General features: G+C 36.7%; 2 protein-coding genes across 2 annotated transcripts; both read left to right on the plus strand.

Moving 5' to 3' along the window:
• Positions 1 to 56,214: 56,214 nt before the first annotated feature.
• Positions 56,215 to 75,408, plus strand: LOC131048099 (uncharacterized). The gene is made up of 2 exons (XM_057981955.2): positions 56,215 to 56,472; positions 72,709 to 75,408. Exon 2 carries the CDS (start codon positions 72,781 to 72,783, stop codon positions 74,686 to 74,688), a length of 1,908 nt encoding a protein of 635 aa, XP_057837938.1. The 5' UTR covers positions 56,215 to 56,472; positions 72,709 to 72,780; the 3' UTR covers positions 74,689 to 75,408.
• A 30,880-nt stretch (positions 75,409 to 106,288) lies between these two features.
• On the plus strand, positions 106,289 to 116,218 carry LOC131048116 (uncharacterized). The gene is made up of 2 exons (XM_057981973.1): positions 106,289 to 106,334; positions 115,869 to 116,218. The coding sequence occupies exons 1-2, from the start codon at positions 106,289 to 106,291 to the stop codon at positions 116,216 to 116,218; spliced, it is 396 nt and encodes a 131-aa protein (XP_057837956.1).
• Positions 116,219 to 144,179: the final 27,961 nt, after the last annotated feature.

Here is a 144,179-nt window from a genome sequence, read left to right on the forward strand (position 1 = left end):
ACAGTAACACATTCAAGTCCATGTGTTTTCCTTTTCTAGCTGATCAAATTCCTCTTCCATATCTTTCATCCAACATTCATCCTTACAAGCTTCAATAACTGATGTTGGTACAATTAAAGAAATTAAGCATACCTCATCAACTACCAACCTTCTTCTTGTCCAATTATCTGATCTTCTAAATGATTCAACCTTACATACCTGGGAGTCTTCTGACTTTCTGTTTCTCAGCTCTGATCTTCAGTTACTATTGAATTTTCTGATACTGCCAAGATAACTGGTTCAACATTTTGTTCTGGTACAAGTGCTATCGGATCAGTTATGACCATTTCCATTTCTGGTTCTCACTCCGATTTGACCTTTGTACCGCTCATCCATCTTGACATTTGTGCTTTCCACAATTCTCTGCAATCTCCTATTATAACATCTATATGATTTGCTTTTATTAGAGTGACCAAGAAATATCCCATCATCACATCTAGAATCAAACTTCCAATTCACTACAAGAGATTCTGAAATACTTAACTGTAGATGTATGACCAAACCATAACTCATAAAGTGACTTACCAGTAAATCAAACTAGATCCAAGATCCAACAAATCTTTGTCAGTTAACCTTCAAACTGAATTCCAAAGATTTGAAACAGGCTTTCAGACCACTACCAGGGGAAATGCAAGATTTGTCATCAATTTGCCTCCCCCTAAGGTGAATGCCTTAGTTACCGGATGAGTTTCTTGGCAGTGCAGAAACATTCTGGTTCATCGATTGAGTAACCAGGTATATCCTTAAGCCAAATGAACATTGGGGGCAATTGATTTTGTCGATTGAGCCTCAGACTTCATAACCCACTTCTTCTCATGCTTCTTTCAAATGTCATCAACCTTCTACTTTCCCTTCTCATTAGATTTATCACTTCATGTCAGTAGGTTCTTGTTTCTGCAAAATTTAGCAATATGTACTACTTTGTTGCATGTATAGAAAGTGACATTATTCTTCTAAATTGTCTTACTGTAACCTTGACCATTCCTTGACCTACATTGATTAGCCATATGTCCAAACTTTCCACATGCATAACATTTCACATTCATTCTACAATCTTTTGTCCTATGACCATACTTCTTACAATTTGAACACTGACCGAGAACTGCATTATTATCCAGATTTTCTCTATTTCTACAATGTCTTTCCCTATGACCAAATTTATTGCAAACAAAGAATCTACCATTAAATTTATGTGTGTTGGGTTTCCTTACCGGTGACCTCTGATTCCAGTTGACCTTCTGACCAGATGTGTTATCCTGATTTGCAGTACCAGAGCTTTCTCCATGCTCAAATCCAAGACCTCTAGTGTCTCCAGTGTCCCTTTGATCCTTTAATAATTCATCAAGCTTAGCATAAATAACCTTGAACTTATCTTTGTATTAATTTGTAGCATCTAGATCTACTCTTAGGACTGTTGTCATTCTTTCCAATTCTTGCTCATTGTTCTGTCATTGCACCAATTCTGTTCTCAACACATCATTCTCATGCGCCAACCTAATGCATTCCTCAGATTTGTCTTTCAGAGATATAGAAATATTTTCTTCATTCTTCTTCTGGTCTTCAATCTCCTTGGACATCCTCATAGTTAGGGCTTGCATTTCATTTTTCATGACAATATTCTCCTAACTAAGCTTCTGAAATTATTCCTTAAGGGCATCCTTCTCTTCATTGTCTTGATTTTGTAAAAGTTCCTTCCTTTTAGCTTAGGCAGATGACAACCTATGTTGCAGAGTAAAAATAAATTCCTTTGTAAATCTCAACTCATCTTGCATCTTCATGTTGCTCAATCTTTCAGCATCATAGTCTTCAAGTGCTACTTGAAGTTCCTTCCTTAAACTTATCTCCATAGATTCTGGATACAAGATCTTCCTCAAGCTATTAGACTTACTCTGAGGCACTAGGCTCTGATACCAATTGTTGGGATCTAGGAACACTGAGAGGGGGGGGGTGAATGAATGTTCTACCAGAATGGAGAAATTTAACCTTATTAATACAACTCAGCAACTAGTAAACATAAAAGCATATAACAATAAGCAATAATGCAACCACAAGGATGAACACCATAACACCACATATTTATATGTGGAAAACCTTAAAGAGGAAAAACCATGGTGGGATTGGAGACCCACAATATCTATCCATTGATCAGATGAATAAATATTACAATAAGGGGCTTGCACATGTAGGAAGGCCAATAGCCTTGAGCACACTGCTCATCACAAAAGGAGTCTCACTGACTACAAAAAAACATCGTACAACAATCTGGAATGAAGATTGAACTGCAAGTATAACATCTCCCATGCTCGAGTATAATTCCAATTAAGCTTAATACCAAAGGCCTTAAACCTCTTCCACAAACCTAATTCGATCACCTATGATTGACCAAAACCTCTGTATATGATTACAATATTATTCGCATATAGATAATCCCATAACCCATACCATACATTATCTACAAAGAGATCTTACATCACATTTATACCAACCTGGGACCTAAACAATTAGGTCGGCCGCCTAAAAGATAATACAATAAATTCATAACTTAAATCCACAATCTAATGATCAACCAAGTCGGCCTAAGACCGAAACAACATAATCCAATCAATGAATCCAACTGGTAACGCATCGGGAGCATCAACCCACACATTACATAAACCGGTCCATGACCTAGCAAAATAACCATTCGACCTATAATAGGTCACCATAAGACAAATGAAACACCATGAACAACTAGAACACGAAAATGATAACCTTCTAGAAGTTGCACCAACACCACTTATCGAATTCATCAAAAGATCTACAACAAAGCGTTGTCGATAAAACCCTTACCAGTAACCAAAAGTCTTACTAGAACAAATGATAGTATATGAGTTATCAAATCCTGAACCAACTGAATGTGAAATACATTAAAACACATGAATAACCAATCCAAACCAATTCCATAGACCAAAGCATACCGGAGCATACCAGATCAATATCATAATCCAACCATTCTACTAGAACCAACCTGAAACCAGTAAACAACCAAAACAACCGATGTTTCCATCAATGAAAAAACATCAATACAACACATAATCAATTCCTCCAAATTTCCAACAAGGTGTCCTCATGTGTGAATTCCATACTCATTGTGCAAAATTCCCTAACGTGATCTCGAGGATCAGTCTTACCATTGTATTTGTCATACTTAGGGATTTCACAATTAGGAGGAAATGGCACCATATTTAGATTTATGTCGAATGGATAAGGACATATCTCATGTAGTGAATATCTTCTCGTGGTTCCCCCTTGCAAGTCTTGCACTTGTGTTTGAAGCACTAGAGTCTCTTGAGTAAGAGCTAAAAGGGGATTATCAACATTGTTCCTCCTTTCACCATCTTGGTTATTTTGAATTCTTTCGTTGGGATAGTTATTTTGAATTCATTCGTTATGAGTCTCATTTTGAGTTCGTTCATTGTGGGTGTCACTTTGATTTCATTCATTTCCAGTGTTACTTTGATTTCGTTCATTGTGAGTATCACTCTCAGTTTGTTCATTACGAGTATCACTTGTCTCTCCACTTCATTTTATGTTGGTGATATCAAAATTACTTGGTAGCTTAGCCCCTTGACGTGCCAACATGAGAAAATATCTTTACTTATCTGCTTCAATGCTTTTTCCTAAGAATCTACTGAATTTTGGATCTTGTTGTGCTCCTCTGATTATTTCATAATCATCATCATTGTTGTGAGTAGGATCCAAATTGGTGAAAGAAAGGATTCTCTTCATCCATTGTAAATGTTTGTATTTGTTTTAGTTGTTCAAGTCTCTTTTGATTTCTGGTCAAAATTGGCATGTGTAATACCCTAAAAATGGTCATCTAAACCATAGGCCCCCTAATCTCGATTTCATCACCAAGGTCCTAACCAAAAGCAATTAAATTTAATCTTGAGCACACAATTAATTTCTTAAATCACCAATGTCACATGGCAAATTAATCAACCAATATTAATTAAATATTTATTTAATTAATTGATCATTCCAAGTAAATCATTTTCAACAATTATCCTATTTATTTTAATTAAATATCCTAGCATATTTAATTAAATAAATCAATTTGCCATTAAATCATCAAAAAAGGAATTAATTGACAAAAAAAAGAATTAAAATTTGAGAAAAGAATCAATTGGAGATAATCTTGAAAATCAAATTAAAAATTGAAGAATAATCTCAAAGAAATCAATTAAAACATTTAAATATCAAAATTGAATGAAATAGAGAATAAATCAGTTTTTTCTTATTTTATCTTAATTTTAGTTCAATTTCCTTTAAAACTGAGAAAAGCAGCCAATCACATCAATTCACCTGGATTGTGCTTCTTCTTGGAAAATCTTGACCGCTCATCATCATTTGATCTCAGCCGTTGGTTTCTTTCTGAATTTTCTATAAATTCAGGCTCTCATCTCTCATTCAAGGATCCTGGAGAATATATTGTTATCATGTTGTTTTTGCTCTAGGTTCATTGAGATTTTGCATTGAGATATTACATATTAGTTATTGCATCCTTATTAAATCATCTAGCTTAATATTGCCTAAATCATGTTAGATTAATCATGCATATCTAGCTTAAATCTTGCATTCATCTAACTTAATTCTTGCATCCATTTAGGTCAATTTCATGCTCATATAGATCAAATCCTTCGTTTAGGTGTTGTCTAGTCACTGGTATTGCATATGAAATCTGAGAGAAAGACTAAAGTCGCATCTACTAGAAGGCAATAGGTCGCTTTGCAATGGTTTATTGTTCATTATTGATTATTGATTTACTGACCATGCATCTAATGACTTAATTGAAGTATTGTGTATTCAGATGCAGATACAGATACAAGTCCACTTTTCACACACATTTTTGGCGCCCACCGTGGGGCTGAAAATTTAATCCTTCGGCCTCAATCACTTTTTTTTAATCTTTCAGGTCTTGTCCGTACAACCTCTACTAAAATATCATACATTTCTACTTCCTTCATCATATGGCATTCTGTAAAAACCTGTGTTTTATCATGCAAATCAGAAAAGGAGCTCGTACAAGTTTCTGCTCTGATTATTTGACTTTGTGTTTTATCGTTCAGGCCTGTGAGAATACTCGTGCAAAAAGGTATAATCTATCGTATGAATTTTTGTCTTATTATTTCAAAAAATAGTATACTTTTCAAGGTTTTTTCGTAAATTGAATTTAGATTTTGCTAACGCTGACGCTAACCCTAGTCTGTCTTCTATTTGCCTGAGATTTTTATAGCCTAACTAATTTTCTTACAGAACGCTTGTCAGAGAGTTTATCAATCAAACATACGCCTATCAAAGAATCAAAAACAAAATGACTATTGATGCATTGGTTTTGCAAGTGCCTAAAGAAAATTGACCAAACTTCATGTATTCTTTAAAGTTCAATTTTTTAGGCACTTAAATTGCTATCTGGTTAAAGAACAAATCTGTCTTTTGTGTTTTTAGAAAAATCAGAGAGGTAGGAGAGTATGCTCTTGTCTTTTAAAAACAATTAGAAATCTAGACCCTCGAAGCTTTTTCTAAATTTTGAGATTTGTATACCTTTAGCAGGCCTGTCACAATGGGCAAAAGTAATCACCCTGTGAGAAGGACCCAAGTGAGTACAGTTGGACCTGAGCATTCCAACTCACTATAATAAATAGGCATCTGGTGATTAAAGTCTCAGAGGATGGGATTATTTGAGTTTTCTCTTTGAGATCTCTCATATCGAGCATTTTGTAGGGCCTCACAATCTCAATCACGTTTCCATGACTACAACTTGTTTCGGTACCTTGTCGGGCTATAGGCCTCAATCATGCTTGTGTGACCTCAAGGGGTAATTTCAAACTCAATTCTTGACTAAGAACCATAAGATAGAAGCTACCCGGTTCACCTCCAAAAAGGGGATAATCTTTGTGCAAGAGAGATAGTAACTCTCCCAAGACACTTGCCATATTGTGCCCCCATTAGTGTTTAAAGCTGGCTAATACGGTGTTGAGAATCCATTGTGTGAGACTCAGCGATCGTATTCTAATTAGCTATTAGGTGTGTACCTAAGTCAGCAAGCAAAGGTTTTCTTCTCTAAGACAACTTCCATAGGGTTAGCGTGTTGTGATTGAAGTCATATATATCTTGCGTGTTTTTTTTGTTTTCATCCCTGAAACTGAAACTAAAACTGGAGAAAATAAATCAAACAAATCAACAAATCAGTGATAAACTATGTCCATGTCCAAAACTGGTCTCTGTCAGTCATCCAAACATCAGTCTGTATCCAAAAACTGGTCTTCGTCAGTTATTCAAAAACTTTGCTTGTCAAAATTTAATTTTTGTCCAATCCTCTATCATAAAAGTCTACTAAATTTTTCGTCCTACTATATACCTATTGTCGTACGAGTCTTCATTGATCTTAACAGTTTGTCATCTAGCTCTGTAAAACCTGTCATACGAATTTGAAAAACTGTTGTTTTGTCTCTAACAGTTGACGTACGAATATACATCACAGTCAAGAGATTATCGTCTAGCGTCTACCCAACTATCGTACGAAATCAGGTAGCAACTCGTATGAAAACCAATCTTTATCATCTGTAAACTGCTAAACTGTCATCTGGGTCCGCAAACTCTATCGTACGACTTCCTGATCTTGTCAATCAAAATAGTCAAAATTGCCCAGATCAGTCTACAGCAAGCATAAAACTGGTTATCATAATTATGAACATAAACAATCTCGATAGTGTACCCCTGCCATTGCGTTGAATAATTTTGTTGATCATCTTCCAACTAGTTCAATCAACATCTTATCAAACCTAAGTTAACTTAGATAACATCTTACACAAGATAGATCATTCCTGAAACCAGACCAGATCTTAGTTACTTCTCTCAAATCACTATGTTAAACGAATAACTAGCTTCAATTTGATCTTGACTTCTGCATCACATCTAGCTCTCGATCCCGTTAGTTGTAAATGCCTGCTCAAACCAGAAGTTCTCACAAGAAAGATGACAAAGGTAAAGGGGTATCCTTTTCATCAAACAACAATCCATTCTTTATAGAAGAACTCATCCCAAATAAACCATCATCACAAATACTAGTTTTTGATCTATCAATTTTTTATCAGCCCCTATCTCCCACCATGTCTAGAGAAAGGCAAGAAAGACAAGATACTAAACACAATACTTATGACAACCTCAGCAACCATGCTACTGATAGTGACTCCTCTTCAGACAAATCTGTAGCCTCTGAAACTATAGAAACTGTTATAAATAAATGTCTAAATGATAAACATTTCTGAAGAATGATGAAGATCATCATGTCTAGAGAAAAGGAAGAGCATTTTCTAGAGCTACCAAAGCAAGGCGCTAAACTTCCTATTGATTATGACATTGAAACCCTCATCACTAAAGAGGAAGAGACACCTTTAGTGCTGGTAAAAAATTAATTACAATCGTTACAGACAGAAATGACAGAACTGAAAAGCAAAGATAAAACAAACCTCTACATGCCTCCATTTCCTTCAAGAGTGGAGATTCCCAAGTTTGAAAAATATGATGGGAATGCAGATCCTCAGGACCATGTCAGAGAATTTTGTGCTTTATGTATGGAATTCATGCATGAACAAACATACCTCATGCGCCTCTTCCCGAGAAGTTTAGGAGTTCAAGCTATGGAATGGTTTTCAATCCTACCTATGGGAATCAAAACTTTTGAGGAATTAATCCAATTATTTCCATAACAATACTCCTATAACATTCATCATCCATTCACTATGATTGAGCTTTGCAACACTAAACATAAAATAGGAGAATCTTTTCTCACCTTTCTTCAACGTTGAAGAAACATGTTCTCTAGATATTCACGGCCTATTCCAAATTCTGAGAAGATGGATATCTTCGTCAATAACCTTATCCTTGAATTGAAATATAGTATCCAAATGCAAGTGTATCCTTCATCCAACAAAATGGTAGATAGTACCCTCAGAATGGAAGATGTGCTCATAAAGAAAGGAGATATATCACTTTGGAAAGAAACATTGCAAGCTTCTAGTTCTAAAGAAAAGAACAAATACTGGAAATACGGCAAAGATAACAACAGAAACATTGTTAATGATGGAGTGGTACACACTGTTCAAGCAAAATCAAAATCCATAATATTTAACCTTGCTAGCAACACACAAGCACTCAAAGCGGCTGAAACTGCAGCAGAAAATCCTCCAAAAAAATCAAAAGAATGGTTTAAAGAGAAACCTTGGCTTTCAAAACCTAAATGTGATTTTGCTCCTCTAGACGAATCAACTTTTAAAAATTTATTGGCAAATGATTTGATAACATTGTCAAACAATTTTAGACCATATGATCTAGAAGTTAAACCCAAATGGCAGAGAGAAAATGAATACTATGAATACCATCGAAATAAGGGTCACACCACAAACAACTGCATGAAGCTCAGACATGAAATTCAAGATCTCATCGATGCTGGCAAAATCATTATTAGAAATCACATGACTAATGCTGATCACAAGGATTTTAAAGATCCCTTACCTGCTTATGAACAAAGTGATTCCTCAAAATCCAAGGGAGGTGCTAAAGTCAATTACACCTACACTAACAATGACAACGTGATCAACATGATTGAATCTTCCCAACCTAATGTAATCATAATCAAAGATAAACAAAATCAAGCACAAACTGCCAATGCTATGACCCGCGCTCAAAAGAAGGTTACTCTCCAAGGAGCTAGTTCCTCAACTTTTGCTCAAACAACATCAAATCTACCAACTTCTTTAAACAAACAAACATATACAATCACAACTAAATCTAAGCGGTTGGCTCATCATCCTCTCCTAGTTATAGCATTGTCGAACAATTGAAAAGAACTAATGCTCAAATATCCATTTTTGAACTGCTTAAGATCTTTTCTGCTCATAGAGAGATCCTAGACAAAGCTTTGCTCACTACTAATGTCCCTAAAGATTTAGATGTAGATCAATTTCAATCTATGGTGGGTCACCTGACTTCGCCTCTTTACCTCACTTTCTCTGAAGAAGATGATAACTCACTGAATCACCTGCATAACCAGCCATTACACATCGAAACTATGATACATAAACACTGAGTTAAACATGTTTTAATAGATGGAGGTGTTGGGTTGAATATTTGTACCTAAAATATACTGATAGCTAGGATTTTCTGAAAAATGTTATTGATCCAACAAAGAAAATAATGATCAAAGCTTATGATGAAGAAGAAAGAACCTCTAAAGGTCTGGTACTATTACCAATCAGGGTAGGACCTGTGGAAAGAGATGCTATCTTTTAGGTGCTCGACCTTCCTCTTTCATACAACATCTTACTAGGTAGGCCATGGATTCATGAAATGAAAGCAGTACCATCTACATATCATCAGTGCTTGAAATTTCCTTACAACAAAGTTGAAGTCAGTATTCCTGTTGATACAAGCTATTCCTGTAATGAATTAACATAGAGTGTTGATGCTTTTGATCCTTATAATAGAGCAGCCTCTACAGCTGAAAGTTTAGAAACTTTGCTAAAAGATTTAGAAAAGAAATTGAAAATCACAAATACTGGCATGGATAGATACAAAATAGAACCTGTACTTTCACTAATGTCTCCTCCTTCGTTGCCAAGACAGTCGGGAAAACCATCAGAGGTTATGAAGCCACAAACTTCAACTCCAAATATCATTTATGATGGTCTCTTTATACAGTCCTCTACTTCCCTTGCAGATGAAATAGAAGAGGATGTTGTTCTCAAATGGCTTTTCAAAGAAGATAGTACAAACAAAGAAATACGACATTGTGAAATTTCCCCGACACAATATGGTCCAAGCTATAAGATGATTCAACACATGGGATATTCAGGTACCAGTCCTCTGGGAAAGCATCAAGAAGGTATTGTTGAGCCTATTTAGCTACAAACTAAGTCTACAAATGATAACGCTGGACTCAGATACAATCCAATAAAGTCATAAGATCATAAACATACTTCTCACCATCAACCTAAGTAGAGGAAAAAGATACTACCTTCAACATCACAGGAAATCAATACTCAATAAACTCAGGAAGAGTATGAAAATAAACAAGAAGAATCGGCAATCAGGAGAGAAGAAGCAGTTGGTATGCAAGTTCCCATTATATCATTAATAATACTTCAAGGAGTAGAAGTCCTAGAGGATATGAGAGAAGAGGTAGAAAGAATTAAAGAATTGTTTGCACCAGTGAACATTCCGGTCATATATACAGGTAGATAGCAAGTAGATGATTCTGAAACTGACTCAAATGAGTATGAATGGGGTCCAAATCATCTCTAAGATGCATCTACTATAGAAAATCTCGAAGAATCTAGTGATATCATAGATGAAGCACAAGAGGAAATCCGCTTAAAGTTGTAAAAGGAAATAGAGGAAATCAGACTAAAAAGATAAGAAGACTATGAACAACAACTGAAAGAAGGAAGAGCACAAGAAAATTCTCCCTCTAATGAGATAGAAAAAATCAGATATGGAACTACAAAAGAAGAATTAGAAGCTACAGGAGCAGGACCAGTCATCAGTCTAGAGGAAACTAAATGGAAAAGATGACAAGGACTAACATAACCATCAAGGTTGTGTCAATAAGTATGTCAAATACAAGTGATCAATGAACCAAATCACGAAGGAACGTGCAGCATCAAAGATGTAGGTATTGATACCATACATACTTTTACTAAATCACTTGGAGATGGGTCATAAAATTTATCTTATGACTCTGATAACTCTCATAGAAGCTCTATTTATAACAACAACTATTCAACATCATATTATGACCTCTTCGTCATGAATGTTGAGATGTTGCATGTTGACTCTGTTACTGTCACACCATGATATGTAGTCTAGTCTGAAGTAGGGGATGATGCTAGGAGTAGGTCGGTTGGGTTAGGTCCACTAAATATTAACATGCACTTTGATAATCGTATTGTAACTCTTCCTGGTCTCGAGACACCTACGCATGGTATTTTTCTGCAACTTGACTTGTTGGTCCAAAGTTATGATGATAATATCGTTAACTCCCTTGAACCTGTTAAAACTTTATCCTTGATACATCCTGAATTGATTGACTGTGGTCCTTACAACCAACCTTTGAATTTAACCACCTTCGCCAATGAATACACATTAGCCTGCTATCTTAATGCAGTTGAACCAATGAACTCTTCCACCAGTGAGCAAAGAGAGAACATGATTGATATAGACATCAAGTATCTCAGTTGCAAAAATAAATAAATAAAGAAAAATTAAATTTCTGATAACAAAAACCACACTATGGCGGTGTCAGAACAAAGAAAAGTAAAAATAAAGGATGTACCTAAGGGTGAAAACCTCTCTGAGGCACCTGCGGGTGAGATACTTGATATGTTGCCAATCAACTTCCAAGAAAGATCTTCAATATTGATTGAACCAACTCAACCAGTAAATATTGGAAGTCAAGAGATGTCACATATCATTTATTTAGCTCAATCACTATCAACAGAAGAGTTAAAAGATTTCAGAAACCTCTTTTCAGAAAAGAAGATCAACTTTGCTTGGACATACTCTGATATGCTAGAACTAGATCCTGATCTCATCATGCATCATCTCTCTATTACACCAAGAGTTAAACCAGTCAAGCAAAAACTTTGTAAGATGCATCCTCATGTGGCATTGCTAGTCAAAGCTGAGCTAGAAAAATTGCTAAAAGTTGGATTTATTAGAGCTATAGACTATGTAGAATGGATATCAAACATAGTACCTGTATCAAAGGTAGATAAATCTATTAGGGTTTGCACAGACTTCAGGGATCTCAACAAAGCATGTCTAAAAGATGATTTTCCATTGCCCAACATTGATATGATAGTAGATATGACTACTGGATATGAGATGTACTCATTAATGGATGAATTCTCTGGTTATAATTAGATCAAGATAGCTCCTTAGGATCAAGAAAAGACAACCTTTACATGTGCACGGGGAACTTTATGTTGGAACGTCATGCCATTTGGACTAAAAAATGTAGGAGCCACTTACCAAAGAGCAGTAACCACTATCTTCCACGATATGATGCACAAAAATATGGAAAATTATGGTGATGACACCCTAGTAAAAACTATGAAGAGATCCACACATATCCAAGAACTAGGTCTCATACTGGATAGAATGGAAAGATTCAAGCTCCGGCTAAATCCTAAAAAGTGTGCATTCGGATTAACATCGGGGAAATTGCTTGGTTACATAATTTCAAAGAAAGAAATTGAGGTTGATCCTGAAAAGGTCCAAGCCATAATGGAAATGTCTCCGCCCAAGAATATCAGTCAAATGAGAAGTTTACAAGGATGTCTCCAATCAATAAGGTGTTTTATATCTTAGATAGCAGACAAAGCTCAACCCTTCACAAAAGTATTAAGAAAAGGAGTCCGATACAACTGGGATGAAGATTGTGAACAACATCTAAAATAAATCAAATATTATCTTTCTAATCCACCCATATTGATGCCACCAATTCAAGGTAAACCATTGTTTCTCTACATATTAGCTACAGATACATCACTAAGGGCACTTCTGGCACAACAGGACGAAAATAAAAAAGAAAGAGCTATATATTATATCTGCAGGACCTTGGTGTCCTATGAAATGAACTATACTATCATAGAAAAAGCTTGTTTGGCATTAGTCTTTGCATCATAGAAATTAAGACACTACATGTTAGCACACTCTATTAAGTTGGTGGCTAAGATTGATCTACTCAAATATCTTCTTAGCAAAGCAACACTTATAAGAAGATTGGCTAAATGGGTCATGGTTCTTACAGAATTTGATATTGAATATGTAGAACGTAAAGCCATCAAAGGATAGGTCATTGCAGATCAACTTGTTGATGCTCCACTTGAAGACAATCAACCTTTGCACATAGAATTTCTAGATGAATCAATCATGCACCTTACTCAATGATCATGGAAGATGTTCTTTGATGGGTCTTTCACTCAACATGGTTCTGGTGCCAGAATACTTTTTATTACTCCTCAAAAATATTCAATCCTAAAAGCCTACAAGATTCTCTTCCCTTGCACAAGCAACATTGCAGAATATGAAGCTTTGGTGAATGGAATCAAGCTGGCCATAGAATGGAAGATTGTTGAATTACACATCTATGGAGATTCTCAACTCATCATCAACCAAAATCAATGATATATATCAGACTAGAGATGAGAAATTGATGCCTTATGAGAGAATGGTGGATGATCTCAAGAAATACTTTACCTTTGTATCAGTTCATCAAAACCCTAGATCAACAAATAGAGCAGTGGATGCAATGGCCACCTTGGTGTCTATACCACAGCTACATGAATCTAATTTTTACTTTGAATTCCTGGTGGAAGAGTTACATTATCCTACCTATGATTCTCTTGAGTCCCAGATGGTCTGTTCTATTATTGGACATGACTCATCTCGCTACAGTAACATTTACTCTTACCTGTGCGACCAAGTTATCCCTACTAATCTTTCCTGTAATGAGAAAAGGAACCTAATCCAAAATGCTTCATGGTATGTCATTATCACTAATGACCTATTTAGGTGAGGTTTGGATAGTACTTTGCTTAGGTGTCTAGAAACTGAAGAGTCCCAACATGCATTATCTGAGGTTCATGAAGGTGTTTGTGGATCCCATTCAAATGGTCTAACTTTAGCACGAAAACTACTAAGGGTTGGCTACTCCTGGCCAGACATGGAGAAAGAGGCTATAAAATTTGTTAAAACTTGTGAGAAGTGTCAGCTACATGGGAACCTCATACACACTCCAGCAAGGGATCTCATACCCTTTGTTACACATTGGCCTTTTCAACAATGGGTGTTTGATCTCATTGGCCAAATATATCCTGCATCATCTAACAGATACAAGTTTATTATAACTGCCACTAAGTACTTCACTAAGTGGGTAGAAGTGGTTCTGCTCATCAAAGCAATCGATAAAAAAGTAGCTCTGTTCATCCTAAACTATATCATCTGTAGGTATGGTATACCTTCATCCATTGTGACTGACAATGGAGGGTAGTTCAAGAACAAAGATCTAGATGAACTCTATGAAAAATTCAAAATAAAACAGCACTGGTCATCCATATACTACCCTCAAGGTAATGGACAAGCCGAAACATCTAACAAGAATCTATTGACTATCTTACACAGAAAAATAAATAAATATGGAAAGGATTGACATACGTAGCTCAATCCTGCACTATGGGCTTATAGAACAAGTATCAAAACACCTACTGGGCTACACCTTTTTCTTTGGTATATGGGTCTAAAGCAGTCTTACCTATTGAGGTGGAAATATCATCTTTAAGAGTTTCTTTGCAAGGTCTTGTTACTGATGAAGACTATAGAATATCTAGATTGCAAGAACTCGAGTTGCTGGATGAATGTCGGCAAGTGGCATTTAATCATCTGAGAGAATATCAAAAGAGAATGTATAAAGGTTATAACAAAAAGGTTCGACAACAAGAATTTTAGGTTGGTGACCTTGTTCCAAGAGAAAATCCTAAGAATCAATAGTTTCAAAACAACAAAGGGAAGTTTGAACCCAACTGGTTGGGTCCCTACATCGTTACTGCAGTCTTTGGCTCTGGTGCCTATCAACTCTCAACATTGAAAGGAGAACAAATCTGTGAACCGTTCAACACCATCCACTTGAAGAAATTATTCACTTAGTATTCTCTACTCTACAGCTAAAATGTCTTGAAGAAATCCTAAAAAATCATAAAATATCCTGAAGAAATCATAAAAATCATAAAATGTCCAAAAAAAATAAAATCCTTGCCAAGCAAGTGAAAACCTGGTAAACGAGCACCTCTTGTACTCAAGCGCTCCATCTATCAACGCAATGTTGGTATTTCTCATTTTCAATCCCATATTCCTGCATCCTGGCTTTCGCTTGTACATATCTTTTAGTCACTTTCGTGGCATCCTGGTTCTTTTGGAACTCTCATGGCTTGAAACCGATCAATGTCCTAGTCTTAGGGTAATCAACTGAGTAATTTACATGTCCTAAGCAGTATCAACCAAGTCATCTTTCAGTCAGTGGTACAAGGTTATCCACTCTGAGTTAGTCACCTGTCTCCTAACTACTAAAGAGTTTTATCACTAAGTACACAAGAAAAACAAGACTACTGAAAACAACCATTAAACTATTTGAGATATGCATGAAATTTTCTTTGTGTGTTGTCTTTTACATTGGCTTTCACTTATTATTCCTTTTGAGTAACTTGAGGAAGTCTGTCTTGACTAAGAGGAACAAGGATTGGAGGCATAATACTTTTCTTTGTTTTATGCTAGTAGGAGTGAATCTGATGATCTGGAAACATCTAATCAGCTAGGTGTCTATGATAAGTGCCTTCACATCAAGGTGAAATCGCCACACATACCTTGACTCCGCTTATTTGTATGCTATAGGGAGGTTGGATTCATTTCTTTGTCTGTTGAGGGAATTTATTTAATGTGCAATACAGATGCATGTGTAATCTGTCCAAGGATATGAACGAACAAAGGGTCATTGCGAAAAAGATACTTAATATTGCATATGCAAAGAAATGAACTCTATTCTTCTTGTTGTGCTTGTAAAATGCTCAGTGATGAAGATTAAGCACTCCAAATCCAATGACTAGGTTTAGGTTGCATTCATTCTAAAATTTTATGCATTTCGACTAATTTCGGCATCAATGATCTCTTTATCTTCTGAATGAGAGTTTGAAGCATCATCATTTCTCCAATCGAGTACTTATGTATTGAGATGTTACCTGCATACAAAAGCATCTTATATAAATCCATAAATTTCATTATTACTTATTTGCATTCATGTTATTGCATGAAGAAAAATAAACATTTGCATTACTCATTAATCATTTTCATTATTTATATGCATATAAAAAAGAAACAAAAAAAAGAAACATCCATATTCATCTGCATTACATACATCCATACTGAAAAGATATGCATATATATATAATAAAACATATAGAAAGACATCTCATAATCAATCAACACAAGTACGATGAAATCAAATCAAGATCTTATATATATCATCATAAAAGTCTCAGAGTACAAATGATATCAACTGTCATATACAATGTCTCATCGGAGCAAGAATCGAATAAGGCTACAAAAATGGGCTACATATAACAAAATCTAGGAGATATAACATAGCTACCTCTTTGCCTCTCCCTCATCGCCAGGTGGAGGAGGTGGTGTTGGTAGACCAGTGTCCTGTCTGGGTGCCCTAGCTCCCTCTGATCAAGCCATATACTGTGAATATGGAACAACCTATTGTGCCACTACAAATGCTACACTATACGCGGCAACATAATAGGCTACTCATCTCGTCTGATGCAAAACCTCTCATTGGAGAGTATCTCGCTCTACTCTGACCTCAGCAAGCTATCGATCATGCTCTTCTCTGACCTCAACAAGTTGTCGGTCCCACTCTGCAAGTTGCATCTGTGCCACTGCAACTGTGACTACAAACCTGTCAATCTAGCTCTCAGAGACCGTGCTACATCTGTTGCACCCTTCTCTCTCACAGGCTCTCTGCCTCCCTCTCTTCCTCCCTGCTCATCTCTCCACTGTCTCACTTTCTTAGGATATCCTCTCTCCTCCTCCCCTCCACCCTTTGCCACCCTGGCACCGCTAACCTCAACCCCAACATCCCCTAGAGACCCACCCTCCCCTCTTTGTCGTTGTCTCACTCCGGCTGGTATCCTACTACTACTAGCCCTAGGATCACCTCTTGCTCTCCTAGGTGCATCTGCCCTCTGACCCTGTACCTGTCCTCATCCCTGTCCCTGACCCAGTACCTGAGCCTATGTAGGGGCCTCATCCTCGACCTCCTCTATGAAAAGTGTCGTCTCTGTAGGATCTATGAATCAAGGAAATAGATATCTCTGGAACGAATCCCTATACTAGGGCAATACCCCTGCATCTGCAACATCCTCTAAGTAATCCCATTGCTATCATTGTACACTAACTAGCTCCTACATGCTCAACATGTAGGATTGTTGGCATATGATGATAATGTATGTTGTCATTGATGTCAATAGGTATAAGTGAACCGGTATGCAGATTGAAAGAAGTTGGTGAACCGGTGTCGGGGTTTCACTAAGTATGACTACCAGTTGGTAGTCTCAGCTCTAGGGTTTTTGATTGGCCAATCCAGCTTGTGCGATGCAACCGATGACATTCTATGATGAGTTAGCTAAGAGATGAGGATGAGATCGAGGTGCCACATCAACTTTGTGCACGTGAAGGATTTCCTTGAGGATCTTGCATGAGAAGATCGACTGCATTAAAAGTCTACCTCAGGAATGAACATTGTTCTTGGCGGTATGAGAAGAAAGCGTGACGAGTTATTGATTCCCATGTGCAGTGAAGAATAAACGATGCAGATTTTCTTGTGATCTATTTGAGATTGTATTGCTCTATGCAAAGTGTTTGGACGGTCAGGATTGGACTGCTTGTATTGTAAACCTAAGATTCTTAGGGTTTAGGGTTTATGCTACCGACCTAATTGTTTTCTATAAGGTTGATGATGTTTGTTATTGTAAGTTGTTGGCAAAATTTGTGTGTGTATCCGAGTGATGAGATACTTGCCAGACCAGTAAGAGAAAATTGTAGAGTGTGATTGCAGAAGTAGAGGAACTGAAAAGGATCTGCCTTGGCATGTAGTGTTGTTATCAAATCAGAGTTTTTACCTGTTGTCTTCTAACCATTTCAACAGTTGGAAAATCCCTTTACCAAGTAGCTTTAATAGGCTTACTATAAATCCTCTAACCAGGTGACTCAAGTTTATAGAGTTCTTTAAATCCTCTAGCGGGGTAACCTTTAACAGGGTTTCAACCTTTAACGGGGTATATAGCCATCCCTTTACTAGGTGATCTTTAACAGGATTGGTTCCTAGCAAACCTTATTGTAAAGTCTTTAACCGGACTAGGCTCTTAACAGAGCAAGCTTCAAAAGAGTTCAAAAACAAGCTTGTGGGTATTCATCCCCATCATGGTTTTTCCCATTTAGGTTTCCACATGAAAAATATGTGTGTCATGTGTTGTGCATTTTTCATGTGATTCTTTGTTTGAGTGATTATGCATGCAGATTTATTAGGTTATGGCATTACTGTTATACCACATGCATATGTTTATTGGTAAAGTTGTTATCAAGTATTGAATGTATTTGAAGTGTTCAGACTTATCATTTTATGATGTCTGAAGTCTTACTGTGCTTAACTGGTATTGCCATGGTTAAGTTCAGTAATAAAGACAACCGGTTGGTATTGCTTTAACTTGATAAGTTGTTGAGAAATTTTTTGTCTAAAATGATTCACCCCCCTCTCATTACTAGTTAGGGTATGTGTCATTCATCATTATTCATCAATTGGTATCAACGCAACTCCAGGTCCTCGGTGATATAAGCTTAATCGCTTGAGGTAAAAGATCCTGCCTTAATGATGAAGAGGGAAGGTCCTAAGTTCAATAGAGATAACTTCAAAATATGGAAGGATAGAATGAAGATCTATATCAAGAGTTTGGGTGCTCAACACTGGAGCTATGTTGAGAATGCCTATGTGATTCCCACTGGCACTCTGACCGATGATCAAAAGAGAGAGATTCAAGAAAATGGGCAAGTCATGGAAGCTCTTATTAGCGGTTTGTCTGATATTGAGTTCATTGATGTACAAGATAAGGACACTCCTAAAGATGTATGGAACACATTGGAAACTATTTATGGCGGTGATGAACATGTAAAGAAAGCTAAGGAAGAGAGCCTTAGAGGAAAATTAGAAGACATGAGGATGGTTGAAGGTGAGACCATTCAACAATATGGCATAAGAATCAAGACTATTGTTGGAGATATCAAGAGCACTGGTGGAACGATTGATGATGCCACCGTTATCAGTAAATTCTTGAGATCATTGTTACTAGTCTATGCAATCAGAGTTGCTGCTATCTAGGAACTAAGCTCTATTGACAAAACCAAGGTATCCTTAGACTCTATCATTGCAAAGTTAACTGCATATGAGTTGAATAGCTATGATGGCAGTGTTCAGAAGACTGAGTCAGGTTTTAGAGCATATGTTGCACCAACTAGAAAAGGAAAAGAAGAAAGTACCAGTTATGAATCCATGCAAAGTAGAGGTATGGATGATGAAGAAACTCTGATGGAGTTTGAAGCTCTTCTTGCCAAGAGACTTCCAAAAGGTACTGGAAAATATAGAGGTAAGATTCCTTTCAAATGTTTTTCCTGCAATAAGATAGGACATATAGTTGTTAATTTTCCTAACAATGACAATAAGGATAAACCAGAGAGGTTTAGAAAGTATAAAGGAGGAAATAGAAGAAATTATCTTGTTGCACTGGATGAAGGTGTTACTGATGAAGAATCTGAGGATGAAGAAAATGAAGACATAGTATTTGTAGTTGTACAGGAAGAAGTGTCTAACAAGAAAGCACTTGTCTCTCGCATTGACAACTCTAATGAGTGAATAATTGATAGTGCTTGTTCTCACCACATGATTGGTGATAGGAGAAATTTTATGTCTCGAGAAGAATATGATGGAGGTGTTGTCAGATTTGGCAACGATGCACCATGTTTGGTGAAAGGTAAAGGATCCATCTCACTGAATGGAAAGAGCAGTGCAGATGATGACTTCTGGGTAGAAGGTCTTAAGCATAATCTATTGAGTGTTGATCAACTAAATGATAAAGGACTCATTCAGGAGTTCAAAGGTGGAGTCTACAGTATAATTGGAAAGAGTGGTGAACTTATTGCCACCAGGAAGAAGACCAGAGGTAACTTATTTCAGTTGAATGCCAAGATAAGTCGGTGTCTAATGGCTAAGTTTGATGACAGTTGGATATGGCATAGGAGACTTTGTCATATGAAGTTTAATAATATTGTAAAGGCTAGTAAGATCAAGGCAATAAGAGGAATGCCTTTGCTGAACAAACTAGAGAATTCCTTGTGCAGAGAATGTCAACTTGGGAAGATGTCTTCCTCAACTTTCAAAGGTAAGTCTTTTTTAGCAGAAAACTTACTTGACTTTGTGCATATTAATTTGTGTGGTCCTATGAAAACTAGAAGTATTCAAGGAGATAGGTATTTCATGATTCTTACTGATGACTACTCAAGAATGATGTTGGTCACATTCTTGAAAGACAAGTCTAGGGCATTTGGAAAGTTTAAAGCCTTTAGAGCATTAGTAGAGAAGGAAAGTGGTCAAAAGATAAAATGCCTAAGAACTGATCAAGGACGTGAATTCACTTCTGATGAATTCAACAAGTACTGTGAAGAGCGGTATCAAGAGGCAGCTGTCTTCCTAAGGACACCGCAACAAAATGACATAGTAGAAAGGAATAATAGGACTGTAGTTGAAGCGGCTAGAACAATGCTAATCCAAGGAAAGGTTGCTCACACTTTTTGGAGAGAAGCGGTGAGCACTGCAGTCTATACTATGAACTGGGTACTTATCAAGAAAGGTAGAGTTAAAACCCCTTATGAATATTGGATCGGGAAAACTCCCACTATGAGTTACTTTAAAGTGTTTGGTAGTAAGTGTTACATCAAGAGAGGTGAGCATTTGAGAAAATTTGATGCTAAAAGTGATGAAGGAATATTTTTGGGATATTCCACTAAGAGCAAAGCTCTCAAGTGCTACAACAATAGAACACAGAAAATTGTTGAGAGTCTCAATGTCAGGGTTGATGAATCCCCTGAGGAACCTGAGGAAACCTGCAGCAAAGAAGTGGAAGATGAATCGGGTATAGCCTTCTGGGAACCGATTAAGAAAGAAACAAGTAAATATCTTAGTGTTCCTGTACCGGTAGAAGCTGCAGTAGGAGAAGAAGAAAAGCTAGCAGATCAAGCTAGAGTCATTCCTAGATTTGTGAAACTACATCATGATCCGAAGCAAATCATAGGAGATAAAGATGCAGGGATACTCACAAGAAGAAAAGTGAAAGAAAACTCTTGCATGATTTCTGAATTAGAGCCCAAGACTTCCAGAGAAGCACTTACAGATGAAGATTGGATTAAAGCAATGGAAGAGGAACTAGACCAGATAGAAAAGAATGCAACATGGTCTCTGGTACCCAGACCAGAACACAAAAATGTCATAGGTACCAAATGGGTCTTTAGGAACAAGCTAAATTAAGAAGGCACAGTTCTAAGGAACAAGGCAAGACTTGTATGCAAAGGATATGCTCAGGAGGAGGAAGAAGACTATGGAGAAACCTTTTCTCATGTGGCTAGACTAGAAGGTGTACAAATGCTACTTGCATTTGCAGCTTTTAAGGGATTTAAGGTTTATCAAATGGATGTGAAGTCTGCATTTTTTAATGGAATCCTAGAAGAGGAAGTGTATATTGAGCAATCGGAAGGGTTTGCCTTATCAGAAGATAGTGACATAGTGTGTAGATTACACAAAGCCCTGTATGGATTGAAACAAGCACCTAGGGCATGGTATGAAAGGTTACACTCTCATCTTGTGAAGTTTGGATTTCAAAGAACAATTAAGGATAGCAACATCTACTTAAAATCTGAAGGTGATTAGATTCTGATCTGTGAAGTATTTGTAGATGACATAATCTTTGGAGGAGATAATAAAATGAGTCATGCTTTTGTAGATGAAATAAAGAAAGAGTTTGAGATGTCTCTGATTGGAGAGATAAAGTTCTTCATTGGTTTACAAATTCAGAAAATGAAAGAGGGTATCTTTATTACCCAGTCTGAGTATGTCAAAGAGGTGTTGAAAACCTTTGGCATGGAGGAGAGCAAACCAGTTGGTACAACGATGGTCACCAACTATAAACTGACAAAGGAAGATGATTCAACATTGGTAAATGAAAAGGAGTAGCGGTCAATGATTAGTAAGTTGCACTATGTGGTTCACAACAAATCAGATATTGCTCATGTAGTGGGCATAGTAGCTTGTTTTCAGAAATGTCCTAGAGAATCCCACTTGGTAGCTGTCAAGAGCATTCTTAGATATCTGAAAGGAGAAATTGACTATGGATTGTGGTATCCATATAATGGTGACTATAACCTCAAAGTATATACTGATGTCGATTGGGCAGGTAATGTGGACGATCGAAAGAGCACAACCGGTGGAGTGTTCTTTCTTGGTGGAAGACTAGTCTCTTGGACAAGTAAGAAGTAGAGTTGTACTTCTCAGTCTATAGATGAATCAAAATATGTGGCAGCATTTATGAACTGCACTTAAGCAATCTGGATGAAACATGTATTGGAAGGTTTCAAAGTACCTTTATTTGAACCAGTGAATATATTTTGTGACAACACAAGTGCAATAAATATTTCCAAGAATTCGGTATTGCATGCTAGAACTAAGCACATTGAGCTTAAGTATCACATCTTGAGAGAGAAAGTTTAGAATAAGGAGGTTGTACTTCAACATGTTTCTAGTAAGGAGCAACTAGTAGATATATTCACTAAGCCCTTACCGAAAACTACATTTACCTATTTGAGAGGTGAATTAGGGGTTTTGCCTCTTCATGAAGTCAACTAAAGTTGTGTGCTCCACATCAGTCAGGTACTATAGTGTCAAATCTTTCTGGATTGATGTGTTGAAGGATGCTACTCCATAGGGGGAGCAACATAGTAGAGAATGGAAGCTTGTGCCTCCACTTTTGCATTGTTGTCAAAGGGGGAGAAGATATTTGATGTATGGGGAGAATATATATGATGTATGGGGAAAAGATATCTGATGTATGGAGGAGAAGATATCTGTTAATGTAGATACACTGGTCTATGATGTCTACAGTTGCAATGCTACACTAAGTATTGCCATCAATGCCAAACGGGGAAATTGTTGGCATATGATGAACCGACATGTTGATATGATGATAATGTATGTTGTCATTGATGTCAACAAGTGTAAGTGAACTGATATATAGATTGAAAGAAGTTGGTGAGCCGGTATGAAGAAATGCAATGAACTGGTGTCGGGGTTTCACTAAGTGTGACTATCGGTTGGTAGTCTCAGCTCTAGGGTTTTCGGTTTGGCAATCTAGTGTGTGCGATGCAACTGATGACATTTTTTGGTGAGTTAGCTAAGAGATAAGGATGAGATTGAGGTGCCACATCAGCTTTGTGCACATGAAGGATTTCCTTGAGGATCTTTCATGAGAAGATTGACTGCATTAAAAGTCTACCTCGGGAATGAACATTCTTCTTAGCACTATGAGAAGAAAGCATGATGAGTTACTGATTCCCATGTGCGGTGAAGAATGAACGATGCAAATTGTCTTGTGATCTGTTTGAGATTGTATTTCTCTATGCAAAGTGTTTGGATGGTCAGGATTGGACCACTTGTATTGTAAACCTAAGATGCTTAGGGTTTAGGGTTTATGCTACCAACCTAATTGTTGTCCAGAAGGTCGATGATGTTTGTTATTGTAAGTTGTTGGCAAAAGTTGTGTGTGTATCCAAGTGATGAGATACTTGCCAGACCAGTAAGAGAAAACTATAGAGTGTGATTGTAGAAGTAGAGGAACTGAAAAAAGATTTGCCTTGGCATGTAGTGTTGTTATCAGATCAAAGTTTTTACCTGTTGTCTTCTAACCATTTCAACAGTTTGAAAATCCCTTTATCGGGTAGCTTTAATAGGCTTACTATAAATCCTCTAACTAGGTGACTCAAGTTTATTGAGTTCTTTAAATCCTCTAGCCGAGTAACCTTTAACAAGGTATATAGTCATCCCTTAACCATGTGATCTTTAACAAGATCGGTTCCTAGCAGAACCTTATTGTAAAGTCTTTAACCGGACTAGGCTCCTAACAGATCGAGCTTCAAAAGAGTTCAAAAAAAATCTTGTGGGTATTCATCCCCACCGTGGTTTTTCCCATTTGGGTTTCCACGTGAAAAATCTGTGTCATGTGTTGTGCATTTTTCATGTGATTCTTTGTTTGAGTGATTATGCATGCAGAGTTATTAGGTTATGGCATTACTATTATACCACATGCATATGTTTATTGGTGAAGTTTTTATCAAGTATTGAATGTATTTGAAGTGTTTAGACTTAGTAGTTTATGTTGTCTGAAGTCTTACTATGTTTAACCGGTATTGCCATGGTTAAGTTCAGTAATGAAGACAACCGGTTGGTATTGCTTTAACTTGATAAGTTGTTGAGAAATTTTTTGTCTGAACTGATTCACCCCCCCTCTTAGTACAAGTTAGGGTATCTATTGTTCATCATTATTCATCAAGGATAACCTCAGAGCCCATCTGTGTCTCTCCTCATCTCCATATCGAGCATAGGCTGTAAACTCCTGAGATATACCCTGTGCTCTGCCATACTGCCTCATAACCCTAGAAACTATGAACCACTCAATGATGGACAGTGACCTGCCAATAAGAGGATGAGTCATAAACATATCCTTCATTTTCCCTCCATAGTCATCCCATAGCTCCAGACCCCTATATGGTCTCCATATTACCGCGATCAAATCATTGAGTTGTCTCCTCCAATAATTTGTCTTGCCCAGATGGGGCTAAGTGACATAACCTAAATAACAATATACAATAGGCTGGAGTGGCTCTCTAGCATCATCTACTATCAGCTTGCATACTAGGATGTGCTCCCATGCCCATATCTGCAAAACTAAGACTCATGCTGCCATACTCTTCCCATCCCTATATGCAACCTCATGCATCTCATGATACATATGGGCTAACAAACAAGATCCCCACCCTAATCTCTCAGGATAAGTCAATAGTCTCTCGGGCATCCTAGCCTAGCCACACAGAAAACTCTGTTGTCCTCGGTTTGGCATAACAAAACACCCAATGATACCTACTAACATGCATGCTAGCGGAAACTGCTCACTATACCTAGTCACCAGAACATCCCATGTGATGGCTCGCTCAAGGATCATCTCATCATGGAATATTCATCTCAAAGCTAAGATGCCTGGCCGCTGAGCAAAATCATAATCGACCTTGTCACCAACAAATGAAATCCTAAGAATCCGATAGACATCCTCAGGTGTGATAGTCATCTCTCCTACAAGTAAATGGAAAGTGTTATGCTCTGAATGAAATCGCTCTGCTAATGCGGTCAACATCCCATGATTTACACAGATATCTGGCATCTGAAGAAGGTGTCCAAAACAACACAAATCAATATGTGCCCTATCTATGTCTGATAAACCATGAACTAATCCCATCGTAGGTGGATATACACATTGAAACAAGATATCTGGCAACCGAATTTGCAAAATCAACCATAAACACTATCAACACGTGATCCAAATTGCGCTACAAATATGTTAAACATGCTCACAAAGCCAAATATAGAAAATTCAAAATAAAATTTGATATTTTGACCCTAAAACATGCTCGTTGTTTTTCATATGATTTTTCACAGAAGGGCATAATTTCGTACAAATTAGGATTATACATCGCACGACAAACTATCACAATACAAAAAAACATTATACATTGCATGATAAAATGGGCACTCAAGAACAAGTTCGTATGAGACATGGGACAACACTGAAGGACAAACCCTATATGCCCATATGATAAAACACTCAGGCGACAGTTTATCGTACAAGAAGTGGTCTTATCTTGCACGTTAAACTGTGAGACATGACTTTGAATGACTTAAGAATGCAAAAAAATCAATCAAATTTCAAAATTTTAAAAATCAAACAATCTTAAGATCGATCACTTACCGTCGGGTCCTAGTTTCGCGGTTGATTATGTCATCTCTGGCGCTCAAAACGGTGCTCCTGGATCAAATGGCCATTTTTATTCGCAGAAGGCTTTTTAAAATTTCAAACTTGGAGAGGTGAAAATGACACATGGACCCCTTATATAGCTAAAACCCTAAATTTTCAACTTGCTCCAATAAACATCAAACTTGTACCCTGAGCTAAATTGACGGTCTTGATTCCATTTTCAGGATCGAAATCGAAATCCGAAATCATCCTCCTAGTCAAATTTGTACAACTGATACCACTTAGCACTTTTATCAACTGCTCATTCTCTTCTTCAATTTATGCTCAATTTCTCGTTAATCAACGCTAAATCTCAATTTAATTCTCACATTAGCTCTAATTTTAATCATCAACATTAATCGTTGTGCTCAAATAACTTATCATTATTCAAATTTTTTTTGCTTAAAATCACTGCACAACCCTCGCTATCTTTCAATTTCGCTACCACGGGGGCATACTCATGACCTCAAAGTTGAGATTTCTTTCAAAAATCTTCGTTACAAGTTGAGCAGCTAAGCTTCATCAAATCAATCTCTAGGGGCATATCAGTTTCGTCAATCAAATCAAGTTGATATTGCCTTTGTCTGAATCGGTCTCTTAACATTAATCAATTGCATCGCTTTTCATCAAGCTGATTATTCGTTTAAACTCAATCAAGGGTTTAAAGAGTATCTTTGATCACACTCAAATCTAAGCAGGTGTTCAGTTTCATCACATCAAATCAAGTTGGACAGTTTATCTTCACTCATCATGTCTTGATCCATCAAGTTCAAGACTGATTTTTCCCTCCGCTCACTGTCTCTAGTTCAATCAAGTTCTAGATTAGTAAGATCCGCTTCTTGATCAATCAAGTTCAAGTTCGGTATCTTCTCTCTTCATCGGTCCTAGTTCAATCAAGTTAGGGATCGATTTCTCTTTAATCAACTCTGTTCAGTTTCATCGCTTCAAAACAAGTTGAATACCTCATTCTTCATCTAGTTTGTGATCAATCAAGTTTAGAACTGGTATCTCCTAGACATCAACTATTATTTGAACCAATGCGTTGCTCACACATTAATTCAAAGAGGAACAAATGTAATACCCTAAAAATGGTCATCTAAACCATAGGCCCTCTAATCTCGATTTCATCACCAAGGTCCTAACCAGAGGCAATTAAATTTAATCTTGAGCACACAATAAATTTCTTAAATCACCAATGTCACATGGCAAATTAATCAACCAATATTAATTAAATATTTATTTAATTAATTAATCATTCCAAATAAATCATTTTCAATAATTATCCTATTTATTTTAATTAAATATCCTAGCATGTTTAATTAAATAAATCAATTTTCCATTAAATCATCAAAAAAAGGAATTAATTGACAAAAAAAGAATTAAAATTTGAGAAAAGAAATCAATTGGAGATAATCTTGAAAATCAAATTAAAAATTGAAGAATAATCTCAAAGAAAGCAATTAAAACATTTAAATATCAAAATTGAATGAAATAGAGTATAAATCAGTTTTTTCTGATTTTATCTTAATTTTAGTTCAATTTCCTTTAAAACCGAGAAAAGCAACCAATCACATCAATTCACCTGGATTGTGCTTCTTCTTGGAAAATCTTGACCGCTCATCATCATTTGATCTCAGTCATTGGTTTCTTTCTGAATTTTCTATAAATTCAGGCTCTCATCTCTCATTCAAGGATCCTGGAGAATATATTGTTATCATGTTGTTTTTGCTCTAGGTTCATTGAGATATTACATATTAGTTATTACATCCTTATTAAATCATCTAGCTTAATATTGCTTAAATCATGTTAGATTAATCATGCATATTTAGCTTAAATCTTGCATTCATCTAGCTTAAATCTTACATCCATTTAGCTCAATTTCATGCTCATATAGATTAAATCCTTCGTTTAGGTGTTGTCTAGTCATTGGTATTGCATATGAAATCTGAGAGCAAGACTAAACTCACATCTACTAGAAGGCAATAGGTCACTTTGTAATGGTTTATTGTTCATTATTGATTATTCATTTACTGAACATGCATCTAATGACTTAATTGAAGTGTTCTGTATTCAGATACATATACATATACAAGTCCACTTTTCACACACACAACATGCAGGTGATCTTATTGTTTCAAAAAAAATTTACCCTTCAAAAAATGTTGCTCAATAAGTGTTCAACTCTTGAGGTACATAAGGCAAGTTAATGGGACCACCTTGATTTAGACTTGTATGATTATGCAAGTCTTTGTTGCATAGCACGTGTTTATGTAAAGAAATTTTCTCCTCTTTAGGATTTCCTTCTGACTAAGTTTCTTCTTTTTCACTCGATATGAAATGGTCGTCAAGCATTTGAAGATTTATAAGTTTTTGATCTTGGTTTTGAGTGCAAATTTTTTGTTATAAAATGCCCAAGTCAAATAGGAAAGATGTATCCTTTTTAGAGAACTAGGCCAATCTGATCTAGCACTATAGTTTCGTGATGAAGGATGATAGATCCTGTAGACGTATAAAAATGACCATATTCGTAAATGAATATTTTATGTTCATTTCTATGTTTAATTAAATCCAATTTAATTAAATTATCCGCATTCATCTATTTAATTAAGTAAATTACTTAATTATATTCACTATACCATTTAATATGATAATTCATTTTATTCAATTAAAGCCCCTATCCACTTTTTAATTAAATTCAAATTTAATTAAAATAGTTATCCTAAATTAAATAAATCTAATTTATTTAATTGCAACCAAATTAAAATAAAGCAATTTATTTTAATAAAACCTATTTTCCCTCACCCACTTGCAAAATCCTACATCTCCCACTTGCATCCTAAATCATATTCCTAATTCTTCTAGAATTCTTCTCAACCTAATCAATTAACCCAAAACCCATCCATTATCCCTTTCCCCTAAATTTGAAGAGGTCACTTCTCAAATTTGGAGTAAAGTCTTCAAAAGGCATTAAAGCCTTTATCCATTCCCCTAAATTTGGAAGGACTCTACAAATTTGTCCCCAAAGTCTTCATAACCATTAATGGTTAACTCAAACCTTCTTACATGGTTAAAGAATTTCCATAAACTCAACCTCCATGTAACCCAAGGATCTCATCAAGCATTTATTGCTTTGACCATGGTTATCCTTAAACCTTTGCACAAGAGTTTATCCTTTGGGTAAAAGCTTTATCCAATGGGTAATCTTAACTTAACCTTAACCCTTACCCCTAAGATAACCATGAGGTCTTCTCAAACATTTAATGCTTCTTACATCTCCTCTCAACCAACCTTATGTTGACAATTGTCACCATTTCATTGGTGCCAATTGTAAACATGGATTGACAACTTTCAAACTTAGCCCTTGATTAACTCTTTCAATCCTAACCATCCATTGCCCTATTTTTGCTATAAATAGAGCTCTCATTCCTCCATTTTCACAATCCAAGTCTTTAGCATCTCACTTATACTAAAATCCATTCAAGCTTTCATATCTCATTTTATGCTCATCATTTAGTCTCTCTTTTCAATAGGAATTAATCTAAATATGCATGTTTAGACTATTTTCCTTATCATTTAGCTTAATCATAGACTAACATAGCATGCTAGGATAGTCTTGTTACTAATCTTGTCATCTTATAACTAGTTTATTGCATTTATAGGATCATGTATAACTTAGGATGCGTTTCATCTTAAAATCAACAAAAGCATCCCTCGTTCTTGCATTTGTCATCCCTAAACCACTTTGCTCAGTGATCTGAGAGCAAAAACATTGGTTTGAGGGACCTTGTGAGATAGAGAACCATGGAACCATCCTTGGGAAGCTGAGCCATACTTCATGACTCTGTAGCTTGCACCAAGAAGTCTTGTGGGTGTGTGGATAAGTCTCCCTAGAACTCCATTTTTCACATTTTTAGTTCTATCGACCCGATTTTCCCGCATACATTTCTGGTGCCCACCGTGGGGCATTACCCCATATATCTAATCGGTTTTGAAATATATCCACTTTTGCAGGTCTGTGGAAAATGAAAATCAGCGCGTGGGAATCATTCCCTAGCGCATCTGGTTAATAGCCTAGCGCATCCACTTCACTATTTAGCACGTGGGGTCCATCACCTAGCGCGTCAAGTCTATTTATTAGCGCATAAGCAATAAAACTTTTCCTATAGGTCTTAGCACGGACGACAAATAGAGCAGCACTTTTGGCACATAGAATAGCGCATCCCAAAAATAGTGTAGCGCGTTGAAGACTTCTTTTAGCGCATCACGGCTATTATGTAGTGCGTACAGTTTGTTCTGTAGTGCATCAAAAACAAGCAAAAATTAAGGTTCCAAAATCTATAACTGGGAATAAGAAAATAGACTTGTTGAAGTTCACCAACCATCTAACATTTTTTAACTTGTCTTCTTGTAGGATTCTAACAAAAATTGTTGCAAATGGGAGCTTAAACTTTAAGAATTTAAGATAGTTAGAATTTTCACTAACTTAGTTAAGTTAGTTTAAATTTTATTTTATTTTTTTAAAAAACTTCTTCTATTTCTAAAAAGAATCGAACTCACTTATTTCCTTTGGGCTATAAAAATAATCACTAAACCGAACATTTCTTGCTTTAATAGGAGAAAACCTATTTTTGGGCTTTAAAAAAAACAAGACAAACCATCTCTTTTTGCAAAAATAGATCAATAAAAAGAATCTCACCATTCTTTGGTGTTTAAAATGATTCATCTTCAATTTCTGTACAAGGGAAAGAACCTCACCTAAAAAGCTTTGTTACAATCAAAGAGGGAAGTAATTCCCCTTTTGTTTACCGATTTTTCTTTGTTGACCAAAATGAACCTTTTTGCTTTGTTGACTCGGTTATTTCCTTAGATTAAATAATCATTGATTTTGGGAAGTAAAATTAACACCATGCTTTTTTGGAGCAACATCTCTAAATAGAGGTTAGCAAATCACTGAATTGAAGGCTTAAAAAGAACCTTGTTTACCTTGTTTCGAAAGTGGAAGGTATATGCTCTCCTCTTAACTAGGTGATCAAAAAGTCAGACCACTCTTAAAAGCTTTCTTTATTTCAAGCAGTACATCATTTAGTAGACCTGCCTTCCCGAGGAGTTGGAATCAACTCTTAAAGCCGTTTATGGCCAATGTGAAGGGAATGACCTAAGTGGGAAATGACGTTGACACCAGTGTTCCAACCCACTATAATCAAAAGTGAAAAGTGGCGAAAGTCCTTTTCAATGGTTGCGCGCAGCAATTAGCCTTCCCCCAGTATCCTCGAGATACGTAAAGCCTTTGTTCTAAAGGTTGGGAAGCCTCCTGAGGGATTTTATCACTGACGACCGAACAAGAAGCCTGATTACGAGCCATAGAAATAGAGACTTTGAACTGAGTCAATAACCAGACATTTCTAACATCATAGTGCAAGGGTGGGGAAGAATCCACCCCCAAGATTACTCACCATATATCTCCCAAGATAACTACTCAATTGTGAAGCAATTCACTTTGGGTTAATTTCTATAAAAAGGCAAAAAAAATGGGCACCCTCTAGGGGGTGACACGGCTGTTTGAGCTGACGAAGTATCGAGACTAGTGGGCTATGATGTTATTTATGACCTTTGAATAAAGAGTCTTTCTGAAGTGTATTTTTTTGTATCCAAACCTATTAAAACATTGAGGATTTGAACACATCCTCGCAGAACATACATTTTTTGTTAGATTAAGCAAAAATGGTTGTCCTCTTTGTGCTATGCTTATATTTATTACTTCAGAAAATCATCCATAAAAGCTGAAAAACTCACAATCAAATCCAAAAATTGCAAAAAAACCAACCAAAGGAAAAATCAGGGCAGATTAGCGCGTGGGAACTACTCTTAGCGCATAGGGTATTTATGTTAGCGCATCTAAGCATCAAGTTAGCGCGTCTGTTCAAAACAGTAGCGTTTTATCCCAGTCCAAAAACAATGTTAAACATTAGCACATCAGAAAAATAGTCTAGCGCGTTGAAGCATTAGCTTAGCGCGTAGAAACCAAACTTTAGCACATTAGGTTTAACAACTAGCGCGTAGCAGACCCATACTAGCGCATAACCTTTCAAAACGGAGAGAACAAAATTTTAAAATAGTCAAAACTTTAGCGCGTATCTGGGGGCAGCCTAGTGTGTGTGGTCATTCTTTTAGCGCGTGAAGTAAATTTGGTAGCGCATCTTGTCTTGTTTTAGCGCGTGACCAAAAGTAAAAAGACAGGGGCAAAACAGTGAGGAATTTTAAAATTTTTGAAAACATTTTCAGAAACCTCTTTCCATCAACATCATTTTCCATCAAAGCGGAGTAGCGAAAATGAAACTTTAAAAGCTATTTCTTGAGCCAAGTTTGTGTCAAAACAAATGTTGTAAAAATCTGAAACTGATCACACGATAAAACATATCTATCTTATCATAATCCGGAAACTTCATCACAAGTATCAACAAGATCCTTTACCATCTCGTAGATTTCATCTCAAAAACACTTGTTTAAAGTTTTCAGGTTGTCAAATCAAGTCTCCATATCGGGAGACTTTTATCCATATCATTTGACACACTTTGTCGTGAAGGGGCATCTAAACCTTCATTTTGATAGAGGAAGACTTGAAATTTTCAAAACAAGATCAACTAAATCCAAACAAATCAAAGGAAACCATTAATCACTCATGCATGACTAATCCCCATATTCCGAGAAGAAAGAATCTTTATCGTAACATCACGTTGAAGAAACAACAACCTAGTTTTTCCAAATTCATCAAGAGAAATAAGTTTTTATACATCAATCGTCAACTCTTCAAATCTCATCAAGTATATCCAAAACAAATCCAACGAATTTGACAAAGAGCCTTTAAAAACTAGGGCATATTGTCAAAAGTTCGCTTTTAATCAAATCATAAACCGTGGAGGAAGGATCAATCCGGCATTCTTGCCGGACAAGTGTATCACTTATAACACACCCTGACCAGAACCACCAACCCCCGAGCAACACATCGAAGAGGATTTTATCCCCTTCGTCACTGAAAGCTTCTACTAAAATGCCCGTTACTCGCTCTCAACAAAACTGACAAAGCGAGACACACGCAGAGTCTAGTATGAATCAAAGATTGTCAAATCCTTTCGAAGGTCCACACCTAGAGGAGACTGAAATTTTTGAGGAGCTTCTTTAGGAATGTCAGGAAAGCACTTCATTCCAAAAGCTTGTAGAAAGGCTCATGGAAAATGACAAAGAAAAATATTTGCTCATGCTCACAAGTAAAGGAGTAAAACTCCCTGAAAATCTTGATGCAGATGTGTTTAGGACACACCCTCAGCATTACGAATATCAAGAACGACAATGGGAAAGGGAAGCACGAGACCCTAAACAAAACATCCCGGATCAAAACATGTCAGAACAACATACACCAAGACAATACCTTCCTGAGCAAAACATACCATTCCAAACACCATTTCAACCCAGGATCAATACAAGGGAAGAACTATTCCCTCGACAAAACAATGTGCCTTTGGCTACCCTTACTCAACAAATGCAGGACATGCAACAAGGGACAACAGTACGATACTCTTTAAATGAAATTTTTCCTTATCCTTTTGACAGGAGATTGCACATGATCCCTTTTCCTCCAAACTCAGACGTGCCTAAATTTGACAAGTATGATGGAAAAAGTGATCCCCGTGATCATGTTAGAGAATTTTGTACCATGAGTCTTGAGTTTGCTCATGATGACACCTATCTGATGAGGTTATTCCCAAGAAGCTTGGGAGGGAAAACAATGGAATGGTTATCCAAAATTACGCCACCTGTCAGGTCGTTTGATGAATTGGTTAACAAGTTCATAACACAATACTCCTATAACATTCAACACGCTATAACCATGCTAGACGTTTGCAACACTAAACAAAAGAACAACAAAACATTCATGATATTCCTTCAACGCTGGCAACGTATGGTATCATGATATCCTCGAGATATTCCCGAAAAGGAGAAAATGGAAATCTTCATCGATAACTTGAATGGTGAAATGAGTTACAGACTCAAACTCCAATGCATACCGTCTTTCGCTAAATTGATTGAAAAAGGCATTCAAGTAGAGGAAGCGTTGTCAAAAAGGGAACACTCAAATTCTTCAAGGAATGAACAAACTCATCAAACTACAATAACCAAAACAACAGCAACTTGGACAAATCTCGATTCTGGACTCAAAACAAAAATGAAGGCAACAATGAATCGCATGATCCAAAATCTAAGCATCCAGTGCTTGCATTATCTGGAAATCCTCAGGCTACAAAAAATCCTAAAGGTGTTCATCCAAATGCTAATACCTATACACCAAACACCAATCAAGGCCAACTCAACACAAACAACACCAACAATACTCAAAACAAAACCATGAATCCAAGACCTAACAACAATTCATGCGACAACACAAATAATTTCCAAAAGCGTGTCTTCACACCACTGGGACAATCACTAGAATCAGCATTCAGAGAACTTCTGGCAAACAAGATTCTCTCCTTGCCTGCAATCAACAACTATGAACCCCAAATCAAACCACCTTGGTGGAATGATTCACACTATTGTGATTTCCATCGTAACAAGGGTCATCGGACGAATGATTGCATGAGATTGAAAAACATTGTGCAAGACATGATTGATCGAGGTGACTTAACGGTAGATGGTCTCAAAACAAATGGTGACCACGGAGCCTTTAAAAATCCTCTTCCAAATTACAACAAAGATGGAGCTTCAATCTCGAACGATACACGTGGAGCTTGTATCAACCATATCTACAACAACACCATCAATCACATATCAGCTGAAGATCATCAGGTAAACGTCATCACCATCCGAGATCAGCGTGATCCTGAATCTATCAATGTAACAACCTAAACTCAAAAATATGTCTTAAAAGGACATACCGCGCCTACAACTACTACATCAAAGGTCCAATATGATTTGGTTAGCCAACTACGCAAAACTCTAGCTCAGATATCCATACTAGAATTTCTGAAACTATTGCCCAAACACAAAAACATATTGGAACAAGCGCTATTGGAAACCAATGTACCTCAAGATCTGGATGCAGACAAATTTCAAGCCATGGTCGCCCATATGACAAGACCTCATAACCTCACCTTCTCAGAGCATGATAATACTTCCTTGAGTCATCCACATAACACTCCTCTCCATATTGAAGTCATCGTTTGTAAACACCGAGTAAAAAGAGTCTTAATAGATGGAAGAGCTAGAATTAATATATGTGCCTTAAAGCTTATCCGTGCATTAGGCTTCTCAGAAGAGTCTATTAATCCCCGTAAGAAGATTACCATAAAGGCATATGATGATGAGGAAAGGTCATCTAAAGGAACTGTGATGTTACCCATTCAAGTTGGACTAGTGCAAAAGGATACTATGTGTCAGGTCTTAGACATAGATCTCACCTACAATATTTTGTTAGGGCGACCCTAGATACATGAAATGCAAGCAGTGCCTTCTGCGTATCACCAATGTGTCAAATTTCCTTATGATGGACAAGAGATCTCCACATCTGCTGATCACAACCCCTTTCAACATTGCAACGCAATGGGGGCAACCCAGGACAGTTTAGTTCCTCATAATAGAGAAAAGCAGAGATCCTCAACATCAGATCTACAAACAGCAAAGCCCGACTCATTATCTGGAGATTTTAAGCAGCAAATGCGAATCAAAGACCATGGTATGGGAGAATACTCTTTGGAACCCCTGTGTTTGGCCAAATTACCAACATCACCCAGATCTCATGGATTGCCTACTATATCAACGCATCTGGTAACTCAACCCATCACCAAATTTGATGGTACCTTCATCCAACTGGGCACTCTAGCACATGAATCAGAAGATAAGGACATTCTTAGCTAGTTATACAAAGATGAGGAAGAAGATAACAAAGCAGCTGCTCTAGACATTGTTCTACCGACACACCTATATGGAAAATGATACTTAATCATGCAACAAATAGGATATGACGGTAAAGGACCTATTGGGAAACACAAAGAAGGAGTCACTAAACCCATAGATCTTCCTTCACAGCTCAGTAGAGACAAAACAAGATTGGGTTGTAAGTTCACTTTCCTATTAAGAAAGTCACCACGCATAACTGCAAAACCTCAATGGAAAGCAAAGAAGAAGTACAAAGAAGAATCCTGGTAGGAAGCACTATTTGAGTTAGCAGAAACAATCTGCAAGGCACGGGAACGTCAAGAATAGAAATTACATCAGGAAAAGTTTCTAAGTCACAAGAAGGCCATATCTGCAGTAGTAGCTCATATTCAAACACCAATATCTCAAGAACAAATAATATCATCTCCGGATACCATTATTTCTCTCCGAAGAGACACGGTCTATGAACAAATGCAGAAAATAGAAGCAGGAATCTGACACCGAATCAACAAAAACTATCAAAATAGTATCCATCATCAAAGATCTGTTTTCACCGTACAACATACATGTTCACAACACTGATAGAATCTGGGATGATGCCTCAGAAACTGATTCCAATGAATATGAATGGGGTACCTACTCAAATGCTACTACAGATATCCCTAATAATACTGGCACCATACCCCTTTCTCAAGAAGAACATAACGCAGAAGATAGACCTCTTGAATTTGGACCACAGAATATCTATGACGTTGAGTAAAGCAAACAAAAGCATTATGAACAAGTCTATACGGAAGATAATACCATCAAAGACCTCGACGAAATCCTGGACTTCTTTAAAACCAAGACCAATCACGATGAAACCTCTGTCTTGACACTTACAGTAGCAGAACCTGATCCACCGAATGATTCCTTACCACTTGTCTTTCCTGACCTCATTGACTAGGATGAACCCGAAATATATGATATACCAAATTTCCCAGACGATGAGTCTATTATCCACTACCTATGTACCATTAATCCGGAGATAGGCTCTACCAATGAACAAAGTAACGATATTGGCAAATCAAGGAGTGCCAAGTCTCTCAGTCGCAAAAATGAACCAAGTAAAAGATCTGATGCTGAAAACCTATCAATGGCAGCTCTAGATCACAAAAAAGTAAAAATAAAGGATGCATCTGAGGGTGAAAACCTTTTTAAGGCACCTAAAGATGGGAGACTTGACACTCTTCCAGAGCACTTTCATGAGCGATCACCCATATTGATTAAGCCCACTCAATCAATCAACATTGGTACCACAGAAGTAGTCAAAAACATACACCTTGTAGAATCTCTGACAGAGGAGGAAAGATCAGCATTTATCATTTTCTTTAAAGAAAAGCAATTTAACTTTGCTTGGTCATATGTCGATATGCCCGGAGTAGATCCACACTTAATCATGCGTCACTTGTCCATCTCTCCAGGAGTTAAACCAGTCAAACAAAAGCTACGAAAGATGAATCCACAGGTGCCACTCATGGTCAAAGCTGAACTAAAGAAACTATTAGATGTCGGATTCATCCGACCCATTGACTATGCATAATGGATTTCCAATATAGTACCAATATCAAAACCAGACGGCAGTATCAGAATCTGCATGGATTTTATAGATGTCAACAAAGCCTGTCCAAAAGATGACTTTCCTCTACCCAACATTGACATAATTGTAGACCTCACAGCGGGCCATGCAATGCTCTCACTAATGGACAGTTTCTCAGGCTATAATCAGATCAAAATAGCCCCGAAAGACCAAGATAAAACCGCGTTCATCTATCCTTGGGGAACATACTGTTGGAATGTTATGCCTTTTGGCTTAAAGAATGCAGGGGCTACTTATCAAAGAGCAATGACCACAATCTTTCATGACATGATGCACACATTTATGGAAGACTACGTGGACGATTTACTAGCTAAATCCTTCACTAGAGCAGAACATCTCAACATCCTAACAAAGATCTTTGATCAATTGGAGAAATTCCAAGTCAGGCTCAACCCTAAGAAGTGTGTCTTCGGGGTTACATCAGGAAAGCTACTAGGCTACATCGTCTCAGCTAAGGGTATTGAAGTAGATCCAACAAAGGTACAAGCCATTATGGAGATGCCACCACCAAAGAATATCAGTCAACTCAGATCTCTACAAGGACGACTTCAATCAATCAGGCGATTCATCGCTCAACTAGTAGATAAAAGTCTACCATTTAACCATTTGCTCCATAAAAATGTACCATTCAGATGGGAGACCAAGTGTGCAGAATCTTTTTATCAAATCAAACAGTACTTGATGAATCCACCAGTCCTAGTACCACCAGTCACAGGCAAACCCCTTATCCTTTATATCTCAACAACAAATATATCGCTGGGGGCACTCTTGGCACAAGAAGATCAACAAGGAAAGGAACGAGCTATCTACTACATCAATAAGACATTGAATGGCTATGAACTCAACTACACATTCATTGAGAAGGCTTGTCTAACAGTGGTCTTCGCATCTCAGAAGTTCCAACATTATATGCTAGCACACACCATTATGCTAGTGGCAAAAATTGATCCTCTCAAATATCTACTCAGCAAGGTAGCTCTTATAGGTAGATTGGCTAAATGGGTCATGATTCTTAGTGAATTTGATATCCACTACACAGAACGAAGAGCCATCAAAGGACAAGCAATTACGGATCAACTAGCTGAAGCACCGCTACTAGGAAAACAAACTATGGAGATTGAATTTCCGGACAGGGACATTCTTGCTCTTTCTACCAAACAATGGACTCTATACTTTGATGGATCCTACACCCAACACGGTTCAGGTGTTGGCATTCTATTCATCACTCCTGAAGGACACACTATACCAAGATCATATAGGTTTATGTTCCCATGCATGAATAATGTGGCTGAATATGAGGCATTGGTTATAGGCATCAAAATGGTCGTAGAATGGAAAATCAAAGAGTTAAAAGTCTACGAAGATTCACAACTAGTCATCAATCAGGTCAACAACAACTATCAAACAAAGGATGACAAGCTACTACCCTACAAAAGAATGGTGGATGACTTCAAATAGTATTTTGTACACACCACCTTCGAGCAGATACCAAGGTTGAACAACAAAGCAGCCGATGCCATGGCTACTATCACTTCATTACTACAAATTCCAGAACAACAGAGTCATTTCGAGTTTCTGGTAGAGCAACTGTTCTCCCCAGCCTATGACCACTCTAAATCCCATGTCGTCTATGCCTTAACTGGTTCGGATTCCCCTTTGTATGGACCAATATATGATTATCTCAAGCACAACATCTTACCCATTGACCAATCCCGTAACCAGAAACGTAATTTTATCTGGCAAGCTGCCCATTATACCCTTACCGCTGATACTTTATATCGTCGAGGTCTAGATGGTACTCTTCTTTGTTGCCTTGATCGTAATGATTTTGATTCCGCTTTACACGAGCTTCACGAAGGTATTTGTGGAACACATTCAAGTGGGACTACTCTTGCTAAAAAGCTTCTAAGGATGGGATACTACTGACCTACAATGGAGAAAGATTCTTACCACTTCGCCAAAAAATGTCCTAAATGCCAGATCCATGGCAATCTGATACATGCACCAGCACAGGAACTGCAGCCATTTACAACATCCTGGCCCTTTTGTCAATGGGGGTTGGATTTGGTTGGCAAAATACATCCTTCATCTTCACATGGACACAAGTTCATTATAACTACAATAGAATACTTTACCTAGTGGATAGAAGCAGTCCCCATGACCACAGTGACTGGGAAACAAATTGCCTCTTTTATCCTAAATTATCTGATCTACAGATATGGTATTCCAAGTTCCATCATCACTGATAATGGATGCCCATTCAAAAACCAAGATGTCCGAGAACTATGTGAACAATTCAAAATACAACATCACTTCTCTACACCATATTACCCACAGGGAAATGGTCAAGCAGAAGCATCCAACAAAACAATACTGAAGATTCTCAAGAAAACAGTGAATGATGCAGGCAAAGATTGGCATATCCAACTCAATCCAGCACTTTGGGCATACCGAACCAGCATCCGTACACCTACAGGAGCAACAGCTTTCTCATTGGTCTATGGATCTGAAGCTATTTTACCACTAGAGGTAGAAATTCCGTCTCTCAGAGTCTCTATAAAAGGCTTAATCCCAGATGAAGAGTATCGAGTCAACCAACTGCAAGAACTGGAACTATTAGATGAAAGACGTCAACATGCTTACACTCATCTCAAAGCATATCAACAATGCATGTGCAGGAGCTACAATCACAAGGTCATCCCTTGCAACTTCAAAGTTGGTGACCTAGTCCTCAAAGAAAATCCAAGAAATCAGCAAGATCGAGAAAAGAAAGGGAAGTTCGAACCTAACTGGTTGGGTCCCTATGTCATCATATCAGTCTATGGATTAGGTGCCTATCAGCTCACAACCTCAGAAGGAGACGTGCTCGAAGAACCAACTAACAACATTCATCTGAAGAAATACTACACTTGAGCAATCTAATGCACGGAAAAAGCCAAAACAAGCCAAAAAATCAAAAAATCTAGAAAAAGCAAATAGCAAGGTACAATAAAAGCAACTGGTGAAAACCTGGTAATATGCGCTATTGTGAGAGGATGGCTCCTCCATCTATATCCACATCCTTATCTTCACCGTAAAACACTATCGACCATCGCCCGACACTTAGCAAATATCCATTCAGGACATACTTAGCGTAGTCACTATCCTGGTCTATCCATATATCCTTTACCACCTTCCACCATGGCTTGGAAATCACTGTACATATCCACATCAAGAGGCACACTCAGCTAGAGGCAATAAAATCGTCAAAACTTGCAACACATTCAAGACATCGAAACTATTTGCAAAACTCAGAAACAACGCATCCAATGAACAAAGCTAAACTTCATCACAAAAACAACCACAAAACATCACAAGAAATACCAAAGATGGATGATTTTCTGAAGTAATAAATATTGCATTATAACATAAAATCTTGACTATTTTTGTATTTTGAACTTTTTAAATTATTGGATTCTCTACATTTTCTCACTAAAAGCTTCAAAGCTAGAGATCATGGGGCAACTCCAATATTTTCTTAGTCTTCTGTCTGGGAAGCAATCATTTGTACTGTGTAAATACTTGTCTTGAGACGTGATTCAAAGCATATCACTGAAGACATGAATCCACTTTGTGCATACAACTGGTTTAATCTTGTCTGTTTATACACAATACGCACTCAAGACATCTTGGTTCAATTATACCTTGACGCTTGTGCTATCTTGCAAAATCAAAACATTATGTAAATTTTTCTCAGGTCATTATGGTTCAATCATACCATTGTGCTTGTATAAATTTTCAACATATCCCAAACAAACCAATGCTCAATGATGACACTTATCTCAAAAGCAAATAACATATGGTTATATCAGGATGGCAAATGCAGAATGAGGATGCTCCAAACACATAGTTGCATATCATTTAAAAATAGTTACATATCATTTTAAAATAGTTACATATCATTTTAACATAGTTGCATATCATTTTTACAAGTAGTCACATATCATTTTGCATTAGCTACACATCATTATCACACATCATTATCATCTTACTCTTGCATTAAGTTGCATATCATTTTACTCTTGCATTAGCATCATATCATTATCATACATCTCATTTTCAAGATACATCTCACAGCATATCATTATCATACATCTCATTTTCAAGATACATCTCACATCATATCATTATCATACATCGCATTTTCAAGATACATTTTCACAGCATACATCCTACATCATGCATCATATCATCTATCTAAAGCATTGCATTATCATGAAGTAAAGAAAGACCACATAGAACATGCATCCATATAACACATCACATGATCAAAAGAAAATGGTGCTGTATATATTGACAAATTTTGTACATTTTGATCATTTTTGATATATATATATATATATATATATATATATATATATATATATATATATATATATCTCAAAAATGATCAAAATGTACAAAATCTGTCATATCTGTGCCCAGTACACAATAAATACAATGATCAAAATACAATGGAGACAACATCTCTCAAGTATGACTATCTCCTGATGGAGACGGTCTCGCTCCAGAAGTCCCCACCCCCAGATCTCCAGGAGGATCATGTCTCAATGGCCCTGTCATACCTCGACTCTCTGACCGCGACCCAGTCTCTCGAGATCGGCTAGATCTCGACTGTGTGAATCTCTACACTCGGCGATCCCTAGGTACCACAGCCTCGTAGTGGCGATGGTAGTACTCCGCCTCCTGAGATCTCAAAGAAAGCTCTCTCAGGGTGTCTCTCATCGGACCACCTGTTGCTGCTCTTTGCACGCTCGCTGCAAGCTCCTCTGCTTGACCTTGCCGCTCTATCTCCGTGTCTTGCTCCGTGGTCAGCTGAGCAATCTGTCGCTGATGCATCAATAGTTGTGCCTGCAGCTATTGTACCGTCATCTGTAGGGTCCTAATCTGTGCATCCTCCACATAAGTAGGGATCCGGACCCATAGGGGTACCTGTGAAGGGATATCCCCTCTCCCTCTGCCTGTCCTCGGTGCTGGAGGCGGTAGCACATCCGTCCTCCTCATCTGAACTGGTCGTGTCACCTCGTCGATTCCCCCCACTACAGCTAGAACCTCCCCCACCATCCCCTCTCCACCTGCTCCAATGGCCAACTCGCCTCTCCCTCTGTCCATCACCACCCATCTAACTACTCTCTCCAACCCTCTATCTCCTCTCCTCCCCCAATCTCCTCTCCCTCATCGTCCTCCCCCACCATCTCCATCATCCTCATCATCTCCACCTCCCTCGTAATCATCATCATCATCAAATGAAGGCCACATCTCCTCCGAATCTAATATCCTCGCCATTGCCCGCGCGACAAACAATCTGGCGAACTCATCTGTCATGCCAGCATCCAAAATCTCTGGGGCATAATCCCATATTTGGCCCGCTAAGCTAACAAACTCCTCTATAGCCGCCACACTGTTAATAGTCGGACCCCAATCTGGTATGTCCTACCTCTGGCGCGCGTACAAGCAGGCCCCCTATGGTATACCCTGTTGTCGACCAAACTGTTGCAAAACTCTGGTGAGCACGAAACTCTCGATCACGAATGGGGTCCTCTTGATCAGGTATCGCGTCATGAAAACATAGGGCATCTCCATCCCATCCTCCACCCATACCTCGCATCTTGTATACGATCGCCAAGTGACCGTATCAATGTCGTCCAACACTCGCCTCCAATGCTCCAGTTTGCCAAGCTTCTGCTGGACAACTAGACCCCTGTATCCATAGGCATAGGCATGTCCAACGGGCCTATCTCTGTCTGCTAATGGCCTGGCTGCCAGAATGTGCTCCCAGCACCATACCTGTAGGAGTGTCACACCAGCTGACAAACTATCGTAACCCAGGTATACCACCTCGTGCAAATCCTTGTATGAATGGGCTAGCATAGCCAATCCCCACATGAACCTGCGGCCCTATGTCACCATATCCTCTAAAACCAGCCCCCATCCCATAGATAGTCCCTTCGACCTGCGGTCGGGACATAGAAAGCCACTTATAAACCCTGCCAATACTGATGGAAGAGGTGCATAATCCAAGTCCAGGAACTCCTGCCAAGGGATCTCATATCCGCAAACTGTCTCATCCTGGAATATGCGACGAAGTGCCTCTATCCTGCCCTCCTCCGACTACTCATAAGGTAGTAGTGAACCTACTACTGGTATGCGCAGGATCCTATAACAGTCCTCTGGCGTGACTGTCATCTCACCCGTGGCAAAGTGAAAGGTGTTCATGTCACTGTGCCACCTCGCTGCGAGTGTTGTAAGTAAACTCTGGTTCATAGTGAACCGAGGCATATCCAATAGGGAAGTAAGACCGCATCTCTCAATGATGTCAAGGTCGGCCTGTGCCAACCGTGGTATCAAAGTCCATGGTCTAGGAAATCGCTCGCGTGGCTGAACCACTCCCAATCGCTCCTGTCAAACAAAAAACCAAGTCCAATATCAGTTTCCACATCAAAACAAAGATATCAAAATCAAAATCACATCAAAAACATGAAACAATTTGCTCATCGACATCAAGTTCAACATCATGTCATTCCATATCAACTTGTAAAACAACTCAAGTTATCAAAAACCATATCAAAACTTGTAAAACAACTCAAGTCTCCACATCACATAAACTTGTAAAACAACTCAAGTTTCCCACCCATATCAGCTTGTAAAACAACTCAAGTTTCCAACTCATATCAGCTTGTAAAACAACTCAAGTTTCCAACCCATATCAGCTTGTAACACAAATCAGGCTTCACACATTGAACTTGAAACAAAGTGCAAAAACAAATCATGCTTTGCTTAAAACAACACATTAATATCTAATGCATAACTTGAAATATCGCAAATCAAAACAAGGGACAAACTAACAAAAACCATGACAACAGACACAACAACTCACAAATTACACCTATCCTGGCAAACCTGGCCTTATCCTATCACTTTTTCTCATTCGCAAAAATCGCCCTATCTCACCAAACTTTTCCTGATGCACTAAAACAGCTTGCCTACGCACTAAAATCCTCCCACGCGCTAACCTATTTTTTGCACGCGCTATTCTATCCACCCTATGCGCTAAACTAACTCTACGCACTAATTTATCCTACGACTGTGCTACTTATTTACCTCTGTGTGCTAGATCTAATCTATGTGCTACTTTCCCCTGCACATGCGAGCCTCTAAGTAGCCTATGCGCTAGGTTAAACTGACGCGCTAACCTTTTCACTTTTTGCGCTACCCTGTGCCACTAATGTGCTAATCCAATACCATGCACTAACCTAAAAACCTCAGGTGCTAACCTAGAAAACAGATGCGCTACCCTACAAATTTGAACGCACCCAAAATTTAAACCCCCATGCGCTACAACAATTTTTGTATGCGCTAAACTAAGACCCCTATGCGCTAAATCGTGAACCCCACGTGAAAAATTCCAAAAAACTGACCAAAACGACAAAATAAAAAATCAAGAAAGGGTCAAAAAGGTTGACTTACTGGTGGTCTATATGTGGCAGGTCTCCGGTACCTCCGAACGCGCTCAAAATGATGCCTGGAATACGGAATGGGGATTTTGACTTCTCTCCACAATCTCTTTCTCAAAAGTCAACAATGCACAAATGAATCAAATCAAAGCACTTTTCCCCTTTTATAGGAGAAAAGTGAAATTAGGGTTAGGAAAAGGGGCATGTAATTTGCTTGCAGTCTCCCTTATACCCTAAAACGTGTAAATTATCGGGAGATGAATCAATTTAAAATATTTCACCTAACCAAAATCATACACACCAAACACGAATCATCCAATCAAATCAAACTTTTCCAAATATTGATTCATCTCCTGAGGGGGCATCACCATCAAATATCGAATCTGGGGCATCACACATCAAATCTGGGGCACGACTTAAAAATCATAAAAGCGACATCGATCATAAAATCGCAACGACACACCATTTTCTTTGAAATAACATGTGCACACACGTCACTTCAAAGAGGGGCAAAATGTAGACGTATAAAAATGACCATATTCGTAAATGAATATTTTATGTTCATTTCTATGTTTAATTAAATCCAATTTAATTAAATTATCTGCATTCCTCTATTTAATTAAGTAAATTACTTAATTATATTCACTATACCATTTAATAGGATAATTCATTTTATTCAATTAAAGCCCCTATCCACTTTTTAATTAAATTCAAATTTAATTAAAATGTTTATCCTAAATTAAATAAATCTAATTTATTTAATTGCAACCAAATTAAAATAAAGCAATTTATTTTAATAAAACCTATTTTCCCTCACCCACTTGCAAAATCCTACATCTCCCATTTGCATCCTAAATCCTATTCCTAATTCTTCTAGAATTCTTCTAAACCTAATCAATTAACCCAAAACCCATCCATTATCCCTTTCCCCTAAATTTGAAGAGGTCACTTCTCAAATTTGGAGTAAAGTCTTCAAAAGGCATTAAAGCCTTTATCCATTCCCCCAAATTTGGAAGGACTCTACAAATTTGTCCCCAAAGTCTTCATAACCATTAATGGTTAACTCAAACCTTCTTACATGGTTAAAGAATTTCCATAAACTCAACCTCCATGTAACCCAAGGGTCTCATCAAGCATTTATTGCTTTGACCATGGTTATCCTTAAACCTTTGCACAAGAGTTTATTCTTTGGGTAAAAGCTTTATCCAATGGGTAATCTTAACTTAACCTTAACCCTTACCCCTAAGATAACCATGAGGTCTTCTCAAACATTTAATGCTTCTTACATCTCCTCTCAACCAACCTTATGTTGACAATTGTCGCCATTTCATTGGTGCCAATTGTAAACATGGATTGACAACTTTCAAACTTAGCCCTTGATTAACTCTTTCAATCCTAACCATCCATTGCCCTATTTTTGCTATAAATAGAGCTCTCATTCCTCCATTTTCACAATCCAAGTCTTTAGCATCTCACTTATACTAAAATCCATTCAAGCTTTCATATCTCATTTTATGCTCATCATTTAGTCTCTCTTTTCAATAGGAATTAATCTAAATATGCATGTTTAGACTATTTTCCTTATCATTTAGCTTAATCATAGACTAACATAGCATGCTAGGATAGTCTTGTTACTAATCTTGTCATCTTATAACTAGTTTATTGCATTTATAGGATCATGTATAACTTAGGATGCGTTTAATCTTAAAATCAACAAAAGCATCCCTCGTTCTTGCATTTGTCATCCCTAAACCACTTTGCTTAGTGATCTGAGAGCAAAAACATTGGTTTGAGGGACCTTGTGAGATAGAGAACCATGGAACCATCCTTGGGAAGCTGAGCCATACTTCATGACTCCGTAGCTTGCACCAAGAAGTCCTGTGGGTGTGTGGATAAGTCTCCCTAGAACTCCATTTTTCACATTTTTAGTTCTATCGACCCGATTTTCCCACATACAGATCCTAATAAGAAACTATGTCTAAAAGATCAGATTATCAAATATGTTTGATTATGCACTTGCAAGATTTGGATCTTAAACTTGTTTGAGATGAATACTTGAGAGACCTAGTATGTTTAGTCTTAAATTTGACTCAATCAAAGGCAATTCTTGGAGTGTTTGACCAATAGATGTTATAAAATATGATGCTATGTTATCAACCGAAAGAGTTATGCCTCCAACCGAAAGAGCTATTTCTCAAACTAGAAGAGCTACCCTGCTAACCAAAAGAGCTATTTCTTAGACTAAGAGAGCTAATCTGCTGACCGAGAGAGTTGTTTCCTAGACTGAAAGAGCTAATGTTTTGACTGAGAGAGTTGTTTCTTAGATTGATAGAGCAAATGTTTTGACAGAGAAAGTTGTTTCTCAGACTGAAAGAGCTAATGTACTGACCAAGAGAGTTGTTTCTCAGAGTAAAAGAGCTAATGTTTAAACCAAAAAATCCACTTCTTAGACTGACATAGCTAATGTTATGACTGGCAGAGCTTTTTCTCAGATTGATAGAGCTAATGTACTGACTGAGAGAGTTGTTTCTTAAACTTAAAGAGCTAATGTTTAACTTGAAAGAGTTGACTCCTGAAAATGTTTATGAGACTGACAATATTTTCTCCTAAACCAAGAGGGCTACTCTTCTGACCAGAAACACTATTTCACAAACCAAGAGCGTTGTTTCACAAATCAAGAATGTTGTTTCACCAACCAAGAATGTTGTTTCCTAGACTGAGAGCACTGATGTTTTGACCACGAACGCTATTTCTTAGACTGAGAACATTGTTTCACCAACCAAGAAAATTGTTTCTAAGAGCGAGAACGCTGATGTTTTAACCAAGAACATTATTTCTTAGACCAAGAACGTTGTTTCCAAGACTGAAAGAGAAGCTCTACAAATTGGGAACACTAAAGATTTAACAATGGTACTTAAACTCAGAGACTGATTATTTTGACTCAAAAGATTCAATGTGAAAACTCAAAGAACTGATTTGTTTAGGGTCAACCAATAATAACATGAACAGTTAATGTGGACACATGATAAATTTGATACTCATACTAGAGATCTAAAGTTCAAACTGGAATAGTTGATGTTAGGACCAGGAACTCTACTCTTCAAACTAAGAACTCTACTATTTGCACTAGGAACTCTAATGTTTGGACTGAGAACTCTAATGTTTGAACGCTAATGTTTGAACCAGGTGTAATGGTGAAAAAGAGCATCGCTCCTTGATGGAAGAGATTGAAATTGTTTAGGCCAAAAGAAGTCAATAGGAACACCAAGGCTTCTTCTAGATGGATGAAATAAGCTATGATTCACGGTTATGATTTCTCCATTGTGAGGAAATTTAAGACACTTATGGATTGGAGAAGAAATAAACTTCATGGAAGATAGCCAAGGATAGTCCAACTTCACACAAAATTGCTTAGAAGAAGGTATGATAACAAAGTCAACATCTAAGAATTTAGTATGAATTTCAACAGGAAGGGTGATAGAACCAATGGTAGGACAAGAAAAGCCATCAAATGACTTTACAACCACATTAGAAGCATCATATAGTGGTTTATGCAATCGTAAAGTGAAAAGATACTCTTCAGTTATGACATTAACCATGCAAGAAGTGTCAATCAGGGCACCACAACAAGGGATATCCTTAACCTTCGCAACTATGTATAAAGGGTCATCAGGTGCTCTAATGGTTTCACTAGGGTCAAATTTAATACAAGGATCCTTAGGCAAATCTTGTGTTTCTACCATATTAACCAAGTTTGGAGCCATACAGGCGAATTCTTCAAAAGTGAGAGAATTAGGCACAATCTCAATAATGTTAGAGGTATGGGATAACAAGGGATCAGTGAAAATATTAAGATTTTGATTAGGAGGAGCTACTAATTTATTCCCTTTATCATTCACACCTGCCACATATATAGTATTGTTATCAATCAAGTCTTGAACCTTATTTTTCAATGCAAAACATTTCTTAGTATCATGACCAGATTGATGATGAAATTGGCAAAAGGAATTGTTATCAAAATAAGGAGATGCAAGTTTGGAAGGATCAATTTGTTTTATAGGAGGAAGTTTGATAACATTTATGTGCAACAACTGAGACATAATACTATGTAAAGATTCATTCAAAGGAGTAAATTGTCTTTCTCTTTGAAAAAAAATAGAAATAGAAGGCACACTTGTTGTAACATTCACATGGTTGTTGTTGATTGGATCATTGAACTTGATGAAGTTTTTTTGTTGGTTTGAACTTTGCAAACGGTTGTTGAACAATCTCCCCCTTATCACTCAGAGCCATATGAGTGGATTGCTCCATTTGACTCATAACCAATTGATAATTGTGGAATGTTGCACATAACTACGGAAAGGAAGTAAACTCAGACAAACGAAGCTTTTCCCTGATATATTTTTGTAAATTAGAAATGAAAATTCTTTGAATATCATTATTAGGTAAATGAAAAGAAATTTGAGCACACAAATGCTTATATCTACCAATGAAATCAGTCACTTTTTCTATAACACCTTGTTTACAATACATTAAATCAGTTAAAGTGATTTTAGGACCAATGTTGTTTTGAAATTGTTGGATGAAAGCATTTACTAGTTGTTGAAAGGAAGTGATAGAATAAGAAGACAGAGATCAATACCATTGTAAGGCCTCATCTCTTAGTGTTCTTGTAAATAGTTTTGCAAGCAATCGTTGATCATAAGAAAAATCAATACACAAGGTTTGAAATGTTTTGACATGCGTAAGAGGATCACCTTTTCCATTATAGAGTTCCAATTGAGGGATATAAACATGTTTAGGTGGCATGAATTTAACAATATTAAGAGAAAGTGGGCTCACAACATCAAAGGTGGGCACACTAAACTTGGATTGACTCATAGAAGCAATCTATCGTTGTAAGGAAGACATAGTTTGAGCAAGATTGTTAATTGTCATCTCGGTAGAAGAATTGATGTTAGACATAGGTGATTGAGAAGGTGGTGTGATGTTGTGGAAAGAAGGCATGAACTAAGAATAAGGTGGTGGGACATTATGATAAGTAGGAATTGGTGATGATTGGGTAGGAAAAGGGACACTTAAAGGAGGAATAAAGTTGTTGAAGGAATGGCCCCCTTGTGTCACACTGATTGGTTGAGGAATAATGGGAATACTCATGAAAGTCATAGGTAACGATGGAGGATTAAATGAAGAAGAGGGATTGCCCCCATGACCCATGGTTGTAGGAATGGCATTTTGAGTTGAAGTAGCCATGATGTTGGATGTGGAAGTAGGAATACTAGTCATACGATTAGTCAAAGGAATAAAAGAATTGACTTGTGTTGAAGGTTGTGAGTAACCTAGGGTTTCAACACAATTCTTAATAGGCATGACATTAGAATAAAAAATACGTGCAATGCCACACAATATATCAATTCCATTCTTATCACTTTGAATCGTGTGCTTAAGACCTTCAATTAATGGAAGAGCTTCACTATTAGGGTATTCTTGGGACATCCATTGTTGAAAGTTGTCAAATTGATTATCCAATGTGGAAATTTGATCTAAAGAAACCCTACTTAAAGCTTCTTCTTCATCATGGGATCCATCAATGGGGTGAATAGGCACATGATTAGGATGGGAAGAATTAACATGATCCTCATTAAAGAAATCACCCAAATTAGGCTCCATCTCCTCGGTAATTAAACATTGGGAAGCCTTAATTCTAATGCTTCATCTAATGGGGATAGGATAGGTAGGACTAATAGTGGTAAAACTCATGCACTAGAGAGGAAAATTTGAATTTTGAATTGTAGGACAAAGCTTGCAAAAAAAAATCGAGTAATGCAAAATTTAAGAAAATAATGATTACACAATTTGAACTTTGTTGGGAGAAGAGGATGACACAATTTCCAAAAAAAATGAGAGGAAATTTGGAATTTTAAAATTAGGGTCAAGGGAATACCACTTAATTTTAAAATCAGAATTTTTAAAATCAAGGCAGACTATAATTCACCTATTAATTTAAAAAAAAATCTTGAAAGTTGAAATGTTGAATTTTGAAGGTATTTCCGATTCTAGAGGGTTTAAAAATCGATAAAATAAGCCAATCTTTTGGATTTAGGCTAATAAATACAGTCATAACAGTCTCCCGAAATTTCAAGAAAAAAGCCGAGGACCATGACGAGAACGCACATGGTTCGACCAACTTTTTTTGAAATTTTCAGGGATGGATATTACGATGATTTTAAAGCTAACCCCCAAAAATTGGTGAATTTTACAATCTCTAGATAGGCGAAATGAAGGCACAAAGGTGAAAATAGGACCCTATTAGGGTTTTGAAGAAAAAGAGGAATTGAAGTGCAATTTGGAAAAGGGTCAAACCTAATGGGTAGGGACACCTTGGAAAATGTTTAAGAATCCGAATGTAACTGAAATTGATTTGAAATTCACACAAAATCTAATTAATTTTAAAAATTAGGGTTTGATGACCTAACCACTTAATTTTGAAATTTAAATTTTGGGAAAAGGGGGAAAATTGGAAATTTGAATTGTGGGATTGAAGACAAATCTGAGAATAATTAGAAATCTAAAAAATTAAGTTGAAATCCAATTTTTGCACAGGTTCACTGTGATTTTTTAAAATTAGGGTTTAACAAGTAACCTCTTAATTTTGCAAATTTTAATTACAAATTGAACAAGACAATGAGGAAATTGAATTTGACAAACACAATAATTTTCTAAGACAAACACAAGCAATTTTTACAATTCACAAGTTCAATTTTAAATTTAAAAACTAGGGTTTTTAATGAATTAACCACTAAGTTTGCAAAAAGTTGAAACTTGTAAATGAAAAATATGCAATGTTGTTCAAAGGATAGCATGCAAGACATCGGGTTCACCAAAATGTGGTTGTGGGAAAATGGTGAGTGATAGATCAAGAGGAAAACTAACCCTTTCCCTCAAAGAGAGATGAGAGTTTCACTGTTGATTATCCTTCAAGCACTTTTCACCATTACATTAGGGAGATAAGGGGTAATTCACTAGATCTAATCTCCACACAAAGATGATAGATTGAATTCTGAATGAATTAAGGATGTTATGATGATCCCCTTATTCCCTTTGTTTGATTTGAAATGAAAATTAATTATGTAGTGCAAAAGTGACAAAGAATCGGTTATAACTTGAGATCTAAATATGGGATGAGGCTGTGCACTTGGATTTGGAAGTAAAATGTCGAGATGAAGTTGCCCTACAAATTTGACGAAAAGTTGTCTAGACCGTGGCGGGAATGTACACGGTCCTTCAAGAAATCCATGAAACGAAAAGGGTTTTTCCACCTCTGCAAATGAAGCTTGAATCCAATAGTACAGTTACGCACCTACAACCTACACACAAAAAAGAGAGGGAAATGTGTTGGGATTGGGAATTTGCCTTTAGGTCAAACCCCAGTTTTGGAATTAACCAAGTAATGAAAGAAAGTGCTTGCAAGTAGATGTAAATGAAAGACTGAATTGTAAATCACCTCAAGGGAGGTTGTAGTAGCAATGTTGATAGAAATTATTGTGTGGAATTGTATGTTGAAATCAATCTCCTCTTCAATGGTTGAATCCTTGACTTGAATGCAACACCTAGCCTTGAAGGGAGACTTGAGAATGCTTAATGCCGGAAAAGAATGCTTGATCACTTATGCAACTTGAATTTATCCAACTTTGACCTATCCAACTTATGCCAATGAGAGAGCGAATGCCCCCTTAAATACATGTTTGAAGGATTTGAATTTTGTCACGGGCCGACATCGGGAGAGTTTTCCTGCTCACTGCACAACCCACAATGCATGCTCTAGGAAGGTCCTGCCCCAAAATAGGGCAGGGACAGGGGCACCATGCCCTTGTCTTACCCCTTTGTCCACGACAGAGTACAGACAGAGTGATGCAGAGGCCAAGGAAGAAGTTGTTTCCATAAGCCGAGTAGTCTCCGGTCTCCGATCAGGCTAGAGGATTTGAGTTTGCATGCGTGAGGACCCTAATGCAATTGAAAATTGCTAGGGTCGCAATTTTATGACACTAAACTAGGAAAGATATTGTTTGGACTAAGAACTCTACTCTGTTAATTGAGAACTCTACTTTGCAAATTGAGAACTCTATTATGCAAACTGAGAACTCTGTTCTACGAACCGAGAACTCTACTCTGCAAACTGAGAACACTACTGTTTAAATAGAGAGAGCTAATGTTTGACTCGAGAGAGCTAATATGTTGTGAACTATGTGATTTTGATTGTTTGATGTTTGAGTTTGACTTTTCATGTTATCAATGGATGATATGTGTTTGATTTATTGTCTGAAAACACAGAAGATAGAATTTCAAACAATTCTCTTGTTTGTTCCTAAGATCTAAACATCAAGTGTATGTTACAAAAGCTCACAAAAAGCCCAAATTTCCATGGGTTTTGCACAAAGAAGACACTTCAAGCAAATCTATCCTACGAAATTGGTGATAATGCAATAACTTAGCTCACAACCAGGAATCTTCGTGACGCAAGTGTAAACACCCTAAATGGGGATGTCCACTTTTGCCATTGTTGAGAGGTGGTAGATAGAGGTCTCCAGGATTGGAAGGATGACCCAATCACCCTCTCCCCGGAAGGCTACAAGTAGCCTATGCAAAGCCGAGGATTTCTGCCTCTCCTCCAAGGAGCCAAATGGTGAGTATCTTGGGGGGAAAACCTTCTATCCCCTTGCACTAAAATTATCGCACCAAGGCTAAAAAGGGTGGCTTCTATCTAACAAGGAACTAGTAAGGGCATCTGTTTAGCGTGTTTGGGTATAAACTCAATTAAGAATGTCTCCCATCCTTGAGAACCAAGGTTTTATATACCCGAAGGGATGGAGGAGAGATATTCCCAACATTATCGTTGATTCTGAGTTTCATCAAAATCACATTTATTTTATAGTGGGTTAGATGAACTTGGCTTTAGCCATTCCCACTTGGGTCGTTCCCCTCTCACCTGACCTTATGGGCTACTCGGGAGGGTAGGCCCGCTAAGAATTATTGCACTACTTGACAAGAAAAGCGATGAGTCTAACTTTCTAATCATCTCTTTAAGGTGAGAGCATACTCGCCTATCATCAAAGACATGTAAGACATAGTATTAATTTTCCCTTCTTAATTAGTCTAAGTGCCTATATTAATAACACAAACAAGTAATGCAATCTCTCGCAGCTGCACCAAAATGTTAGTAGTTTGCAATTTTGTCTTTGGCGGTGAAGGGTTTTATAACTCCGGTCTTGGATAGTGAGTTTAGGTGCCTGCAAAACAGAAAATAACAAGTCAGATTCTGCAGAATAATAGTTCAAAAAATGCAGAATAAAAAAATGCTAAATAAACTGCTTAAAACGTTGTTTTGGAAACCCGGAACGTTGTCCTGTCAACCCAAAACGTTGTTCTGTCACCTAGAAACGTTGTTCTGTCTACCAGGAACGCTGATTCAGAAACCACGAACGCTGATTTAGAAACCAGGAACGCTGATTCAGAAACCAGGAATGCTGATTCAGAAACCAAGAGCGTTGATTCAAAAACTAGAAACGTTATTTTGTCTACCATGAACGCTAATTCAGAAACCAGAAACACTGATTTAGAAACCAAGAGTGCTAATTCAAAAACTAAGAGAGCTAATTCAGAAACCAAAAACGCTAGTTCAAAACTAAGAGAGGTAATTCAGAAACCAGAAACGCTAGTTCAGAAACCAAGAGCGCTAATTCAGGAACTAAGAGAGTTAAAACAGAGAAAAAGATAGTCAAGGGCCAAATCCTCTTTCTTATTGACGAAAACCCTGAAACGGTGACCAAGAGCGCCAATCTGTATTCCTAGAGAGCTACCCTGTGTGTCGAAAATGCTATTCTGCAACTTCGTGAAAACTTGCCAAGAAAAATTCTTACAAACAAACTTTGTTAAAAAACTTTAGGGCTAGGCCCCACGGTGGGTGCCAAAATTTATGTTTGTAGAATTATTGTGATTAATCCATTAATAAACATTCAAAACACACATACACAATGAAACATTAAATTGAGGAAAATGAAAAGAAGCAATTTAAAATACTCCCCAATGTCGTCTCATCGCTCCCTAGTCTTGAGGACTTTGCTGGTTCATTTGGTGGCTCTTAGATGCATGATTTGAGCAAAGTGACAACCTAAGAGATGGGAATTGATATGCAAAGTATGCAAGATTTTTTCTAAATGCAAACTGTACATTATAATGATTTAAACTACTATGAAAGCCATGAAATTACAATGATACTACATTATGATTATGATGCTAATGCTATGATTGCTAAGAATGCTAATGTAATACTGACAGAATGTTGATAACAATGCTCAAGGGTCTCTCTCATAGCCAAAAGAGGGGGCATTTATAAGATTTTCATGACCAAAGGTGAGGTGGCAAGAATCAACGGTGTAGATTCAGTTTGGATAAATCAATGGTTGAGATTGAAGAATTTGGAAGGAGGTTAAGGAACTGGACACTTGTCATTCCTAAGGAGAAAAGTAGCAAATAATCTCCAATCATATGTCAACAAAGGGGCAAGTTACACGGAGATGAGAGACATGTAGCATAAGTACCACGTGTCTCCAAGAGAGGGTGGACACTCCAAAGTGGTTAGCATAAGAGGTTTGAGAGGATAAGATTTATTAACCTGTGGTTAGGCTAGGGGTTGGTTAGAAGAAGGTTAGGTTAGAGAGTGGTTAGGAGTTAGGACACATGTGATTAAATTTGAATTTAAAACTAAATTTAATGGAGAGGAAGAATTAAATACACAAACTAATTAATTTGCATATTTAATTGGGAAAATGGAAGAAAATGATTAAAGTGGGAAGAATTAGAATAAATGAACCATAGAGGAATAAAAGGTCATATTAATTACATATTTTCGTATTTAATTAATTCAATTCTCCAGACCGATTTTTAGTGTATACAAATATAATATAGTTATTATTTCCTTACAAGAATTACCTTATATCCTCATGCAATTAATGTATTTCTTACTTATAGTTGAGTAACTATAATGTTCTCATATAAATTTTAAATGATGAGAACATAATAATTTGAAATCTTTTCTTATTTTAATGAAATCACTATCATTTGAAAAATATACTGTTAATTAAAGAGAAACTGAAAATAAATAATAATTATATATTTTAGAAACATAATAATTTTAATTATATAAATTATAAATTTAAAATGATTATTTAACTCAATAAAAAAATTTAAATATTCAGGAAACCACCAGCTCTATAAATTCTTAAATAAGATAAAGCCCTTAATCTCCAAAACATAATAATACTCTACAGATTTCCGAAACTAAAGGGTCTGGTCACAGGCAATCTCCATTTATTTTTTTCTAGATGTTATTGGGTTGAATTTCGTCAAACGACGGATCTGCAAACGGGAAATGTTGTGATCAAGCCTAATGATATTTGAACAGACTTGATTTTACACCCGTAAGAAATGAAGGGTCTAATGTTCGATTCGCTTTGTGTCTATCTGCTCGATCGGAACAAAAATGCTTTAGAATAAGGTATGTTAAATCCACCTGTTTTGATGGAATTTGCTAAATCCCGTGTTGTTTGCATTTTTCTTGTTTGAGATCTGATATGGCAAAGAGATCTGATCTTTTTTTAAGATATTTGTCATTTTTTTGATTTATTGAAGCCTTATCGCTATACTTTTATTTTAAAGGGTTTGTGATACTTCTGGATCGGATTATATAGTTTCAGGATATTTTTTATTTTGCAAATTGAAGAGAATAATTTAAAGAATAGATCGATTTGGGTGCTGGTATTTATGAATTTTGACTATAGTGGAGCACTTCGATGTTTTCTAGGGCAATGTAAGCATGGCACATAATTATATTTAAGCATAAATTTATCTAGGCAACTGGCTGGGAAACATTTTTTTGGGTCAAAATGGTTGGAATGTTTTCCTCTGTCAATTAAGGACCCAGTGGCATGTTGCAGAGACCAAAATGAGAGAAAATATTTATTTTGGTAGATATATACAGTGATATTCTGGTTGTTTGAAACGTGATTAGTATTTGGCAAGAGCTGTATTTTGTAGATCACGGTGATTGAAGTCAACATCACTGGATAATTCCTCCTGTGATGAGTGTTAATTCGTGAGTCGCATCGCTTCTAGTGAACTGTCCGTATTCTCTATTAGATAATTTCTTAACTGTGTTTTAAACTTGCGTCACAGTAATTTCTGGCAATGATTGAGAGTCTCACCAGCTCAAATACCAGGAAGATTGCCAAATTTCCACTAGATAATGCCTTTTAGTTCAGTTTTTGGTTAGAGTAATAACTAATAAATGTATTTGCTGTTTGTAAGAGTATTTTTTAGCACAGTTGTGTTTAGCACATTTTATAGAATTGAGATCGGAATATGATTTTAAGGGATGGAGATGCAAAGAAAAATGAATCCTTAAACATTTCTGAAGAAATTTTACTTAATTGTTTGAACTTTGAAGGAATGTTCTCACGTTAAGGTTAGTTGGATTCCATATGGGATGAAATGTGAAAATATTCATGTGTAAGCGACAACCTGAAATCTAGAAGATATGCATTAAAATACAGAGATGTAGAAGCTATGAAATAAATAAAAGCGCAATGGATGGTGTAGCTGCAATTTCTTCCATTGTATTTGGATATTATCATTTGATAAGAAATTTACTTCATTTTGTAATATCCCATTATCACGCATAATTAGTTTGTGGACAATTAGCCTATTTTCTAAGTTTTTCTATAGGCTAATTGATGAGAAAAGGAGAGCACATGATTAGTCAAGCAGTGGTGTTGTTCATGGCAGTGAGTTCAGATGGTCTCGGTGAACTTTATGATGCTTTCAGAATGTAATTTTGATCTTTTGGGAGCTCTCCAAACTTCTTGGAGAAGCATGTTATTTTTAGACAGTCATCAAGTTGCTTCGATTCATTGTCCTAAGTTCTCAGTGACATAATTGTACGATTAGAATTTCATATTTGTTTCATTTGATGCTTTTCTCAACTTGGGTGATTTATTAAATTATGAAATAATTTATTAATTGAAGTCCTAAGGAGGAAATATTAAAAAAAATGCAACGGAGTATAATTTTTTTATGTTAAAAAGCGTTCAAGTTGTGCCTCCGGGGAATGCCTAGTCACAGGAGGGCCTTCTGCACATAATGAATGATTATGTTATTTGAAAATGGGGAGTTTCTGGAGGAAAAGGGAAATTATTATTTTATTTTTTTCCCTCCAGTATGTTATAAAAAGAGGTTGTGAGCTTGTTGTTGATCTTAGCCATGCTATGAAATTTGTTTCTACTTCAGAAAGATCTTTTGATCTTCTCCAATTTTCTTGAGGATGAAAACCCTCTCGAAAAAGCTAGTTTCAGGGACAAAAACCTCGTATCTAGTTAGAGTGATTTCATCCAAGAACAACCAGTGCACATCTACACTTGATATTGGTAAGTTAAGGTGAATGTTTCCCACAGACTTTACTCTTTTTTGGAACGATTTAATGCTGTTCTGGGCTGTACTTTGCTCCAGTTGGGTTGTACTGTGCTAGAAAGGGAGCATGGTAATGTAGGAGCTGAAGCGCTTCATTTTGAGTGCTCAAATATCACTCTTTAGTGGAGTCTTGACCATAAAATTCTTGTTTGATCTCTTGGGCATTGGAATTTGGTCTTGTCTTGATGATACTAAATGTTTGTCTCTGGCGTACCTGCTGTAACAGCAACAATAACTTCTGAAGCAAACCTGTATGTAGCCATAGACGTCAATGAGATTAGTGTTGGGGTGATGGTTGATGTCAGTATGCTTTTGGGGTAGAGTTTCAATGCGTTGTATCTGAGTTTGAGGGATTTTACCAGCAACTACAAGGTTATATCAGACCTACACCAGCCTATGTTTCATCTAATAGAGGTACTCTGCAACTGGTTTATTGACAAGTTGATTTATTCATGTCATTGGGTTCATTTTTGGATTGGCGCAGCAATTGTGTTGAGTTGTAATGCATTTGATATAACTTTGTAATACCTTGGATGATACTATCGCCAGTGGCTTTTTCATGCACCTTAATATATTTGCTCACTCCATTGAATAAGTGGAAGTTGGTGCATTGTGTAATTGCACTTGACTGAATAAGTGAAGAGTGCCTATGCTTTGTAATTGTACTTCGCTGAGTAATCGAGTACTGCTCATGCTTTGTAATTGCACTCCTCTGAATAAGCGAGTGGTGCCTGTGCTTTGTAATTGAACACTCCCCTGAATAAATGTATAAGTGTTTTCCTTTCAGTTCTTGCATACCACACTCACTGAAGAATTGAAGATTTGGCTGACATTACACTCTGGTATGTTTCTTTCAAGTTTCTGCATCTAGATAGTTGGTGTGTTCCTATACACTGTATGTGCTCACCTTGCCCATCTTGGGAATTTGGGGACCAGAAAGTGATAAGGACAATGCATTGCAATTTATTTCATTTAAAAAAAATAAAAAAAATATGGTGGTTATTCTTATAACACATTTCAGTAATTTAAAGGTCTTCTTTGGCATCCTTCTTTCTGTGCATCCAGTATCATTTGTTAGAGGATTTAGTTTACACAACTCCTATTCCTATCATTTCTTTCCTCACCTTTCCATATAGTAGGGAACACAACAAACCCTAAATTGGATGAACATAGATAAAAGAATTTACTATGTGAGAAACAAAAGAAGCTGCTATGCTTGAAAATGACTCTTTCCAGTTTCCTAGCATTTGACTAATGGCTGCTTATCATTTGTATGCATCTTGCAAATAGGAAGACTTGTAGGAGATTTCTTTAGCGACAAGGGATGTTCATTTTTATCTCCTTATGCCTCAATAGATATATCCTTCACAAAAAATGGAGGAAGAGAAATACAACAAAAGTAAGTGAAATAGCCGAAGCTCTTAACAGTCAATAGTTTGCACCTAAAAGATTTATTTATTTTTTAGATAAAAATATTAGCCAAAAATTAGAAAGCTTGCAAGAGCTATCAATAGCATTTTGAAGAAAAGTAGAGTTAGTTCAAAACAAAATTGTGGGCTTTGGGCATCACATTTTTGAGGAGATGAGAACACAATGAAGAACAACTAAAATTAATGGCCTCATTCTCTTTAATATACAAATCCTTGTAGGTAATTTAATGTTCTAAATTTTGCATATTTTTTGTCTATGCCCACTTGGCGTTACACCATTTCCATGTACTGCCATTTCCAGATGCCAATTCATAAAAAGACATGTTACATCAAGTTTCTGGAATGGGGACGGCAAGAAAGGGAGGGATGTGTTTATGGTATGGTAGGGTTTGGTAGACCTTTTCCAGGGGATGTCAATCAAAGATAAGGAAAATTTTAAACATATAGGAAAGTTCAATTAACCATCTATATGACGTTCATCATATACAGTATAGAAAGAGCCATATTATGAAACATTAGGTCTTAAATGAGAATTCACATGTCTCGACAATTTACATACAACTTAACAAACAGTCAATGTCTAATCATTTCTGTTTGGGTTTTACATATATGTAACACAATAAAATGAAGAGGCTAAAATGTTATAAGTACAAAATGATAAATGTATACTATCTAAGATCTGCTGCTATACCTCTGCCTCGTGCTTGCCTCAATCAAAATTAGATTCTGAATTTGATTGAACACCCACCAATCCCTCTTGTGCATACTCCTCATCAATTTGTGTGGCATCTTGGGATCAACATAACACCACAATGTTTGAGCTTGTCGATACTCAGGTGTTAATCAATTTTGAAGTTGTGAGGCATTATGCATCAGCATGACCACTAATTCCTTTGTGCATTTGAGAGATAAGCATGTTCCTCTTGGTAGTGTGGATGAAGATGTATGTGGACCAATTCCTCTTTGTATTAGAGGAATTGACAACTTGCAAAAGGAGGCGAATGGAAAGTATCCTCAACTTTGGTGTATCCTTGCCATGTCCACATCCAATAGCTTCGATTTGAGGTAATGTAGCTCTATCTACCTTTGCCTTTGATTTGTTGAATGTTGGACCATTAGCAAAGGCAAGCCATTGTGTTTGAAGTAAAGTTGATTCCTTCATTGAATATATCTTCAAAGGGCCTTTAGTAATCTTTCTTTCACCTCGTCATCATTATGAGGGTGGCACTCTCCTAATCGTTGGTGCATACCATTGGGGATTTAGAGTGAAGGTTGTCATGTGAAATAGGGTGTTCATAATGTTCCATCACTATGTGGTGTTGAAATGTTGTTCATGTAATTCCCAAATATAGATACTGTTGAAAAATATTAGCTAAGTTCGAATATCTGATTATCGAACTTTGATGTTGTCAAATGACAATCAAATTTATATGCTAGGTTACCGGGTTCGCCCCTGGGCCGCCTTGGTACGGGTCCGGGTTCGACCGGGTCCGTGGTACGGGTCCGGTTCGACCTGGGTTCGAAAAACCCAAAGTGGCCAGTCGAACCCGGGGTCGAACCCAGTCGAACCTGAGCGGACTCAGTCGAACCCGGGTGGCTGGGCGGGCCGTAAAATCAAAAAACATTGCAAAATTAATTTTTTTTTCAAATCCGCCTTGTAAAAAGTGAAAATTATAACCTAAAATTGACTTCTAAAACATTTTATTGACTCATTTCACCTCATTTGTGTTGCAAACAAAAGTTTTATGAGAGCAGGTTGAAGAAAGGGTGAACAAAATTTGGCTTCCAAGATCAAAGAGGAGGAGTTGAAGACTGATTTTTGAAGCTTCAACAAGTGTTGCAGAATCATTTCCATACATTTTCAAGCTTTCATTGGCTGCAAGAGGTAGGTTTTTAAACATTTTTTTCCAACTATTTTTGTTTCACAAATTGTCAAACATGAAACTTGAATTTTTTTTCATTATTTAGTTTTTGTTTTTGAATATGTTTATATTATTTCTTGCCATAGGAACTAGAATGGCATCTACATCTTCCTCCATTGGCAATGAACAAATAATTGCAAAACAAAGAAATGATCCAAATTCTCCCTTATGGAAATATGTGGACATTATAAAACAACTTCCGGGAGGTGGGGGATTCCGTTGGAAATGCCATGGATGTGATATTGAATGTAATAGTTCATATTATCGGGTGGTAGGCCATTTGTGTGGAATAAAAGGAAGAGGCATCAAAAAATGCCCTGGAAAAAATGGTAAACCTATACCAGATGAGACAGTGATGAAATATATTAGGGAGCATGAGGCAGCAGAAGAGAGGGAAGCCTGTAGATTGAACCAAACCGCATCAAAGAAAACAAAGGGAATGCAAGGCCCTTCTAATCCTACTATTATAGTAGAAGACCACCCCTTCTTTGCCACAAATGAACCTCAAAGTGAACCACCCTTGACATGTAAAAGAACAAAGGGGCCTTTAGAAACCGCATTCCAAAATGAGAGTAGAGACAATGCTGACGAAGATATAGTTAGGTGCATTTATGCAAATGGGTTGTCATTCAATGTTGTTCGCTCCCCATATTGGAAACAAATGATAAAAAGTGTTAATGAGGCTCCAAAAGGGTATAAGGGCCCCAGTTATGAGAAGGTATGCGGAACATTATTGGAGAAAGAGGTGAAGAGGGTTGAAGATGTTGTTTGTAACTAGGGCTATATAGGGTTCGGATTGCCTTAAGGCAACATCTGAACCCTTTTAGGTCTGGGCCCTAAAGGGTAACGTGCCCCAAGTCTAGGCCCTGCCCTATTCCTCACGCTATCCTAAATACACACGCCATAATAATATTGGCGCCAAAATTTAAAGGAGGCCGACTTACAAATAAGGGTTAAAGGTGCATATAAATAAAAGACATTTCACAAGTCAAATACATTCAGTTTTGCTTATGCTCTCAGTTATGCGAAATAACTCCAGCAAGGTGCGAATTCAGTCTATGTGAAATACTTCAGTCAAGGTGCAAATTCAGTCTAATCTAAGTGCGACCTTGATACCTAGAAGTGCGAATATTATTGTGCAAAGTTGAAGACTCTGCTGATAACACAAGATTCAACTTTGTGTGAAGATCTCTATGCCCTAATTGCAAACTGAAAGTGTAGATTCAGTTGCCAAGAAGGTGCAGACCTGGTGCATGTGAATGTTCAGATTCAACTGTTAAAAGGAGCAGACCTGGTGCGTGTCAAGGTACAGATCTGGTTGATGTTAAAGTGCAGACCTGGTGTTTAAAAGGGCAGATCTGATTCATGCAAATGTGCAGTTTGAAGATCTCACTTTTGAGCTAAGTATTGTATTATTACAATTCAGAATTGAATACATAATCCGACCTGTGGGTCTTTAGTGCTGGGTTTTTCCTCCTTGGAGGTTTTCCCAGGGTAATTGAGTTGGTCTCTTGTGCACTTATTTCTTTCTTTCATTTACTAGTCTTATTCACTTAATCCTAATCTGAAATTACATATTGAAAGTCTGATTGCTGGTCTAATACTCAAAAATCCAACAAAAGATGCATTGGAACCCATAAGGGATTCATGGGTTGAGACAGGTGTAACAATTGTTTTAGATGGGTGGAAAGATGCTAAAAACTGTCCCTTGATCAATGTCATAGCGATGTCCCCTAAAGGGGCAATGTTTTTGAGAGCTGTGGATTGTGAGGGCCAAATAAAAGATGGCCAATTTATTGCAGAAATTCTCATCTCTGCCATTGAGTCTGTGGGATCCTACAATGTTGTCCAAGTCATAACGGACAATGCAAAAAATTGTAGAGCTGCTGGTTTGTTGGTTGAGCAATGCTACGATCACATCTTTTGGACACCTTGTGCGGTACATTCACTCAATCTTATGCTACAAAGGATTGGGCAAAAAATAAAATGGATCAGAGATGTGTATGCAGAGGCTGAGGACATCCAGATGTTCATCACAAACCACCACATGTCTCAAGGGATTTTTAGAACCTATTCGAATTTGGAGCTATTGAAGGTAAGTGAAATAGTAATTTAATTTTACATTTTCTGTTTTTTTTTAATTTTCAATGTTCATAATATCATTGTGTAAGCTATATTATGTATTCTTCTTTAAAGTTTGGCATTATTTTTTAATCATTTGGCATTAATTTGTGTTATAGGTTGCTGAGACCCGTTTTGCATCAAATACAGTCGTCTTAAGACGACTTGTGAAAGTTAGAGTGGCACTATGCAATATGGTGATCAACACCAATTGGATTGTATGGAAGCAAAGTAGCACTGAGAGGGCAGAAAAAATTAGGGATAGAATATTGAGTGAGAAATGGTGGGATCTTGTTACATATCTCCTAAGTATCACTGAGTCCATCATGAGCATGATTTGCTATACAGACATGGATAGGCCTTGCATAGGTGAGATTTATGATGGCATTGACTCAATGCTTGAAAAAATAAAGGTCACCATAAATGAAAAAGAGAATGATCCTCAGGAGAAATTCTTCAAAGAACTGGAAGTAATTATTGTAGAAAGGTGGAATAAGATGACCACTCCTTTGCACCTTCTTGCCTATGCCTTGACACCTAAGTACTATAGCAATTAGTTTCTTGATAAACCAGGAAGGATTCCACCATGGAGAGATCTAGAAGTATCTGATGGGTACAAGGCAGCATTTCTTAGACTATATCCCGATGATGATTTGCGAGATGTTGTTACAAATGAGTTCATAAAATTTGCAAATGGGAATGGTCTAAGTGTTGATGCACTTCGTCATAGATCCAAGAAGGATGCTCATAGCTGGTGGTACTTCCATGGCACATGCTTCCAACACCTACAACCCCTCACTATAAAAGTTTTATCACAAGTAAGTTTAATTAATTAAAATTTTAAATTTACAAGTTTTAGTTTATTTATATTTTACTTTGTCTTCATAGGTTGCTAGTAATTTTATTTTTATTAATGTATAACTTTAATTGTTTACTTTGTCTTCATAGGTTGCTAGTTCATCTGCTTCAGAAAGAAATTGGAGCACATACTCTTTCATCCACTTTGTAAAGCGCAATAGGCTGCTATCAAAAAGAGCGGAGAATTTAGTATATGTGCATTCCAACCTACGTCTTCTGTCACACAAACAACATGACTACACACAAGGGGAAACAAAGATGTGGGATATAGAGCCAGAGCATACTGATTTGGATTCTCCTGCTTCTTACCTTCTTGCATTGACACTTGATGACTCGGAAATTGAGCCAACTTATAGTGCAAGTGCAAGTGGCATTGGCTCATCTAATGTCAATGTCAATGAGGAGGAGGAGGAGGAGGAGGAGGATGAATTAGATGATCCATTTGATGATTAAACTTTAAGTTTATATTGTTGAAAGTTGAAACAATGATTCTTGAGTATTTTGTCATTTTGATATTAAACTTGATGTATATGATGCTATTATGGTATGATCATGATGCTATGATTACAAGTTTATGTTTGTTTTGTTGTTTATATGATGCTATGTGACATGCAAATTTTAATTCATGCTTATAGGCTTCATAAATATCAATATATATATATAAAATTTACATGTTTTTGTACTAACGAACCCAAACGAACCCAAACCCCTTTTCAAAATTTTGCCGTACTAGCATACCGGGTTCTTCGAACCCGAACCCATGCCCGAACCCGAACCGGCAACCTAGTTTATATGTATTATTTCAATATACTTGTTATTGGGCTGGACCCAAATGTAACGTGGTAAAGGCAATTCAATGTGTGATAGGGCTGGGGCCAAAATGTAACGTGCTTAGGCATTGGGCTGGACCCAAATGTCCAACGTGGGAAAGGCAACTAATAAAATAATAATATTAAAATAGCAAGTGTTGCAAGCTGATCTAGATGTCTACCGCCAAAAGGAGGATATATATATATATATAACAACTTCAAGATGAAGTCAAACACATTCACTGTTACTTGTCAAATGCGATCTGCTCTCCTATCTTAGTGATCTGCTGTTCTACTTTAGCGATCTGCTCTTCTACACTTGGCGACTCTGCTGTTTCACACTTTGGCGAACTTCAAGGACATTATTAAGCAAGGTTGTCAAGATTGTTTATAATTCTGCTTCAGCCTGTTGAAGTCATCTTCTGCTGGTCTGCTCCTTTGGTCACCTACTGCTGGTTAGGGCAGCATCCTCTATCACCTTGGCAACTTGCTGTTTGGACAGCAATCAGAGATAAGTCTGTTATGTTGTAATTGCTTATCATTGAGATAATACATTATATGTTTAAGGCTGGGTTTTTCATCTCCAAGAGGGAGGTTTTCCCAGGGTATTGGTGTCTTGTGTCTCGTGTTTCATTACTTTTACTGTTTATTCACAGTCTGATTATGATTAATTAGTTTGTTTCACATGTGAGCACTTAAAATTAACAGATACTAATAATAAATTGCTTGCATCATTCACTCAAGTGTGTTGTCAAATGTTTTATATTTTTCTCTAAGACTATGAGAGCCAAGTATGCCAAATGTTATATTGTACATTCAGTTCAAAACAAAATCTCATTCTTGTTTGTCTCTTTTTATGAGAAGTTAAAACATGTGACAAAAATAAATGAACCCCATTGATTGGGCCTTGCCATGGGTTCTTGTAGATACTATAAATTGGCAACTTTATATTGATGGATTGTCAAATCATTGTAAAACCATGAGAGGATTGGCTTAATATGTGTGATTTGTTTCATTGGAATATAATTGTTCGGTAGATGGCTAACAAGAATACTAGAAAACTATTCTAGTCATTTGTTTGTAGAGGCATTGGAAACTAGATCTGTCACAACTTTTTCAAACATTATTTAATGTTGACAAAATTATTTTTAAGGGAAAATTATTTAAATATGGGAATATCTATACAACTAATACAAAGGAGGGCACGACACTTGGATTGATGTTTGCTTAGATATGCTTTATTGAATTTAGTTAGGCCCTAAACCCTAGTTTATTAGAACACTCATCTAGTGGATCTCCAATAAAGATTTAAATTGATGTCATCAATGTGTTTGGCATTATATCATTAAGAATTCACTATGATCATTAATCCAAAATTGTGGCCTAGATGGTCTTGTCCATAGTGTCACATTCTACAAGAATTAGGGCAGCTATGAAAAAGCTAGTTACATTTAAAATTACAAATTTTAGCTGGAATAGGACTCATATTAATTTAAGGCAAACAAATGAATAGAAAAACAGTCACAACTCACAACAAACCCTAGCGTGTCCATGAGTCAAAATAATTTTCATGTTGTGACTGGAGACATAATTTAATATTGGAATGAACTCCACCAATCACACATAAGTGAAATCTGGGGTATAAAACCCTAAAAATTGCAATTATAGTCGAAAAATTTGTTAGAAATAGAGGGAAACCAGTCAAAATCAATGATCAACGTGTTTTTTAAAATCACTTTTTCTCACACACAAAATTGCAAATTTTGCTTTTTAACCATTAATCGTGATTTGTTTCTAATTTATGCTTCCTTGGTTGCAGCTAGCCCCACCCTCTCATTACCACTAGTATTCCTCTTTCCTCTTTCCTCTCACAGAGACCAATACCACAAGCAACCAGGGATGGCAGAGTTGATTTTGTAGACTTTACTGGCATTAGCATACCCTTAGACATTGCTTTGCCCCCCATAAACAATCTATAATCCTCTGTTTTCTTAGCTGTCACTAATTCTAGACAAACTTTAACCCCTTATCCTATAATGCCCAAGAGGTAACCATATATCTTGTTGTAGCTGCCTCCTAAATTTTTGTTACAAATATGACACAACCACATTCTACTTGAGCTGTCACAAATTGGACAAGAGGTTTAGAGAGTTTGAAAGGACCCTTTGAATAAAATTCCAAGAGGGTGGAAGGGCACTCAAATGGATTGTGACTGTCCTCCTTCACTCTCACCATTCCCACACCTTTATGATCCCCTATTTGAGCATGAAACGTGTTCACTACTGTCACTATTGCTGAACATGTTATTTTGTGTAGAAAAGAAGAAGAAACTACCCTACTTCTCCTTAGTGCTCATTGCTCACTAATGTTGCCTGTTGCTGCCCTAGTTTTGATACCTCAAGTTGCCTTCAATTGTGCCATTGCAATTATTTTTTTGTATGTAATTATGGTTTGGAATGGACAAGGAAGCTATGTTTTGTGCATTTAGGGCTTAGTGTAGTGTGGGAGTCTACAACACAAGACTTATTTTAATTTTTTATTTAATAATGGCAATTTTTTTTGTTTTTTATTATGGAATAATTGATTGTCTTGATTGCTTAATGTTGTTTCTTGTGTTTGTAATGGAGCTTGATTATTAGCTGTGCTTGGGTCCTAGTTCCTAATGGGGGGGGAGTGGGGTGGGGTGGGCTATGGGGGGCTTGCCTCTACCACTTGTGTTGCTAGGGGTTTAGAACAGTCGGTGATAGATTTTGGAGCCTCCCTGGTGAGGGTTTGGGGGCAGTGCCCCCGAAGAGAAATTTTTAAAAACTTGCCTAGCAATACAGTATAAAAGTTACATATCAAAAATAAAATAGAAGAAAAAAAGGTGGTAACTGTGTGTGGAGACTATGAGAGATTGAAGAGGAATTTTGCAACGAATTTGCTGTAGGTTGTATCCCTTTGTTTTGCTGGAAAAAATAAATGTAGGACTGGCATTTTTCTCCATGGATGTAGCCCATATTGGGTGAATCACACATATCTGTGTCTCTTGTATGCTATGTTTTGTGTGTGTGTGTGTTTTTTTGATACTCAGAGGTATCCCCGCAACCCAGCCCAGTGCTCAGGATGGGCGAGTGGAGGCGAGACTAGTCCCTTGGGGTGGTTTTGGAGCCTGCAACCAACAAACACCGGTTAAACCTGTCCCTCGGAGTCGAACGTGATACCAATGGGGAGCAAACCCATGGCCCAAGCCAACTCCGCTGAACGTGCGGGCTATGTTTTGTGTGTGTTTTATTTATGCAATCTTTTGATAATTTCATTGCTTTGTGATTGTATTCCTAACATTTTGTCCTTTCCCGATTGACTTTGAGGGTTTGGGGATGGCAGGGGATGTTTCTTAAAGTGTCTCTAGGTCTAAAGAGTAGGGGACACATCCATAGAGAACATAGATAAAGTGGTGTTGTATATACATACTCACAGAGATAGACATTAAGGGAAATGGTTTAGGAGCTATATCTGTCCAACTTTAAAGTTTATTTGATGATCATCAATTTAAATGTCATTGGTGCATGTATACATATATAATCCTGCAAAAAAGCAGAGTTGGGTTCAAATGATTATAAATGGGCTTTATAATGTCTAAGCATGTAATGAAGAGACAAGTTGATATTTTATTGCCAAAATTTTGCAATTAGTCTATTAGGACATATATGTGAATATTTATATTGTCAATTTGTCATGTTCCCTTTGCTGGGATAAAATGAATATGTTATTTAACATACTAAAAAAAAGTGTTTTAAACACTATATTAATAATATAATTATATCATGACAATAACACTATTAATATTATTAATAATAAAAAGTAAAAAAATAAAATAAAAGATTTTCGAATTGAAAGTGCTGGTCAATGCCATAAGATATTTCATTTTCAAATAGGGTTGGCTCCACCGGATTATTCCAATTTGGTATAAAAGGGCACTCAAGATTTCATTCTAGGGGAGCAATCTATGTATTTTTTGAGTGTTTTTAATTTCTGAGTATATTGTGAATGGCGGGATTAAAATCCCTGCACTCATACATCAAGGTATTTGGGCAAAACCTGAATACCTTTACTTTGAGGAAATCCAAATTAGGGTTTGCAGTTGAGCTTACATTTTTGAACATTTATCGATATTCAGGTTGGACCATCACAGGAGAGTCTAAGTGTTGTTGATTGTGTCCTATAGCTCCATTTGCCAAGTTGTGACCTCAGTTGGAGTTATCTTCAGATCTTCAGACTTGAAATCCCTTAAAGAATTCCATTGCTGCAGGAAGGTTTAGCCCAGACTTACCCTATAGGCGTTATCTACCAGGATAGATTGAATTTGCCTAATTTACTACACCTGAAATCTGAGCAGTATACAACATAGGAGAAGACCTACTGATTGTAATAAAGCCACCAGATCCAACACATAAATCAACAATGAATTAGGTTGAAGGTCACTAATTTCTTCATGAAGGTGTGAATCATTATATCACAACTGGCATTTAAGTCTGGCTTGGCAATGTGGAGTCTTAAGATTTATGGAGTAGATAATTTCAAGTATCATTCCAGATCGCACCCTTTATACCCTTATGTAAGCTGAACAAGTAGAGAAATTGGACAACGAATGACTAGAATTGCATTATACCAGCCAATTGCGATGTGAAACAGGTAAGCATAACTCATTTGATCAGCCCAGGTTAACTCCGTTTAATTCCAAATACACCATTGGTCGAGTATGCCCTCATCACAGAAGGAGATTTCAGACTTGTAAGTGAATTATAACTGTTTAAACCTTAGGCTTAGATTTGTAAACAGATTGATGTTGTGTAAACATTAGGCTCGGATCTATGAGGAATTAAATGTTGTGTAAACCCCTAGAGTTGCCTACAGTCATTTATTGATTTGCAACAATGAGACATCTGATTTGCAAATTTGAATATACAACAGCGTGGAAATCATTTTATGCTTAGCTTCTTGCTTAGATTTGAATTATAAACACTAGTTTGATATCCAATCATTGTTTGACTGTTCAATTCTCCGTTCCTGAGTAATAAGGGTGCATTTAGTGGAGACTGTGTATCTTACAGCCAAGGAACATATCATATATATCATGGATCATAAATTATAGTTATACTTTAAAATAATCAAAAAAATCTTTTAGTCATACAAAAGCAAATTGAATTCTGCATGTGATTTAAATTGCATAAGGATTCCCTAAAACCTATCATGTCAATGTCAGACATTAAATTTGAAAAAACTCAGGTCATCTGTCATATTGTTGTAATATGACTGTACCTTTTTTAATGACACCGAAGGTGAGGAGATCAAGTCTGGGAGTGATGTGATTAGTTTCCTCTCAATACATTTGGCCTTGATTGCTTTGTTTTGATTTGCACCTGAGAAAATGTGACTGCTATTGAAGACAAAGCAATCAAGGCTAAATGTAATGATGCAAGTAGTTTTGTGTGGATACGAGGAAAATGTTTTGATTTGCACTTGAGATTCTGAGAATTTGTGACTGCCACTGAAGACGAAGCAATCAAGGCTAAATGCAATTTTGCTACTAGTTTTGTGTGGATAAGAGGAAAGTGTTTTGTTTTGCTCTTTGAGATGTTTGTAAACCAGTGGCAGAAAAGTGTTGCAAAAGGCAAGTAGCCTTCCAGTGATTTCTGTAAATATTTTTCTGGTGCATTTTATAGCTATTAAGATGGTAGATATGCTTGGATTCTGGAGGGTTTTTTCCTATCCTTTAGTTATTGAAGGGAAAGTTGAAATACTTCCAGATATTTATTGGAGACATCTTAATATTTATGCTTTGTTTTGTTTAATACTCAGGAACAGAGAATTGTAGTTATCAGGTTTGAAAATTCCATTCAGTTTGGGAGGCCAAAAAATTTGGAAATTTGGTAATTTTCCTATAGGAAATGAAAATTCCAGACAGATTTGGCTAGTCCAAAAAATCCGCATCTGGACAGATTTGAACAAGTTCTGGTAGGATCTGATAACAGAGCCAAGAATACTGTTGAAAGTAGATGACGGCAATTTCTCATGATTACCCTCGTCATTCAATGTCTTGACTTCTTGGATTTTGTCAAAGAGAATTGAGGGGCTTCTGGAGGATTCCCTTAGTTGATGGTTAAGAGTGTTTCTCTTTTAATTTTTTTTGTGTAGTCTCATAAGTCACAGGAGACCCCGGTCCATGGGAAACTGTGATGGCTAGGACAAAAAATGTATGGTGGCAATTTCTAGCTCGATGTTAATGGAACATGTCACTAGATGGAAGGATAGGAGACTTCTGCAGGTTTATCATTGTCAGAGACAAGCAACATTGGTTTAGAAACTTTTGCATCCTTGTTACTCTAGTATAATAAATTACCGAGTCTTAACACAGCTAATTCGTTTCTATTAATCTCACTATCTCAGCATCCGTGTTTTACTGTAAGTGTCATTTGCATCAATCCTTGAATTTTTTTTGAGTTCCGTAAATAGACTTTCGTTTAAAATGCTTGCAACCTAGGAATTCTATAGCAGTTCCCTTCAAATGAGAGTTCATCAGTTTTCCATTGTATGTGATCCTCAAAATAGATTATGCTTGTATGGATAATATAAACTCAAATCAGTTTCTGAGTTCAATGATGTTTGGGGAGATGGAATTCCATGTGGAATTATTGCAATCACAGTATCTGACTAGTGAAGCCTTGGCACTAGGAAGTCTGTTACAAGGCTGAATCAGGCTATCATCAGGAAAGAGTACCTCAGGTGCAGCTTTTCCATTTGAGCCTCCTTCAACCAGTAAAACATCTTTTATTGGTTTTCAGACAGGATAGTTTCTTTGTCTTTTGTTTTTGATTGATTTCTTCAAACCAATGTCAATGTGTATCACACAACCGTGCTAAAGATCAACCTATGCTATCTGCGGTCAATGATATATTTCAATGCTAAAGTTAGTATATTTTGTAGGTTTTGTTATGTCACATTTGCCATTCCTTTTGCTTTTAGTTTTAGTGCACAAATGTATCTTGGAACTTTATTTTTTTGCTACTTACCTGTATGGGATTGTTATGCTGCATAGCACTTATATCGCTACAGTCTAACTAGATGAAATGTTGGTTCTGTTTTGCAGCATAATTTGTCAGTCACAGACTAAAGGCAAATCTCTTAGATTTGAAGGAATTGTTGTTTAGGAGTAGGTAGGATGGCATGCCTAGCACTTTCTCTACAGCCAATAAAAGGACCTGACATTCTGCTTCAAACCCGTGAATGGTTCCCTCCAGCAAGAGCATTGGTAGCTGTATCTAGTTTTAAGGCCACCCGTCTTGCATTTGCAAGTGGAAAAAGTACTACAGCTGATGATGGTGATCAAAGTCTTGGTGACGATCCTTTGGCAGCCTCAAGTGGGCAAGTAGTAGTTGGAAAGGAGAGCAAATATCGAATAGTATACCGTTTGGTGAATAGCATCTATGTTCTTGGTATTACAACTGCAGATCAGGATGATACTGTAAACAATGTATTTGAATGTACTGGAATAGTAAATCAAGCAGTAAGTGTAGTTGTGGCTGCTTGTAGAGGTGTCGATGTTACTCCTGACAAGCTTCATCGCAAGTATACAGAGATTTACATGGCTCTAGATATAGTTTTGCATGGGGCAAGTAGCACGAGACTTGCAACTATTTTGGCATCTATGCATGGGGAGGGTATTGCAAAGATGGTTCTTTCTGCGATAGATGCTGAGAATCGTGTACGTGGTGCAGAAAGCTGGAATCAACTAGAAGGGCAGTCTCTTGAGCACAAGGCAAATGTACAAGTCCTCTCACAGGCTATGTTTGAGTTGCCAGAAGAGACTTTATCTGCTGGTGATGAGGTGGCAGCAACTCTTACCCCTGCCCCACAGAGCTCCGCAGCTCAGACTTCTCAACAGAAATCAGCTGACAAACCAGCTAATGAGGATCCTTTTGCAGTTAGTGATTCTGTAAACAAAACTGATGAACTTGCAGGTGGATTTAAAAAGAATAAAGAGTCACCATCTGATGTCACATTAGCTCTTGCTGAGCTGGACGTGACAACCTTGAAAACAACTTCAACGGCAGAGTCCACATTTATTGGAGTGGAGGGATTTGAAGGAGACTATGGAGGAATTGAGTTTGGTAATGAGCAGGCTTCATTAGCTGAGGCATTTGAAGGTTTGGATGATGCCTTTGGTGGAGGTTTGGATGCCTCTGAATTTGGAGCAACTATAGAACCAACGAGAACAAAAGGGCTTGGAGGCCTTGAATTGTTAGAGAGTGGACAGACGGCATCAAAACCATCATCTGGACCAACTCTTCCTCCTGGGGAAGCACTGACTGCAGGCATGGCATCTTCAAACAAAGGTCCTCTATTATACCTGCACGAGGAGGTGAATGCCGAGTTCAAAGAATCAGTACTCAAAAAGATAGGAGTTCAGGGTACACTGTTCTTGAAGACTACTTCCCCAAAAGATTCCAGCATCAAGGATAACGAGTTTTCATTTCGACTTCATGGTTCAGCTGGCATCAAGAATGCTATCATGCAGGATGCCATTGTAAGCAGTCTCGGGAAGGGTTTATTTCACATCAGAACTCCAGTGTCAGAAGATCCTTTGACAATTTTGAAATATCGTCTTCAGCCCCGTTTTACTCCTCTACCTTTGAGGGTTCGATTGCTCACACGTCGAAGTGGTACCTTGCTCTCCTTAATGATACAATATGTAGCCAATCCGTTTTTGCCTACACCTCTTAAAGATGTAGTTTTCATTGTGAAATTACCAGAGGATCCTACATTATTGAAAGTATCCCCTAAAGCTACTTTGAACCGTCAAAGCCAAGAGTTAAGATGGCATGTTCAGGAGATCCCACTGCAAGGTCGTCCTGGTTGCTTAAAAGCTCAGATGCCAGTCAACTCTGAGACACAGGATTCCACAGATAAGGCTCCTCGCAGGAAAGAACCTGAAATTAAAGGTCGTGTAGAGTTTGCTGTCCAAGGGCACACACTTTCAGGAATTACTGTCGCGTCTGTTTCTGAAGGGCTTACAGACTTTTACTTGGGGGAAAACAACTATAAAACTGGCAATTATCTGTGTTTGTAAGAATACGAAGTGGTTTTGAAAAAAACGGATGACAGCATTTTCACTCTTTTATTTCTAGAAAGTATTTTAGTCAAAGGTTGTTTGAACCTTGGAGAGTGAGGTCACACGTCTTTTGTCTGTGTTTTTGAATAATTTTCCTAGACTATTGTATGGTTGGTTACTTCATTCTCAATTAAAAGTTTCAATATTGGGCAATTGCGTCATTTTGGGTCTATATATTTGAAATGTGTAGAATCACTTCTCTGAGCATTAGTGACGAGGGGCTCCAGGTTGAAGCATTGACACAAGCTTATTGATCCTAATTCAGTTGTCAGGAATCATGGTGGTGGATTTTTGCGGCAATGGTTATAAGATAATTGATATCTCCTTCCACCAATTGTTGATGATCTGATAGAAATGTCTGTAGTAAAGTCAATTCTTCCTCTTGGTATTATTGGTAATTTGGTGAGTCAGAACAAACTTTCTGTGTTTACATGTATGAATATTTTGAAAGAATTTTTGTGTGCTGGAAGTTCCAACTTTGGAACTGCCGAAGATCAAGAAAGAGCAAAGCGATTTATTTGCCTTTATTTGTATTGTATGTGAAAATATTTGAATATGTTGTTATGCAGAATTACTGTAAATACTTTAGCAAAACAGGTCTGCAAGTTTCTGTGTGCTGGAAGTTCCAACCTTGGAACTGACGAATATCAAAAAAGAGCAAAGCGATTTATTGGCCTTCATTTGTATCGTATGCGAAAAGAGTTGAATATGTTGTCTATATAAAATGTCAACATAGTAGATGGCTGAGAATTACTGTCATGATTTGTACCAAAACAGGTCTGCAAGTTGTGTTTATATATATTAAAGAACAAGTTAGATGTAGACGTTCCGATGCAATATGTTTCCAAGGCATTATATTACACTAATGATTGCTTAACTTTCTGAATCCAATAAGCTCTAAGCTTCTATTATTCCAACTTTAAACATGGAAAGTCTTGCTTTGCTTGGTATGAGTAATGCTTTTGCATGAATTGTTTTTAGGTTTCAAGATTGACTTTCCCTCATTTGATCTCGTCATTTTTCCATTGCATCTTTCAGACATGAGGCACCATTTAACTGTCTCTTGTATATCTAACTTATTTGGGGAAGGTTTTGAGAGTATTAAACAAGAAGTACCACGTAGTGGCAAGTACTTATCTTTTTAGTATTGCAATAATAATATTTGTTGGTCAGTTGATAGTCAATTATGGCTTATGAATTTAGGAGTGGGTTGGATAACAATTTGGGTTAAAAGATTCATGCAAATTGTATGTTTTGTAGCATGTAGTCGTGTTATCTACAGTTTTAGTATTGTAATAAAAGTATTTATTATATAGTTGATAGATGAATGATATAACAATGACACTATGTCTTCAATGGACCACACTATCTTTGCCCGCATCCTTGTGGGCATTGGCATCTCCTCGTCTCTCCCGAGAGATGTGGTTCGTATGGTGGGAGATAGGCCTTGGACACAGCTGTTGGATTTTGAGGGCCTCCTTTTTTGCTGTCGGAAATGCTTCTCTACGGGTCATCTAGCTTCAGACTGCTCTATTTCACACCACAAAGGTGCTGCCACTTGGTGGAAGGATACTATTGCTGATCACTTGACCATCCAGGCTACTGATCTTGATTTGGATGGCTCCTCTTAGGAGCATGAGGTGCCTCTTACTGTCGCTGATGCTATTGTTGATTCCACGGTTTTGGCCCCTATGTTGGACTCCTCTTCCGCCCCTGTGGATTCAACTCCTGTCACTCCAGCTTTGCTGCCTTGTTCTTCTCTTGCTGATGCTGTTGTTTTTGCTCCTGTTGTTGCTCCTCTTCAACAATTTGTCGCGGTTCTGCAATAGCTTGTTGCTGCCCTGCAATAGCACTTTTATGCCACTACTGTTTTAACTTTATGGGGTCCTCCCCGCTGGACAACTATCTTGTTGGTCCTAACGATAGTATCACTTGGATTGTGGTTTGTCATAGGCAGAAGGGGAAGTCCTCCGACCTCCCCCAAACCCCTCCTTGTCTTCATTGAGTGGGTTTGGGTTGTTCCTCCTTTTGTGTTCTTTGTTTTAAGGGTCTTTACCCTTGTTGTTGGATGTTGTTTTTGTGCTTTTATAGTCTCTGACTATGTTAAGGGTTGGTGCCCTAGTTAACGTTGCTTTTTAATCAAAAACAGTTTAGAGGTATGGTGGATACACTGAGATCAACAATTTTGATGAATATTAGAGTTGTTGGGCTTGATGTTGACATAAGTTTGATTAACAAGGTCATGTTGTTGTGAAGTTTCTACCAAATATTAGTAGGGTGGTTTTGTTCTTTGAAAAGTAGAACCAATTGAGAGTAACATTGGTCTGATTGCATTAGTGTTAGGCATGGTATTATTGACCATTTTTAAAATCAGGAATACTAATATAGATTGCTAAAATCAATGAAGACTACCTAAAAATTGAGTATGGAATTGTGTGGGCTTTTGGGGGATTTGGGAACTATTGGGAGTTAATAGCGGGTTAGGAACTTGTTAATGTTGACTTGAATATCAAAACCATATAAAACTATGCCAATGCATAGGTCTCATTTGCATGCCAATGTTGATCTTGAAATGTTTGATAATGATGCCTTTAAATAGGCAACACTATGCATTTAATTTCTCATAAATGCGAGGATTTGAATGACCCTTGCCTCGTAATTATTTCCTTTTTTAATTATCAAAGTGAGGATAACATTAGATTGAGGATGAATAATTTTAAGGGGAAGAAGTATGAGACCCTTATAAATAAATAAAAACCTTTGATTAAAGATTTCCCTAATAGAAGTATCATTATTGATCACCCTAGTTGTAATTTGAAAAGCCCTCTCGTGCATGTCAAAATTAAGAGCTCACCTATTTCAGTGGATTTTCAATTTTTTGTAAGGGACTTTAATTTGAGTGTTAATTTTGGTGCCTTCACTAATTTTACCTGCATTCTAAGAGAAGTTTCTAGAGTTGGGATTTTTATTTATGATGTTAATATCAGTGGCTAGATATTGAGGTTGAGTTGATTTTGTTTGTTTTGTTGATGAAGAATGTGGTTTTGTGGGAAATTTTTGAGAAGGGTGATTTATCTCCATTCTTCAGAGTCCAAAAGGGTTGTGATGATGAGCTATCAACAAGTTTGTGAGTAATTTGAGGGTAGCTAAGGTTCAGATTAGAAGTGTGTGACCGTGGATTTCTCAGAGGAGTTCATAGCTCAGGTCACAAGGCTAAGTTGTGAAGGTGCCAAAGTCCAATGTTTAAGCCAGAATGCCTACTAGGAGTATATTGATTCTTTCTTGGAGGAGGATGAGAAATTAGCCAAACATCAAAATGGGTATAGTAGAGAGGACCTATTAGCTCCATGGGTATGGTTAGTGTAGACACAAAAAAAATCATTAAAATGTCCTAATTAATCTTAATTTTTCCCATTATAAGACGAATCTTCATTATATAATATTCTTATTATTTATTTCTCATTATTCTTTTTTTCATTGTATTATAATATTCATATCATAATATATTATCTCGTTATTCTTCATTATCTCATAATATTCATATTATATTATTCCTCATTTAATCCATTAATATATTATATTATTATTCCCATTTTCCAAATCTCTTGCATACCCAATCCATCCTCTATTTCTCTTGTTTCAGTCCTATCCATTTCATCCACCAATTGAATGTGGAATAAACACTCTTCATTTCTACATCAATCATTTATCCCACATTCGTCTTGATATTGGATAAAAACTCAGCCCCTCTCTCTCATTAGAACCATCTAGCAAAAAAAACTCAGCCCCTCTCTCTCATTTGAACCATCTAGCAATTTACTATTTGAGTTCACTTTTGCAATCTAGCATTTTTATCTTGCACTTTGCTTTCTCCCACTTTTTTCATTCATAATATTTCAAATCTCTGTTTCTTCATAGCCTTTTGTGCGTGAAAATCTTGAGGAATAGGAGTGCAATGGAGTAGGTTTTTAATAGCATGCATGTGTGTTTTTAGATTAGATATTCGTATTTGCATGTGTGTGATTTGCAGGTATCTCCATTGTTGGATGTTGGAAACAAGTTTGATTCAAACACCCATATTTTCCTCCATCTCCAGTTAGCTACCACATTATTAAGTACTTCACTCTAGAAGGGTGTTTCACTATGTTGCATGGTTATTGCTCCCCCCTCCTCAACCACCCACAATATGATAATCTAGTAAGTTTTGCTTTTGTATGCTTGCTTTGTATAATTATAACCCAAATGCTTCCCCTATTATTAATGAAAAAAAACATTGCATTTGCTGAAGACATCCCCTCTTCTTATAAATCTAAAAAGTTGAAATCTGGCCTTCCTAGCTCCTAAAAGAAAATTTCTGCTTAGGGCATGAATCCCCCCTCGAAAGAGGAGTCCTACCTAGAGAAAATCATGTTCTCTTCAAAGTAAGGACCCCCTCGCTATTGAAAAGCACACAAGAAATATTGAGAGGGGGAAGGGGGAGGTGGATCAGTATTTAAGTTTTTTAAACTTCCAGAAACATAGAATCACATACAATCTTAAAAAGAATAGCCATTAAGATGCAGACATCATATTTCTCGTGGAAAACCCTTTCGTGTATAAACCATGACATCAAAAAGCTTTCATTAACAAAAATAGACACCAACCCAGATTACAAATGTGAGCACTAACTCGCTGAGATCAACTCAAAATCATAGAAGCACACAGTTTTGTAGCTCCAATCAGCAAAAGAATTCATATTTCAAAAAGAACTTCCGAAACACTTGCACATTCTCCTTATTTTGACATTGCCAGTTAAGCACTCGTATATTTCTAAAACTCCTAGTTATATTTTCTTAATTTTATCTGTTTGTCTTCATAGCTTACTGTTTTTAGGAATCCTCCATTTTTATTTATAGCTCTCTTGAATACATTATTGTTTGTGCCTTAAAAAAAGAACTCAACAATATCACTTCGCTATTGTATATCTTTCGGCACACTCTTACGCCCCCTTTTTACACAGCTCAACTTCAATAATAAAAAGTCATTTACAACCCACTCATCATAGCAACAACACATATTTTTTTTAAACCCTTTCACCTAGTCTCCGTTCCACTCAACACCCAAAAAAAAATGAATAGCTACCATTACCTTTTCTTGAGCAAAAGAAGACACTTGCCAACGTATAGAAAAGAGGCAAAGACATTTTTTTTGAAAGTCGAGCACACAATATTAGTTTGTTAAATGATATCCAAATAACACCCAAAATACACCAATGGCCTTCGAGACAGTAAGACGTAAATGTCCAAGGCCCGTTTCAAAGTGCTTACAGAAAGATTACCCACCACACCAAACACTTCGACATGATGAAGTCCTCTCCTTCATGTTACAAAATCAAAAATATGTGTTATCTTTACATGTTATTGAAATACAAAACAATACCCCAATAAAACTTATTCAATTTGGCACCTTAGAAGAGAAAAACACACACCAATTGTAAGAAACTATTAGCCAAAGAAAAATGCCCAATCATGTCTTATAAAAGACCATATCTAAAATCTCAAAAAAGATTTTGCCGTCTTAAATTTGGAAGAAAAAAAACATCAGGAGGAAGAATCGTTTATTTTTTTGTTTTGCTGCTCCAATAAAAACAAAACTAAACACTTTAGAATCAGTTCAAAACTGACTTCCCTTCCCTCAAACTTGTTATCGTAATAATTCCAAAACGGACATCACCAAGAAAATCTATCAAAAAACACGTTCTCCACTTTAGCTACATCGCATAACATTAATGTTATGCTCACTTACAGAAACAATTTGTAATCGTTTAACAAACATTCGGCCTCGTATCACAACTGTCCTCTGAAAACACCCGCAATCACTACTCAATAGACATTGCATCACTTGATTAAAAAACGGCTCAAAAGAAATGATTGACCAACATCAAACATGTATTCAGAAAATGATACTTTCCTTATATGAAGTTGCTACACAAAACCCTTCCTAGCCACATAGTGATACTCATCCACATGGTGAAACTCATCCACCAACGATATTAACATATAAATCACAAAAAGACTAAAATATGAGATGCATATTTAACAAAGCCATCGTATTTAAATTTTTTAAAATTTGATCCTTTTGAAATTTCAATTTGATGACATGATAAATAATTCTGATATAGAAGCTAACAATTTGACGAGTAAGCTCACAAGCAGCTTAAGTAGACACATAACTAGCTAAAGTAGACACCCACCTAGCTCAACCACACACACAGGTGGCACAAGCAAGTAACCAAACACCTCAACCAACCAAGCAGGTAGCTCAAGCAAGAAACAAAATAGCTCAAGCTGCTCAACCTCACAACCAGCTAGCTCAAGCACACGTCCAAGCAGCACAACCAAAAACTTATTCAAAAATCAACTTGAAAATGTTCTAATTTCCTTGACATCAATGACAAAAGCTACAACAAACTCCCCCTATATCATTGGTGGCAACTCCATCTCCATCTGCAACAACTTGAAACCAAGAGAACAATGTTGCTCCCCCTGAGATACTACTCCCCCTTTGAAATCAATGATTGTTTTTCAATTGCAAAAACATAAATGGGGTATAAAATAAAGCAATAGACAATCCCATTGACAAGAACAACTCTTGAATAATGAAGTGAAACCACTCCCGACTTTTGTCTCAACTTTTCAAACGCATCTCTTGGCAAAGGCTTAGTGAACAAATCTACAATTTGGTCTTTGGTAGAGACACATTCCAATTTAACCTCCTAATTACTAACCCGTTTTCTTAAGAAATGATACTTTATAGGAATATGCTTAGTTTTAGAGTGCAAAACGTGATTTTTAGAGATGTTAATAGCACTCGTATTATCATAAAAGATAGATATAGGATGACTGAAATCTACCTTAATATCTCTCAGTGTTTGCTTCGTCCAAAGGACTTGTGTGTGGTGAGACATTGCTGTAATATACTCTCATTTAGCCGTAGATAAAGAAATAGATGCTTTCTTTTTACTAAGCCAAGAAACTAAGCAACCCCCAAGGAAGAAAGCACCTCCACTTGTGATCTTCCTATCATCAACTGAGCCACCCTAATCTACATCTATACATGTTGTAAGTGTGAAATCATTGCCTTTAGGATACCAAAGCTTGTAGTCCATAGCACCCTCGAGATACTTGAAAATTCTTTTAACTGCATGAACATGAGTGTCTTAGGAGTAGCTTGGAATCTAGCAACATATCTAACAACTTGCATTATATTAGGTCTAATGGCTATAACATACAACAAACTACCTATCATAGACCTGTAAAGTGTTTGGTTAGCATTTGAAGACTCATCATCCTTACTAGGTTTGCATCCCATTACCATAGGAGTACTTGCAGGGGTATTGTCATCCATTTAAAACCTTTTTAACATCTCTCTAATGTATTTAGTCTGGGAAATAAAGATACCTTCCTTAGATTGATGAATTTGTAGCCCAAGGAAGAAGGATAACTCTCCCAACATAGACATTTCAAACTCCATCTTCATGTTGTTAGCAAAAACATTACACATTGTTTACAATCACTACCAAATATCGAATCATCAACATAAACAACCACAATCATCGCGTGTTTACCTTCTTCTTTCACATACAAGTTGTTGTCCGCTATTCCTCTTCTGAAACCTTGCTATTGTAGATAACTGTCCAGCCTATCATACCAAGCACACGGTGCTTGTTTAAGGCCATTAAGACCCTTTTATAGCTTGCAAACATAGTTCTAATTTTCTTATAGCACAAATCCATTAGGTTGTTCTATATAAACTTCTTCATTCAAAAAGGCAAATTTGACATCCATTAAAACCTCTAAAAGAAGCAAATGCTAAGAACATTCTAATTGCTTCTAAATGTGCAACAGGAGAAAATGTTTCATCAAAGTCAATACCTTTTACATAAGCATACCCCTTGCACACAAGTCTTGCCTTGTTTCTTACTACTTGGTCATCTTCATTTAGTTTGTTTTTGTAGACCCATTTTGTGCCTATCACATTCTTGTCTTTGGGTCTAGGAATATGCTCCCATGTTTCACTCTTCTAAATTTAATCAAGCTCCTCTTTCATGGCTGCCACCCAGTGTTTGTCTTCAACTGCCTCTTCAAAATTCTTAGGTTCAATCATGGACAACAACAAAATGTCATCATCCTCAAAATAATTGACATTTCTTCTTGTAGCTCTAGGCCCGTCCTCTTGCAAAATATGTTTGATAGGATGATTCTTTTGAACAAACTTAGAAGAGGTCTTCATAGAAGTTTTGATTGTTGTCTTGTCTTGACCATCTGATGGAGTGTATCTCGTTGATGTATCTACTGTCCCAAACTAATTATCAGCTGTCTCAACATCAAGATGTGAATTAATTGCTTTCTTTTGACCAATTTCAATAGTAATACCAGTATTATTACTTGTTGTCCAGGCAACTTGCATACCAGAAGAAGGTTGTTGATTAGCAATTTCAGCTTCATCATTCTATAAATTATCATCACAATCTTGCAACTTTTCACGTGTTAGAAATCTCATGGACTTTAACATTAGTGTTTTCAAAAATCTTATGCAATCTTTTGTTAAAACATTTATTAGCATTTCTTTTAGAAGAATATCCTAAAAAGATACCTTCATCAACCCTAGAGTCCAACTTACCAAGATTGTCTTCATCCCTTTTAATGTAACAAAGGCTACCAAAAACTTTAAAATACTTAACCGAAGATGCCTTACCATTCCATAGTTCATATGGTGTCTTGTTATGTTTTACTCTAATTAGCCCTTTGTACTGAATGTAAACAGTTGTATAGATTGCTTCCTTCCAAAAACAATCACTCACTTTTGACTCATTATTCATGCTACGTGCCATCTCTTGGATTGATCTATTTTTCCTCTCAACAACACCATTTTGTTGAGGTGTTCTAGCAGCTGAATACCGTCTTTTGATTCCATGCTTTTCACAAAAACTTATGAAGTCATTGGAATTAAACTCCCCTGTATTGTTTGAATGTAGGCACTTGATTTTCAGACCTTTGTCATTTTCAATAAGGCTTTAAAAGCCTTCAACTTCTCTAAAGCCTCTGATTTCTCCTTAAAAAAAGTAACCCAAGTCATATGTGAATAATCATCGATCAAGAGAGACCACACAAATAAGTGTGTATCAACTCAAGTAGTTTTGTGCTTGAATACTCCTTTGACTTGAAGCTCCTCCTGGTTTGTTTTCCTAATTGAAACTCCTTACATACAGTGCCAAAAGGTTTAGTGAGCTATGGTATATCTCTAACAACTTCCTTTTTGTTGTTCTGCATGACACTATCAAAGTTCATATGTCCCAATCTTCTATGCCATAACCATGTTTTATCATGTTTACCCCATTTTTGAATTAGTGAAAATATAAAATTTTGGTGACAAAAGGATAAATATTGTTGACCATTGAAAATTTTCACAAGTTGTCAAAAAATACTCGCATGCGTTTCACACAGTCCTCATTGACTTCATGAATCTTCAAATGGTCATAGTTGATTCAATTGATTTTGGAAGGTATAATAGTTCAAAGAGGGGCTGTCCTTCACTCCAGTCAAAACCGTCAGAGTGATCTAAATCTAGCTTTGTAGATGAATATGTTGACAAACAAAGGTAATGGATGATATTCTTTTTTCATATCAAGAACTGGCTCAAATGATTTTGAAGTATTGGCAAAGAGGATTTTATTACATTCTCATGTGGTCACCAGTATTAAAAATTATGTGAAAATTAATATCCATTACTATCAATGTTAACACCTACTTTGATCACTCACGTCAAAGTCTTGCCTTGATGGTTATTTGCAAATCGAAAGATTTCGAATCCAATGTCTTGATTCCCAAATTACTTGGCAAAGTGTTTTACATCCACAAAAGTTGGATCCTATGGCTTGGAGAGAAGGCTAAGGTGACAATAAAGGAATGATAATGCTAATTTCGACCTTTCAAAGTAATTGTCAAAGTGACCTAAGCAACCTCTTTACATACATAAATGTATCGCATCAGTCACCTTCCACGATATAACAAGTGTTTGTAACGCCGGCGATGAAATATTAATCGGTCTCTTTACTTAGTTGCTGTCACTTAAATAACTGAGTGAGATTGCATTTGGCTCATTATTCATTCAAAATTTCGCCAAGTTGTGGTGTGTAGCAAAGTCACCGAAAAGATTTGAAGAAAACTTATCGGCAATTTGTGCCACTTTCAAAAGTGGCCGATAAAATTTCAAAACAACTTTGATATGTTGATGGGTATAGTGTTGGCTACGTCGGAGGTTTTGGAAAGAAGAGAAAGTTGCCTATAACTAGAGGAAGGCACTTAATAACTACCCGATGGCTCAAAGAAAGTAGTTATTATAACTACCTATTCTACAAATTACATGTTGTAATCACAGGCAAAATGAACTTGGCGAAAATGCTTTAGAAGCTTTCATGCAAAACCATTTAACAGGATCAAAGCCGAATTCCATAAGTTTTGCTAGCATTCAATAAGAAGCTTCGAACAGTTTGCAAACATCGATCAAATCCTTTTGATCGGGAGATTTTTGGCAGATAATATGGTTGGAAAAGCTCTTGAACGGGTTATGGTCATGCACCGAAACATATTGAGTATGCTTCATTAAGAGATGTCATCGCAATTATTGTAGTTTGCAGAAAATAGGTTATACACAAAATAGATTTGTTGAAAAGTCTTGAGAAATGTACAATGGAGTGCCATTTACTGGTGTAAAGATATATTCATCAACGTTTGTCAGGATTCTCATTGCACGGTCTAAAGCAAAAAGTGGAGGCATAGACTACGCGGAAACTATTTAATAGATGCTTCTAGTTAATGCCAAATCATGGCTCACAATGATCGCAGGATATGTATAAAAGATTTGTTGAAACGACTTAGAATCTTTCAACCAAATGCAATTTGTAGGCCTATTCAACAATCTTGCTAGTCGTCTCCTCTTCTGTGTTCAATATGGAGCAGGTTATGAACATCCATCAAAGCATTAAGGATGGAAGAATTTCATTGAATGTTGTAGTTTCAACTGCCGTGTAGACATGCATGCAAGATGCAGAAACATGCACCACGCAGCTTGTTCGACAGAATGCCTCAAAGAGACGTCATCCCATGGAATGTTTAATTGCGGATTTTGCACTGAAATGGAGTAGTTGATAAGTCATTAGAAACTTTCAAGCAAATGCACTTGGCAGATGTAAAGCCGATTCAATACAAACATTGAAACAGCGTTTGAGAAATGGACAGTTCCGTCAAAGTGTATAGGATTGTAAATGTTTTTTAGATGTTCGAGTTGCAGTTGCCCGAGTAGAAAATCCATGCAAAATTTGGGAGCATACAGAAGGCATATGGACTGTTTTGTAGAAACGCCTCAAATGAATGTGGTCTCATTTAACGCCGTGGCTGCAACACGAGAACAAAAACGGCTTTGGTAAAAGCGCAACAGAAATTTTCAAGCAAATTCAATTGGCAGGAGTAAAGCCGAACTCTACACTCTCTGCCAGTAGATGCTTGCAAAATGTGGAACCGTAAACAAGGCACGATGAACTGTTTGATAAAACACCTCAAATGGAAGTCATCTCATGACAAGCAATGATTGTAAGATATGCACATTCAAAACTTTGAAGCAAATGCGATTGGCTGGTGTATAGCCGAATTCCACAATTTTTCCCAGCATCCTTCTTCATCGTGCCAAAACAAGAAAAGCTTTGGAACAGGTTATGGATAGCTACCAAAGCTTAATATATGGAGATTTTGTCAAATGCATCTCGACCGATTTCATGATCTTAGCCAACATCCTCCCTGTCCGTGCCAAATACAAGTTTTGCAACAAGTTGATGGCGTCCATCAAAGCATGACCATGGCAAGATTTTTATCAGATGTCATAGTAAGACATACATGCAAGGATGGAAGCATTGACAGGCCCGTAATTTATCTGACAAAGCGCATTAAGGAAATACCATCTCACAATGCAATGATTGCAAAGCTCGCACAGATGCAACACAGAGTGTTGAAAAGTCTTTAAAAACTTTTAAGCAAATACAATCAGCAAGCTTGAAGCTAAATTGCAAACCTTTGTAAATGACTTGCATTGTTGTTCTAAGAAAAGAGCACTGAAACAAAAAGTGGACGTTCATCAAAGAACAGAGTGATCCAGGTGGATCTACCACTAAAAATTGAAGTGTTCCAAAATCTCTCAGAGGTAGTGCCAGATTGAAGAACTCATCAAAATGAACCCGATGCAACTTGAACGGGCTTAAAAGGAGTTCGTTTTCTCAAGTTATGGCCACTAAAAATTGAAGTGTTCCAAAATCTCTCAGAGGTAGTGCCAGATTGAAGAACTCATCAAAATGAACCCGATGCAACTTGAACGGGCTTAAAAGGAGTTCGTTTTCTCAAGTTATGACCACTAAAAATTGAAGTGTTCCAAAATCTCTCAGAGGTAGTGCCAGATTGAAGAACTCATCAAAATGAACCCGATGCAACTTGAACGGGCTTAAAAGGAGTTCATTTTCTCAAGTTATGGCCGGTCAAACTTCTGGTCAAACCTAGGCGCAAACTCTGTAAGAGGTCAAAATTTGACCATCTCAAAAGTGGTCAATAATGGGTTTCAAATTAAAGAGCCCATCAAAAGCTTTCTAACGATGTTCAGACTCCATATGCGAAAGTTACACTTGTTTGAAGTTGGAGGGAAAAGGGTTTAAAAATGACGACATCAACATGACATCATCATCCCAGTCAGCCTAATGACGTGGCACCAAGAGATAGCATTCAAAAAATGCTACACCACACATGTTGTTTGCTATGTTTTGGAGGGAAGTTATTTTTAAACTTAGCAAAGCCGCCAAAGGGAGTAAATGGAGGTCGGTGAGAGTTGAACTCTCGACCACCAACCTCCTAAAAAGTTGCATGACCAATGCACTATTTATAGCACTTGAGACGTTTTCGGGATAAATTGTATTTATCCAATATCTTATCCCGCCTATCCTTAGTTAAATAAGGATATGGGTTAAAACGAACCCCTTAAATTACATGGTGGAAAATTAATTGGAATTTGTAAAAGGGATATTGACAGGATTATGTGTTTTAAATAGGAATTTTATAGTTTTGGGGGTTTTAGCCTAATTATGGCATATTTTTATGTATAAAAAGAGGGTCTTATGGCTTTGTAAATGGGGGGATTCCTTTTGGCATTCCTTTTGGTATTCCTCTTGGATTTCTATAGGGACCAAGTGTGATCCAAGAAATTATTGTAAAAGCCAAATATTGCTTAATTCTTTTGATGTCTGGAGTAGATTCATAGGTGTGTTTGCCTTCTTGAATCCTTGTATAAGGTGAAGGTATAACTTTTGTAACACTTGTGAGAAGGTCCCAACATTTTGCAGAAGGAATAGATCAATTCATGTTCAAGCGAGTCCGGAGACGTAGCCAGAGTCTGGTGAACTCCGTTATCAACCTTGTTTTTCTTTGTTCTATTAGCACTACTTAACTATCATTTATGGTTCTTTATTCCGCATTGAACTAAGTTGGTTTGGGTTAAGTAAACGCACTAAATAGAGACTAGCGGTTGATTAACTGATCTTCAAAATCAATGTTTTCCTCTTCTTTGTCTTTACTCTCATCTATCCCATGCAGTGAATTCCCATTGAATGTCTTTTTAGGGACTTTTGAAGTTGTCTAAGGCATTAAAATTTGTTCACTTTCAAAGCAATCACTTAGCTATAATTGTCTAGATCCTAAATCAGATCACAGAGGTATCATTGTCATAAATCATGGTGAACATGTATGCAAACTGTGGATTAAGTCGCGAGCATAAAGCTTAAAGTCCACAATTTTTCCAAGAATATGGGATATTAAGATCAGTGGTAGAAGCTTACAAAAGGCAGGGTAACAGTTTACAAAGAATGTTAAGTAAATGGCATATAATTGTGAACATGAATCAAATGGTTATGATGGTGGAAATGATCTCATTCTAGAAGATGGGAAGTTTGTTGAATTAATCTTATTCAACACTGTTGATGATTTATAGCTTCAGTCAGATAAAATTAAATGTTAAATCGGCTTTAAGGCCATCAACATTTAATTATATATATCATTATGTTATTTATTATTATTATTATTATTATTAAATTGATTAAATGTATATCGATTAACAATAATATTGATAAACACCGATTAATATATATATACCGGGTTGCATATTATTTCGGGCTGCATATTATTATATTGGGATACATATGATATATCGGGTGGCAATATTTATCGGTTGTCAAGGCTAACACACCGATAACTATCGGCTGTTAGCGTTGGGTAAACAGCGATGGACTTCGGTTATAATCCTACTCCACATCGATTGGCATTTACGATAACATGCATTTGTTAGTATAAACAAAAAGGCACGATCAAGTAATGTCTTGATCGGTCATGACCGATCAAGGCATTGCTTGACCATGCCCCATTTGTTATATACTTATAGTGAGTGACATTCTTGAGATAGGACATAGAAAATAATAAATGCTCCTCTCACTTGCCATACAAACGATTTATAGTCAGATTTATATTTTAATCAGTAATACATAGAACAAGATAGATATTAATTCTAATCCATAAATTTAACATGGTATCAGAGCCAAGTTTCCTTCTATAAAGCCTAACCGCCTGAAGGAAGATCAGATTGATATCTCCTTGAAAGTTGTATTTTAAAATGACGAATGGAATTAGATTCGAAGACAGACTTGAAGGTGCCTCAAACTATGATTCATGGAAACTACGAATGATGTTGGTACTAAGGAAGAATGAATTAAAAACAATAATAGAGAATCCTTCTAAACCTGATGGAAAAGATGAACAAAGTCCGTGAGAAAGAACAATATTAAAGCAATGGAGTTATTAGTAGATGGAGTAAAGAGTCATCTACTACCTATCATTACAAGGTTAGATTCTGCATATGACATGTTCAAAGCCTTGAAAGACATGTTTGAGATTAACAACACGAGCAAAATCCTCACACTTAAAAATCAACTTTCTAATATGAAAATGAGTAAAGAAGAAACTATCACTTCATATTTTATGAGGATAACAAAATTAAGGAACCAACTCTCATCAATTGGTCACATTTATGATAATAAGGAGCTAACTATGATAACTCTAAATGGGCTCCCTATCTCATCGGAAAACTTTAGACAAGGAGTTAGTGCTCGATCCAAAGTTCCCAAATTTGACAAACTAAAAGCTGACTGCATTCAAGAAGAGTGTAACCTAATATCAAGAGGAATCATGAAACCCGTTGATGAAGATGTTCAAGTTCTAGTCTCTAGTTTGAAAAGGAAAAAGGACAAAAAGACATATGGTAATCGATCATTCAAGAAGCCTAGAGACTCCTCTAAAGTACAATGTTTCATATGTGACGAATATGGCCACATTGCAAGAACTTGTCCTCTCAAACTTAAACTACAAGCGTCCCTTGCTGAAGTTAGAAATTCAGACGTATGTTCAGAAAAATATGTTCTCTAGAAGAAACTCAAGATACCTTGTGATTGAGAGGGAGCTTACTAATAAAGATTAAGCACTTCTGAGGTAAAAATTGTAAATATTAATTATTTTATGGGCCTTATGTAAATCATAAGGAAGTGACGACTTCCAAATGATTTCCACTTGTATTTTTGAGGTTATTGGAAGGTGACGATCTTAAAATAACTCAAGATTGTGGATAGAATCACCAACTGAGGCAATCCATGTAAGAGCTTGTGGATAGAATCGCCGACTGAGGCAATCCACATGAGAGCTGATGGATAGAATCGCCGACTGAGGCAATCCACGTGAGAGCTGATGGATAGAATCGCCGACTGAGGCAATCCACGTGAGAGCTCATGGATAGAATCGCCGACTGAGGCAATCCACACAAGAGCTCATAGATAGAATCGCCGACTGAGGCAATCCACATGAGAACTCATGGATAGAATTGCCGACTGAGGCAATCCACACAAGAGCTTGTGGATAGAATCACCGACTGAGGCAATCCACACAAGAGCTTATGGATAGAATCACCGACAGAGACAATCCACCCAAGAGTTTGTGAATAGAATCGCCGACAGAGGCAATTCACATCTTGAAACTATGGTCCCAAGATAAGCATCATACGATTTATGAATATTGCTCCCAATACCTTTTATCCTCCCTAGCTAAGAGGGAGTGTTGATGATTTATAGCTTCAGTCAGATAAAATTAAATGTTAAATTGGCCTTAAGGCCTTCAACATTTAATTATATATATCATTATGTTATTTATTATTATTATTATTATTAAATTGATTAAATGTATATCGATTAACAATAATATTGATAAACACAGATTAATATATATATACCGGGTTGCATATTATTTCGGGCTGCATATTATTATATTGGGATACATATGATATATCAGGTGGCAGTATATTAGTCACTGATAACTAACACATCGATAACTATCGGTTGTCAAGGCTAACATACCGATAACTATCAGCTGTTAGCGTTGGGTAAACAACGATGGACTTCAGTTATAATCCTACTCCACACCGATTGGCATTTACAATAACATGCATTTGTTAGTATAAACAAAAAGTCACGATCAAGTAATGTCTTGATCGGTCATGACCGATCAAGGCATTGCTTGACCGGGCCCCATTTGTTATATACTTATAGTGAGTGGCATTCTTGAGATAGGACATAGAAAATAATAAATGCTCCTCTCACCTGCCATACAAACGATTATAGTCAAATTTATATTTTAATCAGTAATACATATAACAAGATAGATATTAATTCTGATCCATAAATTTAACAAGCACGTTGGAGAACTCGGATGAATGTTTTGGTATCGATTTACACAAACCCTACAAATTGATCATTTAAAGATTGATGCCATCCTTACTCATGACAAGTGTTTTTGTTTTCACCATGGTCAATCGATGCACCTAATATACGGTTTCACTTGACAAGGGACGAGATAAGAAAGGCTTCAAAAGTTATCACTTTCGGTGAAGACATATTTTGGGATGAAGGGTCTACAATTATAATCCAATCATCAAATTCAAAGTCTTATTGCTTGTCTTGGGCATTGGAAGAACTTTTTTTCAAAGGATGTTCCATGCCAAGAAAGATGAATTGATGGATTTCTACATTGCAAAAACAATGTGCTTGCCTAGGTTCAAAGAAAGTATGAGGGATGTGAGTTTGTTGTTTAATGAAGATACCTCAAACCTAAGTATTCTAATGTGTATGTTTATGTCAAATTATTGAAATTCATAATGAAATGATTTTATATATATTGGAAAGTCAAAGAGTATCAGTTATGTCAAAGAAGCGTACAATTTTTGTTATGCAACAAAGAGGACAAGTTTGGAAGATGATCGATTTTAAGAAGGTCTTCAAAAAGTATCAGAGGCAAAATGCATGAAGATTTCAAACTACCTCAACAAGATGAATAATCTCATCTCCTCCAAAGTCACATGTTTCAATTTCTCATTTTGTAAAAGTGACTTATGTCACTTGATGTAACTAAAGTTAGAATTTTGATCTAATGTTTGTAAAAGTTAGGTAAATCCTAACTTGTCTCCAAAAAGGATAGTTATCCTAAGTGATTAACTTAGGTAGTTATTTTAAGTGATTCTCCTAGGTAGTTATCGTAAGTTGTTGTGCAAGTAGCTATTCTCTCGAGCTTATAAATACAAGGCTTTTTCATTGTAAAAAGTGAGATTCTTATGGAGGGGAGATTCTAGAGAACTTTTGGTTTTCACACTTTGTACTCGAAGCTTTTGGACTTGAATATTTTCAAAAGAATAACAAAGAATGCATTTGATTCGTACGTCTTGAATGTGTTTATGAGTTAATATTATCAATTTCGTGTATGTTAGATTGATAATCCTTTTATGTATTAGTGGAATCCATTTGTTTTCAATTCCAAAATATATGTAATCGATGAGACACATCATTTAGATTGGTATCTTGAATTATATGTGTTAGTATAACTTATTTCTTCATTTGTTGAGGTTTGTTGTCCTTTCATCATCATTGCATGTGTCAAAAACACATCTTGTGCTTAAACCCCCTTTGTAGTTGTTTATTCATCGTAAATCTCAAATGGTATTCGTATGTCTACTATTGCGTTTTCTATAGTTATCTTTCTTTAGTTTTATGTTTTCTCCTTTATGTACTTTCAGGTTAAGAGTACACAAAAATACCAAATACCCCCATCATACGAGGGAGCTGCCCCTCTCAAATGCAGAGGAAGATTGTGGCCTTACCACAATCTCTCCAACTGTTGGAACGGTTGTCACTACTCTTCGAGTGAACAAGATCAATTTTGAAGATGAATTCGCAGTGAACAAATCTGTTTACCAACACATCAAGATGACTTAAACAACATGTTTCACTCTTAATATCATCGAGAATATACAAGTTGTTAGCAACTCTACTAGCATCAACAATATGAAAGTGCCATCCTTACTGATTTTACAACATTCTGAACTGAAAAACTAAGCTATGTCCCTGATTACATAATTGACTAACACTTGGCAAATTGTGTTTCAATCCTTCCACAAACAAGACATTTTCAACTTTTGTCTTACCATCATTCAATATTAGTGTTCCTTTACTTGCCACCTTTGTTGATGAATTACCTCCGAACCTTATGTTGCCTCCATTCATCTTCACGAGTGTAAAAAAATTACTTTTATTTCTAGTCATATGTCTGGATCAACCACTATCTGCACACCAAATGTCCTCCTCATTTTGTGCAAGGAAGGTTGTTTTCACTATCAAGAGCTCTTCAGTAATTTTTTTCTCCTTCTTTCTCCAATCTTTAGTACTTTCCTTTGTCATGCCACTTTTACAAACTCTTGCAGTATAACCAAAGTTATTGCATTTATAACAAATACCGTTATAATTTCTCAAAGGAGCAAATTAATTCCTATTCACAAAATTGAAATCTCTTCTAGCAAACACTCTACAATTTATGGCTTTGTGACCAAAATAATTACAAGTAAAACAATAACCATAAAAGTAAGAGTTGTTTAACTTGGTCATATGAGCTTGTTTGGAAATAAGATACCTTTTGAAGGTACTATTTTTATTTATTTTAGATGATGTATCTCTTTTATTATTAGCATCACTCTTCTATTGTTCTCCTTTAGTGGATTTAGAGCATTAACCTTACTCCACTTTTATCAATGGACTATTTTTGAGAGCCTAAAAGATCATCCAAAGACATAGAACCTTTATGTTTAACCATCTCATGATTTAGTAACCATGAAGATTTATCCAACTTCCTTAGAGAAACAACTTCAACTTCAAGCTTCTCACATTTTTGTTCTTTGTCCTTAGTTGACTTTTGATTTCTTCTACTATTTTCTTTGTTTTTTCAATCTAAAGCTTCAGATCAACTATCAAATTATGTAACCTTTAAAGCTTGAGATTTTTTAGATTGTTCGCTACTTGCTTTTTGTAACAACAACTTTAAATTCTCATTTTTCTTTCTTAGCTTCTTGATTTCATTTAGAGCATTTATCAACTCTTGCTCAAGATCAACCTCTTTCTCTTCTTCATCAAAGTAGTCATCTTCTTTTTGGTTTTCAGTAATAGTTTCTTCAAGAGCCATGAACAAAATCTCATCATTTAAGGACTCCTCTTCACTTGCATCTGATGAACATCTTTCTTCTTTAGAGTAGAAACTTCTTTTGAAGGTATGAGTCTTCTTTTTCTTACCAAAGTTTTTCTTTTTATCAAAGTTGTCCTCATCCTTCTCATAAAGACATTTGGCTGCAAAATGTCCTATCTTGCCATAGTTAAAGCATTTTAAAGGTAGATTTCCTTTATATTTTCTAGAACCTCTTTTTAATTTTCTCACAAAATGAGCCTCTTCAAAATCAGATTCACCATTAATATCAACACTTGACGTATATTATTTTTCTTTTCATTTCTTCGAAGCTTTAAAAGTTGTCTCCTTTTTAGATGAGGACTCAATATTTGTTCTCATCTCATAGGTAGTTAGAATACCATGAAGCTTATCAACAATCATTTTGTCAAGATCAACGATCTCCCCTATTGTTGAAACTGTTGCATCACACCCCAAGGGTAGAGATCTTAAATTTTTTTGAACAATATTACTATCCTTGCTCTTTTCTCCTAAACCCTTTAAAGAGTTTACAACTCCATCAACTCTCAAAATGTAGCAATTACATCCTCCTCTGCTTGCATTCTAAGACTTTCAAACTACATTCAACGAGTTTGAAGTTTAGCCTTTTTAACTTTGTCATCTCCTTCATATGCCTTTTGAAGTTTTTCTCACATCCTTAGTAGTATCACAATACATAACCTTCACAAATTCACTCTCTGAAAGACCACATAAAATAGAATTCATGGCCTTTGCATTGCTTTCAAAAGCTTTCTTTCCATCAATAGTTGGAGGAAATGAAGGAATAGTATAACCATCTACTATACTCATCCAAACATCAAAACCAAGAGACATCAGATAGGTCTTTATTCGTACACTCCAGAATGCATAGTTAGAACCATCCAACAAAGGTGTCTTGTTTGTAGCAAGTCCTTCAAGAGCGTTCATCTTGTGTGCTAAAAAGACCAACGTCCAAGCTCTTAAGCTCTATTATGAAGGTAACAAGCCTGATACAAATTGAAAAGCACACAGGAAATACTGAGCGTCTACTATGGCTACTAAGATCTCCAAGAAGTGTGGCTCTATAAATGATTCAAACTGGGAGGAGATGTTGGATGTTATGATTGAGGATTGGACCACTCAATATTAGTCCTTCTTTCTCTCTCTTTTTTTTTTTCTTTCAAGTCTATTGCTACTTTGTCCTATTTTATTCATCTAATGTCTCATATGTATGGTGCTTCTTTTGTTATTCCTACTAGCTATGCTTGTTATTCTCTAGTTGTTTGTTGGCTTTTAGGGTATTTTTCGTGACTACTTGTTGCTACTATTGCTACATTTTGGGAGAAGGCACACCGACATGAGAGGCAAGAGAACCCACACTAGGACCCACATGTGCAGGAGAAGAGGCAAACACACCATTAACAAAGCCAGGTAGGGGAGGCACAAGGAGATCTACGACCTGAGCAAACCTGAACTCCTTCGGACTGTGAGAAACCCCCACAGAAGAGTGCACATACTAAGGTGCAAGAGGGGCAACAAATAGGAAGCCCGCCTCTGCAGCAAGAACACGAATGTAGGCCAGAGAAAGAGCCTTATTCAAAATTTTGAAAGGAGCGGGAATCGTATTCATCATAGGAGTTTGATTATTTAATGCTATCAACTAGATGCCAGTGATTCTATTTGTAGGAGATATACCTTGGACTACGTCTTTAAAATAAATGGTACATGTGCTTTTCCATGAATGGAATAATAGTTAAAAAAATCTATCTTCTATGGTTGTTTAATCAAAAGGCTAAATTCAAAAGTAGCTCTAGAAGAATCAATGTGAATTTGAAGAGTTTCAACTAGATATTAGTAAACTATATGATAATTAGTTATTTTAATCTTACCAAAGATTCTCATTTCCAATAATAGAAAGAGCATTGAAGATCATGGGCATTTCACTAAGGAAAAAGTATTCCATCATAAAAAAATTCCTCAGTTTTATTGAAATCAAATTTTTAAGTGTATATTATGATAGAAAATAAATTGAATGGATTGTTGGCTATCACATATCAAACCTTTGTGCAATGATTGAATTTAAGGTGATGCCATTTAAGGGAGCTTGTATTTTAGTGACACTTCCTAGTGGCTAAATCTTAGGCGTAAGACCTAACATATATAATATAAGACCTAACCAACATAACATAAGACCTCTGGACATTATATGCTCCAAATTCAAATCAATCCTTGGCATTAGGTGATTCCATTGAGGAGTGTGCATGTTAATAACACCACCTAGTGGTTAAATTTTTTATTTAATACCCAACGTACATAAAATGAGACCTATAGGAATTATTTGTATAAGTCTTGTGGACATATTATAGATTATTTTCTCTATAAATATTTGAATTGTAAAATCATTATATTATATGACCTATGGGCACCTTGTAATGAACTTGGTAGAGGCTTACTTGTGGAGTACTAAGCTCCAATAATTTTTTTAAGGCCTCGTACAAAGCATCACATTTAAAACATTAGAATTATAAGTTTTGACAAGATAACTTGCAATGCAGTCTAAAATGCATGCTCTTCATTATGGCATATATTTGTGTCCCCTTTATCATTTTCAAAGAAGGTCTATGTTTATTGGAGTACTTCATGTTTTCTTTTCTAGAAATTGAGATGTGATTCCCCTACTAACATTAAGGGGGAATTTTTGAATACAATTATATTAGGGGTCATACCCTTATAACATTTATAATTTGTTCTAGTATAAGGTTATAAAACCTTATATATTATATGATTTATTAAGCATATCCCTTTAAAATAAACTAGATAGTTTAACAAATTTTAGATTATTGATTGTTTGTAAATGGAAGTTTTGAATAGATGTTACTGAAACCACTCTATCGATATTTTGTCACCCTTCTATATTTAAGGATGTTCCCTCTCATCAAGATGCATTGAATATGGAGATGAATACTAAATCCTATCACAATGCATAAGTGGTATTATTGGCCATGTGGAAGTAAGGAGAAGTGGTTCCCCAATTTTTTGTCTATGTTTTTGATTAAGGAAAAACAAGTTTTTAAGGGACTAGAAACCCTTTACAAGACAAGTTTTAGAAGGACCTGCAACCCGAACCGAAAGATAAACTTGAAAGACCACTCAAAGAAACAGAACACCAAAGAGATTTGGCCCAACCAATCAAAAGAAGGGGAACAACATTAACCCCCACCAAAAACCTACAGGCTGCAAAAAACCAGCAGCCCTAACCCAACCAGGAAGAATTTTTTGTCTATGTTTTGATACACCATTCTATAAGTTTTTTATAAATGGTTTTCCCCATATATATATTGCATAATGTCTTCAATATGTATATCTTATCATTCTTATTTTACTTTTATTTATTTTTAATGATTAATAACCTAATGACTTAATTTATAACAAATATTAATCACTTCATAAGCATGCATGGTAAAACATTCTAAAATAATGTCAACATAATTTAATTTAATCATAATTTTTATCAACTTTATTTATTGTTGATTTTGATGCCCTACATATATTTTGGAGCTCCTAAATATTTCATATTAAATGTAATAGATATTTAACCCTTAATTTCCCTAATTAACCCCTTATCATTTTTAATAAATAATATATTAACGTATATGACAAATTGATTAGTATCCATTCCTCAATAAATTTAACAACTTCACTTCTAATAAATTTACAATCTAATGTGAAGGCATCAAATTTCTAATAACACATTCTTGGTGATTGCTTTAATCTTTACAAATATCTCTTTAACATACAAACTAATAATTACTCTCCATTCACCATAAAATTATTAGGTTGTTTCATAAATATTTTCTTATCAAGATTCCCACATAGAAAAGGGTCCTAACATCCATTTTCTCTACCTCTAATTGAAAATAAATAATGATAGATAAAATGAATTTAATAAAAGTTAATATTTTCATAAGAGTAAAAACTCACCAAAAGCCACTCCCTCAACTTGGGAGTAACCCTTTTCCATTAATTGACCCTTTCATTGCTCCAAATTACCATATACTCCAAATTTATCTTAGATACTCATTTGCATCCAATGACTTTCCTCTCCTAATGGAAACTTAGCTAGATCCTATATGCGACATATATCCAAAGCTTTTATTTAATACTTCAATGCCTTTAGCTAAGTTTCATGCTCATTTGAAGATAAAGCTTCCTTCATAAATCTAGGTTCATCATAAGTAAATGATAAAGAAATTTCACAACTATAATTTGAAGGGCTATACATTTCAATTGGATGATATTTCCTTATGGAATTTCTAAGAGGTGTAACAAAATACCCTTTTTGTTAGTCAGTAAGAAATAAATATAAATATTGTCCTCTACCATTTTATGTGTCCTATTGTTGTTCTATTCGTGTATCTTCTTTTTTTTTTTTAAAAAAAAAGAGGAGTAAAAATTTATTAATTCAGAAATAGCAGTTCATAGAAAAGGGCCTACATGCCCAAAAGAGGGAACAAACCCAAGACACCAACAAAGAGTAACCCCAAAAGGATCAACACTGACTCGCCATGTCCTCCTTAATAATCCTCTCCAAATCCTGAGTATACTCCAGGGGCAATTGACCCCAATCTCCAACATTCCAACCATCCAATCTTACAAAAACCCACTTGGCCAAACAATCTTCTACCCTATTCCACTCACGGGGAACATAACGAAAGGAGATAGACTCTAAAGAATCTCCCAAATTGAGAATTTGTCAGCCACCACAACCAAATGCCAATCAACATCATCCATCCTCTGCCTTTTCAACATATTCACAACCACTTGGGAGTCAAACACAAATAATCTTTCTCTATCCAAGTGTACACCCTCTTTTAACAACCAAGAGAACAACAAGAGCCTCCATATAATTATTGGTCTAATATCCCTTATATATTGAGACGAAGAAAATAACATCACCAAAGCTATCCCTACCTACTCCTCCAACTCCTGCATGCCCTAAATTTCCTCTAGAAGACCCATTAGTATTGACCTTAAGGATCCCCAAAGCTTTCTATTTAGCATGTCAACACCATACCTGCTACCTCCTGAAATTTTTTATATCTAAAGTTCTCACAAAAAATATTCTCGTTTTGAATAACATGCAAATCTTTAGGTTCTACTTCCTTAGAAAGATCACACTTAGCCATTAGAGTTTCTTGTATCATATGTGTAACACACAACCACACTTTCTCCACCAACATCCTTTTATCTTGAAAAATTATGCGGTTTCTTTCAAGCCACAATTTCCAAAGAATGAACCAAGGTCCAATATCCCATGCCACCCGAAGGAAGGAAGTCTTAGCCAAGGGTCTGCCTAGACTATTCCAAAAGTCAACCAAAGAGTTGTCATGAACACAAGCATGCCTCCAAACTCCCCACCACCAATGCCATATTTATTTGGTGAAAGAACATTGGAAAAAGAGATGAGAGATAGTCCTCACCTTTTCTACACAAAACACAAATATAGGGTCCCTGAAACCCTCTCTTCTAAAGATTCTCCCAAGTGAGACATTTGATCTGAACAACTAACCACAAGAAAAAATTACACATAGGCCAAGCCATCTTGTTCCAAACTTACTTCCCCCAAATAACATTTGCCCTACCAAAAGCCAACCTGTCCTAGCATTGAAAACTTACCCTTTGGGTTGGGGCCCCAGGCAAGAATATCTGCACCCTTGAGTGAGTTGCACATTCTATCAACTAAGATTCCAACAAGCTCCTCCCTATCCTTTGCTAATCATATAGGAGGCCACTCATGTGGTTCTTTCCATCTAGCCACTTCTCCTTGCCCCAAGTTCATAGCAACCTTAAAACCCTCAACTCTGCTCTATCCACCTTCAAGAAAGTTATTGCAAAGCAACAAAAAATGGAAAAAATGAGAGAGAATAGGAGGGAATCCATCCCAAGAGTCCTTCCAGAACAGAACTTCTACACCCTTATTATAGATCCAAAACAAACCTTGCTTTACTAACTGTAGACGTATAAATCTGACCACTTTCCTAAGTGAATATTTAATATTCATTTTAACCCCATTCCTCCTATTAATTAAATTGTATTTAATTAATTTCTTCATATTCATCTATTTGATTAAATAAATTACTCAATTTATTTAATTAAGTTCACCTAAATCTTTTCTAGCCTTTAATTAAATAAAATCACTTTATTTAATTAATTCCACTTTCTCCCTTTTTAATTAAATTTACATTTAATTAAATTGATCCTTGCAAATAAATAAATCTAATTTATTTATTTAAATCTCCCACTTGTATTTATGCAAGTTGCATCTATTTGATTGAAATAAAGTAATTTTATTTTAATTAAAATCATTTTTCCTCTACTTGAATTTTCCTACATCTCCCACTCTCCTTCTAAACCCCCTTCTAGATTCTTCTAATCCATTCCCATTAGCCTAATCCATCTCCTAATTATTGTCACAATCCTAAGCAAAGAGAAGTCACTTCTCAAAGTCTCCAAAGCCTTTGAAAACCATTAAAGACTTTATATCCTCAACAAGTTAAGCCTCCAAAGTCTTCCAAACCATTTAAGGCTCTTACATAACCATTAATGGTTAACTCAACCTTCTTGCATGATTAGAGACTTTCTCTCTAACTCAACCCTCATCTAACCTAAGAGTCTCATCAAGCATTCATGGCTTTAACCTTGGTTATCCCTTTAACTCTTGCACAAGAGTTTACCCCTTGGGTAAAAGCTTTATCCATTGGATAACCCTAACCTAACCTTAACCCTTACCTCCTAAGGTAACCTCCATGTCTTCTCAAGCATTTAATGATTCTTTTATCTCCTCTCAAGCAACTCTTGTTGACAATTGTCACCATTTCATTGGTGAGAATTGTGAACATTGATTGATTAACTTTCAATACTAGCCCTTATTAAGATTATTCAATCTTGACCATCCATTACCCTATTTTTTTATAAATAGAGCTCTCATTCTCTCATTTTGATATAGAAGTTTTTATGCATCAAACTTATAGTCATTTTGCTAATCAATAATCTTTCATGCATCAAACTTATACTCTAATTACTAAGCATTTTAGCCTCTCTTTGATAAATCATCTTAATAAGCATTTAGAAGCTTTTTAATATCATAGAATATTAATGTTAGACTAGTATAGCATTGCTAGGATAATTAGCTAAATCTTATCATCATCTTTATGCTAGCTTAATCATCATAGTTTCAATATCATACATATCTAGGAATGCATTCATGATAATCAAACATCACTTGTTCTTGGAGTTGTCATTCCTAAGTCACTTTGCTCAATGATATGAGAGCAAAGACATTGACTTTAGAGATCCTGTGAGATAGAGAATAATGGGACACCCCTTGGGAAGTTGAGCTATTTCGATATAATTCCTATAACTTGCACCAAGAGTCTCATTGGTGTGTGCGCCTTTTGCATCAAACTTTTATGTTTTTGTTGCCCTCATTTTCCGTACACATTTCTGGCACCCACCGTGGGGTTCGAACCCATGAATCATATTGTTTTTGATGCAGGATCAAGATTACAAGCATGTGGGAATGTTGTTTTAGCGTGTCGGGAACTTTCGTTAGCGCATTTGGGGCAAACAATAGCACTTTCGGATCACTGTTTAGCGCATCAAATCCTTTTCCCAACACATTTAAGCTCTATGTTAGCATATAATAGTTTGGTTTCTTTCCTCCACGATTGGACAACCGTGTAGCACATTCAGTAGCCAGTGTAACGCATAGGAGACTTTCTGTAGCGCATCCATGACTTTTTGTAGTGCATTTGTGCAGAAGTCCAGCGCGTGGCTCTGAAAGAGAGAAAATATAAATTGTAATAGAAGTAAGGAAAAACTAGGCTTGTGTAAGCCCGCCCAAAGATTTTACATTTCACTAACTTTTCTTCTTGCAGGTCACTAACAATTTCTTGCAGGTTTGGAAGAGTTAAAGCTAGGAATTTGATTTGTTTTTCTAAGCTTTTCAAGTTGGGTAAAAAGAATTCATTTTCCTTTAGTTTTAAAAAGAATCTCATCTTTTCATTTTGGGCTTAAAATCAACTACATCTTCATTTGGGTTTAACAAGAATCTCATTGCATGGATAAAATGAACAACAAATCAAACTCTTTACTTTCTTGCAAGTTAGGGAAAAACGTTTCAATTTGGACTTAAAAAGAACAACAAACTTACTTTCAGTTTTGCAAAGGGTAAAAAGAATCACATTTTCCTTTGGTGCATAAAACGAACTCACTTTAATTTTTTGCAAAAGGATAAAAAGAACCTCACTTTTATTGTTTTTGTGCAAAACAAAGGAGTTTTTCATTTCGCGATTTTCCTTTTGTTGACCAACATCACAATTTATTTTGTTGACCAGGATTTCACTTTCTTAGATAGAAATATTTTTACTATGAAGAGTTAAACAAAACACCATACTTGTTGGAGCAACATCTCCAAGTAGAAGTTAGAAAATCATTGTCTTGAAGGATAAAAAGAACCTTGTTTGCTTTGTCTCGAAAGTGGAAGGTATATGCTCTCCCCTTAACTGGGTGACCAAAAAGCCAAACCACTCTTATGCTTTCTTTACTTCAAGCATTTTTAATCCTTTAGCAAGCCTGCCCTCCCGAGTTGCTCTGAGAGCGCCATTAATGATCGGTGAGAGGGGAACGACCTAAGTGAGAAACAACTTTATTGTCAAGTGTTCCAACCCACTATAATTAAAAGTGGAGGCTGACGAAAGTCCCCTTCAACGGTTTTACTCAGCGATTAGCCTTCCCCCAGTATCTTTAAGATACATAAATCCTTTGTTCTAAAGGTTGAGAAGCCTCCCGAGGGAGTTTATCACTGAAGACCGAACGAAAACTTGATTAAAAACTTTGGCATTAGAAGCTTTGAGCTGAGTCAATAACCAGACATTTTCAATATCATAGTGCAAGGGTGGGGAAGAATCCGCCCCCAAGATCACTCACCATATATCTCCCAAGATAACTACTCAGTTGTGAAGCAATTCAGTTTGAGTTAATTTCCGGCAAAAGGCAAAAAAAGGGGCACCCCCTAGGGGGTGACAAGGTTGTTTGAGCTGACAAAGTATCGAGATTAGTGGTCTATGATATTGTTGATGACCCTTGAATAAAGAGTCTGCTTGATTTGTCTTATTTATTATCCAAACCAGTGAAAACATCGGGGATTTTAACACATCCTCACAAAACATACACTACTTGTTTAGCATAGGCAAAATTGTTATCTCTTCTATGTGTCATGTTTTCAAGTTCTTTTTGAGAAAATCATGCATAAAAAATTATAAGTGTTAAAATTCAAAACTGTAGAAACAAAGAAATCAAGACAGTAGCGCATAGGAGCAACATCCTAGCGCGTAGAAAACATTCAATAGCGCTTTTGAACCAAAACTTAGCGCATAATCAATATCATACTGGTGAGATTCCTAGTAGTGATTTCCAGGATCAGTCTAGTGCATTTAGACATCAGCTTTGCGCATTCAAGACATATCATAGCGCTTTTAGCTGAAACAATAGTGTGTAATCAGGACATAATAGCACATAACCCATCCAAATTAGTCATTTTCAAATATTCTAAGATAGCGCGTAGTAAAGGAAGCTTAGCGCATAGGGAACATTATGTATTACATTCTGAGCATTCTATAGTGCATTCAATATCTGTCTTAGCGCATGATCAATTCTAAGAAAAAATAGAGAGTGAATCCTGCACTTTGGGAGAATTTCATTGATAGTTTTAGATACCCTTTCAAGTCCTTTAGCAAACTCAGCAGCAAACTTCAATCTGATCATTAGTGAGAAAATTTCCAATCAACAAGAGGCTCTTAGAACAAGTTTTCAAATCATTAGACTATTTTGAGATCAGACTTCATCCAACAAAATCAGGAAGTATCAAAAACAATGATCAAAGTTTCACCATCCAACGGATTCTATCAAAAACACATACCTTGTTTAATTCTTAAGTTGTCAAATCAAGTTTCCATATCGGGAGACTTTATCCATATCATTTGACACACTTTGTCATGGAGGCGAATATAACTAAACCTCTACTTGATAAAGTAAACTTGAATATTCAAACAAAGTATCCAAATACAACATCAATGTCAACCTTTGATCATTTGTGTATGACCACCCCTCATATTTTGAGCTGAACAAGTCTTCATCACAAAACTAAGTTGAAGAAGAGACAACCTAGTTCTAAGGCACTTGCGAGAAGGAATACATTTCTCTATATCAATCATCAACTCTTTGCATCACATCACACATTCTTGCATCACATGCGATTGTATATCCAAGGCAAAGCAAACGAATTTGACAAGGAACCTTTGAGAAGTAGGGCTTACATTTAGAAAGTGGCATTCAACCAACACTTAAATCGTGGAAGAAGGATTAATCCCACTTTATTCCCACAGTTCTGTATCACATATAACGAAGCTCGGCTAGAACCACCAACACCACCCAAAACTCCCTTAGAAGAATAATTTATCACTATAGAAATATATTAAATGCCTGTTGTCACTCGATCTCAAAGAAACAAACAAAAAGAATCACAATCAGAATCGAGTATGGGTTGTAGATTATCCAACCCTTTTGATGAGTATGCCAATATGGGCGAAACAAAGATCATTGAGGAACTTCTCCAAGAATGTCAAGAAAATTCAGCATTCCAAAAACTCATGGAAAGACTTTTCGAAGTAGACAAGGAAAAATATCTACTCATGCTAACTAGCAAAGGAGTTAACATTCCTGAAGATTTTGATACAAAAAACCTAAGGAATATAGATGAGAGGATTTCAAGAACAAGGTCTAGAAATTATGCCTATCGAGAAAAACAAAGAGAAGAAGAGACACATGGTCCTGAAAACACATGCGAGCAAGAACAAGACCATACTCGCAACTAGGACAATCTTAATGAAAGTGGGGAAACTCTCCCTCAGAGGACAAATGTGCCCATGTTTGCTCTTACACAAAAAATACAAACACTACAAAGGCAAATGCAGGACATGCAACAAGGAACCACGGTGCGATACTCCTTGGACGAGATATGTCCTTATCCTTTTGGCAGGAGATTGAACATGGTACCTTTTCCCCCAAATTTAGATATACCAAAGTATGACAAGTACGATGGTAAAAGTGATCCTCGTGATCATGTTTGGGAATTTTGTACCATGAGCCTAGAGTTTGCTCACGATGACACTTACTTAATGACACCATTCCCAAGAAGTTTGGGAGGACAAACCATGGAGTGGCTGTCTAAACTTACACCTCCCATCACAAATCATTTGATGAGTTGGTAAACAAATTCATAACACAATACTCCTATAACATTCAACACGCAATCACCATGTTGGATGTGTGTAACACAAAACAAAAGAGCAATGTGTTAAGAATATGGATCAGTGATAGAGAAAAACAATAGTCTTTAGATATTCTTCCGTAAGAATAATCTTACATTTGATCTGAGAATACAATAAGAATAATTCTATATAATAAGAATAGACTTTCAAAGTGATCACTGATATATATATTCGATTCTGTCAACTTATAACTGATGAATATATTAATTATCAACTGCTTGTTGTATAATGTAATTGCCACTATTATTGAATTTTTTTTAATATTCAACAAGCATCGATATCATTGTGTATATATATTGGTGAAGGGTTATGTCTATGCAGGGGCATGACCCCTACGTGGCTTTATGCCACATAGGGTCATGACCCTACGTAAACAAAACACTTCAAACATATTAACAATCATCATTAGTTATACATTGAAGAACTTATCGTGCTCGATACTATCGTTCTGAACAATATAATAATTTGGTGATAGTAGTATCGAACATGACTTCAACTTCATGTCTTGATACTCATAATACTCAGTCATCGGGTAATACAATGATAACAGTCATTGATCTGCCGTAAGGCAGTCAACAATGTATTAATGTTACTTTCATTCAATATATATATGTATGTGATTTTAATTGAAATGATATATATATATATATATATATATATATATATATATATATATATCTCTGTGTGTGTGTGTGTGTGTGTGTATTAGTTTACTTATAATATATTGCTTGCTTCAATCCAAATGAGGCTACATCCTTAACACAATGAAACATTCATGGTGTTTTTTCAATGGTGGAGAAGCATGGTTTCAAGATATCCTTGAGACATGCCTGAAAAGGAAAAGATGGAAATCTTCATCGATAACCTAAATAGTGAGATGAGTTATCAACTCAAACTCCAATGCATACCATCTTTTTCCAAGTTGATAGAAAACGGAATCCAAGTGGAGGAAGCCTGCATCAAGACATGAATATTGAAGTTCTTTAAGGAAGGTGTTAATTCATCAAACACTAAACCCTTTAACAATCAAAACAACAATAACACTTGAGACAAATCCAAATTTTGGACAAGGAACAAAAACAGTGTTAATGATGGGGTAGTTGATGCTAATAATGTGAAATCCAAACAACCGGTGTTAGCTTTATCAAGTAACCCGCCATCCAACAAAGATAAAAAAAAAAGTGTTAATCAAGGCACTAACACTCATCCACAAAATACCAATAAAGGAACTTCAACATCAAACACCAACAACAATAACCAAGGCAACAACACTAACCAAGACAACAACACTAACCGAGGGAATAATACAAACCAGAGAGGCAACACTAACACTTTCCCATATAGACGCATCTACACACAATTAGGACAAACCTTAGAATCAATGTTTCAGGAGCTCTTGGCGAATAAGATCATCACATTAGTACTAGCCATGAACAACTTTGAACCCTAGGTCAAACCACCTTGGTGGAATGATTCACATTTTTGTGATTTTCATTGAAACAAAGGACATCACACAAATGATTGCATGAGGCTGAAGAACATTGTTCAAGACATGATCAATAGGGGTGATTTAATAGTTGAGTCACAAAATGAATGGTGACCATGAAGCCTTTAAAAATCCTCATCCAAATTACAACAAGGGAGGAGCTTCAACATCAAACAATACCAGAGGAGCTCGTATAAATCACCAATACGAGAACACCATCAATCACATATCAACATATGACAACCAAGTAAATGTCATAAAAAGCAAGGACAAATAAGAACATGCGTCGATCAATGTGACAACCAGAGCACAAAAATACGCCTTGAAAGGGAACACATCAACATCCACAACTATCCCCAAGACTCAATATAACTTGGTTGATCAACTATGGAGAACTCCCGCTCAAATATCCATACTCGAATTGCTCAAACTCTCACCAAAACACGAAGATATCTTAGAACAAGCACTTATCGAAACAAACGTTCCTAAAGATCTTGACATTGATCGATTCCAAGCCATGGTGGCTCATATGACAGGGTTGCATAACCTTACCTTTTCCAAACATGTTGATGTCTCCTTGAATCATCCGCATAACACCCCACTCCATATCGAAGTATTAGTCTATAAACATCGAGTAAAAAGAGTGTTAATAGATGGAGGAGTTGGTCTCAATATCTGTACTTTAAAGCTTATCCGTGCATTGGGCTTCTCTGAGCAGTCTATTGATCTAAACAAGAAGATCACCATCAAGGCCTATTATGATGAAGAAAGGTCATCCAAAGGAACAGTAATACTACCTATTCAGGTAGGACCAATACAAAAGGATACTATGTGCCAAGTCTTAGACATAGACTTGACATACAATATTCTATTGGGTCATCCATGGATAGATGAAATGCAAGCAATACCTTCGACATATCATCAGTGTATCAAATTATCATACAATGGACAGTAAATTTCCGTATCTGTCGATAATAACCCTTTTCAGCATTGCAATGCTATGGGGGTAGCTCAAGACAGCCTGGTTCCACACAACAGGGAGGCCCAAGCTTCCTTAGCATCCAATCATCATCAAGAAGAACTCAAGTCATTATCCATAGACTTTAAACAAAAGATGAAAATCAAAGATTAAGGCATGGGGGAGTACTCTTTTGAACCCTTGTGTCTATCAAAATTGCCAACATCGCCAAAATCTTATGGACAACCTTCTGCATCAACACATCAGGAAACACAACCCATCACCAAGTTTGATGGTAAATTTATCCAATTGGGCACACTGGCCAATGAATCAAAAGAGAAAGATGTCCTTAGTTGGCTATACAAGGATGAAGAAGAAGTCAGAGCTGCTACCATAGAGGTGGCCATACCAACACAACAATATGGAGAAGGATTCCGGATCATGCAACAGATGGGAGACAATGGCAAGAGACCTATCGACAAGCATCAAGAAGGCATTACAGAACCTCTGCAACTTCACAATTTGCAAGAGACAAAACAAGACTGAGATATGGACAACATGTACCACCTAGGCAAAAGAAAAAGAAATATCGGAAACCTCAATGAAGAGCAAAAAACAAATATAAAGAAAACTCATGGCAAAAGGCACTACACCAAGCAGCAGAAACGACAAGGAAAGAGCAAGAACATCAAGAAAATGAGAAACGACAAGAGGAACTGGCCATTCAAAGGGAAGAAGCCTCTTATAAGAAAGTGCATCATGTACAAGAACTTGATCAAACCAAGGTAGAGCCACCACCTGAAGAAATTACTACTCATCGAAGGGAAACAGTGTATGAACAAATGCAAAGGGTACAAGTAGGCTTCGATTCTGAATCAGAAAAAACTAAAAGACTGGTATCAATTGTTAGAGATCTTTTCTCACCATACAACATACGTATTAGAAGCAACACGATACTCTAGGACAGTAACTATGAAACTGATTCTAATGAATATGAATGGGGTAGTTGTTCTAATGTTACTGAAGATATTGAGGTAGATACCATCCATTCATACACACCTCTTTCTCAGGAGGGACAAGGCGCAGAATCTCGACCACTTGAATTTGGACCATGACATATCTACGATGCTAATGAGAACGAGCATCGACAATACAAACAGGGCTACATCGAAGATAATACCATCAAAGACCTTAACAATATCATAGACCTAACCAGCATCCCAAACAACTATAACGAGGCCTCTATCAGGACACTTACTGCAACTGATCTCAACCCATCAAATTACTCCTTACTGCTCATATATCCCGATCTCATAAACTGGGAAGAACTCAAACACCAAGATATACCAATATTCCCAGATGATAAATCAATTGTCCAATATCTATGTTCAGTCAACCCGGAAACGTGCTTTACCAACGAACAAAATAACGATATCTACAATCAGGGGAGTGCCAAGTCTCTCAGTCGCAAAAATGAAAGAAACAAAGGTTCTAATGTTGAAAACCAGTCAATGACATCATTAGATCACAAAAAAGTAAAATAAAGGACGCATCTGCAGGTGAAAACCTTTTCGAGGCACCTAAAGATGGGATACTTGACACTCTTCCTAAATATTTTTAAGAGAGGTCACCCATATTGATCGAGCCAAATCAATGAATAAACATTGGTACTGAAGCAGCAATCAAAACCATACACCTAGCAGAATCACTGACAGAAGAGGAACAACCAGATTTTATCAAATTCTTCAAAGAAAAGCAAATCAATTTTGCTTGGTCTTATGCTGATATGCCCGTAATAGATCCAAACCTGATCATGCATCATTTATCCATCACTCTGGGAGCTAAGTCAGTCAAACAAAAACTAAGAAAGATGAATCCACATGTGGCATTATTGGTCAAAGCTGAACTAAAGAAGTTATTAGATGTTGGATTAATTTGACCTATAGACTATGTTGAATGGATTTCAAACATTGTACTTGTTTCAAAACCTGACAGAAGCATCAAAATATGCACAAATTTTAGAGATGTCAACAAAGCATGTCCAAAGGATGACTTTCCTTTGCCAAGCATCGACATAATTATGGACTTAACAACAAGCCACACAATGTTATCATTAATGGATGGTTTCTCTGGCTATAATCAAATCAAAATTGCCCTAAAGGATCAAGATAAAACTGCACTCACCTGTTCATGTGGAACACATTGTTGGAATGTCATGCCTTTCGGCTTGAAAAATGCTAGGGCAACTTATCAAAGAGCCATGATGACAATATTCCACGATATGATGCATACCTTCATGAAGGACTATGTGGATGATTTACTAGCTAAAGCATTCACCCGAGAAGAACATCTGGGCATATTAGATAAAATATTTCAAAGGTTGGAGCAATTCAAGGTCAGACTAAACCCTAAGAAGTGTGTCTTTGGGGTCACATCAAGAAAACTATTAGGCTACATTGTGTTAGAAAAGAGCATTGAAGTAGATCCAGCAAAGGTACATGCCATCATGGAGATGCCACCTCCCAGGAACATTATCCAACTCATATCTTTGTAGAGACGACTGCAATCTATCAGGCGATTCATAGCCCAACTAGTAGATAAATGTCTACCATTCAATCATCTTCTTCATAAGAATATACCTTTGAGATGGGAAGACAAGTGTGCGGAATCATTTCACCAGCTCAAACAATATATGATGAATATGCCAGTTTTGGTACCATCGATAGCATGCAAGTCGCTCATTCTTTACATATCAACAATCGAAGTATCTTTGGGGGCATTGCTAGCACAAGAAGATCCGGAAGGCAAGGAACAAGCTATATATTACATCATCAGAACTTTAAAAGGATATGAGCTAAATTATAAATTCATTGAGAAATCTTGCTTAGCCGTGGTGTTTGCCTCTCAAAAGTTCTTCCACTACATGCTAACTCACACAATCAAGCTAGTAGAAAAAGTTGATCCTCTCAAGTACTTACTCAGCAAAGCAACTCTTACAGGATGATTGGCTAAATGGGTCATGATTCTCAATGAGTTTGATATCCAGTACACAGAACGTCGGGCTATCAAATGAAAGGTAATTGTAGATCAATTGGCTGAAGCACCACTACTAGATCAACAACCACTACAAGTGAAATTTCCAAACAAGGATGTACTCACTGTCACACCCAAACAATGGACCCTGTACTTTGATGGATCCTATACACAACATGGATCGGGTGCCGACATCTTGTTCGTCACTCCAGAAGGGCACACCATTCCAAGATCTTATAGGCTGATGTTTCCATGCACCAACAACATCATTGAATATGAAGCCCTGGTAACAGGAATCAAAGTGGTAGTGGAATGGAGAATCACAGAATTGAGAGTCTATGGGGATTCTTAGTTAGTTATCAATCAAACCAGCAATTAATATTAGACAAAGGATGATAAGCTAATGCCCTACAAGAGAATGGTGGATGATTTCAAACAGTACTTTGCACACATCACCTTTGAGAAAATACCAAGATTGGACAACACAATTGTCGATGCAATGGCTACTATCGCTTCACTGCTGCAAATTCCAGACAAACAGAGTCGTTACGAGTTCTTGGTAGAGCAATTGTTTTCCCTAGCCTATGACAATCCCGCATCCCAAGTCATCTATGCCTTAACCGGTTTAGATTCACCTCTATATGGGACAATCTATGATTACATTAAGAAAAATACTCTTCCACTCGACTTGTCTCGCAACCAAAAATGTAGCTTCATCAGACAAGCTGCCCGCTATACCTTAACCGCTGACACACTTTACCGTCGAGGTCTAGATGGTACTCGTCTTTGCTGCCTCAATCGTAACGAATCTGACTCTGCCTTGCACGAGCTTCATGAGGGTATCTATGGTATGCATTCAAGTAGTCCTACTCTCGCCAAGAAACTTCTGAGAATGGGATATTACTGGCCTACAATGGAGAAACAGTCTTATCAATTTGCAAAGAAATGTCCTAAATGCCAAATTCATGGCAATCTTATCCATGCACCAGCACAGAAGCTACAACCGTTCACCACATCTTGGCCTTTGTGTCAGTGGGAACTTGATTTAGTAGGGAAAATTGATCCTTCTTCTTCAAATGGACATAAGTTCATTACCACTGCAATAGAGTATTTCACGAAGTGGATTGAAGCAATCCCGATGACCACTGTAACTGGAAAACAGATCACCTCATTTATTCTCAATTATCTCATTTGCAGATATGGCATTCCCAGTTCCATCATTACTGACAATGGGTGTCCTTTCAAAAATCAAGATGTATGGGAGCTATGTGAAAGATTCAAAATCCAACATCGCTTCTCTACACCTTACTACCCACAAGGAAATGGTCAAGCGGAAGCATCAAATAAAACAATTTTGAAAATCCTTAAGAAAACAGTAAATGATGCGAGTAAGGATTGGCATGTACAACTCAATTCGGCACTTTGGGCATACAAGACTAGTATTCAGACACCTACAGGGGCTACGCCATACTCATTAGTGTACGGATCAGAAGCAATTCTACCTCTTGAGGTAGAAATTCCATCTCTCAAAGTATATTTGAAGGGCCTCATACCAGATGAGAAATATCGGGTAAACAAGTTGCATGAGCTAGAGCTTCTTGATGAAAAACGACAACAGGCCTATGACCATCTCAAAGCATATCAGCAGCGAATGTGCAGAAGCTATAATCATAAAGTCATCCCAAGGGCTTTCAAAGTCGGTGATCTCGTGCTAAATGAAAATCCAAGAAATCAACGGGATTGAGAAAAGAAGGAGAAGTTTGAACCTAACTGGTTGGGTCGTTTTGTCATCCTATCAGCCTACAGATCAGAAGCCTATCGGTTAACAACTTCAGAAGGGGACGTGCTCGATGAACCAACCAATAGTAAATACAAAAAAATCAAAAACAAATAAAAAAAGTGCAATAAAAACAATTAGTGAAAACCTGGCAATAGGCGCTATTTGTAAGAGAATGACTCCTCTATCTATCAATACTTATATCTTTTGATCCATCTAGTCTCCGCTAAAAGCCATCACCAGAACAATTATTTACGCAACATTATCTTGGACATACTTAGCGTAGTCACTGTCCTTGATTATCCAAAAGATAGTTCTCCATATCATATCCCACCATGGCTTGGTGATCAACGTGTATATCTACATCAACACATATCTATGACTAGGGGCAACATTCCTCTCACTTTAACCATTTCAACAACAAACGACAAGTATTGCAGCACGCCAAGAGAACTAATGTCAACAACTTCTCATCAGGATAGAAAACAAGACCATTATCAAACTGCAACTTTAACACACAAATGATGGATGATTTTTTGAATTATGATTTGGCATGAAATTTTGACTATATTGTATCTTAATTTTTGAATCATTAGATTTCCTGAGCTACTTGAGGATGCATTGAGCTAGAGAAGCAACGAAGGAATCTGATTTTTTTTGGTTTTATGTCTGTGAGGCGATCATTCGTACGGTGCAAATTTGTGAGACATGATTGGAAACATATCATTGAAGACATTTTCCACTTTTCACATGCAAATGGTCAACTCTTGTGTGTTTTACGCAACACTCAGGCTGTCTTGATTCAATTATACCTCAACGCTTGTGCCAACTTGGAATATCAAAATCCATGTAAGCTATACTCAGGTTGTTATGGTTCAATTATACTATGATGCTTGTATTAAAATTTCAACATATCAAAAGCTCAATGATGACAAACAAAACAAAGCACAAACAAGTGACTAAACAGGAATGACAACAACAAAATTAAAGTGATCATTTAGTTGCATATCATTTTAAAACTTGCATTTAGTTGCATATCATTTTAAAACTTGCATTTAGTTGTATATCATTTTAAAACTTTCCCTACTCTTAGCTCCTTGGGTTGGTGTCCTAAAATCAGGGGTTGGTTCTCCTTGGGTTGGTGCACTAAACAATGTAATCAAAGATTCATTGTGAGGCTAGATTGGAGTAGCAAACTCCAGCAACATTTCTCACCGAGGTTTTTCCCATCTTGGATTTTCCTCATATATGTTGGTGTTATGTGATGTCCCTTTGTGTGTGAATTCACTTGTGTTAGTCTCCCTTGTAACTGATAAGTCTGCATTCAGTTAGATCTGTTAACCGGTATACTCACATAGGTAGGTTAAAGAGAAAAGTTTGAGAACCACTGATTCACCCCCCTCTCAGTGGTGCATTGTGTCTAACAAATGTTGTTAACACTGCTGATACAATAGATGTTTTTGATGTTGATGTACAAATGTTTGAACAACATGAGCAACAACAGGAATAAGTTGAAAACAAAGAATAAGAGAGAGCGAAAGACATAAGCACAACTGAGCAACCAGTGAATGCATAGTCTACCATTACTCAGACTGAATCGGTAACTATAAACTCAACCACCACCGGTCAAGGACACCACTAAGGAAAAGAAGGTAGTTGCATATCATTTTAAAAATTGCCCTACTCTTATCTCCCTAGGTTGGTGCCCTAAAATCAGGGGTTTGTTCTACTTGGGTTGGTACCCTAAACAATGTAATCAGAGATTCATTGTGAGGTTGGATTGGAGCAGTAGACTCCAACAACATTTCTCATTGAGGTTTTTCACATCTTGGGTTTTCCTCATATATGCTAGTGTTATGTGATGTCCCTTTAGGTGTGAATTAACTTGTGTTAGTCTCCCTTCTAACCGGTAAGTCTGCTTTCAGTTAGATCTGTTAACCAGTATACTCACATAGGTAGGTTAAAGAGAAAAGTTTGAGAACCACTGATTCACCCCCCCTCTCAGTGGTGCATTGTGTCTAACAAATGTTGCTAACACTGCTGATAAAGTAGATGTTTTTTATGTTGATGTACAAATGTTTGAACAACATGAGCAACAACAAGGATAAGTTGAAAACAAAGAATAAGAGAGAGCGAAAGACATAAGCACAACTGAGCAACCAGTGAATGCATAGTCTACCATTACTCAGACTGAACCGGTAACTATAAACTCAACCACCACCGGTCAAGGACACCACTAAGGAAAAGAAGGTAGTTGCATATCATTTTAAAAATTGCCCTACTCTTATCTCCCTAGGTTGGTGCCCTAAAATCAGGGGTTTGTTCTACTTGGGTTGGTACCCTAAACAATGTAATCAGAGATTCATTGTGAGGTTGGATTGGAGCAGTAGACTCCAACAACATTTCTCATTGAGGTTTTTCACATCTTGGGTTTTCCTCATATATGCTAGTGTTATGTGATGCCCCTTTAGGTGTGAATTAACTTGTGTTAGTCTCCCTTCTAACCGGTAAGTCTGCATTTAGTTAGATCTGTTAACCGATATACTCACATAGGCAGGTTAAAGAGAAAAGTTTGAGAACCACTGATTCACCCCCCCTCTCAGTGGTGCATTGTGTCTAACAAATGTTGCTAACACTGCTGATAAAGTAGATGTTTTTTATGTTGATGTACAAATGTTTGAACAACATGAGCAACAACAGGGATAAGTTGAAAACAAAGAATAAGAGAGAGAGGAATACATAAGCACAACTGAGCAACCAGTGAATGCATAGTCTACAGTTACTCAGACTAAACTGGTAATTGTAAATGTAGATGTAAATATAAGTGTTTCTACTGATGACCGCCAAAAGGATAAGACTGATGAAAATAAGGTAGAGGAAGCACCGGTGAATGAACAAAGTGTGGAAACTCAACCACCACCGGTCAAGGACACCACTGAGGAAGAGAAGATAGAAGAAGATAAGATCGTGAAGGAGAAAATAGAGAAAGAAAAGGCAGAGAAAAAGGAGTCAAAGGAGAAGAAAATAATTGATGATGACGATGATGACAAATCAGTGAGTATTAAAGGTCTTATTGACATGGATAAATTGAGTTTCTCACAATTAATGGAGATTGCAACAACAATGCAATCTAGAGCTCAAAAGAAGAGAATGAAGGAATAACAGAGAGAGGCAGAGACCTTGAGGACAACAGTTGAAATTTTGTCTAGTCTCCTACTAGAGACTGATATTGAGAATCTTGTTACTTCGATGGATAAACTTGGTCAGTTAGTTGTTAATGCTAGTGAACAACTTAAAACTTTTGAAGAAGTTGTATATATTTTTGTTGAAAAAGATTATAAGAAGAGAAGGGTAGAACAATTGTTGATTGAAATAGCCAAAGGAAAAGTATCCCTAACGGTGAATAAAGATTTGTTGAAAATTGAATTAGAAACCGGAGGTAAGACTTTGGCTACTATTTCAAAATTTTCCTTATTTTGTGTTGATTTGAAGAAGAATAGGGAAGCTACTTAGGAGTTTGAAGTGTTAAGTGAAACATTTAAACCGGTGACTGACTCAATACTATTCTTTGGAAGATATGTTGAAGAGTTACAATACACTTGAGATGTATGACCTTGAGCAGGCTAAACGGATCAAATCTTTCAAGGCACTCCAAACTCAACTGATTCCAAAGGTGGAAATTCTATAGTGAGCTTACAAAGAGTCAGAGGCAATTTTAGCTACTCCAGAGATGAGTACAGTAGATGCTATGGAGGAATTGCAAGCCCAACTAAAGACACATATTGAGATAACTGAAACACTCTTGGAAACTTGGGCTAATGATCTCAAGCAGTTGAAGATCAATTTTGGTGATGCGTTCTCTAAAATTGTTTTGTAATGGACATTATGACTCTATGACTCTATAATTTAGATATATATAATGATCTGATAAAAATTTTGATGTAAAATGTATATATCTTTCATGTATTTTACTTCTTTATTTGGCATTGTTGTCAAAGGGGGAGTAGTAGTTGAGATAGTCAATTTTTGTGTTGCACACTTAGTTGACAAAATTTTCCTAAGTGTAACCATCAATGCCAAAGGGGGAGATTGTTGGCATTTGATCATTTGATCTTAACCGGTAAAATGTTTGTTTGCTTGATATAACCGGTACAAGTCTATTTTGTAAAGATATTAGATTGTTGTTTCATGACTATGTAGTATATTTTCATTGATGGCAACTATGTTTCTACAGTCATCTGAGACTCACTGTTCAACCGACAAAGCTTAATCGGTAAGCAGAAATAATTTTTATCAGAACTGGTAATTAGGACTTTAACCGGTAAACAATAAACAAAATAATATTTTGACAACCGGTACAGGAAATCTATGAACATTGAGATGATGCGGTTTTACAATAACAATGAAGACTGGTAGATGAAGTTATCTTCATGACCGCATGTGCAGATTCGATCGGATGAACGAGATCTGATTGATAGAGAAGGTATTTTGACTAAGACTTAACCGATAGTGATGAAAATCACTTAGATTGGTAAAATGACACAAAATTGGATTTGTTATATTGGTGGATGACATAACTATGGTGTACATTGCAAGATTGTATAGAATACACTGAACCTAGGGAATTGTAACAGGTTCTAGCCGACCTAATGATGATTTTAAAATATGTGATGAGGTATGAAGTCGACAATGAGTATGAGCTTGAATGTGTAAGAAATCATTAGCAAATTTTGTATTTCTGATTGTGCGGTGATCAGAGGAGTTCAGAGATGAAGTATATGTGATGTAGTAATGTTATGAAACAGATATTATCAGACACTGAAGGTGTTAAACTGAGATCATTTGTACTTGTTGTCTCCCTAATAGTTGCAGCAAGAAAATCCTCTCACAAGGTCACTCCTAACAGGGTGTAGTCGGATCCTAACAGGTCTGATCATTAAAATCCTCTAACCAGGTGACACATTAACTTGTGTTTGCAAATCCCAGTAACTTGGGTAGCTCCTAACAGGGTTGGTCCTCACAGGCCTTATTGTATATCTCTTAACCGATCTTAGACACTTCTAAGTGGGTGTGCCCCTAACTGGGTGTTGTAGACCTTAACCGACCATATCTCTATACTGCAGATAGTGGATCTTGTGGGTGCTAACTCCCACCGTGGTTTTTCCCATTTGGGTTTTCCACATATAAACTCTTGTGTCATGTTAGTCGTGTGATTTATATTTCAATATTTTCGTTAAAGTTTAGTTGATAAAATATTTTGTGATTTGAGCTTGGTTTGTAATAGCTCATTAAAGTTTGGTTTAGAATTTGATGGTTGTGTAGTTTCTCTTACCAGGAAGTGACATTTCTTGTCACTAGAATTATTTTGACTTGCAACAGGTTTATTTTTCTAGCTGCATTTCATCCCCACTCAACTTACTACCTACAACTCTTGTGCAGAAAGCCCCGACACCTTTCACAAGCTCACAATCCACGAGTTGACATTTAGACCAAGTTGAAACTAGTTTATTCCTTACCCCAATGTTGGCCTATCTGAAAAGCATTAATATTTTTTAGTAATCTCTATCTACTCACATTTATAAAAAAAATAAAGAATCTACACTTTGTTTGTTGTATATTTTTTATTTTTAATATTCCTCCCATTGCATGTAAATCTAATATTATGAACTTTGTTAAACCCTTGGAAAAATTACTATTGTGTATTCATAGAGGTTTTGTCTATTGTGTTGTGCATGTTCATTCCATAAGATAATGGTACAAGGAATGTGTATTATTGCTAAGTTGTCATTCAAATTCATGTTGCATAACATGGATAGATTATATATTATTTATTGTGATAAATCATTGTTCATACAAAAATCAATATTGTCTAAGGTATACCTACCTATATTTTTCTCATTAATTGGCATAACCTTTCACCAATCTTGATCATAGGTATTTGTAAACACTTAGAGAATATTAAAGTAGGTTGGAAAAATAACAAATGGGATAGCCATAAGATAAATGATTTCCCTTAATTATTATCCTAGTTAAGAGATAAAAAGGAACATGACCTAGGGTCTAACCATAGATGTGAGAATAATGAGCATTTACATAGGGGTATGGAAAACACTAAAGGATTGGTAAAAGGATCCCTTCATAGATAGAATTGTGGTTCCCAATAGTTTGGATATAGAGATCAATGAAATGTAAACTCAATTTAAATTTAATTCCCCTAAGATAGACCTTCTACTGGTTAAGAGAGAAGATTATAATGTTTATAGATCCCACCATAATGATTCTAGAGGAGGATACGATAGAGAAAGAGATTGAATTCAAAGAATACAAGAAGATGTTACTTGTTAATATATAACTACAATGAACAAATATATTATACAAATGATCATAAGGAAGGAAGAAAGTATGTGGATTTTGTGGTTTAATTTTGAAACCATGATTTTTTTGTTTCCTAAGAGTAGCACAATACTATAAGAACAAAGAGTATCTAGACCAAACTCACAAAGAGGAGATAATGTTATAATGATAATTTCAAAATTAAAACCCTTAAATGCTCATAAATTTCAAAAGGTAAAAATAGACAATCACAAACATAAAAGAGAAAAACACTTAATGGAAGAAGAATAGTTAAAAACATATTACTTAGAGAAGAAGGAACTATTGAGAAGGAAAGATATACAAAGGAAGAATAAGAGAAAAATAGTAACAACAGATGTTATAGACACCACAAAATGAAAACCAATAATAGATAAGTTAGAGGAAGATAACATGGAGGAATTCCCAACAAAGAAAGGTCATGGTTTGATAGTGGAAAAAACTAATAAGATCAATAAGTAGGAAAATGAGAAGGCTTGATTTTTTGCGAAAGAAGCATTGATATTGAAGGAAATATTAATTGTATTATAATTTATTATCTATGACTCATTTGGGAAATAAGAGATCCCACTCATTTCTTGTTTATTATGACATGTATATTCTTTTGTATGTATTTGTAAGAATATGTAAGAGCATGCATGTTATGTAAGATGTGTAAGAGCCTTTACAACATTGTAAGTGCACAAGAGATAGAATGAAACGTGTTAGATCATGTTAGAAGAGATTTATAAAGTGGATAAAAAAATATTTATCATATTTATGGTAGTTTATAATGCATGTTATAAAGAATCTTGCTAAAGGGGTAAGTGCACCAAGATGGTGAACAGAAAAGTGGCCACATGCCAAAAAAAAACTAAATTTTTCATAACCCGTGCGGGTTCTAAAAATTCAAAAATGTGCTAGGCTTGGTAACACCAAGCCTAGAGAAAAACAATTTAAAAAACCAAAAGTTCATCAAAACCCGTACGGGTTTTCAGAAACATTATTTTTTGGTGTAGGCCATGGGTTTTGGCCATTTTCAACGCCAAAACTCGTGGAACAACAGTAAGGAAAAGCCAAAAAAACATAGAACCTGCACGGATTTGCAACTATTTTGGATTTTCCCAACATTGAGAGCAATTTTCAACAATGGCACCCCATCAAATAGGTAAGATTTGATTGGTTTGATTATTTTTGTTTGCATTTTAATTCAAGTAGGGTTTTTTAATTGATTTAAGTTTTATTTTTTATTAATTTGATGTCAGATTCTTCAAGCAATCCCCAAAAATAAAATAGACAACAAAGACCTCCTCCTGCACAAGCAACACAAGAAAACCTTGTAAACATTGTACAAGAGCAACAAGAAAAGCCTCAAAATCCTCAAAATGTTGCTCCTCAACAACCACCGCCACCCCAAAACCCTCCATGTCCTCCATTAGATCATGTAGATGCCACACAAGAGGATCTCATCAATCACCTTACACAAAATAGTGCCCAAATTTCTATATTGGTGAATAGGTTGAGGTCCTCTAGGCTTGAGCACAACTCAACCCTCGCCAAAACACTAGAAACAATGGCTAATATTGCAAATGAGGTATCTAGGGAGGTTACGAAATGGGGTTCATGGAGGGATAGATGTCAAACATTTTATGCGGATGGGTTGTCATATGATCAAGTGAAAAAAGGGCATAGGTAAAGCTGCCATATGTGCTCTTTTCATCGATCCTGCTACCAGTAACAACCTAGAACTAAATACAACTCGGTTTCCTATGCATTGGTGTGTTCATGTTATGCTGAAAGAATCTTTTTGGGATAGGTGGTATATGGTCTTTGACCAACCACCTTGTAATAATTGGGAGGTGCCTCTATATTTTTTGAGAAAGTTGTATTGTGAGTTTATCCTCAGTGAGAAGCCGAATTACTTTGACATCTGACAATTTCAGGGTAGACGGAGAGGCTCTGTGCAGTATAGACCTGGGGCCCATAGGGTGGTAGAGCCACAACATAGGAGGTGTACAACTCCTAAACCCATGGTTCATGTCACTGTCCCTATATCCTTGAAGGAGTCTATGGAATGACAGACTCTTCAGGCAGCTGCATCATTGACTGATGTCATTGTTCAGCATGACACACAGTTGGTCAGAGCAGAGGATGTATCGGCACCTGTGACACCTCCTTCATCAGCGACACCTCCTTCATCAACAACACCTCCTTCCTCAGTGATACCTCCTTCATCAGCAATACCTCATGCATCATTTGGCACGAGCCAGCCCATTCAACATATGTGCCCCACCTGTCAAGGTGTATGTTCTGGTGTAGACACTAACATAGATGAGGATGGTTTGACATCTCATTCATATACATGTTGGGGGAGAAGATGTCATGCTTCCACTGTAGAGGATGCAACCCTCACTGATGAACTGATCAATATGTTGTACCCTCTCTATCAGACACAGGTGCGTTTAGTTTTGTTTATGACATGTTATCAATTAAGTGACTAAATCTTATAAAAAGATGAATTTTTATTTTTAGAACAATTTAAAGTGACATATAAATAAAATGCATTGCAGGGTGCGGCAGGTGGTGGGAGTACACCACACACTTTTCAGTCAACTCCACGGTCACGAGTAGTTTCGCCACCAGAGGTAAAGATTTGTAAATTTGTTAAAAATATAATAATACATTGGTTTCAAAATATATTTTGTTAATTATATGTATCATTACTTGGTATTTTATAGGGCTTATCAATAGTTGAGATGTCCCAACTTGATGATATCACGCTTTCGGCCATTGACTTTGGCGAAGATGGCTATGCGGTACCATTTAGATTTATATATTTATGAGTTAAGTGATATATTAAATACATGCTCTTTTCCCTTATGTTAATTTTTTCCGTTAATTTACCCCACCTGCCTCGAGGAAATCTCATGTGAGAAAGCCATCATCTAGCACTTCGAGGCAGAAAAAGATATCCTCTTGGACACTCGAATGACAGAAGGTAATTCAGTACACTTTAAATTCATTTGTTGAAATGTATTATTATTAAACATGTATATGTAGATATTGATAAATGCACTTAATTTATTTGTTCTATATACAAAAACATATGGGGTTTACAAAATTAATGAATGCACCTGATGTCGATGAGGTTCAACAGAGGGAAGAGGTGATATCTTCATATTCACTTTGGATTGCATTCTTGCTTGTTCGAAATAACTAAATCCTTTTATGTCTATATCATATGTTATCATTTTTCATATAGGAAATGGTAATAGCTGCATCAGATTCGACTAGGCCTCCTAAGGTTACAGGATAACTATACGAGGCTTCGATGTGCATTTGTTCTACATATGTTAAAAATATTTGTTTTATCTAGTTTGTCAACAACTTTGGGTTATTAACTTGTATGTTTGTCTTTAACCTATTACATGTCCCTTCCAAACTTCCTATTGTTATTCTACCATTCCATTTCAGTAGAAGTCCTACACGTATATTATGGGATCCAACACGACCAAGGGAAAAGGTATGTATGTCTTAGATCAATTCCTTTTCACTAAGTGCACAATGGAGTTGAAACCGTCTAGTTAACTCCTTTTGGATCACTTACCATGGATATAGGAAATGGTCGTAACTGATTCATCTATGACTTTGCTTCCTATGACCACAACACATCCATCTGAGGCTCCGATATGCTTTTGTTTTTTAGTCTATTCATTTTTAATTATTATGTGTTATTTGACATATATGTTATTAACATGTATTAATGTTGTTTTACCAGTTACAGCCTCCTTCAGGACATCCCACGGATCCTCAACCTCACCCAATTGCAGAAGATAGAGATGAGGTAATCAACATTTCAACTTCAAACAATTTAGAGTTTATTATTTAGTTATTTTGATGTTATATTGAGAAAATATATCCGATTCGACATTTGAATTGTCCTTGTGCGGCCACCTGCAGAGCCACGTACTACTTCGAAGAGGCTTGATTTTAATGATCCACCACAATCATAGATACCGATAGAGACATATAGTTATAGTTGTGGTCATTGAAGGACCAATTTTTTATATATTCGATATTTGTATATGTATATATCGACTTTGACAGACAAGGCACATGCCACATTTTTGTAACTATTATTGATTTGGCATATATGCCATTTTTTGATATGTACACGATTATTATTCATTTTGATATATATGAAACTTGATATTCGATCCAATTTGTTTATTGATATATATGAAACTTGATATTCGATCCAATTTGTTCATTGATATATATGAAACTTGATATTCTTGAAACTTAGTTATTTGCTATTGAAATGTGATCAAACTTGTTCATTGTGTATATGTCTTGAAATGTGATCTAATTTGTTCATTACTTGTAACTCATATGGCGTATACTTTTAAACTATCTATTGTTCATATTGTGCATACCTAAGTACTGACACCAGTAATGTTGATATTGTGTATTTTGATTGAGTGAATTTGCTTTGAGTCCTTCGTGCATGAAGAGATTTGAGTGAAGTTATTATTTCATAAACTCATGCTTATGGAGCGAAGTTCATCATTTCAAGAACCAATTAAGACAATATTTGAGCGCACAAAGCAGATTTGAAATTTATCTAAGGATGAGTCAGCTTCGGTAAGGTTTTCATTTAAATTTTATTCCATAACAAGTTGGCCTTAGGGTAAGAGACACACCTATTCATCCAAATCGGCTATAAAAGAAGAGTTGAAGCACTTATGGACAATTAGTGTGAACTTATGGGCTCATATTGTTGCTACCTAAAAAATCCTCTCTCGGTTTCGGACAACTCGATTCCATTTTCTTGTGCTGATATTTTTTTTGTAGGATCAAAAACCGTTAGTGAGAGGTGGCAAAATAGTGCATCTTTCATTTTGCTTGTCGTGGGAATGAACCGTCAGTGTGAGAGCATCTGGGTGGCCAAGTTTACGCTAGGTGTTCCCTTGTCTTTCTCTCCAAGACGTCTGATCATTCCGAGCCACCTCGTAGCGACGTTTTCCCTTGAGCACTCAAAGTGGAAAAAATGACCAAACTTTGACGTCGTGTAACTCGGAGACCGTGGCACTTATGGATGATCTGTTTGAACCTATGGGGTCGTATTGTTGCTGCCTAAAAAATCCTCTCTCAGTTTAGGACAAATCGATTCCTTTTTCTTGTGGTGAGATTTTTTTTGTCGCATCAAAAATCGTAAAAAACTGTTAGTGAGAGGTGGCAAAATAGGGTATCTTTCGTTCTTCTTGTCGTGGGAATGAACTATCAATGCGAGCCCATTCGAGTAGCCAAGTTTATGCTAGGTGTGCCCTTGTCTTGCTCCCCAAGACGTCTGATCGTTTCGAGCCACCTCGTAGCGACGTTTTCCCTTGAGTGCTCAAAGTGGAAAAAAGGGTCAAACTTTGACGTCGCGTAACTCGAAGATCATGGCACTTATGGACAATCCATTTGAACCTATGGGGTCATGTTGTGGCTGCCTAAAAAATCCTCTCTCGGTTTCGGACAAATCGATTACGTTTTCTTGTGGTGAGATTTTTTCTGTCGCATCAAAAATTATCAGTGAGAGGTGGCAAAATAGTGCATCTTTCGTTCTGCTTATTGATTGGAATGAAACGTCAATGTGAGTGCATCCAAGTGGTCTGGTTTATGCTAGGTGCGCCCTTGTCTCACTCTCCAAGACGTCTGATCATTTTGAGCCACCTTGTAGCGACGTTTTCCCTTGAGTGCTCAAAGTGGAAAAATGGTTAAACTTTGACATTGCGTAACTTGGATACCGTGGTACTTATGGACAATCCATTTGAACCTATGGGATCATGTTGTCGCTTCCTAAAAAATCCTCTCTCGGTTATGGACAAGTCGATTATGTTTTCTTGTGGTGAAATTTTTTCTGTCGCATAAAAAACTGTCAGTGAGAGGTGGCAAAATAGTGCATCTTTCGTTATGCTCGTCGTGGGAATGAACCATCAACGCGAGTGTGTCCGGGTGGCCGGGTTTATGTTATGTGTGCCCTTGTCTTACCCCCCACGATGTCTGATTGTTTTGATCCACCTCATAGAGACGTTTTCCCTTAAGTGCTAAAAGTGGAAAAAATGGTCAAACTTTGACGTCACATAACTCGGAGACCGTGGCACTTATGGACAATCTGTTTGAACCTATGGGGTTCTATTGTCTCTACCTAAAAAGACTCTCTTGGTTTCAGACAACTCGATTCCATTTTCTTGTGGTGATATTTTTTCTGTCGCATCAAAAACTGTCAGTGAGAGGTGGCAAATAGTGCATCTTTGGTTCTGCTCGTCGTGGGAACGAACCGTCAGTGCGAGCGCATTTGGGTGGCCACGTTTACGCTAGGTGTGCCCTTTTCTTTCTCCCAAAGACGTTCAATTGTTTCGAGCCACCTCGTAGCGACGATTTCCCTTGAGTGCTCAAAGTGGAAAAAATAGTCAAACTTTGACATCGCTTAACTTGAAGACCGTGGCACTTATGGATGATCCATTTAAACCTATGGGGTCGTGTTGTTGCTTCCTAAAAAATCCTCTCTCGGTTTTGGATAACTCGATTCCGTTTTCTTGTGGTGATATTTTTTCTGTCACATCAAAAACCGTCAGTGAGAGTTGGAAAAATAGTGCATCTTTCATTTTGCTCGCCGTGGGAATGAACCGTCAGCGCGAGCGCGTCTGGATGGTCGGGTTTATGCTAGGTGTGCCCTTGTCTCACTCCCCAAGAATTTAACATATGTCAGAATCGGACTCAATTATTTATAATCAAATAGTACAAATCTATAATCAAATGGTACAAGTTTATTACAAATGTATTTATAATCAAATGGTACAAATTTGGGCTCTCAAAATTTGCAAATCAGCCCCATGGACACTTTCATATATAAAATTTGGCATCTAATATAAATGATCAAGCTCATTACTGTTTATATTTACAAAAAATTGCATCTAAATATGCAAATTACAACTCGTTGTTTTTTATACAAAAATTAGCATCTAGATATGCACATTACAACTCATTGTTGTTTTTTTATACAAAATTTAGCTTCTAGATATGCTTATTACAACTCATTGATGTTTGTTTCGCAAAAGATATATACAAAATTGTCAAAATTATTCTACCATATTGTAGAATTATTCTTCTAGATGGCCCAAAATCAATCAATTGAACCTTCTAGATCAGCGCTAACCCTTAGTGTCTCAAGTATTGCCTCATGGTCTGATTCACGAACTTTTCATAAATCCTTGTTAAGAGGTCTACCACGATATTTAATCAAATGAATATTTGTTGCAACAAGAAGGTTTGAGTAATGAAGAATATGTCTATGTGTCTCAAAGTCCTCAAACAACTAGGCATTAGAATTTTTGATAGGGTACCTGCATTTTATAGAAGGATAAGTTAATGCCAAAATCAATACAACAACTGCTAAATAAATGAGTTTAAGAGGTCTCAATACAGCTCGACACAACAACGGTAACTTCTAAGCCATGTCCCTGTCACAACAACGGATCCTATTGTGTACTCAATACCCTCTGCATCAACCACTGTAGAAGTCAATTTCTTTTTGGCCTCAATACAACGACACAAAAAGTAATATGTTCCTTCTCGTTGTTCTCATTCGGAATAATTGCATATACATGACCTGCATTTAATAGAAGGATATAAGTTAATACCAAAATCAGCATAAGTTAATACTAATAAATTAAGCTTGAAATTGTAGCAAATTGAAACCCTTTACCTGGTTCAACTATGTCTGATACATGGTCAAAATCCACTGATGCTTCAATCTGGTTCATTTGTAGTGCTCTAGGAAATTGATATGTATCTAGGGTTTGCAAAGGTCTATAAGACCATTGGTCAACCCACGCTTTTGATTCATATTCATCCCACACAAAATGCATACACAAAGAGCAAAAGCATGCAATCTGTTTAGTATAAATAACTAGTGATGTTGCATTTGAACTTCTAAATGAATGCATGTCACTTGATCCAGTAAGTGTACAACAATCTAGATAGTTTTCAATGTTAGATTCACATATTAACTAAAAATATCTAGAAACCATAGACTTACCTGCATTACCTGGTCCCATCATAGAGTTACACCATTGCACAATTGTTTCTGCATCTATTAACATTGCACCACCTTCGTACTTCAATTCATCTCTAGTAAGAGCTCTTTTCACACATGCTCCCGCACCATCATGCTCTCCCTTTCCATGCCCTGCCTCAATGAAATTCCAAAAATGTTGCACACCACTTGTCACATGCATCCTAGTCAACCAGTAGAACATCCTTGCATTCTTGAATTGTGCAGTGCAATTGTCCGACCATATTAAGTGTTGGTTGTATCTTATATCTCTTTCCCTTAAACTATCATCAAAGACTGTAAAGCATCCTTGCACAAACTCTGAGGAATGAGTACGATCATCACTGATATAGAAGTGATATTCTCTTATAACCCTTTTGTCCTCAGTGCTATCATGTGCATGCATGAATACTATGTGTACAAAAATTGTAACTTGTGTAGAGTGGTAATACATAGATTGTACTTCATTTTGTGGCTTTAGTGTATAATTCTCAGCAAAATCAACAACAGAGACAATAGTGCCAAGGGGGAAAGTGTCTTTACATAACTTGAACTGCTCATCAAACCACCTAGCTCTATGTGTGTGACCTATGTACTCATACACTAGTTTCTCTTGAAACATCTTCATAAAATCAGCTACGCATATATCCATTTTCACTAACTCACACATCTTTAATTCTTTTCCATCTTTAACACCATATGTGATTGACTTATATTTTCCAATAGAAACTAGTTCCTTACCAATTTCATGTGTGCTATCCAGATGTAAGCATCTATGCAACTATTGCAAACTGCCACATGTAGGACAAAAACCTCTGAAACACATCATCTTATAGTAAATGCACCCATCATCTCGTTTACATAGTACACTTGAAATAAATTCTCTCGGTGACTTAGGAGGTTCTTGTAGACCACATTCCTACAAAACATCGTTACTGTGCAAAGTACAACATACATAGCGATAAATATAATAATGCATGGAAAATTCAACATGGACCCTACAACAACATGTAGTACGTGCATGATTAATCTTAACATAAAATGGTTTTGTCATCTCAAAAAATCTTTGAAGAAACCTTTCATAAAATTGTGTTTGAGTGGTATCTAAATAGTGTTTTGGATGTGGCTCACGATTACTAATTCCAATTCGCCTTCTAACAACATCTCTTTGGTTGGGTGAAACCCTTGTGTTGTCATGCCAATATTTCTCAATTAATGTTATTAGTGCATCAACAACAACCTTGTCCTTGCATGGGAGTCTACCCGAGAATGCGCAGAGAGAATTATTGTTAGGATCCTCGAATTCCTCTCGTCTCTCTAAGGCATAGTGTAATGTGATTCTACTTATCCTTAATGACTTGCTTGTTTTTCTTATTAAATGAGATTTTTTCATTTCCTTTCCCATTATGGTTGATGTGAGGACACGACGAGTAACATTAGCATCTTTAGTGCATGATTTCAAACCAATGGCTTGGTATGCATCAAAAATATTTCTCACAATGGTTCTTTCACTATTATTTTCAGATGTTCTTAACCTTAAAATTTTCATTGTCTCTCTAAATTTCAAATTTTTAATCATTTCAACAACTAATTGGTATCTTCCACTTTGATTTAAGTTTTCAAAATAGTTATTCCAAATTATTCTAACCGTTCTTCTACAAGTTCTTTCAGAAATTTTATCATGCATTGGCTTCACAATATTTTCATCAATATCTATTAGGAACTTTGGTTTCCTACAAATTATTCTAAGAGGTGTTAAGATTGGTGCATTCTCTTCATTTTCATTAGGTGCATTGATCACATCAAATTCAAATGTTATATCTTCTTCAATTTTATTAACATGTGCATTCACCGAATCATTTTCAAATGGTGTATGTTCATTGCATTCATCATATGTATTTTAATTGGTGTATGTTGATCATTTTGATTTGGTGCATTCATCATATCAATTTCAATTGTTGAATGTTCATCACTTTCATTAGGTGCATTAGATGACGTGCCTTCACATAATCTCCTCATATGCTCCCTTTGTCTTTCCTTTGTTGCCTCTCTTTGTTCCTCTCTTATTCTTTCTCATTGTCCTACACATAACATCATGATGACAATCCACAATCAAATAGCAAAAACCAGCAAATGATCATCATTTTGTTATAATCTAAAGTAACAATAATAAAATAACTTCAAAAAAAACCAAAATACAAGACAAATCAATCATGATCAAAGCAAAAAAAATAACAAATGATCATCATTTTGTTATAATCCAAAGTAACAATGATAAAATAACTTCAAAAACGATCCAATATATGAGACAAATCAATCATTCCAAAGAAAAAAGTGACAAAAGAATACAAAAACCTGACTGTTATTGTCCTAGAAAATCATGTGCAAAAGTAGTGGGGCCTTCAAACAACTTGTAATGCTGGATTTTAGGCCGTTGGGACTAAAATATATTAATATTTTTCCATAACCCGTACAGGTAATGTAGAACTAGGAAAAGGAGAGGAGGAGAGGGAGAGGGAGAGGGAGGGAGATTGGGGAAAGGAGAGGGGGAGAGGGAGAGAGAGGGAGATTGGGAAAAGGAGAGGGGGAGAGGGAGAGAGGGAGGGAGAGGGAGATTTTGAAAAGGGGAGAAGGGGAGAGAGAGAGAGAGAGAGAGAGAGAGAGAGAGAGAGAGAGAGAGAGAGAGAGAGAGAGAGAGAGGGGGGGATGGATGGAGAGGGAGATTAGGAAAAGGAGAGAGGGAGAGGGAGAGGGAGATTGGGAAAATGAAAGGGAGAGAGGGAAAAGGAGAGAGAGAGAGAGAGAGAGAGAGAGAGAGAGAGAGAGAGAGAGAGAGAGAGAGAGAGAGAGAGAGAGAGAGAGAGTAGGATAAGGAGAGAGGGATGGATGGAGATGAAGAGAGGTAGATTAGGAAAAGGAGAGGGGGAGAGGGAGAGGGAGAGATGAGAAGATTAGGAAAAGGAGAGAGAGAGAGAGAGAGAGAGAGGAGAGAGAGAGAGAGAGAGAGAGAGAGAGAGAGAGAGAGAGAGAGAGAGAGAGATTGGGAAAAATAGGGGATAAGAAGAGAGGGAGATTGGGGAAAAGGAGATGGGGAGGGAGAGAGGGAGAAAAGGAGATGGGGGGAGAGAGGGAGGAGAGAGAGAGAGAGAGAGAGAGAGAGAGAGAGAGAGTAGGGGGAGAGGGGGGTAAGAGAGAGAATATGGGATGGGAAGAGAGGGAGATAATAGGATAAGGAAGGAGAGAGAGAGAGAGAGAGAGAGAGAGAGAGAGAGAGAGAGAGAGATAATAGGATAGAGAGAGAGAGAGAGAGAGAATAGGGTAGGGGGAGGGGATGGATCGAGAGGGAGAGAGAGGGAGATTAGTAAAAGGAGAGGGAGAGAGAGAGAGATTGGGAAAAGGAGAGGGAGAGAGGGAGAGAGGGATATTGGGAAAAGGAGAGAGAGAGAGAGAGAGAGAGGAAGAGAGAGAGAGAGACGAGAGAGGAGAGAGAGAGAGAGAGAGAGAGAATAGGAGATAGGAAGAGAGGAATAGAATAGGATAAGGAGAGGGGGATGGAGAGAGAGTTAGAGACAAAGAGAGAAGGGGTTGAGATAAGGAGAGGGGGATGGAGAGAGAGTTAGAGACAAAGAGAGAAGGGGTTGAGAGAGAGAGAGAGAGAGAGAGAAGAGAGAGAGAGAGAGAGAAGGAGATAGGAAGAGAGGAATAGAATAGGATAAGGAGAGGGGGATGGAGAGAGAGTTAGAGACAAAGAGAGAAGGGGTTAAGGAGAAGGGGAGGGGGGAAGATTGGGAAAAGGAGAGGGAGAGAGGGAGATTGGAAAAAGGAGAGGGAGAGAGAGAGAGAGAGAGAGAGAGAGAGAGAGAGAGAGAGAGAGAGAGAGAGAGAATAGGAGATAGGAAGAGAGGGAGAGAATAGGATAAGGAGAGGGAGAGAGAGAGGGGGAGAGATAGAGAAGAAATTGGGAGAGAGGGAAAGTGAGAGGGAGGGCGGAGATGGGGAGAATATGAGAGAGAGAGGAGAGAGAGAGAGAGAGAGAGAGAGAGAGAGAGAGAGAGAGAGAGAGAAGGGGGAGAGAAAGAGAGAGAAGGGGGAGATGGTGAGAATAGGATAGGATAGTGTGTGTGTGAGAGAGAGATAATGGGATAGGGAGAGAGAGTAGGAGGAGGAGAGGGTGAGAGACATGAGGTAGAGAGAGAACGAGGAGGAGAAAGGGGTGAGAGAATCAAAAAAGAGAGAATTGTGAGGGGGAGAGAGATGAGATAGAACTCAAGGAAGATAATTAGGGCTCAGAATAAACAAAGACAATGATGGGGGAAGGAAGATGAGAGAGAGAGGAAAAGAAGAGATACATGCATGTATACAAACATATATACATATATCTATATAAATATATGTATATATAACTATAGACATTCATATATACATACATAAACACATATTATATACGTATGTCTAAAATATGTGTAGTAAATGATAAGTTTACAAGCATACATTATTATGTCTTCATAACCCGTACGGGTTTTTTGAAACAAAAAAAAAATGTTTTTAGTTTTACATAACCCGTACGGGTTTTGTGAAACAAATAAAAATGTTTTAAGTTTTACATAACTCGCACGGGTTTTGTGAAACACAAAATAATGGTTTTAGTTCTACATAACCCGTATGGGTTATTTAGAACTGTGAATAGTACTTTTGTTTTTCAAAACCCGTGCGGTTTTTGGCTTGGTAAGAGGGTTGGAAAATGACCCTAAGGCTTGCAAGCCCATTTCCCCCCCTTTTTTGTCCCTTTACATGTTTTTTCATCCTCCAACATGATTTCTCGACTTCATCGTCATCAGGTTTACAAATGATCAAGTGGGTATCTCTAAAATTACCACCATAATCTCACACATCTTCTTAGTTTTCTGACCATATAATTTTTTCTATTTTTGGACAACAATAGCATAGTAAACTTTAATTTTCTTTATCAATGCCTTGACAGTCCTCACAGACATATGTCTACCATCTTTTTAATAAATTTTGATATACTTGACCAAATTCAAAATAAATTACATATTATTGTTCTACACTAGATTCTATACACTTTTTTTATAAAAAAGTTTGCATTTTTAATTATTTTGATGCAAGTTATGTCCAGCGCATGAACAGGTACCAAATTTTCAGGATGCGGTCACTTCAAAAAATAATGGAAAACTATAAAAAAAAATACACAACATCTAGATCTCACTCTTACCTATCATTCTACCAAAGGGTTTTACAAAATACTAAATCTAACTATATATTTTGTGCAGCGCACGAAAACAACTATATTATATTTTTTTGAAAAAATCAGGAACAGTTTTTCATGCATGAAAGGTTTGACCCTCTTAATCTTATCCAATTTTTTTTTTTAATAATATTTTAGAAACTAGATTCAGAGTACTACAATTCTTATTCTCTTCTCAACTCCTAGTTTTGAGTGCATGACCTTCAAATATCTCTTTGAAGTTCAAGTTTACCTGTTTTCAGAAGAAGAAGAAAAAAAGTGGCCACTTATACCCCCTTTTTGTTCACCATCTTGGTGCACTTACCCAAAGGTGTAATATGACCAAATGGGGACCCAAGTTAGTGGTTGAATATGACAACTTATATTAGGATTTTACATGTGTAAGAGAATATTCTATTTTTAGTCTAGAGCTCAAACTCGGCACAGGTGTTGCAATTTATGTCATAGAGATTTGGTGTCATATCTCTTGTCTTATAACATGGTTTTCTTGTTAAAAACATTTATGGTTTCTTGTTTTGTTATTACTTATTTATATGGGTACTTGGGTTGAGATGTTGAGGAGGGAGTTTTCATTGTAGGTGTTGTTCTATTGGATTTAATCTAGAGAAGTAGGATGATATCCTTCATTTTAAGTAAATATCTTAGAAGTATATTATAATTATTATCATGTTACTAAACAATACATTGGTTCTATACTTTAAAAGATGAGCTTTTTTTCTCAAAAGGTTTTTTCCCATGTATATGAAAATGTCTCTTCTTTTGTTTATGCTTCTTATTTTATTGTCTTCTTCTCATTCTTAAAGTTTTATTTTACATGTTATGTTGATAAAATTTTCATATATCTAAGATCCAAATATCTTTTCTCTAAGAATTAATGTGTGAAATGAATGTTTATTGCTTCCACTTTATGGGCATAGTTTGTTTTCACTTGTGTCCAGGTTTTTGATAAGTTAATCTTATGATATTGGAGGTTTGTACCAAGAATTTATCCCAACACCAAATATTAAAAATTATCTAAATAATAACATTTCTATTCTCTTCTTAATAACTATGTTGGTTTAGAAAAATATTATACATCTCTTCTTACATCACTATCTATGAATTATACAACCAAACTAACTATATACTAACTTTTAAGTCAAAATAAACTAACCCGATATCAGGAACCGAACACAATGTATTCCTTGTTAAGTGATGATACCTAATCCCATTTACTTCAAGTTCCAAACCTAGTCTACCTTAAGTCCCAAACTTGGCTACTAGCTTTAAATTAATATATTCAAAACTTATTCATGTATGCCATGATGATAAATATAAATAAATTAATATATAGTTAATAATATATTTTTTATTTTAATATTAAAAAGTAGTGAAAACAAGGGCACTATCCCTTACAAAACACAGTCCAATGACATTCAGAATTAACAACACATTTACATCAAAATAGTCAACCAAAAGATAGAAATAGAGAGTCTAAACAGAGTTACAACAACAAAAATAAGTATCAACAATGGATAAAATTCTATAAGTCCAATATAGCCATGAAATAAAATACCTAGACCTAGGGACCAAACTTCCGAATACTAGCCTGTTTAAGGACATTGTCCCAGTCATCGACAAGAAACTTGAAGAACTCCTTGCATGATTCCTTATCTTCATCCTCCATTGCCATGACCATATCCTATAGCAGACAAAGGGTGGTTTCCAAGCTATCCATAACCTGCATGCTAAAATTGGTTATTCTTTTCACCTACTTGTCGAGAATATCCCATTTGTTCTTCATTTTCCTCATCTCCATCTTTAGGGCTTACAACTCCGAATTCACCCCTTGGCTCTCTAGCTTGTTTCCCAGCTCTTGTAACCCCACTTTCATGGCCTGTAGCTCACCATCCATCATTTGGTAGCTCATCTCATTATTTTCATCCACCTTTAGAGTTTGTTTCACATCCTCAATAGTTTGATAACTCCTCTTCTCCTCTTTCCTCACCCCTTTCTTTTTGCCAGCCCCTTTCCTCCCCCTATCTTCTCCCTTCGTTGCACTAACCAATCTGTCCCCTTCCCTCTAATTTTCCTCCTCATCTACAATGTTTAGACCCATCTCTTCTGCAAGGTCCACCTTCTCCACCTTCATTTCCTAAGAATCTAGAGGAGGGTCGGTGCCAGCCAAAATCCCAATGTCTTCACCAACCCCAACATCCCCAGTCATCGTGTCCTCCTCAACGGTCTTCTTAATATTCAAATCATTATTTCCACCATCACCCTCCTTAATGTCCTCTTCAGACTCACCATCATTCCATTTGTCTCCTTTTTTGTTGCCCACATCTCGAGAAGCAATCTCGTGCAATCGCCTCCTCCCTTCAATCCTAACCCTAGGGTCCTCTTTCTCATTCTCTTCAGAGATTGAATTGTCAACGATAATTCACTTCCTTTTACTCAAGGTTTGTATCTTTCCCATGGATCTTGTGAGTTTTCTCTCTTTGAGAGTGCTAGCAATAGGTGAGGAAATCATGGGAGGGCCAACTTTAGTGATTTTTCATAGAGGAGGAAGTAATGGGTGGAGAAGTAAAGGCTTCTCTTGAGAGACGAGATATTTTGGGGGGAGCGAGGCCATCCGCATAGGCTGCTAGAAGGTGGGAAGTATAAAGTGGGGTTTCAAAAATCATAATATTTATTGGGGGGCATAAGGCCAAATGGAAAGAGTAGAGTTGGTATATTGAACCCTGGTGGAGAGGAATAGGCCTTTTATCTTTATTTTTTGGGTCCAAAGCTTCCTTGATGGAGCTTTTAAGAGGGTGAAATAGATAGAAGGGAAAACAAATAGTGTCATTGTTCCTAAAATGATTTATCAGAGGCATGTGATAGAAATAAAAAACCTTGTGCCAACCCTCAAGGGTGAAATATTTCATAACCATGAGGTATACTTGGCTTCACGGGTGTGATAATTCTTCCTTGGCAAAGTCGCCTTGTATCTTAACAGGGGCTTCCTTCCCCTTAAGGAATTTGTTGAAGCTATCTCTATTAGCAACATGAATGGTTCTCTTCCATCTTCTACCATCCAAGGAGAGGCCCATAGCTTAGGCAATAACCTCCTCAGAGACTTCAAATGAAATCCCCCTAAAACAACCTTAATTTCAAATATAAATGATATATTTTTGTTACTGTAAAGTGGAAAATTGAACCCTAGTGACTCCCCACCTAGGAGAGAGAAAGGAAGTCACTAGGATGATTTTCACTTGGGAGATACTTTACATTCAAAAGAGGGGCTTGAATCCACTAGATCTAAATCCAAAGGGAATAAGGATATGAATACCAAGTGGATTGCAATGGTTCGAATTCAATTTGCCCTCTTTTATAAATAGAAGAGTTGACTTGTTGACTATGTAGAAAAGGGAGATAAAATGGATGAAATGAGGAGCTACCCATTCTAGATTACGTTGTAACTTCAAATCTAAGATATTTAGACTAATATAGATCTACCCTGCAAATTTGGAGAAAATTCATCGGGACCAAGTTGAAAGTGTACTTGGTCCTTCGAAAAATCCGTGCGTTGAAAAGGGTTTTTCCATCTCTGCAAATGAAGCCCAAACCTGTAATTATAGCTGCACATTTTCACTTGGGAGATACTTTACATTCAAAAGAGGGGCTTGAATCCACTAGATCCAAATCCAAGGGGGATAAGGATACGAATACCAAGTGGATTGCAAGCGTTAGAATGCAATTTGCCCTCTTTTGTAAATAGGAGAGTTGACTTGTTGACTATGTAGAAAAGGGAGATAAAATGGATGAAATGAGGAGCTATCGGTTTGGGATTACGTTGTAACTTCAAATCTAAGATATTTAGACTAGTACGGATCTGTTCTACAAATTTGGAGAAAAGTCGTGGGGACCAAGTTGAAAGTGTACTTGGTCCTCCGAAAACTCTGGCACCGAAAAGGGTTTTTCTGTTTATACAAATGAAGCCCAAACCTGCAATTACAGTTGCGCACTTGCAACCTACACATAGAAAAGAAGGGAAGAAGGGTTGTGGATAGGGGTTTGTCTTAGTCAAACCCCGATTGAGGAATCAACCTTGAAATAAAGTTATTGCAAATGCTTAAATGTAAATGATGGAAATGTATACCTTGTAAATCTGTAATTGATTGATGATAATTGATTTTCTTCTTAAATGTAATCACAAATGTTGTATTAAATGGCATGTAATATGACAAAACCCTAACACACACACATGTTTTTGTTAGATTCAATGACAATCCCAAAGAGACTGAGAGGGGGGGTGAATTAGTGTCTAACCAGTTGACAAAATATTTAAACTTATTGATAACTTTGCAACCCAAAATAGTGTACCGGTAAATGAGAATTATTGTAGTAAACAAAAATAATAGAGACAACATAGAAACACACCATAACACAAGATATTTAACGAGGAAACCCGATGTGGGAAAAACCTCGGTGGGATTTGTGACCCACAATATTTACTCATTGGCCAATGAATAAATACTACTTACAATAAGGGGCCTGAACATGCAGTGAGGCCAACAGCCTAGAGCACACTGCTCAATGAAGAGTCACACTGACTACAAAATGGATTATTAAATACAATACAATGTACTGCTCAAAATAAAATCTCTAATGCCAGGTTCAGTATTGGTTTAAGCTCAAATAGATACCTTATCCAAAAACCTTCGCTGCCACTAAACAATTATTTTCTACCATACATATCTTCTATTCACATCTCTTCTTCTCTCAAAATGACCTATAAGATCTCATACATATATGAGTCTTTTACAATATACCATGTTGGCTTACAAAAGATAATTATATTACAATAAACAAAAGTTCATCCCATGTCGACTGGAGTGTCGGTATGCTTTGTTGCCGATGTAATTTGAATGTCGGTGTAAGTGTCTGCCGATGTCGATGTCTATCGGTGGATGAAGTTTTTGATGTCGGGCATGTAGAAACCAATTGCCGGTGAGTTGCCAGTTGGTTGCCATCAATGAAAACATCAACTACTCTCATAAGAGTATAGAATACCAACAGTTTTCAAATGAATGTTGTAGTGTTGCTCCAATGGAAGAATGAAGAAGACACATGAAGAAGAGAACATGATGGATGCTTGAGGACTTGAATGCTTGATGAAGATCTTTTGCTTCCCAAACCATTTCCTCCCCTAAGACACCAAATGTTGACTTAATCTCATTTTTCCAACCTTTTCCTATCCCAAGGGAGGAATATCAATTAACCACATCAAAAGTTAAAATTTTCTAAACAAAATGGTGATCTATTTCATGTATTCATTAAAGATCATCTTTTGATTAATTTGGATGATGATGATATTGATACTAATAATGTTGTTGATGCTAACAATTTGGATACCAATGATTTTGATGACATGTATGAGATTATTGAGATTAATCATGATCTATCTTCAAGATTTTCAAAAGCATTAATCCTATCTCCTAGTGACAATCAAAGTGACTCATCGTTAAAGTATGGTCATTCTTTGGAATTCATTGTACCTTCATCTACCATGCTTGTTGTGGATCCTATTATATCTTGTCCACCATCCCTAAATGATGTTAAGAAAGATTGGAAGTCAAATGATTTGCTAGACTAGCCTCACTTGTGCACCAAATTCTCTTTTATGTGTTTGCTTGTATGTAATGTGCTTCTCCTATGATGTGTTTCTTGATATGTCTTTGTAATATGTTAGGCTCTTTTTGAATGATCCTTGTTTCTCTATTGGCACAAGGTAATAAGAGGACAAAAATGTTGTGGCATTCCTCTATTTATATCTTCAGTTCTTCTATATGTCATATTCATGTCATCTCGTACATGTGTTATTGTCATAAATGTACCTTTGTGCTGCCTAATTGGGGACAATGAAAAGCATTGAGATCTCTCTTTTTGGTCTCTACCATGTTGACCCAAAAAGACCTTTATTGTTCATCTTTTGTGCTCTTCTTCCATTATGCTCATAGTTCCACTACCTTTGGGGGATGAGGTCAATGTAATGCAATCATACTTGAAATACATGATTTCTCAAATGTGCATACTAACCCTAGTTAGTGGGTCTCTTATGTGCTCTCTTTGTGTCATGTTCTCCATTGCCCTTGATTTTTCCTTTCTTGAGGTTGTCACAATGTGCTTGTCTTTTGGATGCATATATTCAACCTTAAAGCAATTCCTCTCAGTAAGGCACACACAATTGCTTTAATGTGAGGGTATATACTCTGCTCTTTTTTACACTTTATGTACACACCACAAGTTTGGTTTGTATACTTTTATCACACACCATGACATATTTCCAATCTCCATTCAAATTATGTTGCAAATTGATCCCTTTGCTTTGTAATATTTTGTACCAAATTTTTGATTTGAAATTCTCTGTCAACATGAATCATAGTAAGCACAAGCCATACTAGGCCAAAATATTCATGCTCTCTCTTTTCATCATGTGTTTCTCTTTTTTTCTTGAAATAAGATTGATAAGATGTCAAGTCTTTGGGAGCTTGGCACATCTTGCCTCTTTAATATTTTGATGAAAGTCTTTCAATGCTATTTTGTACTTTACCAAGAGTATGAGTGTATACTCATACTCTTGCTAAATGTAGCATCATAAATTGTATCCCTATATAATTTTCATCCTCACTTAGACCTCAGTTTGTCATTATGGCCTTCTATGCTTTGACCATGTTTGATTTTGCTCACATTGACTTCAATTATCAAACTTCACCTAGTATTTTGGCTATGGACCTTTGTGCATTCTTGATTGGTTGGACAAAGGCACCCCAGGTGTCATTGTCCTAAGAAAAGGGTGCTTTCGATGCCCTTGTCCCAATAAAAAGGGCAAATTTTGGTCCCAACAATTATCATAAAATGTGAATGAGAATTTCCTTCCCATGTCGGCCTATCTCAAACTTTCAAATACATTTTATGTAGTGGGGTATAAAGAAATCCTTATCCCCTCATTTGAAGATCCATCTTACATCTTTCATCAAAGAAAATTTTCTCTACAATTCAAATTCAAGTGAGCAAGCAATCAAGTATTTTCAAGACATTGAAGGAGAGGTTAAGCATTCAAATTCAAGCATTCAAGATGGCATCCATATCAATATTTTAGGAAGAAATCCTACATACTACATGACAACATCAATCCTTGTATGAAGACTTCAAAGAAAGTCTCATCAAGGTATAACATTTCAATCACAAGCATTCCAATTCAAATCTAGTCCCTTCCCTCAAAAGGCACACTTTACACTTCCATTACATTTCAATTCAGTTATAGGGTTAATTCAAAACTTGGGGTTTGACTTGAGAAAACCTCTATCCACAACACCTTTTCTCTTCTTTCTATGTACAAATGACAGGTTTGAGAGCTGTAAATCTAGAATTAAGTAGAGTAGATAGAATCAATTAGATCCATCTTTTGCAAGTGCAAAAAGTGGATGACAAGGTCACTTTACACTCCTTTGTTCGATGAATTTCCTACAAAGAATTCGGAGTAGATTATGAGCAACATTTTGGTTCCAAAAAGATAAAGTTCATTCACGTCTGACATTCTGAGGACAGGCTCGAGCTCCACTGACCCACTTTTTCAATCTCAAATTCTAGTCACAGATTCCATTTGTCTTCCTCATCTTAGATCTATACTTACAACTTCATATCAAATCTAAAAATATCTATTCATGTTAATTTATCTCAATTTTATACCTTTAGTCCTAGATCTAGTATTCACTTTACATCATTTTCAATATATAATTCCCCCAAAACAAAAGACGAGTGAAATTTAATAAGCATTCAATCCTTTTCACACTAATGAGGTTGAATCTATCGATCTAACTCCTATCCAATGTAATGTTTGTAAATAGGTCTAGTTTACATGCCTAACCTTATAAAACCCCATTTTCCTTCACATATATGTATATGTATATGTATTTGTATATGTATATGTATATGTATATTCTCGTCCTTCACCCCTGCATGCACACACACACACACACACACACACACACACACACAGATATATATATATATATATATATATATATATATATATATATATATATATATATATCTGTGTGTGTGTGTGTGTGTGTGTGTTGCCTAAACTTATAAAACCTCATTTTCCTTCATTACAACACACGCACACACACATGCGCACATACATACATACATACATATGTGAAGGATTTGGGTTGATATAGACTTCTTCATCCCCTTATAAATTAAAACATCATTGTTATGTGCAATGAGTGGTCCACCTGTTGGAGTAATAAGGTTCTTTACTTAATTAATTAAATCATATTGATTTATTAATTAAGTCACCTTTTACTTTATTTTCACTAAAGCTAAATTTAACATGGTATTAGAGCAATACCACAATTCCCTGTCCATTTTTTCAGAGATCTAGAAGTTTAGTTTTGCAATTAATTTGGTTAGTGGTGAGGTCTATATTTTTTGTAGCTTTATTAGCCTGTTTCATAAAAGTCATTTTTTTTTGTCTTTGGCGATCCTTGCAATTCATTACACACAACATCGTTCTTTGGAGGGTGGCTTTGTGGTGGTGGCTCGTAGCACTTAGATTTTGGTCACTGTTTAGTTTGGTAGATTTTGGGAGACCTGTGTTTTTCCTTCCCATCAGGATGTCTTAGCCCTAGTAGCACTGGCCTCCTTTTTCACTTTAGCAATGAGAGGTTTTATTTTATAGCAAGTGATATTTGATTTTAGCTTTGTCTTTTTGGTTGACTACTCTCTCTTTTGTCCCTAGTGGTATTTTTATTGGAGTGCTATTTTGTGCTTTGAAGTTTGGCCTTTGAATTGGTGCATGGTCGACTTCTACCATTGTGATTTGGTGATTGATTTCATGTGTTGTTTGACTTCGCTCCTCCATGCATGCGACAATTTGGAGTCTTTGTAACAACAAATTCTTTGGGTTTGATTTCCATCGACTTTGTATGCACAGTCCTTGTTGGCAGACTTCTTGTTTGGATCGAAGGACATTTTTCTTCACTGGAGTTGTAGTAAGTCATGTTTAAAGGTTTTCGCATTGGAACCGATTTTTTTGAACTGTATGCATTTGTTAGAGTAATCAGGTCTTTACTTGATTAATTAAACAATATTTGTTTAATTCTTTAAGTTCCCTATTACCTTTTTTTACACTTAAGCTAACATTAGGTGCATAATAATTAATAAAAGGTGCATAATAATTAATTATTATGTGCAAGCCTAGGTTTTCCCTTTTAGGGTTTCTTGACCTATTAGAGGTTTTTTTTTTTTCCTTGTATGATTATCACATTACACATTTTGTGAATATTGAGCTCTCATCTTTTTGAGCATATTTTTTGTGTATTGTTTTCTCTGTTATTTGCTTCCTTGCTTCTCCTTGTAATAGGTTATTCAGCTTGCAGAGATCTTTAGGCTCCTGTGATGTTGTATTTCTCAACTCTCACATGGTATCAGAGCTTCAAATTTGCAGCTATTTGTTCTTGTTTTGAGAATTTTTGCACTGGAAGCAGATCTGAGGTTTCAATAAGTTTTTTTTATGCACTTAGGGATAGGCCTTTTTCTAAGCACTTTGGGCCTAAACAGACCTCACCATCATGCTCAGAAGGCCCAAAAACCCGTATAGTCATATAAAACTTGCACAGTTTTGACTCCTGAGCATCTGGGGGTATTTTTTCTTCAGTACCAGACCGTACGACCCTAGCATGCAGTTCGAGAAAAAATTTCAAAATTTTTTTTTTTCCTTTTTACGACATGCGGGCCGATTTTTTGATTATTTGAAATTTTTTTTTTTTTAAATCATCAAAAATCAATTTTTTTTGGAAAAAGGCGCAAGAAAAAAAAAAAGTTTTTTGAAAAAAATCAAATTTTTCTTTGCAGTTAGGGTTCGGAGGGTACTTCGTACCCCTGATAGTTTGGCCAACCGGACCTATCAGCGTGGGCCCCCTGTCAGCCCCGTCGGCCCCGTCCTCCGGCCCCCACCGACCCTGGCCCCGCCGGACCTTGCTCCTATCGCCGACTTCCCCTACTCCCACCACCGGCTTTCCCTGCTCCCGCCACCGGCTTTCCCTACTCCCACTGTCGGAGACCTCCTCCCCGCCACTGGCTTCTTCTCCCACCATGGGAGACTGCTTCCCTACCCACCAGAGCCCTCCTCCCTATCGCCAGAGCACCACCATTGCCAAGCCCCTACCACCAGACCTTCATCCTCTTGTCTCTTTAAAGGGGGGTTCATTTTTTGGCTATATATTGAGCATACAGAGTCATTTTTTCGAAAACGAATAGGCGTCGGAAAGCTAGTTCCAATCCGGACCTCATGGTGTTAGATTTTTAGCTCTATTTTTCTGTTTGACTTTACTTTTTTCTAGTCAAAGTCGAGACTCTTTTCTGCACTTCCGGGGCCGTAGAATGTGCAAACGGACTCTGTTTTTCGAAAACAAATAGGCATTGGAAAGCTCTCAGAATGATCTATTCAAATATGTGATATTTTTTCTAATAATTTTCATCAGGTACATTATATTTGACTTTGAATTTTTTTTTCTTATGGACTACTTCCTTCTCATCAGTATGTACTAGGGTTTGGGTTTATCTATTGTGGGGGGGTGTTTTTTTCTCGCTTTCTGTCATTTATATCAGAAATCAAGAACACCAAAACTCTCAAAACAAACAAATTGTTTTGCATCTTTTGTCTATTCTAAAAGATCACATAATAAAAAAAAACCAACAAACAGGTGCAGGTGCAGAGTTTTCATGGCAGATCCTTCAGTTGAGTTGTTGACATCACACAACTATCACACCTAGAAGCCCTGCATCATGAGGGTTCTTCAGGCATGATGGTTATGGTCTTGTTTCAGCCTCTATTGTAGCGTCCTTATGAGCTTCTTCAGCACAGAAACAAGATGGATGAGGTCATGGGTTTTCTCTCTTTGCATGTCTCTGATAGTCTTTTGTTTCACCTTGATGAGTTGCTCACTCCTCGTGCTATGTGGTTGAAGTTTGAGTCTCTCTTCGAGAGGGTTAATGAGATTTAGGCATTACAAATTGACGCAGAGTTGGTTTCCTTGTTACCCGATTCCTTTCCCACCATTAAGGATTTTTTAAACAAGTTCAAGACTACTAGATCTGTTCTTTAGGGATGTGGCAAGATCAAGACAAACCACTTGATTCTTTCAAAGCTTTAGGGTCATTTTCAATTTTTTGCCTCTGCTTTCTACTCCACCATGGATGGCTTGGGTGCTCGTTTCACCATTCCTACCTTTGATGTCTTTTGTGAGTGTTTGTCTCATGAGCAGTATCATCTTTCTCAACTGGATATGCTCTCAGGGTCCAAGAACAAAGCATTGGCTGCTCAGTCCTCTAAGGAGAAACAAAAGCAGAAACCAAAGCCAAAGAAGAATTTT

Source organism: Cryptomeria japonica, chromosome 1, assembly GCF_030272615.1.
Source record: "Cryptomeria japonica chromosome 1, Sugi_1.0, whole genome shotgun sequence".
Classification (NCBI taxonomy): domain Eukaryota; kingdom Viridiplantae; phylum Streptophyta; class Pinopsida; order Cupressales; family Cupressaceae; genus Cryptomeria; species Cryptomeria japonica.

Bases quoted from the DNA above. Each gene is read 5' to 3' on its own strand.
- LOC131048116 (XM_057981973.1), top strand. From the start codon at position 106,289: ATGACTTCAACTTCATGTCTTGATACTCATAATACTCAGTCATCGG. The intron at 106,335-115,868 runs GTAATACAATGA...TTGTAAATGTAG, and splicing joins TCATAATACTCAGTCATCGG to ATGTAAATATAAGTGTTTCT.
- LOC131048099 (XM_057981955.2), top strand. From the start codon at position 72,781: ATGGCATGCCTAGCACTTTCTCTACAGCCAATAAAAGGACCTGACATT.